The sequence below is a fragment of the Archocentrus centrarchus genome, chromosome 12 (assembly GCF_007364275.1).
Source record: "Archocentrus centrarchus isolate MPI-CPG fArcCen1 chromosome 12, fArcCen1, whole genome shotgun sequence".
Classification (NCBI taxonomy): domain Eukaryota; kingdom Metazoa; phylum Chordata; class Actinopteri; order Cichliformes; family Cichlidae; genus Archocentrus; species Archocentrus centrarchus.
Window position 1 is genome coordinate 17,257,418 of NC_044357.1, and position 126,003 is coordinate 17,383,420.

Sequence of the window (126,003 nt, forward strand, 5' to 3'; positions counted from 1 at the left end):
CGTTTGTAAAGAATTTGAAAATTGTTTTATCCATCCATCCATCCATCCATCCATCCATCCATCTATTGATCCATCCATCCATCCATCCATCCAGACTTGCTAAATTAACTAAACTTCATCTGACTAAAGAAGGATAGAAGATTTAAACAACATAATCCATGCCAGGGTGATTTCACACAGTAACCATGGACCGTTTCACATTAGATCACTTTCTTGCTTTAATTTTTACACAATAGTATGAAAAGTATAGTCAAATGCCCCCCCCCCCCCCCCCCCCCCCCCCACACACACACACACACACACACAACACTTTAGCTATATACCTACACTTTAACTATATACCTAGAAGAGTTATTTACTGATACCACTCCTTTGCTAAGTCATGGGCTGCCCCTACACCTGTGTATATGCATGAATTCCCATTCCTACATTCTCCAGACCTGTGCTTCCCAACCTTTTCATCTGACCTACGTCTAAAATCAGGTGGGCTCAAAAACCTTTTCATCAACACCTGCTTTCATGTTCAAGTATGTTCATTTGAGCCCATTTTTAAAATGGGCTACTTTCAACATTTACTCTTAATGGTTTTCATTTAGCTTGCCATTTAGTGTCACTGAACCTTCTCAGCCATTTATCCTTAACCACTGGCAACCACTTGTCCATTGCTGGCTTACTACAATACTTAACAGCCAACAATTTCAGCTGTTAATCCACAGGATTTGACAGATCTGACAGTTAAACAGATGTTTGTGTGTTAAAATTATGGCATTTTCTCACCAAGAAACACAGGAGGAGCAAAAAGTTCAAAATCCTAAAGTTTTGAGAACATGTCCGTGTGGCTGAGCTCACCTTCAAGCTCATCTCCTCCTGCATCTGGTAGTGGAAATCCAGATATGCCCTCTGCCACCAAAATGAGCTATCTTGCCCACCCAGATGGTGGAAAAAGTAGCAGAGAAAATACAAGTACTATTTCTAAGATCTGACTGGGTGGGCAGCCCACCTCCAAAGTCTTCCACTGCCCACCATCTTGACACGATCAGCGATACGAGCACACAGAAGTTAGAAGAAAGCGAGTGCTCTGTCCCCCTGAGCATACAGATGAGTCAATATATTGTTTATGGAATTTTTTAATTCTCTGACAGCCTAAACGTCTGTGTAACTTCTGTGCAAGTCTGCCTCCCTGTTTGGTTAACATGTTAGTTATACTGCTTTGCCTGTATTAGCTCTGTTGGTTTGTTATTTATAAAATTGTTTTGTATGTTTATGGAATTGCACTGAATGAGCGGCCTGACAAGACATTAATAAGCCCCATATCTAATGAGCATGTTCATTTTTCCTCTGAAGAGCTTTAATTTAGATGTGATCTAGGGGTTCTTCAATAAATGAAATCATTACTCATTACTAGATCTTACTTTTACTGCAGCTGTAGCAACATTAGTTATTGCTGGACAGGTTTTTGTTCAGACATTTTGGCTCTGAGTGTTTTAACTGTGCTACTATTACAGAGAATAAATGTGCAGATTGTTGATTCCTGCATTAACTGCTGATCTTCAGCCTGTAGAAACCATCAAATTAACCGATTATGAACTCTAACTGATCAAAGTTGTAATAGTTTCTTCTGCCAATTTTTGTCATGCACAAAAACACTCATCAATGAAACGCCAGCATCTGCACGCTCAAACCAGTCAGCTGCTCTAACCGCTAGTCTTCATCTCACCCAAGTTGCCCTTTTGTTATTTTTAGCCATTCTAGGTCTGGCTCTGCCGCTGGCACTTGTGCCTCTGCTATGGGCTCAGTTGGAACTCCTCCAGTGTGTCAAAACAGCCATCCTTCAACCTGATTCTCATTTTAGGAAAGCAGACAAAGTTGCAAGGAGCCAGATCTGGTAAGTGGTCTAAGTGGTGAGTTAAAATTGGTTGGTTTGCTTAAAAAAAAAAACAAAAAAACATAATTTTCTCTGAATGTTCACAGCAGGACATTAGAAGCTGATGGTTTCTTTCTTCACAAGCTTGAGGGCTGTGGTGAGACTGCAGAGCATCATTGGTCAGAATTGGGCCGTCCAGTGGGGGCGATCTAAAAATAACCTCAGTGCTGGAAGCTGTCAGGACAGGAAGCAGAAGATGACCTTGAACGTGACATCAGCCGAACCACGTGAGGTTTTTGTTTTTCATGGGCCTGTTCTCAGAAACTTGATCACGCCTCATCGTTTCAGCTAGTTCAAATGTTACTCCACTATGTTTGACTTATGGAAACTACTTCCATTCTACTAGCTGACTACTTTAAACAGACAATACTTTAAACAAATTGGAAACTTTTTTTTTTTTACTCTTCTATCTACTCTTCTTCTTTTCATCATCTATATATTCCTTTTTGGATGCCTGTTTCTGCTGTTTATCCATTATTTTTGAATTTACTTTTAATTTTCCTGCTCAAACCTGTTCCGTTCCACTTCATTTCTAAATTAAATATTAATATCTGCCTTTTATGAATACTTGAGCTAATCTGTCCACATACCCCCTGGAGTGCTAGGACCTTTGGGTGGGAATCAGTGCACTAAAATGCCTTTCTAAGCAAGGTTGTTATAATTAACTAAAACTAGATGTTCAAAAAAAACACAAAAACTTTTTAGTTAACTAAAATAATGGTACAACTAAAGTTTTTTTTGATGGACACGTTTATTGAGACTCTGGATGTCTACAAGACAGTGAGTCAATTTTCTGTGTTTTTTATTGTAGTATATTTACTGATATTCCTAAATCTTGCCTCTGGTATATGCCGTTAATACAATAATATTTAAAAACCTAATGCTGAAACTAGTAAAAACTAAACTAAACCAATCAAATTTCAACTGAAATGAACAAATCTAATCTGGAAACGAACTGAAACTAAATTGAATTTAAAAAATAAATAAAAAGTCAAAATGAAATAAAAATTAAAAAACAAATTACAAAATACAAAACAATAATAACTCTGATGATAAGCTGCTATAAATGGTAAGTGGGAAATGGTAAACTTTAATAGATTACAGACTGTTTTCAAATCCAAAATATTATAGTAATTAAGTCTCATAAATAAAACACAAAACTTTAATTAAGAACATTATTTATTCAACAGTGAAGTTTCAGTAATAAATAAATGCACAGATCATTCATTCCACAATAAAACCAAAGGAAAATTTGTTTTGCTTCTCATATATATATATATATATATATATATATATATATATATATATATATATATATATATATATATATATATATATATATATCAGAGGATTGATATTGCCATTATGAGTGAACAGCACTGACCATAGAGAGACAGTTGAGACATTTAACACAGAGAGGCAGACAGACAGACAGATGTGTATGGATTGAACAGATGTGTACAAAGTATTGCATTTTTCACTGATTGGTTCTCCTCTCTCTCCCCGTCTCTTTTCTCCCTCCTCAAAGTCTAGTCAGTCAAGAATCACCATGATGTGCAAATCAGTCGAACATTACAAATACAGTATTGCATCACTTCAAAGTGCTACAGAGATAGGTGTCGATAATCTTTCAAAACAGACCGAGTTTTGCTTTGTTTCTTTTTTCTTGTGTGTGTGTGTGTGTGTGTGTGTGTGTGTGTGTGTGTGTGTGTGTGTGTGTGTGTGTGTGTGTGTGTGTGTGTGTGTGTCAGGACAGGTTAAAATCATCAGGATCATCAACAGTAACTGTGGTTGGATTTTTTTTTTTTTTTTTTTTTGCCTTTGCATGTCTAGCACAGTGTAGAGCTCAGCCTGGTCAGAAGTATACATAATACAAACATTATTTCAAATTGTGATATTATAAAGATCTAAAATTATGTTGTAGTGTGACATCCAAAAAAGGTCACTACTATAGTTATTCTTGGATGGATTTTAAGTATTGCATTACAGTGATGGTTATGTTGGACCAGCTGTATGTTAAGCACACCTTCTCATTTGTGGATTATGACATCACTGATTGCTTTTGCCTCCATTACTTCATTCTATGTTAATTTAAAAAAAATATATCAAACTGAATCAGTGACTTTGATTCTTTTTTAACCTGGACTCTACTCATGAGGAACTCCGATTGTGAGTTAAAAAGCACCCGTGTTTTAATGTCCTCGCTTTAAAAATTCTCCCATTGTCTAAATGTCCATTCAAGTATTGGCTGTCTGCATGTTTTTGTGGCTTGGGAACTCTAACCAACTCCTTTACTGGAGATCTGCAGATGTAAACCTACTTCTGTATTTTCATGTGTGTGTTTGTTTTGAGTCTGGCAAAGGACGAACAGAGACGGTTTTGCTCTTTCAACGTTGTGGCATAAAAGTGCTGAAATGACAACATTCGGCAATCCATTAACACAAAACAATGCTCCACTGGCAAATCCATGGGATACAAGGCACAAACACCTCAAAGGGCCATTTGGTGCTGATGCACATTTTAGCCCATTGTATATAAACAAATGACAACTTCCCTATTCATTTCAGTGTGCTATAGAAAAATGCTAAGAAGATTTGAAGTCAATGCCTTAAGTATGCTTTGGAAAATTATTAAGAGTAAAAAATTCACAACTAATGATTGGATTAAAAATACAAAACCACCAGCATGGCCCTTTAAGTGGGTGTCTTCCAAAGCCACTGTGCTCTAAAATCTGCCCTCTTAGAGTTGACTCTACGAAATTTGGAAGATGTTGCCACAAAATGTCCCAAAAAAGTGTGTATCTGGGGCCTGTGGAGGGGTTTCCCCAGTCCATTTACATAGGCCCTGACCTTTAATTTATTTGGCATCTTATTATTTTTATTTAGCCTCTCCAGTGTTAAAGGGCAGACAGAAGAGGCAGAGATGAGAGAGCAGAAGGATGGAAGGAGCGGGCAATAAAAAAGGATGAAAAGGAAAGGAGAGGAAGGTGTGTGTGTGTGTGTGGGGGGTGACAGAGAGAGGAAGAGGACGTATGAAAGACAGGAAGCTCCGGTCGGAAGGCCGGCAGAGCACCTGTCACTAAAGAGGCTCCTGCTTTCTATCACCGTCTCCTCCCCTCGGTTTTTTTCATCTATCTCTTTTGTCTGGCAGGAGGAGGGACACCCAAAGTGGGAAAGAGCGAGTGCTTAAAATTCTTCCTTCCTTCCTGTGTCCATCTCCTCTCCTAAAGACCTGTCATCTCCATGGCAACAGACCCTGTCTTCATACTGAGCTTATTCAGTTGGCAGTCATGAATGTGCGTGCGTGTACGTGCGTGTGCGTGTGTGTGTGGGAGAGACAGAGAGAGAGGCAGAAAAAGAGAGAGAAAGACAGTTTTGCTGCTGTTCATGCCTCTCTGTGTCAGGGTTTGTGTGTCATTGTGCCTCTGTCGACGTGATTTTTTTTTTGTTTGTTTGTTTGTTTATTAGTTTTTTCCAAGGAAGAGTTTGTATCTCGAGTAAACATCAGTCCAACACTCCATCTGAACACAAAAACCAGTTCATTTTTGGTCGAGTGGAATAAACGTCGTGTCGAAATGAAAGGAGCGTTGGCTGGTTTTTAAACCGTAAAAACCGTTTTCACTCTCTGAGTTCTGAATCAGGCACCATGACGCTTCTCACCTCCGCGCTCTGAAGCATACTGCAGTGGTCAGTAAGACTGACAGCTCTCTCCATCCAATGGCAGCCCAGTCTGTGCTCACTTCGTATTGAGTGAAGGCTTTAATTGGCTGTCTATCAGCAGCCAGGGGAGGTTGTGATGGGGCTGTGGTGCAGGTAGGCAGGGTTCACAACAGAAACCGGGAAGTTGAAAATGAACGGAGAGGTGGGCGTGACTGCCGTTGAGGCGGCGGTCGTCGTAGTCTTGGGTCCAAGCAGCGGGCTTGCCGTGGCGGCCGCTTCGGCGGCACACGAGGTGGCGAGGAGCTGCGACTCGAACTGCAGGAGTTGGCCCATGAAGCTGAAATTGGGGGAGATGATGCTGCGGCGCCGCCGTACAAACTCGAATGCTTCGTCTAAACGTACCCGCTTCCTCTTCATCAGGTAGGCCAGGCAGATGGTGGCAGAGCGGGAGATTCCTGCTTGACAGTGCACCAGCACTCGCCCGCTTGAGTCCCGTACTGAATCTGAGAAAAGAGAAGAGATGGAGGTCAGCGAGGTCAGTACAAAACAATTCATTTTTAAAGCGAATACATAAAATCCCCAAACTGAAAACACTCAACTACTGTGAAGAGGGATCACCATGGCATCTGTGAAGATATCCGTGGTCTCCATAGAATGAATGCTATCGACTTTGTTCAACAGGTCAAGGTTACTGGTCCAGTTAAATGTCTCCATGAATAAACTGGAAATATCCAGCAAACATTTCTATATTAATTAACCGTTGGCTGGTGGACTTTTGCCAACATCTATTCATTGCTGAAAAATAGTTCCAAATTGAAATTTGAACCGATGCTGCAGATGACACCATGACGAGGTATCTCATGAACATTCCCTGGACATCCTTGGTGCAGTTTCTAGCAAGGTAAAGTCTGTGTTCAAGAACTGTTTTCTGCTATCTCGAGGCTTTGGGGCCCAACTTTGTTTCCAGGTGAGCTAACTGACTTCCCTCTCACGCAGTCGTGTCCCTGGTTTTACGATGTTGACCCTGGAGACAGAGGTGATGTTTGTGGCAGTCTTTAAGTTGACTATGCAACAATTGAGACAGAATTAGATATACATAAATAGGTTATAAAAGGTTATACTACTTTGTGTCGTCTGTAAGACTTAGTTATTGATGTTGCATTTAATTTCTTCATCGCAATAATCTGATCAATACCTCACTTCGCAGGAGAAAGTCTGATTAGACTTCTATTCCGCATGAAAACATCAACATCTGTTCATCTATGGCTCAGTTTTTGCAGTCATACCATTGCTAGTTTTGACCAGGGAGATAACGGCAGAGTTTCATTTTTGCTGGGTAAGTTTATATAGACCTCAATATTTACTAAATATTGTTGAATATTATTTAGCAAGTATTTGAATGCTATGTAGGAATTACCAAGAAATTTGGCAGGGAAATTGTCAGCCCAACCGGTCGCGGCAGATGACTGCCCCTCCCTGAGCCTGGTTCTGCTGGAGGTTTCTTCCTGTTAAAAGGGAGTTTTTCCTTCCCACTGTCGCCAAGTGCTGCTCATAGGGGGTCGTTTTGACTGTTGGGTTTTCTCTGTATTATTGTAGGGTCTTTACCCACAATACAAAGCGCCTTGAGGCGACAGTTTGTTGTGATTTGGCGCTATATAAATAAAATTGAATTGAATTGAATTGAATTGAATCTTTGTAAGCATTAGGTCAAAATTTTGATTTGTAATTCTTACTTATTAATTAATATTGTAATAACAGATTTTGTCTTGTGTTAAATGATGTACTACTAAGAAAACAAGGTAAGGCTATATCCCATCACTGCCTTACAAAACTATCTTGTGAAAAAGCTACATTTACATTCTAAAGATTTTACATTTTTACAACATATTAACATACTAACTATAATGTTACAGCTTAAATGTAACCTTATAGTTACATTGTAACTAATATAATCATGTTTTTTTTTTGTTTTTTTTTACTTTACGGTTTCTAGCTAGCTTAATATTGCTTTTGTTTGGTTGTTGTAATTATATTTAAATTTTAAGTGTTGCTGTAAAAATATTTGGTTTTGAATAAGTCATCAGCAGAAATTATCACACATTTTACTTTTAATAATATTTTATGGGTTTAATTATTATCAATTGATTAGGAAAAATAATTGATCATTTATAATAAAAAAAAATGAAATAACCAGCTGCTGGCAATCACCTGTATGTACACTGTGAATGTTCACAAAGTGTCACCTTGAATGTACATTTTGTTTACAGCCACTAAGTATTTTTAAACACAACAGATGTACAGTGAGGCTTTGCCTCAAACTGTTTTCATTTCCTGTCTTCGACACTTTCACACCTTCCCCTCGCTGCACAGTCAAACCTCAAAGTGAGAAAGTAGAGAATCACATTTAACTGAGACACACAAGTGCAAAATTTGAGTCATCAGCCTACACCCCCCACCCCCATTCTATTTCTGGTTCTGCTTCTTGAAGTATGTTTAGATGCATGCCATTACTTCATTAAGGAGAATAACCAGATTTAGGGAACAGGTTAATCAAAGCATTTACAGTTTCTCCTCTCCCCCTAAAGCCTCAATTAGGGTGATTAGTGGGACAGCATTGCTAATTCCTGTATAATGTGTGTGGCAGCCTCCAGGAAGTCAGTTGCACAGTATGGGAAGATAATATATTGAATTTATTTAATGTTTAATTTTTTTAATGTTTAATTTAATCTCATTTCCTGAGTTCTCACTCCACAACGTCTTCGGCACATGAGCAGAATTATACAACATCGAATGTTTACTGGCACTCCTTTAAATGCACAGATTGCCTCATTGCTAACAACCAGCTCCTAAATGCTCACATGAGATGTCTGTAATTTTTCTCTCTCTCTTGCACACACACACACACACACACACACACACACACACACACACACACACACACACACACACACACACACACACACACACACACACACACACACAGACTTCAGGTAACTCCACCACAGCGTCTGTTCACTCAGTAACACTGCATGAGTCAGACTCGACTCTGGTCCCACAGCAGCTAACTATGACGCATACCAGCAGCACCTACACAAACACACGCTCACAGCAGAGAAATCACACATGCCGTGTCTATGCACAGCATGGATATGCAAAGCAAAAGCGAAGCTCACACTCGCCTGTAATATACACACACGAAAAACAAGACTGTGTCGCAGAGATGTTTACTGATGGTAATATTTCAGCATTCCAAGTAATCTGTCTTATCTTTCAGTGCCTCTGCAGTCTCTGCTGAGATGTATATGATTAACCTGGAAATAACAACCGGTGACAGATTCCAATGAATAAATGTCTGGCTTGTCATCATCATCATCTCTGGAGCTTAAAAGCTTTTCCATGACAGTTCTCTGAAAGAAAAAAAAAACAGCTCCTCTATGGGAAAAATTCTCAAACTCTAGACAAGAAGTGATGTTTCAGATAAACAGGAAAAGAGAACTGCATCAGCACAAGCAGTGGCAAGCCACCATTTTCCAGAAACTCAAAACTAATGAAACCGCAAAGAAAGCAGGAACATCACGGTCCCACCCACACTGCTCCACTGACAGACAAGCCCTAGGAGGACCACGAGTTAAAAATCCCAGCTCCATGACTTACAGTACTTAAAGTAAACATATAATATGTTGACCTGCAACTATTCTGATGATCAATGAATCCTTTCCTACTGCTTTATAGACACATTATTTATCAGGAAAATAATAATCAATCAATAATCTTTAAGGGGAGACCTACATGTATTGTCAAAAAGGTGTCTAACATGTATCAGCAAAAGCTTGTACAACAAAATGTTCCACCAAAATTAATAAAGCAATTTAAAGTATGACACAAAACATACATGGCCTAAAGACAAAACTCTTCTTTCTGCCAAAATGCCACACACAAGCACCCATGCATGCAACACACTTGCACACTGACCTATGAACTCGATAGCCTCCAGGAACCAGGAGCTGATGTCTTCCTTGTGGTTGTCCTCCACAGGGATACATTTGTACTGGTAAGCCCCCTCGAAGTGGTTGGGACAGTCAGCCGACACGTTCAGCAAGGCAGAGATCCCTATGCTGTCCAAAACCTCCTTCTTTGAGGCATGAAGGGCGCTGCCGAGGTAAAGGAAAGGGAGGATCTCAACCGGGCCGCCCTGGAAAAGGGATAATGTGGAATTGATTGTTTATTATTATGTTTTAGTAATCAGCAGTAAAGAGAAAGATTTACTGTTACGAGGCAACTCGCTTCCTGACCCAGGCAGCATGTGGAGCCACACTGGAGAATTGTCCCTATGTAAAAGCCAGTGTGCACAAGACAAAGAATTCATTGTCTCAGTAAGCAGCAGAGGCCAGATACCGGATGACTTCAGTATAAGCATGACCTCGCTTAAATATTTTGTTAATCACATTAGCCATGCTTCTCAGCTTAATATCTGTGTGAATAATGCGAAACTCATTTGATATGGACCATTTAGTTTGTCACTTTCTCTCCTCAGCTGATTTATATTTTCGCATCTGGAGACACAGTTTTACTGCAGGAGCCGAGTGTCTCATCAACTGACTTATAATTATGAACGCAAAACTTGAGTGAATTCATTGTGAATATCCGTACATCTTTATTGTGCCAGCTTATGGAAAGTTGGCATCTTTAATTTCCCCTATTTGCTTTTCACAGCTCTTCTGGGAAAACATGCTCCGTGGTAGCATCTTCTCAGAATGCAACTGTGCTAAGCACAAACACATACAGTAAGTGTGCAAGAGACAATTAAAAACAAAAACCTTTCAAGCAAAAGCAGACGATTTTGCTATGACTGATTCAATTTGTTGAACTGGGTTCAGCTAGTATTAGTGCAAACTATGTCTTGCCTGGCATAGAGAGAAAAAAAATCTTTACTGCACACATATTACACATTTATAACAATATATTGAACACATGTTCCCAGTTTAGAGCCAGATTTTGCCACTTCTTAGCCACATCTCAACAAATATGCTAGAGTAAGAGTCAAAGTGCTGTTTCCCCTTTTACTGGATCTGAAAGGTCAGCTGATCTGCAGTCTATACCGGGGCTTATTGACAAGAGCTCCGTCTGTTTATGTCAGAGCTGCTGACGAACTCGGTAGTGACACAGCGTCAGGAAATGATCAATACTGCTAAGAGGTGTAATGTGAGGAGCGGGGGGGATGGTGGTGTTGGTGAGTAGCCCATTAAATCTATGCTGCTACAGGAAGTGGAAGTATTTCTTGAATTAAAAATGCATCTGATGGTAGAGCAGAGACTATCAGACATTTTTCTTATAAAACACACAGAGGCTGGCTTGTCTGTGCCTCTCCCCTCGTGGGTTCCAGGGGAATTAAAACCCTGACCACATGTGACTGTGAGCATTGCGTAAACTCTGCAGACTCAAACAACAGCTTACTGACCAACAAAACAAGGCCAACCGGGTCACAGGAAGTGCTACAGAGGTGAATCAATGCCCAACTAGGACATCCAGGCCAGCGTATTATTTTATGACAAAAGACTCACTTAAACAATAAGAAGATTTTCAAATTATGTTCTTCTTATTATTTTCGGTTATGATGTTTTCTGACAGGGTGAATGACAGCTGAATTGTCCCTGAGTAAACCAGATAATCACCAGTATTTACCCGTGGGGGCTGTTTGTGTGTGTGTGTGTAAAACTGAAGATAAAAATCAGGATGCTGATGCATAAAAAAAATTAGGATGTTTTCTTTTGCATGCTATTATAAACTGAATGCTTTATGTCTAACATGCGATATACTTTTGTTGGAATTTATTGCATTAAGATACACACTAGTAGCAGCACAGATATGACTCACACCAGTCTGACTCTGGTGGACATTAATCATGTAATTTAAGGCAGGTATGAGTTTAAAGATCGGATGAGGTTAACACTTCTGCTTTGTAGCGTTGCATTTTACCTGGTCGTTGTGCGGCGTTCCACAGGACGAGCAAGCAGAGTCGATGCTCGACTGGCTGGTGAGGGATGGTAAGGATTTGGCCTTTAAACAAAACTCTGGATACTCTGTGAAAAATCTGTCATATCCCCCTATAAAAAAAAAAACCAACAAAATATATAAAGATCACATATGAAATGCTTTGCTGTAGGGAAAGGATAAGTGATCCTATGGTGCAATATAGTGCACATAAAACACATAAAACATGTACCACAGGAAAGGAAGAATATTACTGAAATACAAGTTTTTGTTTTTTTTGTTTGGTTGTTTAATTCATAAAATACACCACAGATGAACACTTGCGGACAAAAAAAAGCCTGCATTCACATTCCAGCACAATCTACACCAGGATTTTCTCATCTGCATTCACTAAGTCTGACGCAAAGTCTATTAAAACGACCCCTGACCGGCTGTCCTGTGTCTACTTGCTGTGGATTTGAAAACAGTTTCATCACCCTTTTGTTTTTGTGATATATCTGCAGGCAAACCACTGCTCTCTGCACCTCAAGGATCAAATCAGATCAACTGCAATATGTGAGACTTATAAGCTACAAGCATACATTTGTGTTCTTCAAGGCATCTGCATCAGGAAGATGCAAAAAAAAAAAAAAAAAGAATGCGCCATAGCTTGCAACAGCCTTGAGATTTTTCAGCAGTCTTTATATATAGGGTGTGTAAATCAAGTGCTGATTTTCTAATTTTGCTGCTTCCCATGGGTAATTTACCCAAAGCGGACTCTGTGTGATACGATTATGTGCGTCCTGTAAGTCCCTCCAGTTTGATGTGGCTTCTACGCATCAGCATTACCTCATTCACTCAGCTCACAGCCATTGGTCTATATGCGAATGTGTGTAGATGTGACTGAGTGAGTGAGAGTGTGTGTTGTTAAAAAAAAAAAAAATAATATATATATATATATATATATATATATATATATAGTGCATATGAAGGGAGCACAGACTGAGCAGGATATTTCTGGTTTATTTACTAACAAATAGCTGCACATATAAAATATATCTTCAAATTTTCAGTTTTTAAGGTTTGGTGAAAGATAAAATGTCCAGTGGCCTACAGAATATGGCAGGATAGTCACTGAAAAAATGACTATTAATTAAAATGTTGTTATTATTATTAATTATTCCAAAGAGAAACATATATTTAAAGTGAGTATACCATTATATTATTTTGATGGTCTTCTTGGACCAATTGTTTTAAAAAAAAAAATTAATATTTATAGCTAAACATAACGCCTATTGCTTATGCATGTAACCGTTACTATAACTATCGGGAGAATCCACATTATTGGCTGATTGCACAATTTATTATCACTTCATAGCTTATTTCTTTGTTCGGGACATTTATCGGTTACATTTACTGCTCTGATTGAATAAATTAATATATACCATTAAATTTCATAATGTAGCTGGTACTACTACGGACGTCTACAACACCATGACGGCTAGGATTAAAGAGTAAATTAAATAATTTACCTTTGAGCAGGTATATGCGCATGCCGGAGGAGTCCCTGCACAGCGCGTGGAGCACCAGCGTTAAGGTGCTGTCCTCCTTCACCGTCTCCGAGTCCGGCGTCCTCTCGTCGTACAGCACTGCGGCGGAGTACATCCCGGAACGAAGACGGACCCTGACCTCTTCATCCCCGGCCAGTATTTGGTCCAGGCTCAGCACGGCTCCCTTTGCTCTGCGGCGGACAATAGTGTTGCAGCGGGCGTTGACGGCGCCCCGTATGTGTCCCGCACTGTAGGCGAGGAATGAGCGACAGTCCAGCAGCAGGCACTTGGCACTGTCGTCCTTCAGGAGCCGCTTCAGCACCGTGCAGTCCATCTCGTATAGCTCCTCCATGGCACGTCGTTTCGGGCTGTAGGCTATGTTTCACTGTCGTTAAATCTCTCTCGCGCTTTCTGAGCGCCCCCACCGGACCCCTCGAAACCTGGAGAAGGCGCACGGATCCTGCGGTGGATTCCCTTTGCGCCTCTCCTCTATCTGCGCATCATCACCATCATTGTAACCGCACTACTTCTTAAGCTCAGTCCGGTCACCTCTGTCTCTTTCTCCTCTCTGCCTCTCCGAGTATTTTCTCTACAGAACTCTTTCTCTTTTTTCCTTTTTTATGAATGGGTGCATCGCGTCACAGCGGAGGTGACGTCAACCACCAGCAGCCTATCACAACGCGTCCAGTTTCCCGTGCCCTTTCCTCCTCTGCCGTTCATTCATAAAAAAAAAAAAAAAAAAAAAAAAAAACATCAATGAAACGAGAGGCGATGGGACTGAAGATTAGGCGCAGGAGAGTTTGCTCTTCACCACACCAGGTCGCTTTTTTGTTAAAAAAAAAAAAAGAGGAATTAAAGATATTTTAAAAAAACACCCCCCCCCCAAAAAAAGACCAAAACAAACAAACCAAAAATCCTGCGTCAAAGTGACTACAGCAGTGGAGCTAAATATAAGTGTAATAGTAATTTCTGCCCATAGATTTGCGAAGAATAGTTGAGCTACATTTTTCCTTACCGTTTTTACAGTTTAAAGTTACAATAGCATATTAAATATTTTTTCATAATAAATACTAACCAAATAAGACTCATAACTTTGGGAAAATATTTGGGATAGCCTCCAGTTCCACCGCGACCCTGAACTGGATACGTGGAAGAAAATGGATGACTGGATGGATCTTGCTGAAATATTTGTTATTACAAACATACAGTAGGCTATTATAGGCTCTATTTTATTTAGTCTAAAAGTTTCTGGTCATAAAATGAATCGAGTCATTTTAGGTTTTAATGTGAGTTTAATATTTTCTCAATATCTATCTGTTTATCTCAAAGTTGAAAAACCTTAGCTCAGTTTCATTTTATTTAGGGTTCAGCGTTAGAGATGCTGCTGGTGGACTGCAGGTGGGTGTGTGCTTACGTATAAGGGTCTGTGTGTACGTGAGCATACGTCTGGGTGTGCATCTGTGTGTGTGGGTGTGTGTAATCCTACAAGCGGATGCAATTTGCATCTTCTATCGCGCAGCCTTGGCGAGCGTGCTCAGGTATTTGCATGTTGATCTCATTTCCATGGTTACGAGAGGAAAGAGAGCAGCACGGCGGTGGATGACAGGAGGAAAATGCAGACACCCTGACACAAACAGGTGGAGAGGAGACAGTTGAAAGAGACAAACAGAATGCAGGGAAAATGTTTAACACTTTTATGAGTGGGTTGGTGTAGGAGAAAATAATGTGTTTGAGTTCCCGTGGATGCATGGATCTGTGTTTTGGAGACTTTCTGTTTAATTCTGATGAATTTTCGAAGATGTAACATGTGCACTATAAGTAAAAATATAATGGCAGTGTTGACACAGCATACGAGAAATCCTTACTGCCTTATTGCGTGGTTAAAAGTGAGGCTGTATCTGTGCAGTACTACAGCAATTTAGTACTGTGGCGACTTCCTTAAGAGACAGAAAGGTTAGCAGTGATGGAGCAAAGGCTGGCTTTTATCCATAAACTGGTTCCTACGTGTCCCACCACGCAGCTCAACAGGACCTTTCTTAAGCACTTTAAACATTTGTGTATTAACATTTATCTCTAAGGCCAGGAAGAAATGGCTCAAGACACTCCAGGTGATTTTCCCTTTTTTCATACAACAGGAAGAATAGTATTGACCAGGACCAGCAAAATTATCTTTCTGTGTAAATTAACTGTCTCCTTGGGTGTTATCAACTAAATGAGGTCGGCCAATCCCAAAATTGTGCAGCTGACAAACAAACATAATTAAATTAGAAGGACTTCAGGCCTCCTCTCAAAATCTCTGGAACTTTATTCAAGGGATGAACATCATTTTCCCAAATGATGTTCGCTCATTATTTTTGTGGTGATAGATGACAGTGGGCACTGCCCACTATGCCCCTTCTCACTCCTGGTAATAAAAATATCTGCATTTGTTGCAGTAGCTCCATAGTGTAGGGGTTTACACATTTGCCTAACAAGTGAAAGATCACTGGTTTGATTCCAGGAGCAGATCCAAATCTCTTTGGGGTTGCATGCCCAAAGCCATCTGATGTAAAATTCTCCTCAATCAAACATGTGGCAACCCCATCTGAATAAAGGAGCAGATGCTGAAAACTGGGGCACCATGAGCTATAGTGTATGTGTACTATGGCCAAATAGTTGATATAAGCACTGCAGGGGGGGAAAAACGAATGAAGGGACTGTAACTGTTAAGGTGACAGATGGTGAGATATAAGCCAAGACAAAGAACAGCAGAGTGGGAAGGAAAACGGAGAAGGTGACGGAGGAGGGGGGAAGGTAGAAGAACAAAAGAAGAGGTGTGCAATTGTGCTGGACTGCAGGCTCTAGTGTCCCATATTAACACAGACACACACGCACAACACCACACATTACTATCAACCCTAAACAATGCCTCCAACAGGCGGGATGGCGCTGCTGCCGTAGCAACAAGGGAGAGGTGTGTGAGGGCGGAGACAGAAGCCAGGGGGGCTGTGAAGGGATTGGCTGGAAAACGGTTCTGCGTTGATGTCATCCCTCCCTCCCTCCCTCCCTTTGCACTCTCATGTCCACCCATTCATCCCCTGACATCACATCCCTCGCTGGCATGCCGTCATCTGTCAATACGGTGGACGAGAAAGAGAGAGATAGAAAGACAAAGAGACGCTTCTGTTTACTCCATTTTCATCTCTCACCTCTGACTCTACCCATTCCACGTTTAATTTTTGCTTTTTCGCAAGAACTCTGCATATCTCAGTAATACAATAAGGCTCTGAATGCAGCAGAGATAGACGAAGGATTATTCTTTATCCTTGTTTTAATTATGCACTAATGAAACAACAATAATGCAGTAATAATAAATGTCAGTCTAAATTCTACGTTCAAAGTGAATGAAAACATACACACACACATACCCAGAAGTATACTATGCATTATATATAAACAAGATATACACAAAAGCACGGATAACCAGATTGATGGCAAGATTACAAAAGCATGGAACAATTTATAGCTTCAGCAGTTACAGAAAAGGTCGGCCCTCACGGGCCCAGCTCCTTATGCATGCGTATCAAAGTGCCCTTGAGCAAAACACTGAACACTCATTCCTGCTATAGTGACAGTTTAGATCCTGGCCATAGGATGGGGGAATTAATTCATGGTCCCTCCTTGTCAATTCTGTCTGCTAGTAAAAAACTGAATTATAATAAAACCTTACATGTAGTGAAATGTAATAACCAGCAAATGAAGAAACACAAAACTAAGCTTATTTAAGAAGCAAATATCTGAGCCTTTCAGGAATAAAAACAAAAACAAAACAAAACAAAAAAAATAAAAACAGAGACTTACAATAAGATGTGTGGCGTTACCAGCAAAAGGAATGGGAAAACTTTGGGATCTAAGACTTAGTATGTCTGCCTATGTGAGCAGCAAGCATTTTATCATTGCTATGTCAAATATCCAAATGTCAAAGGCCACTATATTTCTGTAATATACGCTAAAACATTCGTGTTAGAGTGCAGCTGAGGATAATACATACAACCGTTTTATCTACTGGTGCCCTACATTGTTAAGTTATTAAATAACTCTTTCCTACACTAGAATCACTATGACCATTTTTCTGTGACCTGCTCCATGGGCTGTTTGTCACTGACTTTGCTGCCAAAAGATCATGTGTGGAATATTGTGTGAAGTACTGAGGGATTTAAAAGTGCTGCTATTTTGTGATTTAATTATTTTGTTACATACCTGTGTGCAAGTACATGCAATGAATAGTCAGTCATTAATAAGAGTGTGGTGAACTTTGCTGCCTGGTATTTTACAGTCCCACATGCATAGAATATAAAGTCCAAGAGATGAGGTCATTTAAACACCAATATACCATAAAAAACAAAACAAACAAACACACACACACACACACACACACACACACACACACACACACACACACACACACACACACACACACACACACACACACACACACACACACACACACACACACACACACACTCTCTAAATCCATCCCTCCCTTTAATCCTATAATCCAATGGTTAAGCCTTGACTGAGTGGTGCTACGTTCTCATGAATGAGTTTGTGTTATTTGTCATGTGTGATGGAGGCAGAGAGGTAGAGAGTATGTGTGTTTTTGTGAGTGAATGGGAAATATATATAAATATATATATGAGAGAAAATTAAGTGACAGAGCTCCTGAGGACATGAGGGAGAAAAAAAACCACAAGAAAAAAAAAAGGTACAGAAAGTAAGAGGGTGGGGGAGAGAGGTGGGATGAGTTAAGCAGCGGAAGTGGGCGAGCGATGTGGTGGGGGTTGTTCCTGTTTGTAGCTGATCTATATTTTCTCTCAGAGACATGTTGATGCTCCTACAGTGGAGATATGGCTTTTTATAGCTGTCAAGCAGTTTAACCTTTCCAAAGGGATGCTTAAAAATGATAATTTTTCAATTCAGTAATAAAGTAGTGCTTGCCCAGATAAATGGCAGCAGTTTCAGAGGCCTAAAGAGGTAAATTATTTATCGGAAGAGGAAATGGAAACAGTCTTGCTATGCAGGAGAAATATTTCTCTTTTGTGACTAATGTGAATATGTGACTGGTAGGGATTCTGCTCTGAGGTTGTGACTGTTAATAAGTGACTGACTTTTAGGAAAGGAAAGTGAATAAATATGGTTTATGAGATTTGCAAATGATTGGATTCTGTCTTTATTTACATTTTCCACAGAAACCCAACTTTTTCAGAACTGTGTTTGTACAGAACCAGTAAAAGTTTGGACACACCTTCTAATTCAGTGGTTTTTTATTATTTAAAAATTGTCTGCATTGTAGATTAATACTAAAGTCATCCAAACTATGAAAAAAGTGCATTTTGAATTGACCATCAGTTGTGTTGTGAAGAGGTAGAGTTGGTATACAGTGAACAGCCCTATTTGATTAATGTTCTTATCCATATTATGGCAAGAGCTACTCAACTAAGTAAAGAAAAACAACAGCCCATCATTACTTTAAGAAATGAAAGTCAGTCAATCTCAAAAATTTCAAGAACTTTGAAAGTATCCTCAAGTGCAGTCACAAAGACCATCAAACGTTATGAGGAAACTGACTCTCATCAGGACCGCCCCTGGAAAGGAAGACCAAGGGATACCGCTGTTGCACAGGATAAGTTCATCAGAGTTACCAGCCTCAGAAACCGCAAGTTAACAAGAGGAAGAAAATGTCTTGGGCCAAGGAACACAAGGAATGGACATTAAACCAGTGGACATCTGTCCTTTGGTCTGATGAGTTAAAAGTTTAGATTTTTGGTTCCAAATGCCATGTCTTTGTAAGATGCAGAAAAGGTGAGCAGATGGTCCCTATGTGTGTAGTTCCCACCGTTAAATCTGGTGGAGGAAGTGTGATGGTATGGGGGTGCATTGCTGGTGACAATGTTGGCGATTTATTCTAAATCCAAGGCACACTTAACCAGCCTGACTACCACAGCATTCTGCAGCGACATGCTATCCCATCTGGCTTGCGCTTAGTGGGACCATCATTTGTTTTTCAACAGGACAACGACCCCAAACACACCTCCAGGCTATGTAAGGGCTATTGGACCAAGAAAGAGGGTGATGGAGTGTTGCGTCAGATGACCTGGCTTCCGCAATCACCTGATCTAAATCCACGGGAGATGATTTGGAATGAGTTGGGATGAGTGAAGGCAAAACAGCCAACATGTGCTCAGCACCTTTGGGAACTCCTTCAAGACTGAAAACCATTTCAGGCGATTACCTCATGAAGCTGTTTGAGAGAATGCTGAGTGTGCAAAGCTGTGATCACAGCAAGGGTGCCAACTTTGAAGAATCTAAAATCTAAAACAAATTTTGGTTTGTTTAACACTTTTAGGTTTGTTACATGATTCCTTATGTGTTCCATTATAGTCTGGATGACTTCAGTATTAATTCACAATGTAGTAAAAAAATAAAAACAATGAATGAGAAGCTGTGTCCGAACGTTTGACTGGTACTGTATATTAACGGATATATTTATTTGTACTTGTCAGTGTAATGTTTGTCCAGTGCTGTTTGTGGAGACTGTGTGCGTTAATGAGTAATATATCTAACAGGTCATCAGCTACTTATCCCCATTTCAATGCAACTTACCGGACACACACACACACACACACACATGCACATATACTCCCACCAGTTTCCTTATTTGTTCATTTTCATGCCCACTTCCTCCTTCGCCTTAAGCACAAACAGCCTGATTTCTCCCATGAATGAGTTTCAGTGTGTGGAAACTATATGTGCAATTAAGACTGTTACTTTAAATTAAAGACAACAAAAAAAGGCAACATGATAAACCACACAACCACTGGACAATGGAATATAGGACTGAAAGTGTAGTTTTCAAAGAATTCATATTGACAGTAGCCCTTTGTTTTTTTTTTTTGTTTTTTTTAATGAAATATCTGGACAGAGCCAGGCTTTGTTTACCTGCTGAGCTCACCATCTCCTGTCATAACTTAATATTTATTTACGAGATGAGAAAGTGGTGACAAGCCTCTCATCTCAACTCTTGGCAAGAAAACAACTAAATGTTTTTTTCTTTTCAAGATACTAAATAAATTAACCTTTGTGAGGAACACTTATGAACATGTCCACATTCGCCATGAAAAGAATCCCTAACTCTTGCAAAAAAAGACTAAAGATGACATTACAGCGAGAATCGGCTTGGTTTCCCCTTTGGTCTCCATCTCTTTTTCTCACACACACACACACACACACACACAGAAAACACTCATTCGTCATTCAAATATCACTGCATATTTTGAATAGTCAAAGCAGCACAGGATGAAATGGTGAGATCATATTCAAAGCAATTCACATTGTACTCAAACATCTGTATGACTACAGGGTTCAAACTACATTTTCAAATTACCGCATTAATACAAATATTGTTTCAGTTGATGTGAACAGGATTATGATCATGGCCAGGAGGAAGCGGCTGCTTTTGCAGTACCTTCCAGTCATAAACACTGTCCTGCAGCTTGGGCACAAGTCCAGAATGCTTTTATATTTGGCATTCAGAATAATATCAGCAGGCTGGTGCAGAGGGGTTCACAGACAGCTGGACTGCCAAAGAGAAATGACGATAAGCAGTCATCATGTACTGGAAGATATTAAACAGTGTCTACTGGAGTTTTGCATCACTTACTGTTAATGCCAAAGCATTTCTCTTGAACTGAACACTTATGTTGCTGTGTGTAAATATGCTGTAACCTGACGTAAAAACTGAAGCCTTCCTCAACTTGTTCAGCTACTTCTAACAGCTCTTCGGACTGATTTTTATACGAATGACTTGGGTTAAATGCTCAGCAGGGACATTAGTGAATGGCCCAGTCACACTAGATTAAAAATAGGATGGCAACCTTGTTATGACTATGAAAAGATCTGTGGTTGCCTGTTGATTGCACTGAATTTTTTTTACTGTCAGAGACTGATTCCAAGTAGGTGTGATGACCAACACTTTCGATTGCAAGATGATTGTACAAGTTGCCTGGTGGGAGGCAATGTATTTCCAAACAATTGCAGAAAAGATTGCCAACACATTGCAATCAGTCTGAGTCAGTCTGTGCCACTAAGTACAACTTATGTCTCTCTGTAATAAGGGACCTGACTCAACTGGTAGCCAAATATTCTCTATATATTCATATATAGCAAGGTTGCAGAATGCCTGTATCATTTTATTGTTAAATTGTCCATTACCAGTCCAAATTGCTATCCTGCAGCAACTACATCATATTTGGTGGAGAAATTTCTGTTTCAAATCTATGAGGCTCTGCCCGGACTCTGCATGTAAGCAGTTAATGTTAATTTCTGTATATGCAGACAGCAACAGATTTATCACACGTTCTATTAATTGTCCTATTATCACAAACAGATTGCATGTAATTGCCAACTTGACCCCAACTACCATCTTGATGCACCAAAGTTGAAGATGGCAACTGACTACATGTGGTCGCGGATTGAGACCCTGTCGTCAAACCAACCATTTCCAACCGTGGTCTCAACTGTTGTTTTCCCAGAAGTGACTGTGGCATAATGCTAACTTTAACAAAGACCACTTTCCACTAATGTTAAATGACCAGCTCCTACCACAACACAAATCCAGCACACAGTTCACGAAAAACAAAAACTAACTAATAGCTGTTAGCCAGCTAACTGCTAAGCTAGGTAGCTGGTAATTTACTCCACATGAGCAAGCAAGCTTCCCTCTGCCAAAATTAGCCAGAAGAACCTGAGTTTTATCAAGTGAAGTCATCTCGCTAAATGGGAATGTGACCACCAGTTGGGTAAAATCAGGTTCAGCATCAGCAGGTCATCAAGTTCATAGACGAAGCTTTATTTTGTTTGCAGATCAAAAGAGTTCCCATAATTTTTAGTCAAATAACAGGAGGATAAATAAGCCTTCACTGTCAACATGGCTTGATATTGGTACACTATGTGTGTTTGCAAAGCCAAAGTTCACCAGACTTGACTGACTCAATCTACTGGAATAAACTGCCTTTTACCTACATTTACAACTTGATACAGGCCTATTTAAGACAATAAAATAAAATGCGATAAAATATACAGCACACAACACTTGAATGTGTGCACAAAGTAAACTCTTTACCAACCCTTAATAACCTTTATGTTAATCTTTCCCTTTTTTTTTTTGACTGGTTCAGCCACAGTGTGTTTATGAATGAATGACTGACTGAATGAATGAAGACTGCGAGGAGGATTATCCACAGGTCAAAACCAGGCAGGACCAAAGCGTGACTTGGTGGGCGTGTGTTTGACATGTGGCAGTGTAAGCAGAACACAGACACAGGGATTAAAGACAGGAAACAGCCTGCCGTATAAACCCTTTCCACATCTGCACACAAAAACACATGCGCGCACACACGCGCATGCATGCACGCACACACACACACACACACACACACACACACACACACACACACACACACACACACACACACACACACACACACACACACACACACACACACACTTTACATGCCACTCTCCTGCAGTTTGTTTGTAAACGGTGCAATTAATTTGGAAATCTGTATGCAAAAAAGTAGTCAATTTTCCTGTTGCACCCAGAAAACAAACGCACACACACACACAACCAGGCACCACTCTCTGTGTTATGTGGCAGAGGTGCATCCAACCTGACACAGGTTGACGTCATCAGTCTGTCATATTTTGTTTGAGAGTGTGACAGAGCAAGAAACTGTTGTTACTGAGGCAACAATTTGGGGGGGCACAAATATGACTTGTGATGACAGGTACAGACGCAAAAACACGCATGGACACACACACACACATACTCTCAAAGTGCACATGCATAAAGAAAGGCAAACTATACTGAACTCATATTGACCTGTCTCCTGCTGCGTTCTGTTTTTCTGTTTATTTTCTTAGAAAACAACATGAAGGGCAGCTGGCCATGATAGAGGATATAAGTGGAGGGGGAGAGAAGGATAGGACAGGAGATTAATGGGGGAGGGATGAGAGGAAGTGGAGTGTCCTTGTTAATGTGACACGCTCACATTTAAGTGACTAGATTTCCTCCGTGTGAGTGTGCATGTTTGTGTACAAGTGCAATGAGTCAATTGCCCAATTGCTTGACAGCCAACATGACCAACACACAACTGAAAATTTCCCTCCCCGCCTCCCTTCGATGTCCGCTGGTGGCTCAGAATGAAACTCTGGCTTTGAGGTGTTATCACAATCTGCCGCAGTACATCGCTGAATCATTCTATGTACTGTCTGTGGTGAGAGTTTACAAGCTATCATTTCCTGTCTGTTTTCTACAATACTCGCGTGTCTTCCTCAGCAACGAAAATAAGCAGCAAAGAAATCATGATGAAATGTAAGATTTCAGTTGTTTTCACCCTTTCATTTAAACCCTTCTGACTGAATCATAAAACCACTAACTGTTAAAAACTATTGTCTCCTTTTACCTCTTTTCTTACTGTAGTCTGCAATGTGGGAGGAGGTTTTTTTTTTTCACCTACGCTTCTTCTAAATGAATACAAGACTTGCAGATTTGAAGTTTTGGTTGCCTTGTGAAAAGTTTAGTTTAATTTCAGTTAGTTTCCACTGTGGGTTTGTTTGGAACAACTACTGTATCACATTACAGACACACTTTATATCATGTAGACATTCCAGTCACAAAAAACATATACAACAATGTCTCCTGATACTTGTTGTTTTGAAAGATTTAACCACACTGACAAGGCTAATGCTAATGGCTTTTTCAGTATTTTCTGTATATATATATATATATATATATATATATATATATATATATATATATATATATATATATATATATATATATATATGTGTGAGTACATGTTTTAAGTCTACAATACTGTGCAAAAGTCTGAAGCCACCCCTAATTTCTTCATATTTTGTTTCCAGGATTTCTTGTAAATTTTTAAAGCGGTCTTGAGCAATAATTTTCCAGGCTTTCAGAAGTCCTTTCAAAGTTCTTCTTTGGAGACTGGCTGCTTTTTCACTCATTTTTCAGAGGAACATTTTTTTTGTTGTGAATTATTCAAGCATGAAAAAGGCACTTCACTCAAGGGATAAACCAGTGTTGTGTCTACACACAAGACAAGTTAGCAAAGAACCTATTTTACATTGTATCTTTAGGCACTTTGTTACTAGCAGCCTGTTGCAAAAACACATCATTTGCTCAATGTACAAAAACCTAGTCACCTAAATACACTTTATATTGTAATACCCTACAAAAATAGAAAGAAATCAGATGACCCCCTGTGAGCAAACACTTGGCGACAGTGGGAAGGAAAAACTCTTTTAACAGGAAAAACAAGCAGCCAACACCCACAACTAGTTGGGGATGAGGGGAGAGATACAGGACAAAAGACATGCTGCAGAAGAGAGCCAGAGATTAATAATAACTAATGATTAAAGTGGTGGTGTAGTGGCGTAGAGTGGTGTAGAAACAGAAAGAGTGAAAAGAGGTGAGTGAAGAAGAAACACTCAGTGCATCATGGAAAGCCCCCAGCAGCCTAGGCCTATTGCAGTGTAACTAAGGGAGGATTCAGAGTCACCTGAGTGATCTAACTATAACCTTTATCAAAAAAAGAAAAGTTTAAGCTAATTTTAAAAATAGAGAGGGTGTCTGTCTTCTGAATCCAGATTGGGAGCTGATTCCACAGAAAAGGGGCCTGAAAGGTGAAGGCTCTGCCTTACATTCTACTTTTAAACACCCTAGGAATCACAAGTAAGCCTACAGTCCAGGAGCAAAATGTTTTATTGAGGTAGCATGATACTATGAGGTGGCTTGATTATTCAAGACCTTGTATGTTAGAAGAAGGGTTTTAAATTCGACTCTGGATTTAACAAGTAGCTAATGAAGAGAAGCCATTATGGGAGAAATACACTCTTTCTTTCTAGTCCCTGTCAGTACTTGTAATAAATGCATGAACTAGTATTTCAGCATCACTCTGAGACAGAATGTTTCTAATTTTAGGGATACTGCACAAATACAAGAAAGCAGTCCTACATATTTGTTTAATATGTGCATTGAAGGCTATATCCTGGTAAAAAAAAAAAAAGAAAGAAAATGACTCCAAGATTCCTCACAGTGTTACTGGAGGCCAAGGTAATGCTATCCAGAGTATCTGGTTAGACACCATGTTTCTCAGATTTGTGGGTCAGAGTACAATAACTTCAGAATTCAAAGCAAGAAATTAGAAGTCATCCAGGCCTTTATGTCTTTAAGACATAAGACGGTATGTGTCATCTGGCTTCATGGATAGATAAAGCTGGGTATCATCTGCATAGCAATGAAAATGTATGCTATGGCTTCTAATACTACTGCCTAAGGGAACCCTGCATCTGCATCTGCATCTGACCCTTGAGTTGATCCATCTACTGTTCACTCAATCCTCATCAGAAATGGTCTCAGTGGAAGTGTGGCTGTTTAGAAGCCATTCTTAAAGAAAGGAAACAGGGAGAAAAGGCTGAGGTATGCCAAATTGCAAAAGAGGTGGACTGAAAATCAGCTGCAACAGGTGATGTTGGGGATCTTGTCAAGATTGATGGAATTATAAGCACAGAAAAGCACCGGCAGATTTTGAGCCACCATTCAATACCATGTCTGCATCTGATTTTTCCAGATAATGATTCCAAATGCACTTCCACTGCAGTTAAAGCATACTTGGATAGAAAAACACACAAAGAAACACACATCTTGACAGAATGGAACAAAAGGCAGTCAACATCCAAAGAAGAGCTTTGAATGTGCTTCAAGAAGCCTGGATAACTATTCCTCAAGACTGTTTAAAGAAATGACAAGAAAGCTGCCTATGAGAGTCCAGGCTGTGTTAAAGAATAAAGGTGGTCAGATCAAATATTGACTTACAAGCTCATTAGAACTGTTTTTGGCTTATATACTGTATGTACTGCAGTTATTACTCTTGTCATTTTAAATGTTTGTGCAAGGGACCACAACTACTGTCCTACCAATGAGTCAGTATAAATATTCAACAGCTACATTTATAAAAAATATCCCTAAATGAAATATTATGGCATTTTATGATTGTGGACAAATGCATTAAAGAAAGTATGCCTCTCAACAACTCTGCATTACACTCTCTAAGAAACTTTTAACTGTTACTAACTACTAATATCAACTTTTTCTATTTGAGCTAATTTAGTGAATCATAGGGTATTCTTTTACATCAAAACCTTGCTTTTTATCAACTTAAGATGATAAAAAGCAGTGGAAATTGAACTGGCTGTTAAAGACAACCAATTTAAATCCACAGAATGATAAAAATACTAAGTAGATGGAGGCGAGAGCTGTGCAATCATGACTCTGATGCAGGCGTTTTATTTTTAATTCTATGAGTCAACGTTTCAGCAAATACTGCCCCGGAAAAACCCACAGTAGTGTATATGGCATATTCACCTACACCTTGAATCACCACAGAAAAAAAAAATCCAAACAGAGGTCATTAACAGTAAAACTTTTCAATTCATATTTATGTTTATGTTTGAATAAATGAAAAATATAGAGCATAAAATTTATTCCAATTAGTGAGTAATTTGCCCATAGAGTGCTATATGAATACAGACAATGGACAAAACAACAACCAATGGATGGGGCATTGTTGTCCTGAAAGTGACTAATCACATCAGGATAGAAATGTTTTTCTACAACAATAGAACTTTGTATGGATTCATGTGACAAGTGGGTCTAAATTATGCTACCAAAATGACTCCATAGCACAACAGAGCCACCAGTTCCTTACTGTACGATTCAAGGACACAGATTTTTTTTTTTACCTTGCCCACAATAGGTGGAGGGAGGTTATGCTTTTGGTTCCATTGGTCTGTCTGTCTTTCTCTCTGTTAGCAGGATAACTTGAAAAATTATGAACAGATTTCTATGAAAATTTCTGGAGTTCTTGGGGGTGGTATAAGGAACAATTGTTTAAATTTTGGTGGTGAGCCAGATCATGATCTGGATTCAGGATTTTGTAAGAGGACTCTTTACTATTGTGAGATAGGCACAATATTCACATATTTGCTTAACCTTATGAGGATAAGTCACAATCCTATAAAAAGAATTAGGGTGCAGCATGGCCACAAGTTCTGTCATATAGCAAAGTTTGTTCATGATCCAAGGAGTTTTCTGGATCTAATGATCCAGAATGATGAAAATTATAGGGTCAAAAATAATTCTAATAATTGCAGCATAGTATTGACACATAGAAAATTTGGGGTAGATGGGGTATGCGCTCTACTGAGTGCCCCTCTAGTTTTTTAATTTATCCCCATGATTATCATTTGGTATTTTGCTGCTCACACTCAACAATTTTTTGATCTTAATACCAAACTTTTTCATCCATATTCTGCCACTTATCCAGATCTGGATTACAGGGCAATCAGTCCAAAATATATCCCGAGATCTTCCTTTCCCCAGGAACCATGCTTATGCCAAATTCCGACCCTACCATCTGAATGTTTCCTGTTTTCCTGTTCTTAGCTGACAGGGTGGGACCCGGTGTGGCCCTTTTGCTGCTGCAGTCCATCTGCTTCAAGTTCTGATGTGTTGTGCATTCAGAGATGCTCCTCTGCATACCTTGGTTGTAAAACAGGTGACTATTTTAGTTACCATTACCTTCCTATCGACTGGCCATTCTCCTCTAGCATCAACAAGGCATTTTCACCCAGAAAACTGCTGCTCATTGGATATTTTCTCATTTTTTAGATCATTCTCTGTAAACCCTAGAGATGACTGTGTAGGTAAATCCCAGTAGATCAGTAGCTTCAGACATGCTCAACAACCATGCTACGTTCAAAGTCACTTAAATCACTTCTCTTCCTCATTCTGATGCTCAGTTCGATCTTCAGCTCAGTAATGTTTACATTCCTAAATGCATTGAGTTGCTTTCATGTGATTGGCTGATTAGATGTTTGTGTTAAGGAGCAGTTGAACAAGTATACTTAATAAAACCTGTGAGCAAGTGAGTGTACAGTAAAAGCATGAGAGTAAATAAAGAAGTACTTGATTTGATTAAGTTAAACTCCATTAAGATGTGTCATGTTCATCATCACATGGGAAACTGTTAACACTGTAGAACAATTTTTTGTGTTTTTCTTACCCTAAGAAGTTAAAATGCCTTCTGTCTGATTATGAGCAGGAGCTTAAAACGTGTAGGTTTTAATGGCAAGCTTTTTTTTTTTTAAAGCTTGGATTATTTATTGAACTTTACTTTGCCGCATCCCGAGTCACCTGTAATGCTCAAATTGCTCTCTGCTGTCACAGGTTAGAGCAAGCTCATATGGTCTGCAAATCACATTTTCATTCTGCTTAATCTAATTGGACGCATCCTTTTTTAGGATTAACTTCCAAGCAGGCCACTAAAATAGCATTATATTTCAGAAGTGAGGGTCAAGTCACATTTACTGGACATCTCAGCTGATTTTATTGTGTTGTGGCTGATATGACATGATATTTTGCTCTTTAAAAGCACACTGCATTATCCACTTTGACTTTGCCATGGATACCAGTTGTATGCTTTTGCTGCAAGCCATTCTATCTGTGCCCTTTGCTTTAACACGCTGTCTATAAATACCTACCCCTGGGTAAGGGTAACTTTTGAACAATATTTATGGGAGTGTTTTGCTGAGAGATGCGGGATGTTACATAATTTTGAGACTGGACCAAATTCAGGGAACCAAAGATAGTTAAAGTGATTTTCATTTTTTAAAGATGACAGCATTGCCTGTTTCAGATATGTCCTACTATTCAGCGCTCACTCTCACTACAAGGGAAATTTTCAGTGCTTCCACACTGAAAATGTTTCCCATGAATTATGCCTTGAGCAACGTCACACAAATGCCTCAGGATTGTGTTTTAAAGGAACCAAAACTTGCGGTTGCCAGGAAACACTTGATAATATTTTGGGCCACTTTTCTCATTTGATGTCTCCGTCTGGGAATTCTTCCCATCTACACTGCTCTTGAAATTCACCTTGTTTATCATATTCAGGAAGACACTATTGTGGGTAGTTTACTTAATTACATCTTCAGCTCTTGAAACCACTCAAACCCCAAGAGGGAGATACAATGAAAGTTTGCTGGAAGTCAGTCTAAGTCCTACACCCACACAGAGGCCATCCTTCAGTCTCTAAAAATATATATTTTTGAGCGAGTACTTTCACAGTGTTGAAACTGCTGTTATCTTCTCTAATTTCGCAAAGGCAAACATCTCCTCCTTGGTCCCAATGGGATAAATTTCCAAGGAAAAAAACACAGGATTGGGGACACAGGGATGAGAAAATGAAAATAAGACTAAAGATGTGACTGTGTTTTGGACTTTCCCTGCTATTTTTTCCTGTCCAAATGAGAAAAACTAAAACCATCAAGAGTTTTTTAAGGGGTTTTCAAGCTGTTTTTGATCTTCTGTATTTATCCACTTTGTCGCTTTGGCTTGGTGCTGTTAAATAGTATTTTTATTTGTTTCCTTTTTTTTTTTTAGCTTATCCACTTCATTGAGTAAGTATCTCCACTTTCACGACTCCGGCTATTATTATATTGTATTTATGCACTATAATGGCATATCTCCATGGTACTGCTCATTTACTCCCACTATTCATCTGTTGTGACCTTGCTTTGCTAATGGTGCTTGTGGTCAATGCAGTGCAATTCAATGATTTTACTTAACAGGCCTGATATGCTCATTTACAGTTTTATAAATGTAGTATAACAGTCCGCTTGAACAGATTTACATGCTTCAATGCTTAAAAATACTGTAGACTGTGGCAACAGCTATTTTCACCCTTTTTTGTGAAATATGCTAATCTCTTTAATACATCTCTTCTAAAAAAAAAAAAATGCCTGCTCCCATTGAGCACTACAAGTGCAACTAAACCAGAATTAGACTCCTACAGAAGGCACTGTTCTAGATAATTCACAATGCTTCATTCTATGAATCTGAAATTACTCAAATCATGAACAGTTATTCGTTTGTCCAGGATAGAGCCAAGACGCGAGGGTAAAATGTATATTGCCTTTATTAATAAGTTTCTGACAGTTGCTAATTGCTAAATTGGTGGCTATGTGGTGCTGCAAACCCTCTTTGTAATTTCTTTGATTGCTAGCAGATTGCTGCAGTTGCCTGTTGCATGGAAGATTCTGACTTGCCAACTGCTCACTAATCAGCAGTGAAACAGTGAAAACTGCAACACAAACTGGAAATGGAGACCGTTTCCCATCAAAGTTGTGCCTTGTGAAATCTGTTGTTTGCAGCAGTGAGGCACATCTTTTATTTTCAAGTTGAACAGTCTCCATTTCTGGTTTGCTTTGTACTTTCACTGTTTCACTACTACTTAGTGAGCAGCTGGCGAGTGTTAGCAGACAAGTTGTGTCTTCCATGCAAACAATGGGCAACGCTAGCAACCATCCTGTGACCAAAGCAATGTTTTTGGTTCAGCACAGTCTTTGCATCCAATTTCATCTAATTTCATCCAGCAAGGTCCCACACCCACTAATGAACTGCTTGGGACGTTCTTTAGGGCTGTGTCACCTAGCATCCATCAGGTCACTGGCGAAAAGGTTAACAACAGGATTTGATTAATGTGTAAGACATATTCTTATTTGTTGGTTACAAACTGGGATTAATGTTTCCACAATCTCTGATGTCCTTTAGGATTACATACCTCTGGCACTTCAATCAAAGTTAAAGCTAACACATATTAGCCATATTAGCCATGCATCATGCTAAGGCTAAGGATCTTCACAAATTTCTGTTGGAATATTGCAAAATAATTCCCTGGGTCTTCAGGTCCTTAGATGCCAGGGGTGTTTGAAGATTCTAGTATTTGCTCTTGCAGCCAATGGAAAATTCTTTGCTTTGCTCATTTTAGCAAAAGAGAAGTTGCTCTGGCAACTGAATTTTAAAAAGTCAGACTATAAGGCAGCTGCTCACTCTATTTGTGAGGCAAAACAAAGTAGGCAGAACCTGAATATAGCTAAACCCCAGAAATAAAAGTTGGACTTCAAATTAGGTAGATTTTTGTAACTTTAGAATTTTTTACATGCTCAAACAAACAGATGTGAAAGTTGGACTCTTGGTGTCAGTGTCTTGACCTCTCAATCTGAACTGTGTGAGCATGGCTAAGGCTGTAAAACCAACAGGGCTACTATTGTTGTCTCTGTATTATAGTGTGTTGGCAGGCAACTTTCCTAACAGCTGACACATACTTTCCAGAGGTGTAACTCCAAGAAAACTTCATTGAGGGTAAAAAAAAAAATCAAGTATTTGTGCATGGCATTCTTGTCTGCTCAGCTGCTTGCACAAAGAGGAAAATGGGGCACAATCAATTTTTAAAATATGAATATATGTCAGATTTGAATCCAGAAGGTGCAGGTTAGTGGATATGGATACCTGACTTACTTTTCCTACTGAACATAAACACAGCTCTTTTGCAGGACACACTATACCTTATTCCCATCCCCCACCCCCACCCCCAAAAAAAGTAAGTGGCAACTGAAAAAATATAAAGTGGTATATTTACATTTAGACATGGACATCATTACTCAAACCCCACACTTGGTTTTATATTCTTAGTAGGCTCCCCTACACTCTCTCTGGCACTTATCCCAGAGCCCACCGGTTAATACTGCAGATTTATGTTTTTGTGACTATTTTAAAAGGTGGACTATTATAAACTATTATATAAGTATTTGCAACACCATTATGGAACACTTTGCCCTTTGCAACACTGTATAGCTCCTGGATGTTTTTAACAGCCCTCCTCCTCTTTTTCTCGAGCGGACGTCACCAGAGACATAGCTATTACCCTGGCAGCTAAAAACAGGTCAAGTGTTCCTCCATGATGTTGGCTGCAGTCCCAAAGAGAGGAAAACGCGGTGAGATGGAGGGCAGCGAGACAAGAACTACAAGAGGAGTAAGAGTGGTTGAAAGTGTTTAAAAGACAGAGTGAGTATATGTCACTCAGAGAGAGAGAGGGGGGGCAGTTTGGAGAGGGATGCTTTTATTCAACTGTGCTCCCAGCCACTCATCCAACTCCCCTGTTTCCTCTCTGGCTCTCCCACTCCCACTCTCCCTCTCACATTACAGTTTGAACATCATGGAACAACACTTTGATTTTGAAATTCTAATGACAGTCACAATAGGATAGTGAGTCCTTTAAATAGTACCCATGCACAGTAATCTATGATTTTCAAGTTCAAGATATTGCCTACACAAAGACCAAAAGTAGCCTGGGTAGATTGGTTTAATTAATTTCTGTCCACACATTTTCCATGTTTCTTGCTGCAATGAGACAGTGATCATTTTTGTTGAATTTTAATTAAATACCGTAAGCAAGCCGACAGGAATAATTGAGTGGAGTAACTGCACAATGTACACTTTTTTTTTTAAAGCCTGTCACGGTCCTGGGCTGTTTGCCCAGTGTTTACTTCCCCCTTCCATGAGATTCTGTTTTTGTTGTTGTTTTTATTTCTGCTGTGTTCTTACAGCCCAGAGTCATTTGTATTGAATTCCTGTTTCCCTTCCTTCTTCTTGTCTTCCCCGCACCTTTGCGTTCTAGTGTCTGTTTTGTCCCACTGTTTCATTGTTCCTCGTCTCTTGTGTTCTATGTTTAGTTTTATTCCCAGTGTTGTGTCTTGTCTGTGTTTCTGTTTACCTGTTCTCTCACTTCCTGTTTTATTTTCCTAGTTTCCTGTTCCATGCGCATTATGTTTAGTTTTGCTTCCTGTGTTCTTTTCCCATCATTTTCCACTTGTCCTCATTATCTCTTGTGTACATATTGTTTGCATTTTCCCTTTGTCGCATCATCGTCTATGGCTCCCCGTCCGCTGTGTGTTCCTGTGTTCCAAGTATTCCTTGTTATTTTGCAAGTAATCCCAGAGTTTATGTGGGATTACCTGCCACCCCAGTGAATTTGTAGTATGTGTCCTGAGTTTACCTGCGAAATAAAGCTGTATTTGGAGTTTAGTTCTGTCTCCCATGCCCTAAAATTGGGCCCAACTCAGCCTGCCACATAGCTGTCCCTTGACAAAAATAGTCCTGGTTATGGAAATGCAACTTCGTCCAAAACTTTTTTTTTAACAAATGTCTGCACTCACTAACCACTTTATTTCATTTCAACTGCTTATTAACACAAAAGCACAGGCCACCAGTGGTGGACCTGCTAATTCTGGTATTCTATGGCAAATGCCAATCAGGCTCCACCGTGCAGGCAGTGAGCACAGGTTTTGATTATTTGGTCAGAGACATTCATACCAGTGGTCTGCTGGATTTTTTTGTCCACAAATCCACAATGCTCATCCTGTTCCTCCTTGCACAAAGCAGCAGATACTTCTACACCCCTGTCCAACTCTCCTAGAATAACTGCCTGTCTCCTGGAATCTCTTCCATGGTCTTTGGTCTGTGCTGGAGACACAACAAACCTTCCTGCAATGGCATGTATTGATGTGCCATCCTGGAGGAGTTGGACTACCTGTGCAACCTCTGTAGGGTCTAGTTATCACCTCACGTTATCAGTAGTAATGCTGACCCTAGCTAAATGCAAAACTATGGTAAAACAGAAAAGATGAGGAGGGGAAAAATGTCAGTGACCTCCACCTGTAAAACCATTCCAGTTGTCTCATTGTTGCCCCTCTAATGCACCTGTTGTTCATTTCATTAACATCAAGGGAGCTGAAACAGATTAACAACCCAGTATATTAATGACGTCAATTAGTAAGTGGAACTGTCTATAAGAAAATATATCCTTCACAAGCAAATTAATACTTTTACCTGGGTATTTTAAGTGTATTTGGATGCTAAAATGTTTGTACTATAAAGCTACTTAAGAAGGATTTAAGTATCTAAATATTTGTTTAGAGTTATTCAATATGAAAAAACAAACAAACATAATTTTTCATGTAAAATATATATATTAGGGCATAGTACTACACAATTCTGAATCAACTGAGAGGCTACATCAAGGGCCAGTCTAATATGAACAGACCTGACCTTGGTTTGGGCGTGAATTATTCTCCATTTCATTTCTAAGTATAACATATTAACTTGTCAATATGTAATTTAGAGTCATGAAAAAGTGCGTCAATTCCAAGGAACATGGGTTTTTTGATATATTTGCACATGCAAATACATGATACTATACACTCTTCGACACACTATATGCAGATATAGGCGAGATAGTCAAACCAATGACAAAAAAAGCTTACATTTTCATAAATAAAATAAAACCTCATTTTCCAACAAAGCACGTTTTGTTGGAAAATGGACGAGGATGGACGGGTGAAGAATGGGGTGTTTGGCCACAGTTACAGTAGATGGCTTTTCAGAAGAACCTTCCATCTATGAACTGGTGGGAGCTCAGAGTTCCTTCACTGCCTCAGGCTCTGGGCAGCTTGCAGTTACTGTATTGTGCATCATGTCAAAGAGTACTTGAAGATAAGGTGAGGCCATCTGTCTGAAGGTGAACCTGAATCAGAAGTGGATCTTTTGGCTCAAGATTGCAAATCCAACAAAAATGTCTCCAAAAGAAGCAGAGGGTTATGGTTTGGTCCAGTCAAAGCTGACATCTGAACCCCACTGAAATTTTGTGGAAGGATTTAAAATGGACATAAAAGGCAATAAAACCTTCAAAACATCTTGCAAATGAAGGACTGGTTGAATGTTCCATAAGGTTTTCTAGTGGCCCTACTAACTTTTCCCGCACAGCTCAAATAGAGCTGCATCTGACACGACAGTCTTGTTGTTTTTTTGCACATTTTCAACATAAAAGCTAAATATGAACTCTTTTTTTTAAGAAAAAAAATAATGGAGGCCACAATCAATGCCATAATATATTCTATTTTAAATTCATGAAGCTAAATTCGCTCATGAAGGCTTTCACTCTTTGAGTAACCTGAAACTACCATTTCTCAGCTTCTATCAGACACAGACTAGACTATACTATATGAACAATTTTAAGAAATAAATAATAATATACTCATATCTGCTTCTGGTGCCTCCCTGGTGAATTTGAGCGGCAGTGCACAGTTTAGCAGCAAAGGGAAGATAAATGAGACAATTAAATGGGGCTTGATGGCACCTCGGTGACTAAGGGCTTTCCCTTCCTGCCTGTTTAAGTGCAGACAAACAATAGTAAGCAGGAAAGGAGTGTGTGTCCAACACTCATGAGCACACACTTAAGTGTTTATGCGTGTGAGAGTGTGACTTCTGTGGTTTGTTGTAGGAATTCAGTCAGCAGACAGGCAAAAACTAACAATATTTTGACTACACGTTTTATCAAAAAATAAAATTATTAATTAATACTTTGTTACAATTAATACTTTTTGTTTCCATTGTATTTCTCTTACAGTTGTAAGCAAACTGTGCAGTGTATGTACAATATGAATCCAACGCCTGTTGCTTGTACAAATAACAATATACGGTAACATGTTATTATTTTTTTTTTAATTTGTCCAGAAGTATCATCTGGTTAAAATGGTCACTTTTTGTTTCAGCCTTTTTGGATATTATGCATAAAAAAGCAATAAATTGTACACTGGAAACCTTTTTAGGTTGTTTTCATGCACCTGCCGGTATTATCAAAGTTTGATATGTTTTACTTCATTTCAGTTTTTCTGATTTTCAGTTCAGTTTAGTTTGAGCTAGTTTCCAGTATGCTTGTGTCATTTTATTTTATTTTTGATTGTTTGAAAATGGCTAGTTTTATTTTATTTTATTTGCATTATTACTATTATTATAATGTGGGTCAAGATTTAAGACATTCAGAACAGGATAATTTTTCAGCTGATTTAATATTGTTTCAGTTAGTTTTCATGTTTATTTTTATTCCAACTACACTGTTTTTTTCTCATCTAGTGTTAGTTTTTAGTTTCGTTTTGGTTACTATAGGAACATCCACTAAATTTAATGTTATCAAATCATGTGTGTGGCATTTGCGGAGGTTGGGTGTCCTGTCTTTACTTCCTGTTGTACACCTTATTGCAGGCCAACAGCTCACTGGCAGTGGACAGATGGACAGTGAACAGTGATGTGGTAATTAGCCCTGCACGTTAAAAATGACCTCAGGCTTTGTTGTATCATTTGGATACACTGTCCTACCCCTTAGTAGGCAGCCACATGCTGTATGTCATGTGACTTGCCTGTTCCTCACAATAATGTGTGGAGTTGTTTATTTGTCACTTTCTTGCCCCGCCCCCACAAAAAATAAATAAATAAATAAATAAAATAAAATGGCATGCTGCGTAAACTGTAAATGGCAACATAATGTAATCATTTAAACCTGAAAATAGAAACTGTGTTTATTATTTCACCAGCCATCCTTTTCAAAAAAGTTAGGCCAGGGACACGTTTACTGTCTTGAATCTGTTTTTCTTTGAAAACCCATGTAGTGACCAGAGACCACACAGTCAATGACATTTAATGACTTCAACAGGCAAAGAAAAACAAACAAACAAACAAACAAAAACGCTTCTGATGCGAAGTGAGATAAACTTGCCTCAACTACCTATGACACTGCATGTGACAGGTCAGTAAATACATTAGAAGGTTACCTACGCAGCTGCCACCTAGACTTGTGACTAACCATCAGCTTCAGAGAGATTCAGTCAATGGATCATACATCTAGACTGCACAGAGGGACAGTTTAGCTCCTAGACTCTTTCTTGACAGATCCAGGCTGTTGTTGCAGCATGTAGTTTGGCATTGTCTTGCTGAAATAAGCAAGGCATTACCTGTAAAACACACTGACTTATTCAGCATTACTGGGACCACCACAGATGTTCTTGCTACTCATGTCATATGCACTCAAGAATGTTTCTGGATCGTCTTTATACATGTTTTATCTTTGCACAGTTAAGATTTTACTTTGTGGAGGCAGCAATGAATTGCGTCCACTGACAATGTTTGTTTTCATTCATAATCATTTCATGAGCTCCTGATCTCATGACGTGATTATGAATATATCAATGAACTAAAGATCTGATGATTACGGTCATTCAATACCATATTTAAACGTGATTCAGTTAATGTTATTTTCATCACAGATGATGAAATCTTCAAATTTTTACTTTAAAAGGAATTTTTGCTAATGACATCTGAGAGATTTGGCCTGTCTAAGATGCTTTATCTATAAGCCAATCATGTTACTGGTCTACTCACAGTCTGTTCAAAGGTTTTAAATATCAGGAAATGATTTTAAAAAAAAATCTGGCACTTAGCAGGATCTAACTTATTTTTAAAGTACAACTTCAGATGAACAAAAATACAACATATACTATGCCATTTATTTAACAACAGCTAAATGAAAATGCAAAAGCAGTGTGTGAAAAACTAAGTACACCACATGAGTCAGTGGCTTGTAGAACCAACTTTATCAGCAACAACTTGAAACAATTGCTTTCTCTCTGACTGTCAGTCTCTCAGATCATTAGGAGGAATTTTTCTGAGCATTTCACCCTCTGACCTTGGGGTGAACTTGCTGGGATGTCCACTCCTGGGAAGATTGGCAACTGTGTTGAATGTTTCCCATTTGTGAATAATCTTTCTCACTGTAGCGTGGTGGACTTCAATTTGTATGAAAATGGTCTTCTAACCCTTCCCAGAGTGATAGGCAGCAACAATTGCTTCTCTAACATCATTGCTGATATCTTTCCTCCTCGCTAAGACACACCTGAATGTTCCAGATCTTTCATAGAGGAGCTGATGATCAGTTAATCAAGTGCATTTGATTAGCGGGACTTGGCTGCTATTTACCCTCTTAATTAGCATGGAAGCAGTAAGGGGCTGCTTAGCTTTTAGTTTAGTTTTTGTTAATGAAATAATGACGCAGAGTAATGTGTTGTTATGGTGGTGTCATGTGTTGTTGTTTGTCTGAAGTTTTATTTAAATAATTTTAGAACTTGCTAAGGACCAGATGATTTTTTTTTTATTATGTCCTGCTACATTAAATCTTGGAATTGAATGAGTGAGCATTTTTTTCACATTCTCAGTTGGAAGATGTTTCACCAGACCTTTTTTTAAAAAAAAAAAAAAAAAACATTATGCAGCTTTCGCGACTTTTATTTTCTCTGTCCCAGCTTTAAGTGAAACATTTTTGCAGCACCATATTCAAAATGAGTATATACACTGAAATAGAAAACTCCTCTAACATCTCTTATAGTTTTTGCAACTCAATATTTTATTGAAAAATCAATAAAATATTGAGTTTAAAAAGTTTGCAAATCATCTCATTCTGCTCTTTATATTTCACACATCAGGGTATATCTCATTACAGTATCTGCCCTTTCATAATACATAACATGGCAGAGACAATGGAAACCCTCTGTCTTTGGACAACAATAAGCCCTTAGTTTTAACTATAATCTGTGAATGTGATCTATCTGTTAGGATCTCCTTCACTCCAGTGTGCATGACAAACAGTGTGCATTGTGTTGCAGCAACCTACCTACATGATGAACACTGGAGCTTTCACCTACTTCTGAATGAGCTGCATTTTGCCATTATCTACCACATTCCTGAAATTCATTCAATACTGAATTCACAAAAAACTGTTTAGAAGATCACTGTTTAAACTACGCCTAATTTTTAAATTACGCTTTAAAATATAATCGTGTGGGCCACAATACCAAGACTGGTGTGCAATAAAACTGCAGACCTCTCAGTCATGTGAGCTGAAGGTTGTTAAATCCCTGCAAAAAGGCAATATGTCTGAATGACATTATTTTTCATGCATGCCAGTGCCCTGCTAGTGTTTTAAACTAGAAAAAGAATGAGAACAATTAAATGACAAGAAAAAAACGCTCAAATAAATAAAACAGAGCCATACATCCCTATGCATAAGAGGATACAGTTTAAGTTGCTCTTGCCTGTCATAAATTGTTGTGAGTAGGAGCGTCAGCTAATGGACAAGTGCAGGCAGAAGAGTGAGCCATACCAGTCTGCTCACAAGAACCTCATTTTCTGCCAGATCCTGTGTGATGTATGTCTGCAAGTGTGCGCATTAGAGAGAAACAGTGGAAGAAAAAAACAAAAACACAGAGACAAGCAATGAGCATGGCAGCAGCTTAGCCGAGCGCGTGCGATAGAGAGACGGAGAAATGCAGCAAAGACAACAGTAGGTTTGTTGAGCAGCTCCCACAGGACAAGAACATCTTTCGGAGACGCATGCCTTTAGCTGATTATGCAGACAGAGCAGGTTACATATATACGCGTTATGCACTTTAGGTGTCACTTGAACTATAAATCTTTATTTAAAAAAGACTTAATTAAATACGACATTAATAGCTCTGTAAATGTACATCTGTTGTTAAATTGGGACATTTTAACTGTAACTGTACTGGAACTGTGTTTGTAGCCTTTTTTTTTGCATTTTTTACACTTCAAAATGGTTTTAAGAATAGTGACCTGTAAACAGAGTCCTTTCCCTCCCCATTTTATTGCCTGACGGCCCCTCATAACATCCTGTGGACAATCATTGCACAGTAAAACCTAAAATCTTAACAAACCTACACTGAAAATGAGGTCAGAAAAATAAATTACTAATATTTATATACCACCTGTTTAAATAGATTTTAAAAATTTTACTACAATTAAAGTTTTTTTCTGCTGATAATGTACCATTCAGACATTCAGAACATTACATGAATCCTACATCAAGCCTTATGATACTTGCAAAATGTAATAACAAGGTATCTATGTGATAGAGTACAACGCGAGGCATACGTACTTCAGTTGCACATTAATAAATATGGCATTAAACTGATTCTTACAACTGTAGGAGGCACAGAATAATTTGGATTTATGACTCAAATCATTCATGGTGCTTAAAATTCAGACACGTGCTCTGAATTGCCTGCTGGCGTCATTTACATGGGATTCAGATGGCGTGCCAAGTGAACGCTTTCAAAAATAACCAGGTTAGTGTGTGTATGTGTGCGCGTGCGAGACTTGCATACTAAAAGGAGGCAAGTCTGTATGACGAACTGTTGCTAAGCAGTGGTGGTTGCTAGGTGGCGGTGGCGGGGTGGGGGTGGGGGTACAGGTTTGCAGTCAGTGATGGAATCTGAGGGTTCTCCTCGATTTTCATCCCTGCACGTGTTCCCCATGGATCTAATAGATGGAATATTAATACTGCAGCAAGAGAAAAATGCCACTTCTGCCTGGAGTTCTGGGGCTTTTTCAGGTTTTGTATATAACATATGTATATAGGAATTTAAGCAAGAAGTAGTGTCTGATATATAAGACATGAAAAATCAGGTGGATGTTTTTAAAGTGTTGCAAATTACGCAGTAAAAACAACCGAACATAAATCTCCGTCTAGCAGTGTCAGATTCAAGAACTGAAGAATGACTCATTTATCTTGTCTCCCATTGCAGTCATCAAGGAAAGCTGCAGAATATCTGGCAGAGGAACAGACAGAGTGAAACCAGCACTCTCGTCGGCTTTCCCCGGGATGATTACTGTATTATATGCAGCGGGGGGAAAGCCTCACAGTTTGCTGGCTTCCCTCGGTGTGTGTTGATATTCTCTAGCTTTTTCTACACAGGGAAGTTTGACTAATAAGAAATCTCTTTATTAGTCCCACAATGGGGAAATTCAGCAGTCATAGTTTTTTAGGTGCATCATGGAACATACTGCGCATCCCTAGCTGGTGTCACTTCTGCCAGATATGGTGTGATCCCGCTGGGTGAAGGCAACATTGGGGGTAGGGGGAGTCCAAACATCAGTTATAGCTCTGGCAGCGAAACACAAAAATACTGTTTTCTGGTTGTGTTTGCTCCCTTTACATAAGTGAAACTTATGTAGAGTGAAGAGCTGCAGGGGTGTAAGTGACAATTTTCTATTTTATAGCAGTGCAAAAACAAAATGTTAAAACTGAAGGCACTTGGCAGAGCTAGAGCCTCCACCAACGCTGAATAAGTCTCCAACTTGCAAAGCTACAGCCTCCACATCACTTCACGCCCGTTTTTGTGCGTTCCTTTCCAGGTTTGAAAATAGCAATGCAACAACTTATACCAAGCAAGCTGTAATGGAACATTAGGTCCTTTGGACTTGGAATCAACAATGCTTACATTCAGGCAGATGAAATCTTATATTTAAAAATACATTTACATTTGAGCCACAGAGAAATTTGTATTATTTTAAGGAAATGACGTCTATTTCATTCCATATAATCTCTCTCCATGTCACTCCTTTTTGTTCTCTTCTGTTTTCACTCATTCCATATAATCCTGTTCTGTTCTATTTATCATTATTCTGTTCTCTTCCTCTATTTTATTACATACCAAATAATTCTATTCTGTTCTATTCTATTCCACACCTGCTGCTTTCCATATTGTTCTTCATATTATTCTTTTATATTTAAGGCCATTCTATTTTTATTCTACTCTATTTTAATGTATTTCTTAACTTTCAATTCTATTTAAATTCAACTCTATTTTGTTACTATTCCATATAAAACTTTATCCTATTCGATTTAATTACTTTCAATATAATTCTGTTCTGTAGGTGTGAATGAGAGCATGAATGTGAGTGTGAAAGGTCGTTTGTCCCTCTGTGTTGGCCCTGCAACAGGCTGGCGACCTGTTCAGGGTGTACCCTGCCTCTCGCCCTATGATAGCTGGGATAGGCTCCAGCCCCCCCGCGACCCTTAACAGGATGTGTGGAAGCGAATGGATGGATGGATGGATAATTCTGTTCTATTACTGTTCCATATAATTATATTATAATATTGTTCTATTCTATTCATGTCCATAAAATTCTATTACATTTTATTCTATTTCATTAATTTCCATTCCTATTTTGTTCTTATACATTACTTTAAAATTCTATTCTATTCTATTCTATTCTATTCTATTCTATTCATTGCACTCAGAGCTGGTGATGTCATAGCCAGCACTCCTTATCGGCTTATCCTGAGCCATGGACCTGTCTATCCAACACATATTTCCCTTGTGTCCCTCCACTTTATGAATGAAGATTTTCCTTGTGAGGGGGAGGATGAATGAATGGGGAAGGATCAAGGGAATAAAGTAAAGGAGAGTAGAGGGGAGGGAATGAAGGGGAAATTATGAGAGGGGGTGGGGAGGAAGGAGGACAGGGGGAAGGATGAAGTGAGGCGATGAGTCACATCTCTGACCTAGATCCCTGCAGTCTACTTTTTACTCTGGTCATGCCCTCTTCTGTGTGTGTGTGTGTGTGTGTGTGTGTGTGTGTGTGTGAGTGTGTGTGTGTGTGTGTGTGTGTGTGTGTGTGTGTGTGTGTGTGGTGGCATGTGCAAATGGTCACCCTGCTGAAAGCCAAACAGATGTACTTTAATCTGCCAGTCTGATCTTTTCTGTAATTAAGCACAGTAAGAGATGTAATCAAACACATGCATCATTACAGCAAAGCAGACAGCTGACACTGACAGTTAGAAATTTATCATAATTAACAATCAAAAACAGGATTAACCACTTAAAAACGAGATAAGGAAAGATACTGTTTGAGTAGCAAACAAAGCAGTAAGATTACGTCCTACACCTTGTGTTGTGAAGCAGCATCAAAAGGCACGATGTTTCAGTCCTCTCTAAACTAAGAGGCAATGCTCAACCCATTGCTATCAATTCCAGTCTATCATTTAATTTAAAATCTATCTATCTATCTATCTATCTATCTATCTATCTATCTATCTATCTATCTATCTATCTATCTATCTATCTATCTATCTATCTATCTATCTATCTATCTATCTATCTATCTATCTATCTATCTATCTATCAAATGAATAAATTTTATTAAAACTGGAATACATCAAAATACATTCCATACATTCCATAAAGATGGCGCTGGTGAGGTCAGCAGCCGTCGTACCTGCTCCTACGCTTTGTTTGTTTATATTAGGTTTAGCTCTAATTTTGGACTTTATAATTCCGCCTGCTCTGTGTCATATCACGTATGACAGACAGACTCTTTTTAATATCAGAATACAGCACTCTGGCTGTATTCTGACACCTTTTTCTCCCGACCCGACTTGGCCTCGGGAGATACTGCGTTTCCAGTGGGCCAGCTCAAACAAAGGACGGACCAGGTCACGGACAAGGCCCCGAGGGAAAAGAGCCGGCGTAAGAGAGAGGCTGAGGCGCAGAGCGCACCAAACGCCACTGCCGAGCATCCTGTTGGCTAATGTCCAGTCACTGGATAACAAGCTGGACGAACTCAGGGCCAGGATACAGTTTCAGAGGGACATAAGGGACTGCAACATCATCTGTCTCACGGAGACATGGCTGACTCCCCTCATACCGGACCACGCCGTACAGCCGTCGGAGTTCTTCAGTGTTCATCGCACGGACAGAACGAGTGAGTCTGGAAAATCAAGAGGAGGAGGTGTGTGCCTAATGATTAATAACAACTGGTGTGACAGTAGGAATGTTGTCCTTCTGAAACAATCATGTTCACCTAACCTGGAGCTCCTAACCCTGAAATGCCGTCCCCACTACCTGCCCCGCGTGTTTACTTCGGTCATCTTCAGCGCCGGCTATATTCCACCTCAGGCGGACACAAACACTGCACTATCCGAGCTACATGAGGCGATTTCCACCTATCAGGCTAACCAGCGTGATGCGGCTCTCATCGTAGCCGGGGACTTTAACAGTGCAAACTTGAAAAAGCTGATACCGGAATTGATTCAACACATCGACTGCCCCACCAGAGGAGAGAGGACCCTAGACCACTGCTATTCTCCATTCAAAGATGGCTACAACGCAAAGCCTCTTCCGCCTTTTGGGAAGTCTGACCACACCTCTGTACTTCTCATGCCGAAATACAAACAACGGCTCAGGCAGGAACCCCCTGCTGTGAGAGAAGTGACACGGTGGTCTGATCAAACAGAGGCCGCTCTGCAGGGTGCGTTGGATTCAACCGACTGGGACATGTTTCGCAGCAGCGCGGGCGAAGACATCGAGGAGTTTACGGAAACTGTTGTGGGATTTATTGGGAAAGTTGTTGAAGACACTTCACTTAGGAGGACCATCAGGACTTTTCCCAACCAGAAGCCGTGGGTGGATAAATCTGTCCGCGACGCCCTGAGGTCCCGCACCGTTGCCTACAACTCCGGCCTCGCCTCCGGGAACATGGAGGACTACAAGGTTGCATCATACAACGTCCGCAGAGCGGTGAAAGAGGCTAAACATCGCTACGGCCGCAGACTGGAACAGCAACTACAACAGTCTGACCCCAGGGGACTGTGGCAGGGACTACGCACCATCACGGACTACAAAGCACCACACACACACCCGGTGAGTGCCGACGCTTCTCTGGCTGATGAACTCAACATCTTCTTTGCGCGCTTTGAGTCGGGAAGCCGACAGCCCGCTGCGCTCCCGGCCGGAGGGGCGGAGACACTCACTGTGACGGAGCGCGACGTGAGGAGGGAGTTTAGACGTGTAAACACCAGGAAAGCGGCTGGACCAGACGGTATTAGTGGACGTGTCCTTAAGACCTGCGCTGACCAGCTGGCACCTGTGTTTACGCTGATATTCAACCTCTCACTGAAACTGTGTGTGATTCCCACCTGCTTTAAAAAGTCCATCATAGTCCCTGTCCCAAAGAAACCACACCCCAGCAGCCCCAATGACTTCAGGCCCATAGCACTCACCTCTGTGGTGATGAAGTGTTTTGAGAGACTCATCAAGACATTCATCACCTCCTCACTGCCCACCACCCTCGACCCACTACAGTTTGCATACTGGCCAGACAGATCCACAGATGACGCCATATCCTTCCTCCTCCACAAGACCCTTTCACACATAGACACTGGTAAGGGGAACTATGTGAGAGTGCTGTTTGTAGATTACAGCTCAGCATTCAACACCATAGTTCCCTCCAGGCTGGTCTCTAAGCTGCTGGACCTGGGCCTGGGCCCATCCCTGTGCAGGTGGGTTCACAGCTTCCTGACCAGCAGACCACAGGTGGTACGAGTGGGTCACCTCACCTCATCCTCCCTCACCCTCAACACTGGATCCCCCCAAGGCTGTGTGCTCAGCCCTCTGCTGTACTCACTGTACACCCATGACTGCGTGGCCACGTCAGAGTCCCACGTCATCATCAAGTTTGCTGACGACACTGCTGTTGTGGGACTAATCTCTCACAATGAGGAGACAGCCTACAGGAGAGAGGTCTCCCGCCTGGAGAACTGGTGCCAGGAGAACCACCTCCTGCTCAACGTCAGCAAAACAAAGGAACTGATCGTGGACTTCAGCAGGAAGCAGCAGAGGGACTACCATCCACTTGTCATCAGTGGTGCTGAGGTGGAAAGAGTGGACACCTTCAAATACCTGGGAGTGACCATCTCACAGGACCTGTCCTGGACTCATCACATAAACATCACTGTGAAGAAGGCCAGACAGCGTCTCTACCTCCTCAGGCGACTGAGAGACTTCAAGCTCCCACTCAAGGTGCTCAGGAACTTTTACACCTGCACCATTGAGAGCATCATGCGTGGGAGCATCACCACCTGGATGGGAAACTGCACCAAGCAGGACTTCATAGCCCTAAAAAGGGTGGTTCGTTCAGCTGAACGGACCATCAGAACCACCCTCCCCAACCTGCAGGACATTTACACCAAGCAGTGCAGGCTGAGGGCCATGAAGATCCTAAAACAGCCCAGCCACCCCGGACACTCTCTCTTCTCCCTGCTCCCATCAGGCCGGCGTTACCGCTGCCTGAGGGCTAAGACTGAAAGGTTGAAGAAGAGTTTTTACCCACAAGCCATCCGTCTGCTCAACTCTGAGCCCTAACTGGACCATTATTGCACAGTGTAAATATCATAATTTAAAAAGTGTGTATAGGTATAGTATATAGAGTATAGTGTATAGTGTGAATTACTTTTTTTAAATTTTTATTCTTCTTATTTATATGTGTGTGTATATAAGGTTGCAGGTACAAAATACATTTCACTGTGCATTGTACTGTGTATAACTGTGCATGTGACAAATAAACACTATCTTATCTTATCTTATCTTATCTTATCTTATCTAAGTAAATGTAGAATAATATTTTATGAATATAAATTAAATATACACGTACAGCAAATAACAAAAAAGGAAGAGAACAGCTGTGCAAGCTATTCCAAGATGTACACAATTTCTTACGCTTGTGCATTGAAGAGTTTTTCAGCTCTGTCAGTGTCAGAGAGGTGGTAATTCTACTTTTTGTATTTACTATTGAGGTCAAATATATCAATCTCTCCACAGAGAGAGGAGGCAGAAAATGAGAGAAACCATGACACTTCATAAATAATCCAAAACAAGCAAGTGATTACCTGGAATGACTAATCCAACATCAACTGTCCTGCTGAACAGTGAGAATAGCCGAACGAGGAGCAACATTAAACTGCTCTGAACTACACCTGAGCCCCACTCAATCACACCCAACATTTTCAGTGACTCATAAGTGTGAGTGCAGGGTTGAGTCATCCCTCACTGTTGCATTTTAGATGGCATACATTAACACCCCCATGGATGTTGCTGTATTCGCTCTCAAATAATCCGAGAACAAAAACATATAGATGATATCTTGGTGACTGTCATCTACAACCCGAGGTTTAATAACATACTTAGTGTGTCAGTCATATGACTCAACGGATGTGGACAGCTGAGATAACAATCTCACTGACTGACTAGTGCAATTTGTTTCCTTTTCTCTGCTCTCGTGTGACTATGTTGCCTTCTTCATTAGGAAACAATAAAAATAAGCACTTGACCTTGGAAGACTACTGCCTATTGGCTTAAAATAAAATACAAAGTATAGCCCTTGTATTTTTTTTTTTTTTTTTATTTCACATGTTTGGATAAGTGGAAGAAAATGGATGTTTCTACTTCACATTTCACTGAGGTCTTTCAGGCTTTTTGGTGTTGCAGAGCTGGCCAGTACGTTCACTGTTTTTAAGAATGATGAGATTTTTGATTTGGCCAGTTATAACATAAGCTGCTAACTTTCTGACTAATTAGTTTAATTGCAGGAACCCAACATGCTGCTACCCCCAAGTCTAAGCAACTTCATTAACCAACTACATTTTGTGAGGGTACAGGTAAGGTTAAAATCAACTGCACATATATGCTGTGTATTACCTTTGGAAGATATTCCTGTGTGCTTCTTTGTCACAGTAATACCAGCATCTGAGTATCTCTTTTGTAGATTTGGGGGTGGTTTAAAACAGAACTGAAACACTGTTCTAACACTGCTCTAAGTATCCAAACTGAGTTATTACAGTCATACTAATATAAGACAGAGCAATAAAAGAACAAAATTGCTTCTTTATTTCAAAGTTTTCTACAAAAGCTAGCATTGTTGTCTTGTGAGCAAGGGATTTTTTTTTTTATCCTGGGGCATGCCGCCAGTCTTCTCATCGCCATCTAATCATCTGATTCATCTTTATAAGGCATTTTACAAGATGCTTGTTTCAAAAGGAAACATTGTAATACATAATATTTGTAAAGAACTCATGGTCCTAATGTTACCAAAAGACTGTTGCCATTTCAACCAAATCTTTGGTTTAGAAATGTTGAGAAGCCTGATTTTCTCTACCACCATCTAAAAACAAAGCTGGTCACAGGTAAATCTATAAATGAATGATGACTAAAAAATCCAGTGGGACTTTTAACACCTATGCTCACATTTGTTTACACGCAGGCCTCTTTCTAGAAGGAATGCCCCCACATGGGAAATAAATCTCTTTCCTTCCTGTCGTCATACCTGTAACACACCTGTCCTGTTCTGGTGCCTTCAATAAGCTTTGGCTGCTATGGTGAGTGTACCTTGGGACTGCGAGGTGGTTAAAAAGGGACAGTCAGTGCCCAGATCTCTCCCTCTGGTATATCTAATAAACACACACACAGCCAAGCATTTCATCATTCCCATGAGCAGTGCTCTATTTACTGAATGGTTGGGGGATGGTTTCCTTCTCTGAGTGGTTTTTCCACTCTGTGTGTGTGTGTGTGTGTGTGTGTGTGTGTGTGTGTGTGTGTGTGTGTGTGTGTGTGTGTGTGTGTGCGCGCGCACGTGTGTGCGTGCGCACGTGCGCGCTTGGGGGATTGCACAGAGCTGTGCTGTGTTGTGAACAACCACAATCAGCTGAGCCACAGCTGCCATCCACAGCTGGCTCGCTGTGAGCGTTTTTCCAGTGCACCTCACAGAAAGGTAAAGTAGTTGACCTCTTCTGCTAATGAAGCTCTGCTAACTCTGTGATAAACCATAGACTATAAAAGAAGGATGCAGCCACCGGGTCTAAAAAAATGAAGCCTTTCCAGAAGTATCTTAAACCTGTCTAATGGCCCCCAGTGTGCTCTTGTGCTGCTGTGGCCCATCATCTTCCAGATTAATCATTGTGGTGAGTTCAGAGATACTCTTCTGCATACTTTAGTTGTAACAAGTTTGAGTTACTGTTACCTAATGAAGTGGTCACTGAGTGTAAATATGTGGCAACTGATAAGCTGTAACTGTATGAGTTTTCATTGTCTTCTGTTTCACAGTTAAATCAACCCAGAAAAAAGGAAAAAAAAAGGACTTCAGGCTTCAAAACAGGACTTGCCAAACCAATGGGTCACATCTTTCATATAAAGATTATGCGATAAACACTGACATAGAACAATAAAAGCAGCCTGCCAGATTGCCAGTGTAAAGTTGGAATAACAGGATAGGTACCACAGTGTGAAACTTCAAGATAAAGCGGTTTAGAGCTAAATGCAGAGTGACCCTTATCAGATACTAGTACAGTTTAAATGACAGTGGGGAAAACTGACGGAGGTTTGCCGTCATCAGGCCTCCTACCTGTTGGGGCTCAGAGCTATTAAATTCTACAATTAGCAGGCTCTTTACAAATGAAAAATGTGGCAAGTTCACATTTTCCCCCATTTACAAACACATTTACAAACAGTTACAACTAAAAATGTGCACATATAATAATAATTGCACACTTTAATAATGTGATGGTGTTCACACAGATACAGTAAACAGGCTTCACTCAACAATTTCTGCTTTTAAGAATTGAAGTGAGATGCTCAAGTCAAAGCACATCTCAATGGGGAAAACAATCATGCTGGACATCTATACTGATATGGACTGGGTAATGTATTAGAAACGAAATGATGCCACGTCATTTGATGGATATGAAAATAATCAACCTACAGAGGGCTGAATTCAAAGACACCCCGAAATCAAAGTGAAAAAAATGATGCGGGAGGCTAGTCCATTTTGGCAAAATGTCACTGCAGCAACTCAAAATAGTGCTCAGTAGTTTGTATGGCCTCCACGTGCTTGTAGGCATGCCTGACAACACTGGAGCATGTTCCTAATGAATTGATGGATGGTGTCCTGGGGGATCTCCTCCCAGATCTGGACCAGGGTATCACTGAGCTCCTGGACAGTTTGAGGTGCAACCTGGCAGTGTCGAATGGACTGAAACATGATGTTCCAGAGGTGTTCTATTGGATTTAGGTAAGGCAAGCATGGGAGCCAGTCAATGATATCAATTCCTTCATCCTCCAGGAACTGCCTGCATACTCTCACCAGATGAGGCCGGGTATTGTCGTGGACCAGGAGGAACCCACTGCACCACTGTAGGGTCTAACAATGGCTCCAAGCATTTCATCCTGATACCTAATGGTAGTCAGGGTGTTGTTGCCAAGTCTGTAAATGTCTGTACGTCCCTCCATGGATATGCCTCCCCAGACCATCACTGATTTAAGACCAAAGCAGTCATGCTGAATGATATCACAGATAGCACAACGTTCTCCACGGTTTCTCCAGACCCTTTCATGTCTGTCACATGTGTGAACCTGCTCTCATCTGTGAAAAGCAAAGGGCGCCAGTGGTGGACCTGCCAGTTATAGTACTCTATGCCAGTTCTGCTCACTGATTGGCATTTGCCAATCAAGCTCCGCAGTGTCAGGCAGCGAGCACAGGGCCTACTGGGGGATGTTGGCCCCTCAGGCCACCCTCATGAAGTGTTCCTGATTGTTTGGCCAGAGACATTCACATCAGTGGCCTGCTGGAGGTCATTTTGTAGGGCTCTGACAGTGCCCGGTTTCTCCCTGCAAGGACCATCTATGGCTCTGTCCTAGCCAAATGCAAAACTAGTGAAAAAACAGTCAGAAAAGATGGAGGGAAAATATGTCACTGGGGTCCACCTGTTTTGGTGGTTGTCTCATTGTTGCCCCTCTAGTGCACCTGCTGTCAATTTCATTAATGCCACAGCAGCTGAAACTGATTAGCAACCCCCTCTGCTACTTACTGACCAGATCAATATCCCAGAGGTTTAACTGACTCGATGCTATAATCTATTTAAAAATTGTTCCTTTACATTTCTTTGAGCAATATATTTGAATGCATGGTTCATGGAGATGGCCTTTATATTCCCCCCCAAAACAAAAACCAAACCAAAAACACTGTATTTTTGTTTGATTGCAGGCAAACAGCTATCTTTCTAAGGGTTTCAGAAGTGTATGTGGCAAAATTTCTATTTTTAACTCTTTAAGTAATTTAAAGAAAAAACAGTATTGCTAAATGAAGGACTTCTCATCAGAAGTGAAGTATGCAATTATATTTTTTAAAGATGAGGTATATTAGTCATATTATTGAGGACACTTAAGGACAACCTAACTGGATGCCTCAATCTCATGTTTGTAATATTTCTCTCAATTCAGACCATATTTTACATCAGATCAGCTATATCACCTGCTCTGTCCCTAAAGAGAATGAGTCCATTGCAAGTAAACTTTCCGTCAGTTTTTCAGCAGATTTCTCTCCAAATGTGACCGTGAAGTCCAAAAATATAAAATGCTGAGATGAGGCTCACGAACCACAAATCTCTCGACAAGTCATTAAATGCAAAAGTGGGTCAGAAAGGAAGTAAAAATACAGAACCCACATAAAACCTTTTATGTGCAAGGAGTCCATTTTACAGACTGTTTAAGATACAGTAATAATTAAAGAGTGTGTGTCATATATGTATTTTTTTCATGCTTATGTGTGAAGGTCACATTGAGTAAGACGTTGGTAAGTTTACCTCTGGGGCAGCTCCTGGGCCCGTTGCCAAAAGAACACAGGAAATGCTCATGGCCTGGGTTCCTGCACATGCAAAACACAGAGATACACATAAATTTTGCATGTGGTATACAAATCAGAGAGACACAAATCAATCAATTTTCTGTCTTGTAAGACTTCAATCAAAAGGTATATCTAAAAAAGATTTTTTAAAGTTGTACATATTATGCACACCACATATTCCAAATGGTATTTTAGGTTGTTTTTACAACTAGCGTTTTTAAAGTTGTTTATTATCTTGAAGAAATTCATGGTAAGGCATATGAACATATTTAAATCAGATCTAAACCAACCAGAGAAATATCCTCCAGATTTCTGTCAACAAAAAGTATTTTTGCTGTTAGTGGCTTTAACTAGAACACCAAAACACAATTCTTTAGGTCATTTTTAATTTGGAAAAGTTTCATATTTTTGTGCGTAACCTACTTGAAACTAGTGACAACTAGAAGGGCACTCAGAGAGAGAGCACGTCTTGCACCAAAGCCAACTCTCTATTTCTTACTTTTAAGTGAACTGCAGGTTCTCTGTGGGTTCTTCCTTTGCCCACACTCCACCTCTGCACCAAGTTTTATGAAATTTGGCTTTGTAGTTGTTTGCCTTTCTGACAAACAGACTGACAAATGACCCCGATACCACACCTCCATCTCCGCTCTTGCCTGGGTGAAGGAAAAATGTATACCGAGTGTGATACAAACAATAAAGACACCACTGCTACACAGTGCTGCTCATCATCAAAAAATCAATCATACAAAACACCCAGAATCCTCGATCATTTCAGCTGACCTCTCTCTCTCTCTTTGGCACAAAAAGCAAATAAATTAGTTCTCAAGAGGAAATCACCTTGAGTGTAGATCAGAATAAAGTTGCACAAGACAAAATGAACAAAAATCAGTGACCCAACTTCACTCCATCATGCCTGCTTTTCAATATTGACTAAAAATATACTTTAAAAAAGCTGATTGTTTCCAACCATTACTCAATATCCTTCTGATGCAGGCCAAGTCATGCCTCTAATGGATCCTGTCTTCCTGAAACCTGAGCGCTGATTAACAGCAAACAGGAAGCATTAGTGGTGCATATAGTCTGGATTCACTGTGTCTGATGGTTTGTGCGTGTGAGAAGTGTTATTATTAGTGTTCTCACTAGCATCTGTCTAATGGTTTAATGTACTATTAGGTACATCCTGAAACAGTAAGATGTGCAGCATACGCTGTAGGAAGAGAAAGGAAGTCTTACCAAGTACGCCATTGTAATGCTATATGAAATACATTGAGTGGATAGGAAGTGAATCAGAGAAGCATTATCTGGTGTGAAGTATAATTCATTTTCCCGCAATAAGGTATAATGAAAGCAAAGTGTGAGAGATCGTGACTGAGGCCAAGAGGGCATCATCAGATTAATTATTAGACCAAACAGAGGGAAGAGGAAGAATAAATAGCTGTGAATCACTTAAAAACTCACATAATGTATTTTTGTTTGCATGTTGTTCCATTTAACATTCAAGGGCAAAAAAAAAGTGTCAGAATTACACATTTTCCTTTCATTCCAAATGAACAGAGAAATCAAAGACAAAGAAGTGAAATTACTACATCGAAGTTGTAAACAGCAGAACACAATGCAATGCAGTTACAACCGAAGATGTGACTTGCTACTTTTATTTCCCTGGTAGCCTTCTAAAAGAACAGCTGTGGATGTGTATGTGGATACACTGCATTTGCACTTATTCGTGTCATGGCTGATGCTGGAAGAGATCAGCAGGAGATGCTCCACTTACACACGTTTTTCCGTAAGCAATACACTAACCCCACATTAACAATCAGTAATCCATGCATGCTCCCTTGCTTTTATGGTGAATTCATTTAAATTTACATTCACTTGATTCATTTCACCTTCTCATTAATGCAAATATTTAATCAGTCAACCACATGGCAGCAACTCAGTGCATTTAGACGTGTAGACGTGATCAAGATGACCTGCTGAAGTTCAAAATGAGCATCAGAATGGGGAAAAAATATGATTTAAGTGACTCTGAATGTGGCATGGTTGTTGGTGTCAAAGGGCTGGACTGAGTTTTTCAGGAACGGATGATCTCCTGAGATTTTCTTGCACAACCATCTCTAGGGTTTACAGAGAATGGTCAGGAAAAGAGAAAAATATCCAGTGAGCGGTGGTTCTCTGGGTGAAAACGCCTTGTTGGTGCCAGAGGTCAGAGGAAAACAGCCAGACTGCTAGAAGCTGACAGGAACTCAAATAACCACTCGTTACAGCCAAAGTAGGCAGAAGAGCATCTCTGAACACATTGAACCTTGAAGTAGATGGACCACAGCAGCAGAAGACCACACAGGGTGCCACTCATGTCAGCTAAGAACATTAAACTGGAGCTATAATTCACACAGGCTCACCAAAATTGGACAACAGAAGATTGGAAAACTGTTGCCTGGTTTGATGAATCTCAATTTCTGCTGTGACATTTGAATGGTAGGGTCAGAATTTGGTAAACAACATGAAAGGATAGAGTTAGGGATAGGGATAGGGTTATTCTGTCTTGCATCAACAGCTCAGGCTGATGGTGGTGATCTAAAGGTGTGGGGGATATTTTCTTGGAACATTCTGAGCCCCGTAGTACCAACCGAGAATTGTTTAAGTATTGTTGCTGACCATGTCCATCCTTATAGGTCCACAGTGCCCGCACTACTTCAAACAGGATAATGTACCATGTCACAAAGCTCAAATCATCATAAATTGGTTTCTTGAACATGGACACAATGTGCTCAAACGGCCTCCACAGTTGCCTGAGCTCAGTTCAATAGAGCACCTTCTCCTTTGGGATGTGGTGGAATGGGAGATTCACATCATGGATGTGTTCTTGTTGAATCTATGCCATGAAGAATTGAGGCAACTCTGAAGGCAAAAGAGGGGTTCAACCTGGTACTAGCAAGGTGTGCCTAAGATCAAAATGAGTGTATATCTAATGTATTAAATTTTTTTACTTTAATAGATTTACTTAATAAGTCACTTCTACATTCCAAAAAAAAAAGAAAAAAGAAAACCCACTTGAACAGCTCACATGCCAAACCCAAGGTTTAAAAACAGTAATCCACAAACTAATGGAGATTCTCTTGGAGGTTGTGTGATATTTCTATTCAGTCTGAGTTTAAAACCTGTTATCAAAAGTGTTATACAGAGTTCAATTAGAACATGAGAAACAGACCTGGCATTAGCTTTAGGGACTGGTGAATCTGGGTTGTGTTGTTTCTAAGAATGCATACAGTGGCTGACATTCGCAAACATAGAAATTTCAGAAAATTTCCACTTCAAATTAAAAAAAGAGTCTCTCTCTATTTTTGTAGACAAAAAACTCCCTATTCTCAGATTCATCTGAAACTAGCAACACAACCCACTGCAGTAGCTAAGATTTTTATCTGTGCTCGGTAGCATTTCTGATTCAGTTATCTAGGGCCAGAGTCTGTGTGGGCGTTTAGCTGATAGGATGTTAACTTGCCAGCTCCAATGTTTGCTTCCAACAGGAAAAGCACACATACAAAATATACAACAATATGCACTGGAATATACACAGTAGATAATATACCCACCTATTGCACAAAAACACTTAAATAGATGAAACTGTGGTGATTGTAGGTGGGCTTGTTATTTAACAGGACTGCAGTCATTAAATTAAACAGCCAGGTGGCAAGAAAATGAGCTGAGTAACTATCAAGACAGAGAGGAAACTGGTCACCAGGAAGACTGGCAGATGGAAAAGCAGAGACAGAAACAGTTCAGAGGAAAGGGAAACAAACATGGTGATAAATGCAAGAAAAAAGAAGACAGCAGCAGATGCTTGCACAGCAAAGACGAAAGATATATTAGCTTTAGTCACACAGCCAGCATATCTTTAAGATCATTTCTCAGGCTTGGCCTTCAATAGAATTTAGTAACAGTAAGAAATATCGAGAAGTTAAACAGAATCATGCATAAGCACTCATAAAAGTATACCTACATGCTTTTCATGTGGATGACTCACACCTTTGACCGAGCTATAGTCAAACTTGTAGCGCCCATTTTTATTCAGTTTCTTATTAATTACTTTTCTAGATTTTTTTTTTACATCATAATATCTTCAGGAAAAATCTCCTATGACTCATTTCTTAACCCCATCCCATGCTCACACGCGCACACACAAAGCATGCAAGGAAACCCCCACTGGTAAAAAAAAAAGAAAGAAAAAACACAGGTGTGAGGTGGCCAATTACCATGGCAGCAGATATCCATCTATTCATTCATAGATATCTCTTCTCAGCTGAATGCTCTGGTCACACACTTCAGAGTATTTAAAATGGTGTCCATTTCCAGGCTAAGAGTATCTGCCTCTTAGGCAGGCTGAATAGATATTTTGCTTTTTCTTTAGCTTTAAGTTTCTAGTTGGACCCTGATGACACCTTCGGTAAAAGCCGAAAGTACTTTATTTATTACCTCGCAGGGAAAATGTAATAGTGCCACAGGGTGGTGCAGAGAGCAAGTTAAACCCTATGCTGTAACCTGACGTGCACCTCCCTAGAAATGTAACTACAGCTCACAACTGTGATTGGCAAATTCAGCACTGTCAATTCCTCCTGTGCATTTCCGGCTATTTCTTCTGTCACCATTTGTCAAATCAACTGGAAGAGAATAGATCAACTCACCAACTGTAACATCTGATTGCTTCATTTAGGACTCTTGGTTTGCTGGTTTTATCTTCTTTAAAACAATAATTAACACTCGATTAATTTATTTTGTGTTATTTTTTTTGTAGAGGAAAGAAGGGCTCTACACACACACCTCCAGAAACAACAACTGATCTGACTGGAAAATTCTAACCCTACATCCTTTTGCACTTTTGAGTTCTACTTGCAAATCCACTAAGTCAACCACTGGATTTCTCTGCTCAACAAAAAATCAAATTACAATAAGTAAAGCAAACAAACAGGGTTCAAATGTGGGATTTTCCAAGTAGATGCTCTGTCCCCCCCTGCTGTTCTGCATAGGCCTGAACCCCCTCAGCCATTAACAAGACTGGCTACAGATATTCACTACAGAATGGAACAAATATCAGTCACCTCCTCTACATGGATGACATTAAGCTCTATGCCAGGAGTGAATGAGACATCAATTTACTGATCCACACCATTAGGATCTACAGCAATGACATAATATTAATGTAATTTGGACTGGAGAAGTGTAGTCGGATAGTAACAAAGAGAGGGAAAGTAGTCAGAACTGAGGGGCTATGACAGCTAGGAATCCGACAGGCAAATGGGAACCATGAAACGGCCGCTAGAAAAGCTGCAAGCACCAAGTACTTGCAGAGAGTTATGCAATTCCTGAGGAGTCAGCTGAATAGAAAGATCAAGATCCGACCAGTCAACACCTACACCCTGCTGGTCATCAGGTACCCTGCTGGGATAATAAGTTGGCCAAAGGAGGAGATAGAAGCCACTGACATCAGGACAAGAAAGCTCCTTATCATGAATGGACGGTTTTATTCCAAATCCAGCACCCTGAGAATGTACACTAGGCCCCTGAATGGCTTGTACCACCAGGATATAGAAGAAGTGGCTGATATAGAAAAAAGTCCTACCAATTGCTGGAAAAAGCTGGACTGAATGACAGCACAGAGGCACTAATCATAGCACAGGAGCAAGCTCTAAGCACAAGATCGATAGAGGCTGGGATCTACCACACTAGGCAAGACCCCAGGTGGAGGCTGATGCCCCTGAGGTGGGGCATCTCTGCAATCCAGCCCATGACAGCAGGGTGCAAGATGCTAGCAGGAAAGGCATACATACATACATACATACATACATACATACATACATACATACATACATACATAACTGGCCTAGTATGCAGGATCATCTATGCTGAGTATGGTCTGGAAGTTCCGAGGTCAAAATGGGATATGCCCCCAAGGGTGGTTGAGAATGATCCTATGGGACTTAAAGATACACACAGACAAAATGGTGATGGCTAACCACCCAGACATAGTAGTGGTGGACAAGCAGAGTAAGAAGGCTGTAGTGTCAGATGTTGCAATATCAGGTGATGGTAACATCAGGAAGAAGGAACACAAGCAGCTTGAGAAATACCAAGGGCTGAGAGAAGAGGTGAAGGTAACAGTGGTCCCTGTGGTAATCAGAACACTCGGGACAGTGACCTCCAAACTGGGAGAATGGCTCCAGCAGATTCCGGGAACAACATCCAAGATCTCTGTCGAGAGGAGCGCAGTCCTAGGAGGAAGTACGATACTGCGCAAGACCCCTCAAGCTCATATATACAGAGGCAAACAAGTCATTTCTTGAGCATTAAAAAAATCTTTTCTCACTGATCATCAGTCATTGTTTGAAGCAGCAAAGAAAAAAATATAACTGCCTGCGTAATTACTTAATTTTTCAATTGCCACTTTTGGTTAAATAAATGCAACATTATTACTGTTTTATCACAAAAGGAATAGGAGCTTCTCTGACTCATTTTTTCTGTAACCCATCACACTCCAAAGGGCATCATGGGAGAGAAAAAAGCTTCTCCCACACACACACACACACACACACACACACACACACACACACACACACACACACACACACACACACACACACACACACACACACACACACAGAAATACACACAGGGAATCCCTATTGGTAAAGACACTGACAGGTGACCAGTTTCCATGGCAGCAGCTTCCTTCCTACATACATACATTCATAGATTTTTTTTCTTCCCTCTCTGTCGCATGAGAGAAGGAGCATGAATGACAATAAACAGGTGAATGAAGGGAGTGAATGAACAGATGAATGGCTGACATGATGAATGAGCCAGATCGGGTTTCATTTTACCACAGCAGTTAGCAGACAGAGTCTTTGAGCATCTCTTTTTGCATTCTGAAGGCATTCTTTTCTTTTACTTTCACAGCAAACAGCTAAAGCGAGTACATGTAAAAGGGATGCAGTCACATTTGTGTGCCCAGGCACTGTTATCTATATGCATTTGTTGCTATAGTAGAGATGTAGGCGTATGTATATAAAGCACTAACCAGCATTATTTTCCAGTACACAGTCATAAAGCAAATTCTAGAACAGACTGTTGATTTAATCTCATCATGTGTTCAAGCTATTATCTATTTTTAAGAGTGGCTTTCTAGCCAGTTAAACCCATGCTTACTTTAGTGTGAACACAGCACAGGTGGCCTAGATCATACCAGCTATTCTTAAAGTTATCACTGAATTTGCATAAAATTTGTGTGCATGTACAAGCAGTCAAACAGGTGTACCTAATGAAGTGGCTGGTGAATATGTACACAATCTATAGCTCTGTCTCTGTACTCACATGTACTCATTTATTATATTTTTTTTAAATTAACTGCACTGCCATCATTACGAATGAATTCATCAGACTTTATCCTGCTGTTTCTCTTCGCCTTCACTTAATTTTCTTTCTTTTCAATTTTTATCCAGCACTTCATAAATAACTATATGCACTAATGCACATGGCAGAAAATGCTGTATTTTCTTCTTTTTTCTTTGCTTTTTTTTTTTTTAAACAGCTTTTTTATGACGCATTTCTTCAACCCCTGATGTGTCACCGCACTAAAAGCTTCCTCCCTCTTCCTCCTTCTATTGCTGATTGCGTTTGAGTGTGTAAATGCGGTGTGTGCGCTTGTAAGTATGTAGCACGCGAGTAGTGAGTGTAAACAAAACTGCACATCTGCTTCCTTGTTTGCTCTCAGACCTTTAAGAATAAGCCACTAACGGCGTGGTCATGAAAATGGTGTGAGTTCTGTTTGCAGAGACAGGGAAAAATAAAACCTGCATTATCATTACATAAAAAAAGTCACCTTTTTTCCCCCACTTTCATCCAGAAAGTTCTATCATCTCTTGAGGCTAGTTCGTCAGTGTCGATCACATGTCTTATTTTTTGCACTATTAAAATATTTGTCATATCTATACCTTAAATAGTGTTGCTATTGTTTCCATTGTTCTAATTGCTATTTTTAAAAATGACTATTTTCCCCATGGCACTGAAAATCATATCAACTATCAAATATTTCCCAGGGTATTGATATCCAGGGTGAAATTCTAGTACTGTGACAGCCCTACTTGATAAATACATGTAGGGAAAAAAAAAAAAAAAACTGCAAACAAATCCAGGATCCTCACCTTTCACTCCATCTGCTAGAACACCTCTGGGTCACAGTGGACAGCGTGGCTGATATAAATCACACCGTAATCTTTGGGAACGTGAAACCCCATGAGGGTGGAGTCCTACACAGACACGGGGACACAGAGAAAGCTCATACTATTATATGCCGTGCGAATTACATCACATTCATTTTATCTGTGTGTGGAATAACCTGCATTTTAAATATTGCTTTTCTACCAATTACAGTATATCACTTTATACCGCAAGCAGCAACATATACCTTTTCCGCACCAACCTGCTGCTAAAAAAAAAAAAAAAAAAAAAAAAAAAAACCTGAATGAAAGATAATTACTGTGTTTGCTCTACAATTTTGTTGGGAACGCCCAGTTTTTCACACATTTAGGACTTTCTTAAATATGTTTGCGTGGCTTAGAAGGGTTGATCTGAACAGCAATGTACAAAGCTTGCAAAACAATGAATCTGAAGCTTTCCATTTGTTAAAATTTGCTATAACAAATATCTGCACTGAAAGGTTCATAAATGTTGGAAAGGGGATGTATCCAATTTTCTTGCCCCTGCTAGGATGAACAATGTAATGAGCAACACCAAAAAAATATTAATTGGGAAGTCCAGGGCAGATTTTTAAGAAGTGGTTCTGCACACGACCTGCACTCAAAGAGAAGTGGGACCGCTGAAATAGCGCAACTGTAAGAACAAACTTTTAACTAAAGTGTTAAAATCCCTTTAAACCAAAGTGAATGGGGCACACTTTTAACTCTGAATAAAAACACCAGGGCCCGGTTTTCCATTAAGCTCTGGTGAAAAGAGCCACCTTGGGGCAAAAAGACCAATTGTTGCCCTTTTAATTCACCTTTTTCACTACATCCATTAGTTGCTGCACTAATGGACTGCCAGAGAACATGATCGCTGTTTCTCTTTCCTCTACACACTCATTTTTCTCTCTGCCTCTCTCTGGTGGAGTGGAAAATCTCTTTCATTCTCCCTGTTCTCATTGAGAGATGCCTCAGCACTCGCTGGTGGTTTCCCCTCTCTCTCTCGCTCTCTTTCGCTCTCACACACCAGTTGCAAAAACACTATTGCATATCTTAGTTCCACCTGATGGGAGAATCCACTTTTTTCCACCTGATTGTGAATACTAATGACCGCTCAGTCTCTTACACACTTCCCTGCACACATAAACATCTCATCAGTCCTTTTCAGAGCAGGCACATCACTTGCCTCTTGCTGTTTGGCCAGGGGACTGGCTATGGCACTGGCAATATGTCACTAATTAACAGCTAGCAGTCTTCAAAGAGCTGCTTCTTAAACTTTAGCTGAAGTACCTTAAGTATACAAATATTCTCGTGGTTGCTTGAGTCACTGTAGATAATCTAGTGCCCAGCAAGTGTTGCATATTGCTCGTATGTTTGTGTTTATCTGCTGTATATATCTCTTAATAAACCATCAAGGTGGGAAAGAATGGTGCCCTGGTACATTTCATAGAAGTGACCAGTTCAGTTCACATTACCCTCACTCAAAAGCTCTGACTCCCCCCTCCCCTCGCTTCCTTCCGGGAGGGGGGGGGATCGATCACAGAGAGAGATCAATGTCTCTGATTGGGCTGTTGCATAAGCCTTTTTGATGAGGTCACAGTGATCAAAGTCTGCCGTAGAGGGAAGAGGCGGAAATGCTGTTGCCCCATCCTTAGAGTAAAAGCAGCAAGCCAATCAGGAGACAGTACGTTGAGTAAGCGTGGGCTTTGACTGGCAGACAGATGTCTGAACAGTGTACAGATTACATTTTACTAGACTTTTTTCCAAGTAAACACGCCTGTAAAATATCATTTTATATAATCACATGAAAACAATGTGACCATTCACAACAAAGAGGGGGGAAACAAAGGCACTAATACAATGTAACAACCTTGCACTGAATACTAGTTGAATTCAGCTCATGTTTGGTTTTCAGAAAGTGAATATCTGTGCTTTTTTGTATAAGCGAGGCTCAGGCTGCACTGAAAACACATGTGCTGTTCAAGTGCTTATAATCAAGCCAACTGGTAAACTACACAGTTGGACTAACTTGGATAGCCGATGTTGTAAAAGCCCAAGAAGAAATGTTTTAAGAGGACTTTCACTAATACTGACTGCTACTGTGACAGGACAGAAAAAGTCTCAGAGCGACTATAAAGTTGAATTACTGAATTTGATCGTTTAAAAAGTAAAATTACATTTAAAAAAAATTGTTCCTGTTATTTAATAACTCCTTGCACAATACAGCACAGGCAGAGGACTTTGCAGACTTTCATTTAGTGTCCTCTGTCGCCATCTAGAGGAAGGCAGAGCCACACAAAGCAACTATTACTGGAAGTGAAGCAACTCTGAGCGTAGAAGAGACTGGAACTTTTACCTCGGGATTAAAATTAGACATAAAAGGGCACATTCAGTGACAATACAAACCATAAAATATTTGAAAACATGGGGTTACTATGTTTTCTACAGCAGCCTGTTCGCATGCTGCTAGATTTATTTGCTCCTCATTCAGCAAGTTTTTATTCAATGCTGCATAATCTATTTGATATTACTGTAGGGAAAATGACTTAGTTTTCCTCACTTTATGGGATGAAACTGCATCACAGAATGAGATTGGTAAAGGACCATAATTGCTTGTGTGTCAGACTGTTGGGACAGACACATTCATCACTAATCTCGAGTCCGCCTGAAGTCCGAGTGACCAGTGACGTCTGAGCAGGCTTTGGTTTCATGCAGGTAAAGAGTTCATGTGGAGAGCAAAATTTGCCAAAATGCAATCCACTGACAATGACTACGCTTTTTAAAAATGATCCACAACTACAAACAACAATGACGCTTCTAATGTTAATTGTCTAAGGATTTCTAATTAATTTTACTGGGTGATAAGATCGTTTATATTTCAGAAAACTACATAAGCCTACCTGCTTTTCACTTCAGTTTCTAGGTGTGCTAGAAACAAAATGGAAAACAGATATAGATTCAGCAAAGCATATTATTTTTCTTAGTGACCAGTTCATGCTTGTTCAGATTAGTGGTGCAAAAATCAGACATGTTTGACACAGATGCAAAATTTTAATCTTCATTCCTTCTCACTTTTAAGATGTTTCTCATGTTATAATCGTGTTATTACTTATTACAATTATTACTATTGTTGAACTTAAATTTTAAATGCAGTGGTAACCTACACCATAAACAACGCCATAACCTAGCCTGCACCTCCCTGGAAATGTAACTACACATCACACCAACGCAATCCACAACTATTGTGATTGGCCCGTTCAGCACCATGGATTCCTCCTTCACATTTCTGGCAACTTTTTAATGCGGTTTATGAATCACAACCTCAATACAAGAACTCACAGATGTCACCAAATTCCTGGAATGAATGTGAAGGAATGGAAAAATGGAAAAACTTGAGGAACAAATATGTTTGCCTCCAAAAAAAAAAGAAAAAAAGACCGACTGCAGAACTCAGCCATAAGTATAGTGATGTAACTGACTACTTAAATACAAAGGCTACCATAATTTCTTTTAGGGATTTGTTCTTACAGTAGCTACAAAACTCACGTGAACCCTTGGCAACACCAACATTCACTCTTTGTATTATTTTGTAAACTCTCTTTAATTTGCACACTTTTCCTGCATTTGAATACCTGTTCATTTCCATTGAGTGCCAACGTGAAGGAAGGAGGTGAATAGTGATGATAGAGCTTTGGGGGTGAGCGCTGAGATGAACAACAGGAAGTGCTGGGCTGCAGAACTTGAGTCAGGCAGCAGTAAAGAACCAAGAGAGCCAACAAAACTAAAGAAGGCCAGGGAGACAGAGAAGAAAGAGCAAGGATGATTAACAGAAGGGTCACTTGAAATAAATGCGAGCCTCAATATAGACCAGAAGCCTCCACTGGACTCTGACATGATATAATATAACAACTTCATTGAGAATAGCTCTGCAATGAGGAAATGCCTAAATTATTCAGTGTTGTTATGGTGATGTTAAATTACTAAGCACCATGCACCCACAAACTACCCAACCTGACTTTATGATCTACAGAATGTCCAATCTGACCGAGAAGGCAAAAGATTAGAAATATGTTAAGTATCATTAGGTAAGTTAATTAACACATTTTTAATTTGGGAACAAATGTGTCCCCACTTCTAAAAGAAATGCCCTCCAAGTGTGTCTCTGAATGCAGGACAAAAACGCAAACACAGTTTGTATGAGTTTGTGTTTTGTGCACGCAGCAGAGGAAGATGCACTGAGGTGTGTGCAGTCTCACCCCTGCTTGTCATTCTCCAGTTTATATTTGATGATGTCCATCAGTTTGATCCTGGCGTCCAGGGCAGTGGAGAAACCAAACGACCACGTAGGAACCTTCACATTTACTGCAGCAGAAATCAGGCCTGCAGGGTGAGGGGGAGGAGGACAGAAGGCACAGGACATAAGTCAGAAACACAAAGATGAAAGTTTGGGGTCCTAAAATGAAAGAGGAAGTGGGAGATGTTGCAATACTGTATTGCACAAAACTTTCAGTCGCCAAGACATGAAAAGACAGAGAAATTGCCATGTCTTATCATACCAGAGTTGTTAACATTAACCATTTCTTAGTATCCTATTTAAATAAAAAGAAGTTGCAGAAAGAACATCGAGGTTGAGGGTTAAGAATGAGGGGGGTTTTGTGTGATTTTGTGTGTGTGTACATGGTGTATCTGCATCGCCCTACCATGCCAGTGTCGGGTGCACAGCTGACTGATTTCCTGGAAAAGTTCAAGTTGTTTCTCAACCTGTACATTCAGAAAACGAAATACTACCATGAAACCTAGAATAGATGGAACATACAGCCATTTTTATACACAGTGTGCCATTTTCAAAGGTTTAAAAGTAATTGGATACACTGACAAAGAAGGATTCTTTTTAATACTTGGATGAAAATTGCTAGGCCTTTACTGCAGCCACTTTCATTTGCTGTTTCTTTGTGGGTCTTTCTGTCTTCAAAGCATGCTCTATGAGGTGGAGATCAGGTGAGTGACTTGGTCATTGAAGAATATCCCATTTCTTTGCTTTGAGGAAACTACTTGGTTGCTTTGGCAGAATGCTTTGGGTCATCATCCATTTGCACCTAAGAAGCGCTGTCTGATCAGTTTTGTAGCATTTAGCTGAATCTGAGTTCCTTCTTTTTCATGTTTGTCATGAAGTCAGTTGGATCCTTAAGAAACACACTGGACTTCTCTGAAACAGACAACATGACATAAACGTATACTTTTCACTCGCAGGACACAATCAAACAGGTAATGTCCACATCACAGTTTGATGCTTTCTGCAGGTGTTTGTAAAATAAACATAAAGCAAGCTAGTGGGACATACACGGAGAACCTCTGAGGGAATTTCATTCCTTTTTCCTGCATAACAAAACATCACCATGGAAGCATAAGGATATCTAAACAAGTACAGAGAGGAACAAAGAATTAAATCAGACCAAGAATTCCCTCATAATGAGCTTATAACAAATTTTGATCTGTTTACAATGTATAAACAAAACAAAACAAAACAATCTATTTGGCATTAGTCATTGGATGATTAATCCTTAATGAATGTTTCAGAGAGCAATATTAATTCAATATTAAAACTCAGAACACAACTACATTTAAAAAAAAAAAAACTGCTTAATGCAAACCAGCCTGTGCATTCAACGCAGTGGGAGGAAATGTTGCATGCGTGAAACTTTAACATGTGTCTCCCACACTCACTGAAATCGCAGCTCAGGTGCCCCCATAACCCCTTTTCTGCTGTGGAATACCCAGAGCAAAGCCAGCTGGGATTTTAACCAGGAGCGTTCTTGCTGTGAGGCAACACTCACCACTGCAGCACTATACGCTACTGTATGTGGACCACCGTGCTGGCCTATTACAGATCTTGTCTGTATCAAGGCACCCTCTGCCCTCTGTATGACCTCTGTTCCTTATGTGCATCCAAGATGATCAGTCCTATGCTGTTTTACTATTTCAGCATTTCGACAGTCCAACCATGATCCTTCAGACCAGCAGGTGTCTGTCTCTGCAGGAACCTGGGTTACTGTGGTAACACAGGTCTGTGTGGAACACAGACAGTTTTTGTGAAAGTGTCAAGGTCCCCCTGGAACTCAGTAACCACTGGCCCATAAAAAATACACACAGACACGGCATGCACAGTTTTGCAGTTTCACGATTCCTTGAAACCACCATTTTCCTTTATTTGACCCTCAATGGTGAATCTAAAATGCACCCGAATAGTCAAATTTGACCCAGAACAGTCTCAGTGTACAAAAATTTGTACCACATGTGCAAAAGTATATATGTTATTATTTAGGGTATTTTCACTGCTGTAAAATGTCAGAACAGGTCAGATTTGACCCAAACAGTATGTAGGGGTTAAGAAAGTATATTTTCTACCCCTGACTACCCCTAAACCTTTAATGCCTAGTAACTCATGTAGTAAAAAAAAAAAAAGAAAAAAATCCCAATCAGTAATTAATCCAGTGTGTTGATATTTACAATTTCAACAAATTCTAAAGTGGTTTGTTTGTTTTATTTGTTGACTAAAAATATCCCATCCTCATTTACGGTGTGCAAAAATTTTGAAAAGGTAACAACAACAATGCTTCCATAATAATAATAATAATTCCTCCATTCCTCTCCCCGACACCCATAATCCCATAATCCCGAGGGAATTTCTTTCCATATATTCCTTTGACTTTGGAACCAAAGTCTGACTCATTAGCTGTCTGATGAGAGAAAAAAGTTGGTCCTGTTCAAACACCATACCACACAGCAGCTCTCTCATCCCGTGCACGGTGCAAATAAAGGCTGTCGTCTGTTCATTAGGAGGCACAAAAACACTCTGCCCGCAGAAGCTCAGCGAGAACTCCAGGGAGTCTGAGTGCATGGACGTATGTCTTCTTTTTGCCTTGTAACGTGGACTGTCTGAACACCAGTGACTCTAAACTTTTCTAAAACTGAGTCCAGGTTCCCGGGTAATTCCCTTTCCACATTAGCGACCTGCCGATCAAATTCTGTTTTCTCGGAGGTACCTCAAAGTATCCACCTGCACGGGCGAGTGATGCGTTCAGGTGTTGCCCGTAATTTAGCCCGACAGTGTTTCTGTCATCACTGTTGCAGTATTCCTTCTGCTGAGCACATATCCCAGCACCCAAGTTATTCCTGGCTTTCTCTCATACTTTAAGACCCGTCATTCTCAGAGCAATCAGCAGATTAACCTCAGGTTCAACGAACATCAACATTACCTGGCAACCCAGCACAACCCCACTCAAGGAATGTGTGCACAGATAATGACTGCGCAGGCAGGCAGACCAGATATAGCCCTCAAGTAAAGAGCTGGGCTTTAAAACAAATTAAAATAAATAAATGCGCTTTTAATACAACTTTACAGGATATCTTATAAATTACGAGTTTCTTCCTCTGCCTGTAAAGCCTCAATGTACTGAGCAGCAATTCACAATTTACGACTCTTTCTCACCATTATGTTTCTAAAATATGTTTAACGTGCAAATTAAAATATTGATGGTGTGGGTATTTTCGGTTATATTTATTCTAAAAACAAATTATTTGGGCTATATTGATTGAGGAATAGCAGTGTCGCTCTGATGGTGGGCCATCTGCTTTGCACCAACCTAAAATATCTCAGTATCTCAGCAATGTTCCAATATCATCATAATGTATATGATTCTGAAAAGTGCCCCTCTACCTATGCAGCACCACTTTTCATGTGGTAAATCTATAATGGGACACTACAGGCTGCACATAAGCCTGAAAATACTCCCCAGTGATTTCCACACAATTTTCTACCACTAATTTTGTTTCTGATTAAACATTATAATTTCCTGTAGCCCACCCGCCTTGTTTTTGGCCCCCCTCTTTGCCAACCCATATGAAAAATCCTAGAGCTGCCCCTGCCTGCCTACCCTCCTTCCTTCATATCCACTGAGTAAAAGCAGAATTTAGAAACGTGTATGTCCTACAGTGCAGACTTTGGGCCACTGCAAATGTGGGGCATCGTCTCAATATGTGGGACAGAGGGGCACTCCCACACAAGGGGCCATTTGGTCACCCCAATCACTGTAGCGCAGCTATAGAAACGTGCACCTAGTCGCCATCTTTGCACGATAAGGCCACAAGATGGCAGCATTGATCACTTCTCTCTCTCTCACTCTCTCACTCTCTTTCTCGTAGTGGGACAGGAGGAGGTCAGTCACTCATCTGCAGCCCGTGCAGATCAGACTCGCCGGGCACGCGGCAGCCTTCATACTTTTGTCATCTCAGCAGGAATATAAGGGGAATACACGCGCAGGGGGAATATCTGAATCTAAGGAAAGGAGGCGTGGAGCCCGACACAGGTAGGAGTGTTATATGAAAAAATTTAAAAAGTTTGACAAAGAGAGAGAAGAATAAAGTGTTCTGACTGCAACTTCACAAATCCTACTGTCGAGAGAAAGTGCAAAAATAAAGTGAACAACTCAACGTGAGACTTTTTTCTTATTCTGATGCTTGCGTGGGGGGCTGTGTTTTGTATTTTCTTATCACCGCTGTCACACTGACTGACATATTGCGGGACTATTTGACCAACCAAGTAGTCTAATCCTGCCTCCAGCCTTGAAATGAATTATGATTTGAATATAAGCCTCCCTGTAACTACTTGACTCGTGTCTGACTACCACTGCTTACCATGAATGATCATTTTTACACATTTGTGAACCAAAAAGAATGATGATTGAACAACTTGTACCTTTACAACTGATTTTTTTCATCTGTATTCTTTACCCATACACCTTAAACCGCTATTTTTTTTATTTAACCATTCATACACCCAGAGAAGACACTTGCCTCATCAACTTATATTTTTTTATCCGCATTGTCACGCTGAGTGATTGGCACATTGTGGGAACTATGTGAGTGACAAAGTAGCCAATCCTGTCTCCATCCTTAAAAGAAGATGCATTGATGATTTCAGTGGCCTGTCTGTCACTCCTTGAATCATGCCTGTTCACCATGCAGTGTCATGAATTGTAATTTTTTATGCAGTTTATCACCAGCTTGTGAACCAAAAAAAAAAAAAGATGAGGCAATTGCTGTTTCTTTTTTTTTTTTTTTCACCTTTATTCCTCACCCATACACACTCTAAGAATACATTTGCTTCTTCAACTTGCTACATCAGTTGTGTAATATTTTTGTGCAAAGTTACTAAAATTTGCATGCCATCTTTCTTCATGTTGCTGGAAGTTCTTTAATTGGTGCACATGTGGAGGAACTTGTGTCTTGTAACTTCTTGGTCATCACTGATTGCGTGTTTTATCAAGTAACCGCTATTATTTGAGTTGGAGGTGTGTCAGCCTTAGTGTATGGATGAGTAAACATGCACTCCATGAGTTTAACGAGGGGACATTGAAGTATCAGGTCCTGGTTTTGGACATAAAAATATTAAAGGGAAAAAAACATTTGCTGGCTGTCGGGACAAGTGAAAAGGTCAAATGTTCTTCAGTTAATTAAAATAGTGAGCTGATCACTCACATTTCATCACAGAGGTGCACTACTGTACGTTTTCCTTCTTTGCTGCTATATAACAGAGACACGAATCATGCACACATATAGATTGAGGCTGTAGCCACACACACACACCATCTACTGAATGCACTTCAGCAGGATAAGCAGCAGCTGCAGGCTGCTTTTCATTTGATTAAGCTTTTAATTGACTGTAAACAATGTAATAGCACCATACAGTAAAACGACTGTTCTGATACAATGCACTGGTTACACAAAGTGAGCCTGTGTGCACGTTTGTTAATGAGAGAGAATTAAGGACAAGAATGAAAAAAGACATGGAAGATGCCTTTCTAAAAACCTCCCGTACACTAATTTAAAACAAAAGCAGATGATGTATTATTATGCTTATATTATAATCAACATTCAGCCCAGTATCTACAGAAAGTAGTTCATCTGATATGTGCTGAGGTAGTTGAGGCCTGGTCCAGCTTTCATGAAGACCAGAGCTCACCTCCCATCACGAATCTGTGATCCTTAACTGGTCTACCCTAATTAAACCTGAACCATGCTTTAGTTAAGGTATGTATGACCTTTCCCTAACCCTAAACATAACTTAGTGGCCAGTTCACAGAAAATGTAGAAAGTAAGAATTCTAAAAACGTTGTGATTGAATGTAATCGAATTTCTTGCTTGGCGATAGGGTTGGGGAAGCTGTCTGTACACGATTCTTTTGATCAACTACGTAAAACTAACCAGCTGCTGCTACTACTACTATAAAAGTTTTGTGGGGCAGTTTAATCATGTTTATATGCCTTTTATTGTGGGAAAGTCTTTGTCGATGGAGCATGTTAAGTGCAGTTTAGTAAATCACTTTGTGACATTTTATGAGCGCAGCAGGTTGTTTTTAATGTGACAGGGAAACAGTGGGTTTGTATTTCTTCATAATGTGGGTCATAATGATCCTGAGTATCTATCTTGAGTATTTTTTGATGTAGCACAAAGTCTTGCACACATTAGAGTTAATCTATTATGCTTTATTATATTTCTTCACCTATAAGTAAAAAGTTCAGGCTTCAAATTAGGCATGTCAAATACATCTTCACTGAGACCACACTGGGAAATTACAATCCCATCAGGGGCTAAACATCAGTGGTTTATTGGCATGTTTTTATTTAATGTGAAATGTTTGTTCTATATGTCCTTCATATACAATTTAATCAGCTTAAAGTCCTCAACCAACAATTAACAATTGGTTAACTTTGGTCAACAACGTCCTGTGACAAACCAAGAACACCCCAAGATTCAGCAGCTTCTAGAACTTCTAGAATGGATATGCTGTGCTTGGTTTTCAACCACTTTGGACTCACCTGTCCAAAGCACATTGTTCCAGAAGTCTTGTGGATGCAACTTTGCAAACCTAAGCTGTGCTGCCGTTTTCCTTTTAGAGATAAGAGGCCTTCTCCTGGCAACCCTTCCAAACAAGCCATACTTGCTCATCCATCCATTTTTTCCCCCACTTATCCAATTCAGAGTCGGGTGGGGGCCGGAGCCCATCTCCCCTGTCATGGAGTGAGAGGTAGGGTACACGCCTGACTGGTCACCAATCTGTCGCAGGCATTATTGTTGGGTCTTGTTCTATTTGTACTATCATGAACATTAACATTTAACTAACTGGGGAGAGATGAGATTGGGGTTTTTTGCAGTTTCTTTGAGCATTGGGTGGTCTGACCTTGGGGTAAATTTGCTGGGGCATCCACTCCTCGGAAGACTGCAGGACTGTACTGACACACACCTGAATGTTCCAGACACGCAAACTGCCAAAAATTCAGCTTTTATAGAGGTGTTCACACTTGCTGATGATGATAAAATGCATTTGATTAGCAGCACCTGGCTGCTACTACTTATCTTCTCAATCCCCATGGAGGCAGTAAGGGTATACTTAGTTTTTCACAGGACTTTATGCAGTCCTTTGAAAACTTTAGTTTTTAACATGACTGTATAGTATTTAACCTGTCACAGAGGATGCACCAGCCATTATTTAAGTCCACTGTCTTGTAATCTCCACATGGCTTCTTTTCCAGGAAAACTCATCCAAACTAGGGTAACTGCTGGCATCTTTAGTTATGCTCACATAAACAAAACATTTTAAATGCAATCCACACTAGGTAGTCCTTAAACATACACCATTTATGCAATTCAGCACTGAACCACTAGAGTATCATTATCCTCCTCTGTCTCTTATTTTTAAAAAGACTAGATAGCCCCAATTACATATCCTTTGGCAGCATCGAGTATAGGAACATGAAATACATCGATCCAGTCACAGTGATTTACCATTATTAGATAACATACTGCATCAGAATTATAAATCCAGGTAAAATTTTAATCAGATTTTTATCATCTTACAAAAAAAAAAGCATTCCTAAGCGAGGCACAAATCCAGTGCTGGACAGCAGCCAGCAGACTGACAGTTCTGACCAGATTCCAGGTGTGGGTGTCTTAAGGTGAATCACACAGTGAGTGAACTGGAGTAACCTGCCAGCAGTCAAAACAGCATTTCAACAGTTTAAGGTCCCAGAAATGGTTAATTTCCTGGCTCTACCATCACCTGCTGCACTGTCCTTATTAGCCACTCCCTGCGGACATTTAGGAGAGAGCCACCGCCTTCAAGCTAATTTTAGGCCATCTGTACTAATGCCAGCTCATTAGCCTGATTCCCAGCATGAACCAGGACTCATTTATTATGAGTGTTACCTCACCCGTATCCGTCTTTTGCATCTCAGTTTACTGACAGAGATAGCTTATCATAATATGTGCTGTATTGCAGTCAACACATATACTGTAAACCCTTTGTTTTGGTGTACTGCTAATAAAAACTGTAAATGCATTTACATTTCAGCCAGTAAGTACAAGTCATTTGACTTAGTTGATTGTTGTCTTGGCTGAAAAGAAAAGAGCTTCTTTTGACTGCACTGGAACTAACACCTCAGTGAGTGCAAGCAGTGCTCTGCAGTTTGAACTTCAGTGACTTTTGCAAACCCAATTGTTGTCTTTTGTCAAATATCCAGTGGTTACACAGTTTTACTTAACATGTTATATAGGGTGATAAATCAATAAATAATGGTTAATGCCTGTGAATGGCACTGCTGACAGCCAATGAATGGAGTCCTAAGTGTCAGATATTCTGCAGACTGGCTGAAAGTGAAACTACCCAACAGTCATAAAATCACTGAGCTACAGCCTTGGTCACTGATGTTCAGTTGTCACGCTCCAATGACAACTGAGCAACATTTTAAGCTGACAGTAACAGTTAAATATTATCACAGTAAAATTTTGTGGAAGAAGAACTTCAAATGGACCATCGGATAGGAGTTCAGTTTCAATAAACAGACTTCTGTGGAAAAGAAGGCCATTAAAAGCAAAGTAAAACATTAAATATTTTTGAATTAATGTCATTCAACATGACTACATAGTTCTTGCTTTTGTCACTTAGAAATACAGTTTTTACAGGAAGATTATTTTTTTGTTATATTTTTTCTTTTTATTGCATAGATGCTTCCTTGATTGCCTTGTAAGTGTGAAGTAGTGTTCTAAGAAAACCGTTCACCGCTAACTAAATCCACGGGGAGGACAGGAGTAGATGATGGCACTGGGTTGATGTCTGACTTCCACAGCCTGCCTGCCTTTCCCACACAACAAGCACGCTCAATTACTCGCTCACAACCCATTACCCACATTATACGCTCCATTCTCTTAGACTTGCATCTTGTTCAAGTCATGGATGTCGCACACTAGTGTGTGACTTAGGGGATCCCTGTGAGTACATGGAAATGGCTTCTTTCCATGGGTTTCAAGGGTTTCTTAAACGGGATTGTTATAAAAACTGTGCCAAATTAACTGTCCTGTTGGCACATCACGTGCTACATCTTGAGAGTTTTTGTTGACTGAGAAAGAAGCCAGTAAGTGGAGTATTTGTCTAAATTGCTACCCAACATTAGACCCTAGTTTGAGATATTGATTCTCAGAAGACTAGGTCCAACAAGTCCAGACTGGGCCCATGTTTTTCCTTTTTGACTGATTTTAGATGCTTTAGGTAACTGATATAGCAAGAGAAATTAATCTGTTTGTGTTAAAGTGCATTTCTGTATTTATTTTCTTTAGATTTCTGAAGAACTGGTTATTATCTTAGTGCTGGTGCAGGCATAGAAATTCATCCAATGTGCCTTTGTAGATTCTCAGTCATCCAGGTCATGGTAGTCTCAAGAGCTTTTTTTTTTTCAAGCGCTTGAGAAATTCATCCAACGTCTAACAAAAGAAAAATTGCAATTTTTGATAGTTCCAAACATGCCGATGTTGTGACTCCTTCCTTTTAAACTACAATCTGACAGTTCTGTCTGTTAAGAGCCAGTAGTGTGATCCCTGGAAGTTTGACTTATGGCTACATGTAAGTCAAGGGAAACATTGCATTGATTTTTCTTGCTGTTGGAGACTAATTGCAAGTAGTTGTTGCGACCAACTTTCGATCACAAGGCACTTGCACAGGTCACAAGTGATGTGGGAGGCAAACAACTCAGACTGACTGCAGTCACTCTCAGAGAGCTTTCTGGAAGTTTGGAAAGTAATTGCCATCTAATTTATAAAAGCAGCCGGATAGCCAAAATTTTTCAATATATATGATTCTGCACAGATGAGCCCAACTCATCTGCAACATGTCTCTTTGTAATAGGCGACTTCACTCAACTGTTTGCCAAATGGTTGTATTCTGGTTATATACCTACATAAAACTAAGGTTCCTGAGTGCTTATGTCATTTTGCTGTGACAGTGGAAAATGACTATAATTCAGGTCAAACAGTTCATGCAAAACCTGGGTCTTTTTCTCCCAGACATTATGAAGGGCACTGCAAACTGCTGTCCAACAGCAACTATGTCACTGTTTGTGGAGGAATTTCTAACTTTTTGTTTCATGTAGACTGCAACAGATTTGCAACAGATGGCAACAGATTTGCAATTTCGGATGATTTATCACAGTCACGCTGTTATCACAAATTCCATGTTTTTGCCAATTTGACCCTTTTCAATCATAAGCTGATAGCAGATTGACCCCACCTTATTGTCATGTTCACCATCTTGACACACCAAAGTTGATTTGAAGATGGCAACTGGCTGCAGTGGGTTGCAGTAAGTTTCCATCTTTGAAGCAATCATTTCAAAGGCAATGAGATCGCAAACTCATTGCACACAGTTGCAATAATTTTGGTTGCCCCACAGTCCCCAACCACTGTGACTGTAGCATTAGATGTCGGGACTTGTGGAGATCTGCATGTAGCCACTGAGGCTACCACAATGATTATCAGAAAATGCGTAACCATGTGTCTACATGTGGCAAATACATTTTTTAGGATTTTACATGTGTGCTGTAAATGCATATTTGCCATGATAAGTTTCATGATACATGGTCCTACTGAATAAAACTTAATTGTTTGTGTGCCAGCACATTAAGATAGATTAGTCATAATTTAGCTAAAAAATTTCCAGCTAACCCTAGACCATCCCTCCTGCTCTCTTGTGTGATGATAGCACTGTGCAGAAGTAGTTTTGTTTTGAAAAAGTTTATACTGTAGCTTGCAAAAACAAATGTCCTCAATGCAGTCTGGACAGTGACTCATAACAAAAGAAGTGCAATGAAACAATTGGAAAAACAATCAAGTTGACACCGGAGTTTCTTTATTGGTTCTCATCAGTAAGCGGGCAGCCCTAAACCAACAGTGTGTAGATCTCTCAATGCATTATGTCCTCCCATCAGCCAGTTAGAAGAAGTCTTCAGAGGAAACCTTCAGAAGATGTCCTTACAAAACTGGCAGAAATCGATGCTTTGAAAAGCAAACTAGAGTAAATCTGTGGAGCTTATTTGTTTGGCACTGCTGATTTAGTGCACCCAAATCAGGGTTGCCAGGTCTTGTGCCAGTGAAAACCAGCCCCAAAGCCACCCAACATCCAGAGTAACTGGTTACTGTTAATAAAACACTTTCCTAACTAATCTAGTTCACCAAGGACAGTGACTAATGGTCACAACTGATCACCATATTACTAATTAACCTGAAAAAATGGATTCACCATGGTCCATCCGTCCTTTCCATCCATCCACCCATCCATTTCTGTATCATGTCTGTTTTCCTGACTCTTGAGGGCAGTTGGAAACTTTGTTTTTCTAATAATTATGATGCAAACAATTATTATTGAGAGGGGGGAGCTGGGTGGCAAAGAGCATTGCAGCACATTGTGTGAGTGTGTGTGTGTGGGTGGGTGACATGTTGGCGTTTTGTAAGTGCTGATCTGGAGTTGGTTTGGTTGGATTTGGATACACAAAAATGGCTTAATTTAAAAAAAAAACAGATGAAACAAATTGATCTTTATTTATAGATATTTATGCACTTTTCATGCAAAATAGGCTTAATGAGTAAATCAGTCAGGGTTGATTTATGTAGGACTGACTCAGCCTCTGAATGCCGGATTTGACTGCTTTTTGGTATTTGTTACTACTTCCAAGAACGACTTTACAGGTTCAAGATCCATACTTACTCAAACTTTACTCAAACAATTAAAATTGCAGGATGAAGGACTTAAGATCATAATATGTGTCCTTGGCAATAGCAAGAGAGACTCCTCCTCCACATGCAAACAAACAAATGTGCATATGGGCACACACAAACGATTCAACCAGCTCACAATCAGAGGTGTGAGAATATGTGAGAAGTATTTATGTCCCACCTGGCAAAAAATGAGTGAGCGTTAAGGAGGAATTAATTAGCTGCCTTTACTGCTTTATAAGCAATACAATGGTCACAACACACTGCTGTGTTGTTGAGAAACAATACCCTTATCTCATATCTCTCAGCATAAATTTCTTTACACGTCCTGGAAAATCATCATTTATACAGCATTAGTGAGTGTAGCATGGAGTGTATTAACATAATTCACATGTCACAGAAAGTGAAGTATTGATATAGAAGTAAAACAACTTTATTAAGGTTAGACTTAGTCACAGTTAATTGTACTTTAATGCCTTGATTGTTGTCTAACATCTTAGTGTCTTCCCATTTATTTGGAGTTGGAGGCTGATATATTTATATAAAATACTTAAAAATATTTCCAAAGGTCATGTTTCTTCTCTATTCTGGCATTTGAAAAGGTGTTTTAATGTGTGTATTTGCATTTACACATTTGCAGTCCCACATGTCAGTTTAAACCAAAAATCGCAGGAGAACTGTGTCTTTGACTGGAGCATGAACTGTGTTACAAACAGGTGGATTTTGATCTTCAGATGTTCATTTTTTTTTCACTTTGTGCAGCCCAGCAAATCGGGAAGATATCCAGATAGCAAGTGAGCATTTTCTAATTGCAGCTCAGTTCACATGAGTCAGCCAGTTCTCCCACATCATGTGTCTGCCCGTTTGTTTTTATCACTCAGCCTCTGTCTGCACCTGTCTATCAAGACATGAAGATGTGTTTGTATCAGGATATATGTGTATATGATGAAATCTCTTGATGCAAATTTCATTTAGGGCAGCACGGTGGCATGGTGGTTAGCATTACTGCCTCACAGCTAGAATAACAGCCAGAAGGTCTGAGTTCAATTCCACCTTGGCCTGGGCCTCTCTCTGTGTGGAATTTGCATGTTCTCCCCGTGTCTGTGTGGGTTTCCGCCCACAGTCCAAAGACGACATGCAGTTAGAGGGGTTAGGTTTATTGGTCACTCTAAATTGCCCATAGATGTGAATGGTTGTCTGTCCCTGCCTCTCGCCCTGTGTCAGCTGGGATAGGCTCCAGTCCCCCCTGCAACCCTGAACAGGATAAGCGGAAGAGAATGGATGGCTTTATTGTCATATTATATACCCATGCCATGATGCATTACGTTGCATAGCACCTCCATTTCAAAACCACCTGTAGGTACTGAGATGGTTTTTGAGTTATTTTTCTTAGTCATTCAGGTTTTCTTTTGATACACACCTGGCAGCCCTGGCTATGACTGTTTTCACATGTACTCATTCAGAAACGTTTATTTAGGTTATTTCTTCTTCCATTTTAGCACCATCTATGTGTGTCTCAGTCCTCCACTTTGAACTAACCAACAGCATTTTGTCTGTTTCTATCTACCCATCTATTATAGCACACTATTGTACATAGCAGGCCTGTATTTTGTTTCCACGGGACATAGTTTTGGTATTTTTACACCAGTGTTATTGTCTCCAGGCTCCATCAGTTGTGGTCTTGTCTACCAGTCCCTGGCTCCTCTGATGAACATGTTTAAGATGTATAAGAAGTCTCTGAATTGCTTCTAGCGCATCCATTACTATCACAGTGTAGATAGATAAAACAATTAAAGTACAGGTGGCAGAATAGTTGAATGTGGGTTGTAGTATGAAAGTGCTTTGAGTGCTCATATAAACAGCTCACTTCACTTGAGTCCGAGTGATGCAAATTTTGTCTGGGCTGACATTGTGGGTCCTCCAACTTTTTTGTGACTGTGTGGACTTTTCTGCTTGAGCACTCCACTACAATATAACTCGTCGTACCCACTCAACATGATGCTTGGATTTCCACCACATTTCAGAAGTGGCTTTTCACTCTGCATCCCTTAAAAATAGTGATGGGTCTTTTTCTTTTTTTTTTTAAATAGAAACTACGTCAAGCTGCACAGAGCAGATGGGGATGTCAGGAAGTCGGACACAGGAACATCGCACAGACAGTATAAAAAATGGATGTCACCCATTGGTTTTGGACTCATAAAATACTAGAATTTCACTCACCAAAAATGCAAGCTATAATATTAGTCAGATAATCCATTATAAATGCATCACACACAAGCACTCACACACACACACACACACACACACACACACACACACACACACACACACACACACACACACACACACACACACACACACACACACACACACACACGGTAAAGAGGTCCCATTTAATGACTTTTAAGTAGGGTTTTAACATGAGAGTTGATAGAGACTGACTCCCTGTGGAGCCAGCATCAAGTGGCACCTAGAGGAACAGCAGCTTTTTTTTTTTTTTTTCTTTACCTTGGCTTCATTTTTCAGCTCCAGAGTTTGTCCTTTGGAATCTGGTCAGTTTTCACAATAAAAGATCACATGTAGATCTAAATGCTCTGCATCACGCTCGTAGTGTATTTTAAAGCCATGTGAAGGACAAAAAAACTTGTGTTGAAGATGTGACATTAAAAGACCAGTATATTCCCATGCTATATTCCCTCAGTTTTTCCCATTTTATGGGGAGACTCAGCAGATCCAGCAAACAGTTGGACTTTGCTGCCCAGATATGCTAGCACAAATGCAAATGCTAGTAATGAATGAGAAACGCTTTGTGCACAAGTATCAAATTAATAGATAATCAAAAATTGGAATCCATCCATTCAGTTCAGGTTTACTTATTGGGTACCAAATCCCAATAACAGTGGCCACGAGGTGCTTTATATTGTAAGGTAAAGACCAAACAATAATAGAGAGAAAACCCCAACAATCAGGGCAGTCATCTGCTGCGACCTCTTGGGGTGAAGTTAGCGAGACAGGACAAAAGACATACTGTAGAAGAGAGCCTGAGATCAGTAGTAACTAATAATTAAATGCAGAGTAGTTTAAAAGCACACAGAGTGAAAAGAGATCTGTGAAGAAGAAATGCACAGTGCATCATGGGAAGCCCCCAGCAGCCTAGGCTTATTGCAGTATAACTAAGGGAGGGTTCAGGGTCACCTGATCCAGCCCTAACTGCCAGCTTTATCAAAAAGGAAAGTTTTAAGCCTAATCTTAAACGTAGGGAGGGTGTCTGTATCCCGAAGCCAAACAAGGAGCTGGTTCCAAAGAAGAGGACGCTGAAAGAATAGAAAGGAACCACTTGTAAGCCTGCAGTCCAAGAGTGAAGTGCTCTGTGGGGCTCTTGGGATCCATCCATCCATCCCTTTCCCCAGCCACCTCCTCCATGTCTTTCTGGGGAAACCAAGGTGTTCCCAAGCCAGCGTGTCCTGGGCCTACTTCCTCCTGATGGGACATGCCTGGAACACCTCACTGGTACAGTGCTGTCCCCATAACTGCTGACGCTGCACAACTCCATCAGCAGTTACCGATTCAAGAATTTAACCTTCCAGTGGTCACACAGTACAGTAAACAACAATGACACAGTTACTGTCACAGAAAAAAAAATCCCAAAAGAAAACATGTAGACCATCAATACCAAAAGCAGCACATCTGGAAACAAAACATCGGTCTACTGCGTGCAATAGTATACTGCAGTTACAAAACAGTGCTAGGAATCACTTTCCATCTTGTGCTTCCTGTTTCATTGGCCTCAGATTCTTATCAGCCTCACAGCTAATGCTGTTCCTTTCACTGTTCCTGCATCCATCCTCTGCACACTTCTGTATCTGTCTATGTTCTGGTCTCTTTCTTGTGATTCACCACCTCATTCCTCTTCCTTTTCCACTGATAGGTTGTTGGGGTTGTCAAACCTTGACCTCAGCAGCTCCTTCATGCTTGTAAATTGTAACTCTGTTGTGCCCTGCTCAATGTGAAATGTGCATAAATAACAAGCTCTTTTGAAAAATTTCACATATTGTTTTGACGTTACCTGTTATTAAGCCAAAGCAACTGAGATAAACAGATGTGTTGCACAGTTTACTTGCCTTATTCTTCTCAGAATGATTAGGCTCTGATTAGCTCAGAGCCTAATCAACGCTGATGGCAGTGAGGGTGATAACAGCATTAAATAAATGTTAACAGTATCAACTGCAGGGTATGCAGCAGATAAAGAGGAGACATAAAAGCAACCTGGTGCCTTCCTGCTCTCTGCTTTTCAGAGTTCATCCTGTTCTGTTTGGCTGTCAGTCAGATGTGAAATGGACACGGTGAGCTGTGAAAACACACCCCCCTGGACTCACATCATACAAGAGAATTGCAGTCAGAAATATGGCTCAACTCTTCACTCTCTTTCTTCCCTTTGTAGGAAATTCCAGATTAAGCAAATATTTTTCTCATTTCCGACATGTGAGTAACTAGCAGGGTGGGTTGCGCGTGTTTTGTTTTTGTGTATTGATGGTGTGTGAGTGTGCTTGTGGCTGAAAGAAGAACAATGCTGATTAGTTTGCTCTATGCACAATTTAAGATGCAAACAGTAATCAGTAATTTTTAGCTGACTATTGAACATGGGCTGAATGTAAAGCTGAACACCATCCAATCTGTGCACTATTGTTTGCCTGAATTATTCCTTCAGCAACTTGACATTTGCCTGTATTTTCTGTGTTTGTAATCAGTGTTTTTTGTGTTGTAATTGTTACAGATTATGGAAAATCGGCTTAGCTTGTGCATGCTCAGATGTCTAAAGAGCCAGGGGCCAGTTCAAGGTTTTAGCGTGCTTGTTTGAGCCTGTTAAATTTGGCCAGGTGTGTGAATATTAAAAAGGGAGCAGGTCATAGGTACATTCTCAGTGTACTGATTTTGTGTAATGTCTTCCAAAGCTATTCTTTACAGGGCATGTATGCTTTCCAGCCTGAAATGCCCCTATTTTGGTTTACACTCACTGATGACTTTTTTAGGTATGCCTGTTCAACTACTCATTAACACAGATATCTAATCAGCTAATCCCATGGCAGCAACTCAGTGCATGGTCAGCATGGTCAGGATGGCCTGCTGAAGTTCATACTGACCATCAGAAAGGTCATTTAAGTGACTTTGAATGTGGCATGATTGTTGGTACCAGACAGGCAGGTTTTTAGTAAATTTCAGAAACTGCTGATCTACTGGGATTTTCTAGGGTTTACAGAGAATGGGCTGAAAAAGAAAAAATATCCAGTGAGCTGCCGTTCTCTTTGCACAACACATCAATCGTGAAGCAGACTGGCTACAGCAGCAGAAGACCACACGAGGTGCTGCTCCAGTCGGCTAAGAATAGGAAACTAAAGCTACAGTTCATACATGCTCGCTAAAACTGGACAATAGAAGTTTGAAGAAATGCTGCCTGGTCTGACAAGTCTCGATTTCTGCTGTGACATCCAGATGGTAGGGTCAGCATAAAAGCATGGATCCATCCTGCCTTGTATCAGTGATTCAGGCTGGTGTTAGCGGCGTAATGGTGTGGGGGATTTTTTTGGCACACTTTCAGCCTGCTCGTATTGATTGAGCATCCTTTTAAATGCAACAGCCTACCTGTGTGAAGTTGCTGACCACAGTGTACCATCTTCTCATGGCTGCTTTGAGCAGGATAACGCACATCACAAAGCTCAAATTATCTCAAACTGGTTTCTTGAATATGACCAAATGGCCTCCACTGTCACCAGATCACAGTCCAATAGAGCACCTTTTGGAATGTGGTGGAATGGGAGGTTTGCATCATGGATATGCAGCAGACAAATCTGCAGCAACAGTGTGATGATATCATGTCAATATGGACCAAAATCTCTGAAGAATGTTCCCAGCACCTTGTTGAATCTATGCCACAAAGAATTCAGGCATGTCTGAAGGCAATCCCAGTACTAGCAAGGTGTTGCTAATGAAATGTGCATGTATATTTTTCTAGTAAGACACGGTGATTATGGAATTATCAGTGTTTAGACTTGGTTTATTGTTGCTTAGTGGATTTGGTCAACAAGAATGACAGGATTAACAAAATGCAAAATATGTCTGTGAGTACTTCCCAATATAGTAGTAGAAGTGGAACCCATGCAGGGACTTAATTTTTTTTTTATAATCCATCCTCACAAGTCCTTCATGTGTTAAAAAAACTGACTTCCTGACTCTTGTAAGTATAAATGGTATGTACTGTATGCTCTTAAGCCAAATACAGCGGAGGTGGCGTAATCTACCTGGGTCATGTTATCTCGCTGATCAAGGATGTGGAGCGTTTGATAGAAGACACTGTGAACTTTTCTTGTCACGTCTGTTTTGTTTCAGCTCAATGTTCAGAGCCACTATATTTTTCCATCCTACAGTAGTTAATGTTATACACAAGTCTAAAACATAAGTCTGGGCAGGTCAAATGACTAAGATTAAGACTCACAGAGTCTCGTAGACTCGTACTGTAGCGTTCTACATATCTGCACATGTGTTTATAGTTGTAAAATTATTTCATGCCAGGATTAATCCATTGTGATTGAGATAAAATAAAGTAATAATAATTTTAAAATTTATATGATAGCCTTACTATAGCCAACACAGGAACTGACACTAGTTCAGATTTAGAATAAGGGTGGATAATACACAGATACGCCAAACTATAAACGTTAATCTGTCTGCAGGAAGTAACTACTGTTGACAGGATCACTGGCTTTCACAGTCTGTCAGGTGATGATACTGACCCTCAAGTGCAATAAGCTTAGACAGGGATCATAAAAAGGGAGAAACACACATGCTGTAATAGCTGCTTAAAGCTGATAAGGCATCAGCAACTGTACCAATGAAAGGCTGTTCCTCAGGAACAGATGCTTAATGTAACATGTAAGTGCATGACTCCAGCTATTATTAGATCTTTTTTTTTTATCAATTCCAGTCCCAAGTAGCATGTACTTCTGTCCTGCGTTATTGTAATAAATTTCTAAATCTATTTTTATAATAAATCTATTTTAGCTTTGCTAGCAGCATGGTTCTAAGTATAACAGTGGTTAGCTGATTAGTCTGCCTCTTTGGTTTGGCAGAAAAAAGTATTCTAAGGGAATCTAATATATTTTTGGGCCAGGACCTTTGACCTTGGGATCCTAGCCAGCATATAGTTCATGTTGCAGAAGCATTATGATCATTTTCTAAAACTAACCAAGTTGTTTTGGTCAGTAAAGTTAACGAAGCAGCGACTAAAAACAAAACTAAAAACTAAAGAAAAAAAAGTCTAAAATAGTGGTACCACCCTGGATATGAACCCCAGCTCCTGCAGCATCCCAAAATAGACCTTGATGGTCCTTTTTGGCAAATTACAATTTAAGATCCTTTACTGTGAAACTGGTGCATTTAATATCAGCAGTAACTCAGATTAGGCTGTTGAAGGATTTAACATTTAACCCAAAAGATAAATTGAGCATCCCCAGACTTTTTGCCCACCACCATGAAGTTTACACTTATGGTCCAACATGATCTCATATCATCCATCCATCCATCCATCCATCCAACCATCTTCTGCTTATTCAGTTTAATGTTGTGGTTGGGTTGGAGTCTATTCCACCTGTCATACTCCCTCAACAGTTTGCCGATCCATCGCCAGATGCAACGTCACGATAGATGCAACTGTGGTTACACTGATTATGTCTTAAATTATTCACTCATTCACTCTTTCTTACTTCTTATTTAGGGAGTTCAGTGTGTAGAACCACATGGTGAACTCACTGGTAAAATGAAATAACATTTTTAAGCACTATTTAGTTTGTTTGCTTGTCATCTATGTGTTTTAACTGTAACACAGTTAAAACTTTTCCAGAATTAATACTTTTGGGGCTGTTTATGCACTCATTCCTCTCATCCATCTGTCATTTCTCCCTCAGTGCAAAGTATGATGGAATAATATGCTTGGATATGGATGGCAGGGCCATCATGGTACACTCCAGATTTACTACTTATTTGCACTACTGCTACAGAATTGTGGGATGCATTAAATGTGCTATATAAAGAAAAGGAATTCTAACTATACATAGGAAAAGCATTACAAAATGGCAAACTCGCTATGTAATAGTGATTCATTTTTGTCACAGATGTGCTACAAACATCCAAGGTTCATGGTGGATGACTCTAAACCTTGGTGATTCTTTGACGTTTAAAGTGGTGTCACCAGGATTACTTTATTTATCAGCATAATTAAGAGGGGCGGAAATACAGTAACGAGGAGCGGAACAAGGGTTTCAATCTCTACCAGCTCCAGCAGTCCATCAGTAGCTGGAATCTGACTTTTGATCTTTCTTGACAAGGGAATAAAAAAAGGAGAATTTCCCCTTGTGGTGCTCATTCATGTATGGTATTATTATTTCATTACAAAGATAAACTAACATGCTGATTTAATCTGGCAGTAACAGCTGCTGCCTGCCCGCTGCAGACTGTTTGCCCTATAAATATCACACGTTTTCAAGCTGTGATCTAATTACTTATTTGAGGTACAAGTACCACATTTTTGGCTCCTGAATGGTGCCACATTATAGACAAACAAGAACGAGAAATCCAGTCAGTTTAGATAAACGAAGGCCAACTACTATTTTCAGAAAAATGCAGACTTACTGTAAGAACGAGCAACATTACATCATGGTTTTGTGTGTGTGTGTGTGTGTGTGTGTGTGTGTGTGTGTGTGTGTGTGTGTGTGTGTGTGTGTGTGTGTGTGTGTGTGTGTGTGTGTCTCAACAGGGCCGTAGCATGGGGTGATAAGGACTCTCCTTTGCTATTCTCAATGCAGATGACTAGTGATGGCCACAGCATCACCTCATCAGTAAGTCATAAAAATCATAAGCCAAGTATATTACGTCCCTGCTAACTTTGGCATTACTGCTCGCTGCACATTTCTGTCAAGTCACACCTTGCGACTTATCTTGTGCCTTGTCTCATTTATATCAATGGCTGAATACAAATCCTAAATTACATTTTCCGTCATGCATTCATTAAGAAGACTGTCCTCACCAGAAAAATGGTGGAGTTGGAGTAACGTGTGTCAAAACTATGTTCAGGTAAAAAGATTATGTTAAAGTGCTTTAAAACAAGTGAGCCAAAACTGTTAGATATATTCTGACGTGAAGCACACCTCTGACAATGTGACTGTTAAGCCTAAAGATTAAATCTGAACTAATTATGAACTGAGCCAGTGTTTTCAATTGGGGTCGAGGCTTTGGGAAGCCCTTTACAGAAACTTAATGTTAACCCACTTTATCCATTTCAAAACCAGTTTGGATGTGTGTTTAGGATCATTGTCCTGTTGGAACACCCAACTGTGTGTATAGCTGCTGATTTAAGGTGAAGTTTCACTTCACTTTATTCCATCCACTTTGTGCACTGTACCAGAACCACCAGCAGTAAATCAGCCCCAGAACATGATGCTACCACCTCCATGATTGTCATTTGGTACAGTGTTCTTGGGTCTGAAAGTCTCACCTTTACCTAATATGTTTCTTGTCATTGTGGCCAAATAGCTCAATCTTTGTCTCATCTGACTATAAAACTTTGCTCCAGAAAGCATTTGGCTTGTCCATGTGGAAGGCTGCATATTTCTGGGTCGGCACCCTCTCAGTCCATGGCGATGTAAAACTTCACTGTGGACACTGATGCTGGTGTTCCAGCAGTTTCCAGTTCATGGCAAGCTTGAGCCCTGGTGGTTCCTGGGTTGTTTCTGAACATACTAACCAATTTCCTCTCACCTGAAGGTGACAGTTTGGGTCTTCTTCCAGATCTCGGCAAAGTGGTGACACATCTGAATTCCTTCTCAGATCTTCATTGAGTGTCCTGGACTTTCCCATTGTTCAGAGTATTGGTCAATCCAATGAGTGCTGTCAAACAAATTCTTATCTTTAAAAGTCACTAAATTGTATGTTTATAATTATTCCAACCTGGAAAAAGAACAGTTCAAAGAAATCATTACAAGCCCCAAATTATCATGACAGTCAGGCCCACAATGAGTGTATGTAAACCTCTGACTTCTGACAATTGTATCTTTACAGCTATCAGCCTAACTATAATCACACAGTGCACAAAATGAAAACATACCATACTGATTTGATTGAAGTTTTTTTTTAATTTTCGAAGGACCATGAACAAAAATTTGATCTTGTATGAGAAAAGATGTGTTAATTTATGCTAGTTAATTTTAATTTTCATCTCCATTCCTTAGGCAGCTACAGACAATATCAAATATGCTGTAAAATTCAAGTACATGTTAGAGATACAAGATACAAGTAACGTAATTTAATCAAAAACACATGCAAATCCTCAAAACCCTCCAGCCACTTCCCACCCATGAAACATTGTAAAACCTGTATGCATATCCCATTCAATAACCAGACTCTACCGTCAGTAATTGATCTTATATATTGCATATATGCTTAATTACTGACTCTACCGTCAGTAATTAAGCATATATGCAATATATAAGATCAAGGCTGATAAACTAGTGTTTTGTTGTTGTTTTGATTGATTTGTTGGTTACTTGGTTTATTTTTCTCTTGCAGTTTGTTGGATGACATAATAAACTCTAAAGAACAACAGCAGGACCAACAGGAGGAGCAGGAATTCTTGAGCTCGCTGGAGACTGTTGCTCTCACCATTTTTCTCTCGATCATCATTGTCATGACAGTTTTCGGCAACCTGTTGGTCATGGTGGCGCTCTGCAAGGACAGACACTTACGGTGAGCCCTGCTGACTTATTCAGCAGCTGTGGCTTGTGATTTCTGTGACTTCAGAAGAGATAAAGCCAGAGGATTAAAGCTTCTGTCTCCAGCGATTTGTCGTGAAAACACAAGTGTTCCCTAAAGGCGTTCCGAGAACGTCCAGAAAAGCCACACAAAAAAAATCAAGTAATCTAAAAATAAATACAATAAAGCTGACATAATGGAGCAGATGCAAAGTTCTTTTGGGTGACATAATAACTTCCAGTTGGTTTTAAAATTAAACCAGCATTTGAAGCTCTCTCAAGTGATATCTGTGTTTTCTCATGATATGTGGTACTGATTTTGGAAAGGGTGCATAGAGGAACCCTTGAACAAACAAATGTCAGAGGGCTCAAATTTCAGACAGTCTGACATCACAAACCCTCTCAGGTAGACAGAAAGATTGGGGCATGAGGTACTTTTGACATTTCGTGACTTCCCCAAAAATCACGTTTTTGGAACTGTGCATCAAAATATCTGAAATGTTATTTAAGAAGGAGAAGCCCATGTTTTACTTAATAACACTATTATTAAGTAGTTATTAGTAGTTATTATATCATAAATGTAACATTTTTCATTTCCTACAAGTTAAGCCTTATCAGGCTCTATTTTTTATTTATTTCTAAACACAAAACTTCACCCAAAAACATGCCAGTTACTTCATATTTGCACAGAGTTGAACAGGCTGAACAGCAGCGCCTTTCACGGGAGGAAGTTTAGAGTAAATCACACAGTAAACTGTAAACTTTTCTGGATCTTTTTTCTCTAACTTCTTTCTGGTTGCTTCCTTCTCTCAGAAAGAAAAAGACAAACTACTTCATTGTCTCGCTGGCATTTGCTGACTTGCTGGTTGCTCTGGTTGTGATGCCGTTCGCTGCCATCGAACTGACTACTGGCCAGTGGCGCTATGGAGAGATTTTCTGCCTTGTGCGAACATCTCTGGACGTCCTGTTGACTACAGCATCTATCCTGCACCTCTGCTGCATTGCACTGGATAGGTTTGTGTGTGTGAGAAAGACAAATAGTGTGGGGGGGTTTCTCCACTGGATACAGTGTAAATTATATGGGGTTAAAATTTAATATTGAGGACAGACAGTTACTTAGGTTGGCCACCTAACAAATTCATCCCTCGGTTTTCTAACACTTACCCAGGTCGTAAGGGTTGCAGTCTAAGCAGATAGCCCAGATTTCCCTCGTCTCAGCCAGAGCCTCCCCCTCTTTGGGAAGAAACCAAGGCATTTCCAAACTGGCAGAGACATAATCTCTCCTGTGTGTCCAGGAGTTGAGCAGGTCTGCCCGTGGGTAGTCCTCCCTGTGGGACATGCCCAAAACACCTCAACTAGCAGTCGTAGTCCTAAGTGTCATCAGGAGGCATCCTGGACCACCTCTATTCTCTACGTATCTGCCCACAATTTGTGGCCTCCTGTGTAGTAATGTAGATCGACCAGTAAACTGAAACAAACAGCTTCGCTTTCATCATTTCATCATTTCTCAGATCTCTCCCCACAACAATATGCGCTACATCCCTGCAGTCACTGTGCCAGTCCTTCCTTCAGTCTCCCACTCTAGTCTCCCCCGACTTATGAACAAGATCCCGAGATACCTGAACTCCTCCACTTGGGGCATCAGCTTCTCACCAAACCTAAGAGGGTATTTCACCTTCTTTTAACAGAGAAGTATGACCTCTCATCCTAGTTGCTTTGCACTCAGTTGCAAACCACTCAGCACTCAGAGAAACCAACCGGACCAGATCATCTATAAAAAGCAAAAATTAGATCATGGGACCACTGAACCAAAGACCCTCCACCCCTCAGTTACACCTGAAATGAACTTCATTTGTTATTTTTATGTGCAACATAATGCAACATATAAGTGCAATAAACATTAATAAATAATTATAGGTCATAAATAAATATGGCTCATTTAAAATATAGTTAAAAGGCAGTGTAGAAATGTTATCATTAGCAGTAGAATAAAATCTTTTGGTCGTGGAACAAATGCTATTGTGCCTCCTCCCTGAGCAGAAAAGGCTTTGAGAAGGATGGAAAGTATTGTTTATGATGTTGCGACCTCTGCTAACGCAGCGTTGCTTGTAGATTTCAGACAGAGAATAATCCTTCCTCCTGTTCTTACAATCCTGTTCAGCTTATGTCCATCCTCAAACCTGATGTTTCCAAACCAGGAAATGATGCGTTATGTGATAATGATGTGATTGTCAGTGCTGGAGAGGGGAGGTCTGCTGTCTTCAGTCTGCCCAGGGGGTAGAGATACTGTTGTGCCTTCTTGATGACAGCGGTGGTGTTGTCTCTTGAGGCCAAGCCATCATTCAGATTCACCCCCCAAAACGTGGTGCACTTTACCCTCTCTACAGAGCCACTGATGGTTGGTGGTGGGAGATAACTGGAGGTAGCCCTCCTAAAATTTGTGAGATCTCTGCAGCGGTTTCTAATGTCTGGTTGAGATTCACAACCAAAGATGCACCTTTTTCTGTCAACTCTGATAGGTGAACCAAGCTGTTGCGCTACATTTCCTTCATTGGGTAAGAGGCTACTAATCATTGGTTGTGCCACCATGTTGAACCTATTAATTCTGTCAGTAAACATTATGAACAGAACCACTGATGAAGGGTGGCCCTACTGTTCAACGTCAGACTTGTTGCACAGCAATGCAAACCAATTTAGCACTACTGGGACTGAATTAGCCAGAATAGGGTATGGGTCCAGTACACCATGCTCCCGAAGCACAAAACCCCATAGGAGACTGCAGGGGACCATTTATTTTTCTAATTAAAACTCTATTTTAGTGTAAAGTGTGTGTGTGTGTGCAAGTCTCTGTGTGTTATTCCAGGTATTATGCCATCTGCTGCCAGCCGCTGGTGTACAGACACAAGATGACCCCAGTGAGAGTGGCAGTCATGCTCAGTGGCTGCTGGCTCATCCCCACATTTATCTCCTTTCTACCCATCATGCAAAGCTGGAACGCCATCGGGATCGAGGATATTGTAAGTCCTCGTTAGCTCAGATCAGAAACCATGGAAAGGGCAACAGGGAGCTCGCTAATGAGCTAAAAGCAAGTGGCTGCATAGTTATACTGTTTTTTTTTTTTAAAAAAGAAAAAAGTTATTACAACCCTGCATCAACCCAAACAGGCAGTATGTTTAAACAAAGTATCACAAAGAAAAGTTCATATACTTCTCTCAGTTGCCCAAAGAGAGGTATGTTCTTTCTTTGAGGGCAAAAGCAGCATTAACCTCTCCAGTCTAATATTCTCTGTTTCTAATAACATTTTCAATCCCTCAAACAATGACACAGTAATGCAGTGATCACAAAACAATTCCAGTCCCCGTGGAAGCTTTCTTGCTGCGAGCAACGACAGCACTTCAACAAGCATTTTCTTCTGGTTTAGGTATGTTTTGGCGTGAGGTTGTTTCAGAGCTGCCTTGAAATGAGCAGCAGGACTCCCAGAGGCAGGCAGGGACAGATGCATTTATTCATCCAGACTTAATGAAAAGCTTTTTTCCTCTTATCTTTCTCTCTGGCAGCATTCAAACACCAGTGTTATGTTTTTAATGGATGGCTCCATGGCTAGAAGTCATATGTAGTATACAAAATTGCACAAGATTATTCTATATACTGTCTGTGTACGTGTTTGGATTGTTTGAAACAGAAATTACTTCTCACTAAGCACAAGCTAAACCACACAGTAATTTTCTGTGTGGTTTGAAAGTTTTCAAAAAAAAAAAAAGTCTCCCCTCTTCCGGTGGCATAGTGATCTGAAACTGATCTCTCTCATCTCTCACACAGACAAGTTGGTGTCAGATAGAGGCTGACCTTAGCGATGGGTGATCATCGTGGACTAGGTTGTTTGGCACAAAATGAACATCCTATTATTGCTAGCACTAAATCAACATGGTGTAAGTTACATAGAGCGGGTTGTTGAGTCTTTTTCAAATCTCCTCAAGCACTTCAATGAAATAATAAACAAATCCTGAGCAGAGAAAACCAGTTAACTGGGCTATGTGGCTCAAAACCTGGAATTACTCACGTTTTTCATTTATTTGACATCCCGACTAAAATTTTTAGTCAAATAGCAGATATTTATAAATTGTTATGCAGTCAGTTCTAGAGGTATGTCCAAATGAGAAGCGCTCTGTCTGAATGGCTGGAGGTCTTCTTAACTGCCCCACAGGTAGTCCAATCGAACAGCTTTAAAAATACCATCAGGCAAAGGCATCATTTCCAAAATTTATAATTTATTCCAGGATTAGCTATGTGACCCTTTGCTCAAAGCTAGGAGGCAGTGGATAGAGGACTTTGCTGTGGATATATCTCCTGATGATTGGAAGTCATACATTTATACAACTGAAAATGAAACAGATGGCGACGTTACGAGCAGTTACATCGATGGAATCTGTTTCTCGAGGACTTTTGCTGGCAGTGTGGGGGACAAGGGGCTTGTGTTCTACATGTACTTTGGACTTGTCCCGATCTCAAAGAGGTGGAATAATATTCAAGAGGTTCTTTTTGAAGTCTTAAAGAAAAGATTTTAAATCTCTGCAAAACTGCCTATCTTAGATTCAACAATGGAACTTCAAGACTCTGACTTCTCTTCCTTTGAGAAAAGCTGGATGATTCTGGATCTTACCACGACTAAATGGATATTATTGAGACACTGGAGGAATAAGCACCTACCTCCATATGGAGAATGGATAACAACAGTGGCACAGTTGAGACTGTTACATATAGTTTATTGAATAAGCTTTATGAAAACATGCTTACTTGGGACCCGTTTTACCACGTGACTCTTTGCAGCCTAAAGACCTTTTTGGTTACCTAATAGGTGCAATATAAAGATGAACATGATGTTTAATAATTAGAGGTTATCAGTGTGATGGACTTGTTTCCTTTCTTGATTAATATATAAGTGTTAGGCTTTGATTAAACCTGATTTAATGGCATCATTTGTTATTTTGACAAATAACAAACGATTTTCAATAATTTGTTATTGTAAAAAATGGCACTGGCCTTGTGCAAAAACAAAAAATAAACAAACAAAAACAACTCATGTGATAAAGAAGTGATGTCTCTTTCCAGAAATTGCCATCTAATTACTCAAAAAGTACACAAATCTTTTGCTGTTTAGCTTTTCAAATGCGTTATTTTGGCACTTTAAGTACTACAAGACCATTAAAAGTGTCATTTCGTTCCAATATATTCAAGATGAGGCACACATCTCGATGGATAAATAGCACTACTGGCATCAGGAAAAATAAGTTGTCCACTTAAAATATCTTAGACCTTGAAGAAATATTTGATTTTATTTTTTTTGTTCTGCTTTGATAGTTTGGTTTCATTCTAGTGCCCCGGGGTGCAGCATTACAGTACTTCACCCAACTACTACACAGAGGGATGAGATAAAATTAATCTTTCAGCTCAAGGCAATTCTCCGCCTGCAGATTTTTAATTTACTTTGACCTACGCATGGTTTATACAGAGGACAAAGATATGGGCAAGTGGCCAGACAAAGGATATTCCAAAGTACTTTATTATTACAATATGTAGCATTTACCTCTTTCTTTAGCCTGTCTTAACTAAAAGACAGGAAGCAGGGCGAAACAGCTGGCCTAGGTCTTTCAGTACTTTCAGTTGCTTTTAAAGTTAAACTAAGCTCGTCCCAGGAGTTCCATATTTCACATTTGTTTTTTTGTTTTTGTTTTTTTTTTCTGTCTCCTCTCCTTGCAGATTGAAGAGCGGCGAGCCTTGGTGGGAGGCTCTAACGACACAAGTTGCGTGTTTCTGGTTAACCGACCCTACGCCCTAATCTGCTCTGCGGTGGCCTTCTATGTGCCGCTGGGCCTCATGGTCCTGGCCTACCAGCGTATCTATGTCACCGCCATGACCCACGTGCGGCAGATAGAGACACTTCAGCGTGCCGGCTCTGCTCCCGTCACCGGCACAGTTCCAGTCATTCCTGTGAGGACATCCACTTCCTCAGATCCTCTGGAGCATTATCGCTTTAGGACAGCAACAGGTTCCTCCTCCTCGGAGCAGGTTCCCGTAGGTCATAGCCGCATGCGCATTGAGACCAAGGCCGCAAAGACGCTGGCGGTTATAATGGGTTGTTTCTGCCTGTGCTGGGCTCCATTCTTTATCACCAACATAGTGGACCCTTTCATCCACTACTCAGTACCCTGGCAGCTGTGGACAGCCTGGCTGTGGCTTGGGTACATTAACTCAGGGCTGAACCCTTTCCTGTATGCCTTCCTGAATCGAGCTTTTCGGAGGGCGTTTCTGGTCATTCTCTGCTGCGGGGATGAGCGGTACGCACGGCAGGGAAGCTGCTCCTATGGACCAACCCACAGAGCGTGCTCAGCCGCATCAGTCAATGGGACATCCATGGCACTGAGGTAAACACACAGCTAAGGCATAGTCACATTTGTACCAGTCTGTCTCTTTTTGTTTATAACCAGGTGCTAAAGAGATATTTGACCGTGTAATTAACCTTAAGACCGATGGTGTGAAGGCCAGTAATTTCAGTGAGTAAAGGGGTGTAAATGGTTCTGCGTGAAAGAGTGTGTGTTTTTTAGCTTAAACAGTTGACAATCCAGTGAGCTTATGCTTATGCAAGGTGTTGATTGTCCACAGTTCTCTAGAATCACTGCTTCTCCTAGAGAATTGGTCAGATTTTAGTGAATGATCACCAAATATGACTTCACCCAAACTGTGCTCCAGGTCAAGGTCAAGGTCATATCTGCTTTTTTAAAGCAGTAACCTGTGGATTGTAATGAATCATACGTAGGATGAGCTACTACGTTGCCTTCCGGTTTTTGTCTTCACTGATTCAAAAATAAATCAAGGCCTTGGGCAAGAAACTATTTGTCATTTCCTCCAAAGAGAAGGCAGACCTACCGTACACCTTCACCTTTCTAACTATATCATCTGAGTTCCAGTTGGCTGTTGTTTGTTTTCCATAGTCTGTTTTTGGTGCACTATTTGATATAACACACCAAATATTAAGGCTGTCGGAAATAACTCAAAATGCAGAATTTTTTTTTTCTTTAAATAACACAAAACATCATGATCAAATGACAATATATAGTTGTCACCAGTAGTTAAAAAGGGTGCATTTTTGAAAATGAGCTAAGAAATGTTTTTTTTTTTCTTTTTGTTAACTACCAGCTTATACAAAGAGCACAACCGAAAACTACCACAATAAAAAGATTCATCTCCTTGAAAACTCTTGGAATTGTCCCTGTGTTGTCACAGACATTTTGACCACTTTGAACAATTTCCTCAGTGCCCTTCATGAGGAAATTTATCGCCTAAACCTTTGAGCACCAAGACACATTTGGAGTATTATATCCATGCACCCAGATGAAGGTAATGCATTGGCCTATTATGAGCTGCTGCCGAGCAGTTTAACATTATCATTAAGCAGTCATTTCATGCTGCTACCTTTGCTGCAAAAGGGTACTTGACTATGTTGCATAGTGTGCTGATCTGGCTTTGGGGCTGGGTAAAATATACATATGTGGATAAGGTCTAGTCAACTGTGTGCAAACAGCCTTATTGTACATCTTGATTGTTGTTAAGAGATTTTGTAGGTTTTGTTGCAACACTGGCAAACTTTTAATGCTTTGAATCAACACACTGTTTGGATTCCTCCATCAGCTGACGCAGATATCATCCAAATGACTGTGGCTGTGGTGAATGGCTGAGGACAGTTAATCAATCCTGATCACCCTCTGCACCACTTACTGGATATGTAGCTGAACAATTTCTCTAGCATCTTTTTCAGCTTTACCACAATACTTTGAATCATATTTACATTTTGATTCATTAAGTTTTTTCTATTTTCTCTTTTATTGAATCCCTTCTTTACTGTAATTTTCAACCTTTCAAGCCATTTTGCACTGTGATATCATATTTATTTTATTGAGCCAAGTTGTTTTTCATGTTTTGGCTGCTGTAAAAACAGGAATTTCCCAACTTTATGGATAAATAAAGTATTTATTATCTTATCACATTTTATTTTATGACATACTGTGTGCATTACATAATTACTGCATAGAAACAGGAAAACTTTCCTTGACTCAGATTTATGAAAAAGAATTTGATAGTCACCCATTGTTTGCTGATCATGAGATTTGTCATATGCTTTTATCAGTAAAGTGAAGGGTATTTTTGAAAGAGAACATTCAGACTTTGACCCAGACTTGGCATTTGTGCTTGTGCCGTGTTTTTCTGCATACATAAACATCCTTAACTTTTAATCATGCCATTTAATACAGTACATGCACAATAGCAGCTGGGGAGAATGATGAACAGATAAGCCTGTATGGACAGCAATAACAAAATGTAGCAGCAGCAGCAATATGAAGATCAGGCACTGGGGTTTTTTTCCTTGCTAATCATTGAAATATAATGAACTTTTCAGAAGTTTTAGGCACTAAAAGTTAACGGAGGATGCCTTCTGTTAATGGTTTCTATTTGTCATACAAAGTGTGGTAAACAGAAAAAATCTTATCTGTCTTATTACCATTTTATTGCTGCCTTAACACGCTAAAGTCGCTCTGAGAATGGCAGGTGACTGCCAGGGGTCACAATCTTTGAAGCAACCCTTTCAAAGGCTACATGGCTGCAAGTTCTTTGCATAAGGTAATAATAATTTTGTTCGTGTTGCAATTTTCAACCACTCTTTTCCCTAGTGGGACTGTAGCATTTTGCACTTTGCACAGTTTTTAAGATCCTTGGCAGGCAGGTTTCTTCAAGCACCTTGGAGAATTTCTCTCAGTGTCTTCTTCATATAATCTGAGACTGAGTCAGTGAATAGGGCATCTGTGGGGACCAAACCATCTGTTGCAAGACTCCCTTTTTCTTTCTGTTGCTGGAGATCGCTGTCTGTTACTCTGGCTGTGCTGTATGTATTGGATCATTGTCAAGCTGTAGAATGAATTTAGGACCACGTGGATCACAAGTTATACACAGTACATTTTATATGTTGCAGTGCTTAACATGCAAATCTAGGTGTTTTTAGCTAAACTAGCACCAATCTAACATGGTAACTTGGAAAATATAAACTTGTTAGCATTAATATGCACATTAATATGAAGCACAAAGCAGACTACAGCCTCAAAGAGCTGCTAACATGGCCAAATCTGGCTAAATCTTGGTTCATAGTAGTTAAATAGTGTTGACAGCGGACAGTTAAGGGTAGGTTAAACTTCCAAATTTGTCTTTTTTACAGATTGGATCTTTAATGTAACTATAATATATAATAACACTAAAAATCCAAAAGGCTTTTTTCACACCAGGACATCTGTTGATGTTATGGCGTTGATTTAGTTGATGGCTGTGTTTGTGCTCTCAGCTCCTGCGAGTTTGGGAGAAAGATGGAGGAGGAGACCTGCTTGCGTCTGTTTAACTTTAACACAAGTACTTCACCGCTGCAGAGAAACAGTGTGTGTGAGTGTGCACTCGCACACACAAACACATGCACACGCATGACAAATTAATTCATACAAAATATATGCAAGCACAGGCAGTGAGACCTGGATGCGTCGAAAAACCTTCTGCGTGTGCATCATTCTGCCTTTGAATGGCCAATTAGTTCTGTTATTTTGCTGCGTCCGTGCATCTGTGTGCGTCTAGTTTGTGGAAAAGAAAAATGAAATATGTAAATATGTCAGTTCAAGGCATAGTGGTTTTAGCTGTAATGTGTGTTTTCCATGGATTTTTGCTTGCATTTTTTTCAAGACATTCTGTCTTTGTGTGTAGGAAACAGAAAGGAAAACAGTGTTAACTCCAATCTGATGTCCTCTCTTAAAATCTGTCTCCGACAGAAAACAGACTCAGACAATCAGATTACAGCCGACAGGATACTGGAAGCTGAATTTACTCAAGGAATCCTGTCAAATCCTTTTGTTTTTTTTTGTTTTTTTTCAATGAGCTGAAGGCCTTTAGGGGAACTCTGTTACAAGTGTCCTCTGCCCATTTTTTAATTTCTTTGCCCATGTCTGGTTGCACACTTGGCAAATGCTGGCTGGTCTGTAGGATTTGGATTCAATAAAAAGCAGAAGCAGAGATTCTAACATTGGTCTTACATTGGTGTTTTGTTTTGTTTTTTCAAGTATACAGTATATTATTTTCCTACTTTTCCTACTCACTTTCTTCACTAGTAATCTTTTAAAACATGACCACAGAACACAGATGAACAATTTGTGCCATTTTCAACCAGTATTGTGAAAGAAACTGTTTTTTTTTTTTTAAGATTTTTGGTAATTGTGACTTTGCCTTATCCAGTATTTTCTTCTATCAATAATACTTTAAATACTTTTTTTGAATAAGTCAATACAACAACTGCTTGTATTTGGAAACTTAGGTCATATTAGTCTCTGGAGCTTGAAAAAGGCGACTGGACTTCTTTTTGTTTCTTGAAGACGTTTCACCTCTCATCCGAAAGGCTTCTTCAGTTCTCAACCAAATGGTGGAGAGACCCAGGTATTTAAACCCCTGTGGGCGTAGTCCCATGGAGGTGGTTATGACCCTCTATTGATCATGTGCGTGAACACATGTGCCCAGGTGTGAAGAGGGCGTGGGTCATATTTAGTCAGTGGTTTCAGTTGAAACCAATTTAGGACTCCGCTCCATTGTTTCCTGTGGCCTATTGAGGTCACTGGAACAAAGGTGTGAATGGGGGTTGAGACGTCTGGGAAGGGAGCTCAGGACAGCACTGTAAGCGGGGGAAAGTTGGTGACGTAATCCACCTCCTCTGTTCAATGATGGTTGTTCACAGTGGACATAGATGGCTTCTTTCACTCCTCTTTCAAACCATCTGTTTTCCCTGTCCAAAATGTGAACATTGGCATCCTCAAAAGAGTGCCCTTTTTCCTTCAGATGCAGATGTACTGCTGAATCTTGTCCTGTCGAGGTGGCTCTTCTATGTTGTGCCATTCGTTTGTGAAGAGGCTGTTTGGTTTCACCAATGTAGAGGTCCGAGCACTCTTCACTGCACTGAACAGCATACACTACATCGCTGATCTTGTGTTTGGCGGGTTTGTCCTTGGGATGAACCAGTTTTTGTCTTAGGGTGTGACTTGGTTTGAAGTATACTGGGATGTCATGCTTGGAGAAAATTCTTCTGAGTTTCTCTGACAAGCCTGACACATATGGGATGACAATGTTTTTCTTCTTGTCCTTCCTATTCTCTGTAGTTTGTTTGGCCTTCATTCCTGTGCATCTTAGCTGATTTGATGAAGGCCCAGTCGGGGTAACCGCATGTTTTGAGGGCTTTCTTAATGTGTGTGTGTTCCTTATGCTTCCCTTCTGCCTTAGAGGGAACACTTTCCGCACGGTGTTGTAGGGTCCTGATCACCCCAAGTTTGTGTTCCAGAGGGTGGTGGGAGTCAAAGAGGAGATACTGGTCTGTGTGTGTGGGCTTCCGGTAAACTTCAATGTTGAGGCTTCCATCTTCCTCGATAAGCACTGCACAGTCCAGGAATGGTAACTTGTTATCTCTGGTGTCCTCCCTGGTAAAACGTATGTATTTATCCACTGAGTTAATGTGACGAGTGAAGGCTTCTACTTCTTGGGTTTTGATTTTGACCCAGGTGTCATCTACATATCTGTACCAGTGGCTAGGTGCCATCCCTTTGAAAGAACCAAGAGCTTTACTTTCCACTTCCTCCATGTAAAGGTTGGCTACAATGGGAGACACTGGGGAGCCCATGGCACATCCATGCTTCTGTCTGTAGAATCCATCATTGTATTTAAAATATGTTGTGGTAAGGCAGAGATCTAAAAGTGCACAAATCTGATCTGGGGTGAAGCTGGTTCTGTTCAGTAGGGAATCGTCTTCCTGTAGTCGTCTTCTGACGGTCTCCACTGCCTCAGTTGTGGGTATGCAAGTGAAAAGTGAAACCACATCAAAGGACACCATGGTTTCATCTGGATCCAGTACAAGATTCTGGACCTTGTTAGTAAAATCTGTAGAGTTTTCAATGTGGTGGGGTGTGATGCCAACAAGCGGTGATAAGATGGTGGCGAGGTGTTTGGAAATGTTTCTCCAAGCATGACATCCCAGTATACTTCAAACCAAGTCACACCCTAAGACAAAAACTGGTTCATCCCAAGGACAAACCCGCCAAACACAAGATCAGCGATGTAGTGTATGCTGTTCAGTGCAGTGAAGAGTGCTCGGACCTCTACATTGGTGAAACCAAACAGCCTCTTCACAAACGAATGGCACAACATAGAAGAGCCACCTCGACAGGACAAGATTCAGCAGTACATCTGCATCTGAAGGAAAAAGGGCACTCTTTTGAGGATGCCAATGTTCACATTTTGGACAGGGAAAACAGATGGTTTGAAAGAGGAGTGAAAGAAGCCATCTATGTCCACTGTGAACAACCATCATTGAACAGAGGAGGTGGATTACGTCACCAACTTTCCCCCGCTTACAGTGCTGTCCTGAGCTCCCTTCCCAGACGTCTCAACCCCCATTCACACCTTTGTTCCAGTGACCTCAATAGGCCACAGGAAACAATGGAGCGGAGTCCTAAATTGGTTTCAACTGAAACCACTGACTAAATATGACCCACGCCCTCTTCACACCTGGGCACATGTGTTCACGCACATGATCAATAGAGGGTCATAACCACCTCCATGGGACTACGCCCACAGGGGTTTAAATACCTGGGTCTCTCCACCATTTGGTTGAGAACTGAAGAAGCCTTTCGGATGAGAGGTGAAACGTCTTCAAGAAACAAAAAGAAGTCCAGTCGCCTTTTTCAAGCTCCAGAGACTACTATGACCTGGATGACTGAGAATCTACACAGACTTAGGTCATATTACACTATTCTTGGAGCAGTTTTCCTAACAAACATCCACTGTGGAAACACACAACTCCAACAGTGGACAGTAAACACTTGTTTGTGAGTCATAACAATACTTTTGGTTTCACACACTAGTAGACAAAATAGAGAAAAAAAAAAGATCTAGAAATCTGAAACAGGTTGAAGCTGTTGCGTTGTGCCATGCCTTGTGTCCCTGCTCCAGTGTGGTGCTTATAGTATTTTATACAGTATGTGTTTTTATACATACACAATATGGACAAAAGTATTGGGCCACAGTCCCACTGCCATAGCACCTAGCCATGCAGTCTGCCTTTACAAACATTTGTAAAAGAACGGGTCGTTCTAAAGAGCTCACTGAATCTGAGCCACCAAGCCAACAGCACAAAAACTGTGTGCTGAAAGTTTCATGGCTATAGGTGTAACATTAACATTGCCTGATACTTTTGTCTGTAATTGAAGTGTTTTTCTATATTTGTATTTGCTGCGTAATTATTTGTCCTGCACATCAGTTGTCGCAACCAGGTAACAATTAACTTAAATTGTCAGGTCTCTAAAAACTCAGTCAAGGAAATTATTATTATTATTATTGGTAGTAGTAGTGGTAGTAGTAATAAAATAAACTAATATGTGTATGTGCTAAAAAAAAAAAAAAAAAAGAAACATATTTGATTATTTTGTGAACAAAACCAGTTTATTGTCTGCTAGCTTTAATCTACCAACACGCTGATCCTCATCCTGTCATTAAACTGTTTTCCTACAGCCTAAAAGGGCTGCTGACATGGCTAACTCATTTTTCTTAGTATTTAAAGCTTTATGATAAGCATTTTTTTTTTTTTAGCAAAACCCACACTTTCTTCTTTTTCTTTTGTCTTTAGGGGTCGCCGCAGCGGATCATCTGCCTCCATCTCATTCTGTCCATAGCATCCTCTTGTGTCACACCAACCCTCTGCATATCCTCCATCACTACATCCATGAATCTTCTCTGTTCTTCTTCTCCATATTCAATTCAGTTCAATTTATATAGTGCCAAACCACAGCAGTCATCTCAAGGTGCTTTGAATTGTAAAGTAAAAACACGATAATTACAGAGAACATTCAACAGTCAAAATGATGATATTCAACATCCTTTGTCCAATATGTCCACTAACCCTCATCTGTACATGTCTAAATGAGTTCAAACCTTGCCTCTTCGACTTTCTCACCAAAATGCTCAGCCTGAGTTGTCCCTCTGATCTGCTCATTTCTAATCTCCCAATGAAAATCTTAACATCTTCAACTCTGCCTCCGGTCTTCTTGTCAGTACCAGTGTCTCTGAACCAAACATCATCGCAGGTCTCACTACCATCTTGTAAACTTTTCCTTTCACTCTTGCTACTGTCCTTCTGTCACAAATCACCCCTGACACTTGCCTTCACCCACTCCACCCTGCCCGCACTCTTAACCTTGTTCCAACAACTCTTTCCCATAGCTTCATGGTACAGCTAATCAACTTTTCCCACTCCATAAAACATTATTGAATGTGCCAGGAGATTAACCAAGAATCGTCGGATCTGTAGGCCAACACATTAGCTATTACACCACTAACTCTGTGGAATAGCCTAAATTTTATGTTGATACAACTATTCATTGATAGTCCTATGGGATTACCCATTTTGACATGGTGATCATAAACCTAGTACTGTGGCAATGACCAGATTCCAAAACAGAAACTTTAGTATGAGAAAAAACCTCATGAACACAATGATTTCATTCAACGTTGGGACTGGTAAATCTTCATGTTTGTTGTTGAATAATGATATGTTTTTCAAGTTGGATCTCACCTCTCGCCGATCTTCTGTCATTCGCTCAGCTCTGTCATCTTTACCTCCCTCAGAGCAGCTGTCATCAGTACTTAAAACAGTGTGGGCTGGATGTGTGAGCTTGAGCTTAAAAAATAAAAGCAAGAGAGTTAAACAGGAGTGAAAGGTGCAAGATGATGATGCACACTTTTAATGTGCTCAAGCCACGCTCCAGGCTGCACATTATCTGTAGATATTTTACTGGAAGAGAAGAAGAAGAAGAAGGAAAAAAAAGTGTGCATAATGAAGTACTGTATAGTTTTATATTTTGGGGAAGCCAGATTCTTGTTCCCCTAAGTGTTGAATGTCTGGTGAGAAAAATAACCAACAACACAGAATGTCAAACCATTCCCGTAACAAATAATCAGTTTTAGTGTGATGTAGTGATGATGTACTGTTGAATTCTGTTAATTCCGGTAAGTAGCAGTCAATGTTATCAGCTGTGTGATTGTTGTTGAGTCTAAGCAGGCTGATCTGCTATAGCAAAGCACTTCTGTTTAGCCATTAGAAAACAGCAGAATTTGAAATCTCTCTGGAATGGAATTCATCTGGGAGGAAAGCTAGATCACTCTTTGGGTCAAAGCCACACTAGCATGCTCTATTGATGTATGACTCTCTTATGTTGAGATAAGATGAAACTTTCAGTTCCATACTGGGAAATTAAGTCTATTCCCAAGGATTCAGAAAGAGGACAAATGAGGAATGAATGCAATATGCAATATAGAAATTGTACAATAATGAAACCAGGACCCAATGAAAATAATTGTTGGGGCATAATAGTTTTTTGTTTTTTTTCCCTACACAGGGTATATTTTGCGGTCAAGAGAAGTACCTCTCAGCCTGTCAAAACAGATGTATATCATCACTTGTGGGGCTTGTGTCAAGTCACCCACAGTGAGTATGTCTTAGAGATGTCATCATTACTGGCTCTGGTTGGACTTGAAGGCAGAAAGAAAAATGTAATCAAAAAGAAGCTGTGTTGTAAACTCTCACATGTAGCATTTGGAAGCACTCTCAGGCAGGGAAAGGCTGACACAAGGATGCATTTAAGTCCTGGACACACAGACCAAGAGGCTGATAGGCGGCCACCTGGCAACCACTGGTTGCTAGTGTCGCGAATTGGCTCAAAGTAGGTGACAAGGGAGTCCGCATCACAACATCACAAATGGGTTGATGCAAGGTTGAGTGTAAGAGCAGTTCAACTAGGCCAGCTTTTATTGCCTGGAAGGCTATCAGTAATCGTTAGGGAAGAATGTGTATTCCCAGACTGGTTGGTGAGTGGTTGGAAGAGGTTGCTTTCTGTTGCTAGATGAGACTGGTTGCAGAGAGATATATGGTGAGCAGGATTAAAATATACTGTTTTGTGCTGCTTTGTATTCTTTTATATATGCTGACATTCATCTGTAACTTGTTGCATTCTGCATGGATGTCTGCAACATTCTGCACCCCTTCCTGGCTGAAGAATTTTAAAATATTTTTACTTCTACTTAAAATATTATTACTTTAAATAAAATTATAGCTTTTTTCTGGGTTTAAACATTGCTGGAAATATGTTAAAATATGTTAAATATCTTCCATCTTGTGGGCAATGGATGATTTCATCCTCTAGGGCTGCATGAAATTCAATGTAGTCATGAATAATCTCTTGTCCACTCTCAGATGGTTTGTCCTTCATATCATTAGAAGACCATAGAGCATGGTAAGCATTATCAAAGTCAAAATGTGATCATGAAAGTGAAAAAAATTACTGGTTGTCCCTGTAATCCCTAGCTCTTTGTCCTTAGATATAAAACACTTTCTGTAGGTGCGTAACTGTAAGGATGAGAAGAAGGTCACTGGTGAAAATGAGCATGTTTTGACTAACCACAGACACTTAGTTTAGACAGGCAAGGCAGGAGAGTGTAAATACTCCAGGCTGTGATTTATTATGGGACTTGTATGATTTATTATTGTTTGATTGAAACCTCAGATCCTCCAGCAGCTCCTCTCTGCATCTCACTGGTCGCACTCTCTGTTCCTTACTCAGATTTCTTTCTTTTCTATTGTTCCTTTGCGTCGTTAAACATAATGTGAAATGTTGGACTGTTTTTCTATAATCACCTTTCTTCTATTCTCCAGGCCTAGCCTACTACCTGACATCTTTTTCTATTTTCCTTGACTTCTGTATTTATCTAAAGAAAAAAAAACTCAAATTGAGACTGAAGAAGGAGTAAAAAGTTAAAGAAATTACATGCAGTGCACTACTTTTGCGGTTCATGATAATGTTTTTTGCTAGAAAAGGAAGACAGTGGGGAAGTAAAACAAACTGGCTGTATCAAAAATAATTGACCAGTAACTAATACAGTACCAGTCAAAAGTTTGGACACACTCACCCATATTGTCAAACCTTTGACTGGTACTGTATAAAGAAACTTCATGTTTCACTTTGAGTGAGGTGCGTCAGTCACTGTCAGCTCAGTCTAGACTTTCTGAACTCATCTGTGACTCTTAAAGACACTCATTTAGCCCTTAGACCCACTATCCATCTCTGCCTCTGCTTTTGTGTGCTGTAAGTGTGACAAATTGGACAGTACTATAAAATGGACCCACATAGGCTAATCAGCTCTTTGAAATCTCATTTAAGCAGTCTATTTTCTGAGTGTGACAAAAGGCATGGTTTGCTTTTATTTGCTTCCTTTAAATACAATTTAGGACATTGAAAACCTTTCACTGCCTTCAGCTCCTTGTATTTAGTCAGTCTCCTAAACAAGAGCTGAACAAGTTTTATAGTAGCTCATGTTGCATTATCCTTATGACAGCTATAGTTAGACACTTATCAGTGTTCTGGTAAATATAGAATTAAGAGCTCAGATATTTCAATTTGTAGCTTTTTGTTTAGACAAGTAAAGAATTAGTATTACATTAGTTATGAAGAGTCAGAAAATCAACAGGCAAAAGGATGTGCAAGAATTTCCCATTTGCCCCATGAGCGATCTTTTGTCCTCCAAGCTCGGGTCCTCTACCAGAGGCCTGGGAGCATGATGGTCCTGCGCAGTATCTTAGCTGTTCCTAGGACTGCGCTCATCTGGACAGAGATCTCAGATGTTGTTCCTGGAATCTGCTGGAGCCACTCTCCCAGTTTGGGGGTCACTGCCCCAAGTGTTCTGATTACCACGGGGACCACTGTTACCTCCACCTTCCACATCCTCTCTAGCATTTTGCCATGAGTATTTCTTGATCTTCTTGTGTTCCTTCTTCTTAATGTTACTGTCATTTGGTACCGCTACAACGGCCTGCTTCCTCTGCTTGTCCACCAATACTATGTCTGGTTCATTAGCTATCATCAGTTTGTCCATCTGTATCTGGAAGTCCATTTTGACCTCAAGACTCAGGGTGCTGGATTTGGGGTGAAACCCTCCATGCATGGTAAGGAGCGTTCGTGTCTTGATGTCAGTGGCTTCTATCTCCTCCTTTGGCCAGCTTATTATCCCAGCAGGATATTATCCAGGGTATAACTGATATAAGAAATACTGGTGTCCTGATCCGAAACAGGAAATGCTTGTTCAAGGTTACTCCTGTCAACAGAGCTCCAAGTTCTGGCATCACCAGCATGATGTGTGTTTGCAGTAGTTACACAAAAGATGTGTCATTAGCTTAAACACAAAGTCTATAATTGTAACATTTTATGATAAGAATAATGCAAAAAAAAATAAATTGTAAAATGTTCAGTTGCTTTTTCCTTCCTCTGTCCGTGTTCAGTTTTATATCAGTACATTTGTGTCTCAGTGTTGCTGCCAGAAGTCTCTGGTCAGTCTCTAACTGCTGAGCTTGTTTTCGCTTCAGGTGAATCACATACTTTACATTTCTCAGTCTGCCCAAAAGAGTGAAAAATAATGGACTCGTGTCTGATACAGACAATGGGAAGGCTCAGTTTAAATCTGGCATCAACTCAGGCGGCGAGCGTGTGCTCTGCACAGAGCTGAAATTAAATTTGGAGTTGAGGTTCAGACATTCAAGGATTTTTTTTTTTTTTGCTCATTTCATGTTTCCATTGCTCTGATCATGTGTTTTTACTTTAGACTGTCTGCAGAGCAGTGAAGATGTAATTCAGCTCAGTTAAGTTAAATTGTTTTCTAGGAAACTATTTGTTCTGATGTCAGCTAGGCCTCTCACTACATGTCCAACAATATGACTTTGCTGCCCTTGTTCTAGAAACTAGTCCCCCCCACCCCCTAAGGTTGCTCCCCGGGCACTTTCTAGCTGCCCTCTGCTCCACATGTTTGTGTGTGCTACATACTGCATGTATGATGGTTTAAATGCAGAGACTGAATTTCACTGCATATATATATGAGACAAATAAAGTTCATAGTAGTAGTAGTAGTAGTAGTAAATGAAGCGGGTTTGCAACAAGGGTCAAACTGCTGGTTGTACTCCAGATGAGGAAGGCCAGATTAGACTCTGCCAAAAAACATCTTAAAAACGTTGAAGTGTGCAGCGCTATACTCTGCTCAGATTCAGCCAAATGCTGCAAAACTGATTACACAGAGCTTCAGAGTGCAAATGGATAATGACGCAAAGCAACTCAAGAGTTTCTCAGGGCAAATAAACAAAACAGTCACTTGATCTTAACCCAATAAATCATGCTTCTTAATTACTTAAGACAAACCTGAAAGCAGAAACACCCATAAACAGGCAGGAATTGAAAGTGGCTGCAGTAAAGGTCTGGGAGAGCATCTCAAGGGAGGAAGCAGGATTTGGTGATGTCCATGGGTTCTAGACATTTTTCCTCCAAAAAAACTATCCTTGTATTTAAAATAAAAACAGTCTTTATATTTAAAATCATGCTAGTTTGTCCACTTATTTCTGAGCCTCTAAAATTGGGTGTGTACCTAAGAAGAAGAATACCCGCATAGCTCTCTGCATAGAGATTTTGCGAATGTTGATATGCAGCACACCTGGTTTTCCCTAGCTAGCTGTAAAATGTCTAAAAATCACTGTATACAAATATAACCCATGGGGGAACTTTGATTTTATTTTAGTTAAAGCTTGTTAATGTCTTGAATGTGACCGTCACGTCAGGCTGGCAGTGACCTGAAAATAAGGTGACGCAGTCATGAACTGTAGCAGGATTGCAGCAGAGGCCGAACAAGGTCACTTCACAAATCTGATTAGCATTACAGCATTACTTCCTTCAGTACCTCAGTATCGGCACATGTTTACTGTGTAATTGATCTTCTGTAGTTTTTTTTTTTTTTTGCTTTGTTTATTCAGAGAAGCTTTACTGTGTATTTCTGCAAAAGCCTCCTTCTCACTGAGTCACACATATCCACGCAGCTCGGTTTAGTCTCAGGGCTTTGCTGTTTCCCTGCAAAGCTGCTCCACTCTGTGGCCGTGCTCTTTTCTTCCGCATCTACATTTCTGTGTGTTGGGATGAGCTTTTCAATAAACCACACAAGTTGTTTTAATTTAAAATGAGTTTTGCCCTTTTTTGTTTCCCATTAAATAGCCAGAAGATGAGAAACAGTTCATTTTTACTAACCTGTTAGTCATCAGATTGATTTGACTCCTGATAGATAATCAGATGACAGAATTAAGTCTGACCGCTCCTTGACTTGGAGAAACTTGGACCGATTTAGATCAGTCATCAGAAGTTGGTGGCAGGGCCTTTAAAGAGTCTGATGCGTTAAAGCAAGGCAGCAGCTTCCAAAGCTGCAATCATCCATCAGTGCTGATGTTTTTCTGCTATTGTCGGCCTTTAACTACTACAGACTGTGCCAAAAAATTCTATTTGGGCTCTTTTTCTTGGAAACCACGTCCATCCTTTATATACAGTGTATGATGCACACAGGCAGCTGTAGCTGGGAGCTATCTGCTAGACTTCACCTCGACTAATTCAAGTCACTGAACTGGACCCCTTAATCCCTGTGTGAGCCCAGCTTTTGCCAAAAGAGTCTATCTGTGCAGGCTTGTTTTAACATGCCAGTTACAGTGAACCATCAGCGTGGTTTTGTGGGTTTGATTGGCAGAAACATAGCTGCTCGTTCTTTTGTCTGAGGTGAACAATTTCCTCAGAGCTTCTTCCAACATTTCTGGTGCTGCCAAATAAAACTCTGGGTTCAGTGTAGATCTGTGTAGATCCCCCATTTTATTTTAACCATTTTTTTTTTTTATTAAATAATAACAACTCTGTCTTCTGGCCAGAGACAGATAACTGTATCAACTAGATTTCCAAAATCTCTCAGCTAGAAAAGCTCATTGTAATATTAGGACACAATTGTTGCTCAGACATGCACACACAGTTCAAGTTAGACCTTCAGGAAAGGTAAAGCATTTGTTTATTTTTGGCCTTTAACTACAAATTCTGTTGCAGAGTTTTGCAGTGATTTTCTTTCTTTGATGCTGCTGTGTTCTGTTTGTGTTAATATTGCTTACAAAAAAATTAATATAATAAAAAAATGGAAAATAAATCTGCTATAAAGTCAGTTGGCCACTTGAGTCTCTCTCCAGCAGGTATAAACTTTACTAGGCTGATGTTAAAATGCCCACATCCAGAGAACAATTAAACATTTTTACAGGCTCATAGAAAAAATGTTTTGGCCTCAATGGCCAAAACAATTGCCCCCCCCACCTTCATAACAACTGCATGTGAGTGAAGTCCTGTTGTGAGTACCAGCCATCTTAGCTTTTTGAAACCATAAGTCATGAGAGTGAGGTGGCTTTGACTCAGAATTTGTGGAACTTAACTTGAAACTAGCAATTAAGATCATATACTCTTCAGAAAAGTGTTTACAGAGCTCACGGAGCAAGGGAGCAAAGGGCTACGGTCAATTAGAACGAACGCATGCTTTAAGGCCTCAGTCACACAGCTTAGAGACCAGTAGGTGACCCCCAAATGTGTATTCTCCAACTCACTGGCAAGTGGTTGCAATGCAAACCAGAAAGGTAGAAAGTTCCCCTTAAAAGTAAAATTTGTGCTTTACTGCTGCAACCTGCAAATTTAAAAAGGCACACCTTTTATTTTGAAGGTGAGCCTTCTCCATTTCTGGTTTGCATCACACTCCCCTGTTTCACTACTGCTCAGCGAGTAGTTATCAAATGTTTGTAGACAAATTGGCATCTTCCATGCAAACTATGGGCGACTGAGGCATTCTTCCAGCAACCAAAGCACTCGCCAACACTTGCCAGCCAGTCAGGCTTTTATTTTTTTGTTGCTTTGAAAACTAGAGGAGGGTTTTAAATAAAACTAACATAAAGTGTCTGAAACATATAAAAAATTCACTTTCAAATCTAAAAAAAAAAAAAAACCCAAAGAAAACATGGGTCCCAGAAAACGATGTGAAGCACACTGCAGTATTCATGAGTAATTAGCTCTGAGTCACAAGGTTAAGTTATGTTTGGCAAGACTTCATCCAACTAAAACAAAAAGATAAAATGACTTTAAAAAAATGTAAATGCAACACAAACGTCAAAAATAGGAGCAGCACCTCGTTATCAGGTAGTCCGTCTTGGAGCAGGAAGTGAGTTGATTTAACATCAGTGGGAACTAATCAGGTCCAAAACTGAGTCAGATGAAATCATTTTCATACTTCTCTAACAAAACAAGCTCTGTTTTGGAGAAAGGAGTGGATTTGTCCTTTGTTTTCTTAAAGTCAGGGCTAGGTATATAAAGGGAGCCTGCACACACACACTGGGACAGCACTGAGGCAGATTGATATGGTGAAAATTAATATATGTTCACATAAGAAGAAATTCAAGCACAAGATTAAATATTTAAACTGATTTCATTGCACTGAGTTATGTAACCACATAAATTAAGATTTAACCAGTGGTTCTAAAAATATCCCCATGATAAATTAGGATATCATAGCACAGAGTACTGCACCGGAAAGGGAGCTCATATCTGAGTTTGTAAATTCAAAACTACCGACGTCCAGTTTCATAAAGTCAATAAAAATGACATGTTATGCATTTGTAATCAAGTCCGTGCTCATTATATTTTCTCTTGAGTGATGTCTCAGCTCAGTCTTCAGTCAGAATGGCCTCATATTCATCCATAGCAAACACTCAGAGGATTTTCCGTCCTAGAAAAGCAGCACAGATTGATGCTGCCGTTTGTGGTTTACTGGTTACTATTAAAGTTTGTTTTCAAAGGCACGCTCAGGCTGTTAGTTTAATTTTTATTCTTTTTTTATTGCAATCTGAATGTTTCCACGTTGTGATGAATTTTTATTTCCAGAGAGGCACAGGCTTCAGTTAACTGTGTGAAGTTTTTTTTTTTGTTGTTGTTGTTTGAGAAAATCATTCTGTCAGAGGGCCCTTGTCATTTTTCTCTCTTTAGTGTGACGGTCCACACATTATAACACTGAGCTAATTAGGCATAAATTCTAATCGTATATGTATGTACACTGCCTTTCTAATAGCTGATTCTCATTTGATCTGGCCACTGGAAGAAAAGTGTAGCCTTTCAATTTGGAATTGCTAGTGGCTTTTGTAAAGAAATTCTTAAATCTGGTTGGCCTTGATTTAGCCATAAGATATCTCATGTATTTACTACCAGGGCCCAAACAAATGTAGATCCTAAACTTCATGCATTAAAGGAAAAACAAATCACATCCACTGAGGTACCACTCTTTGCCTATGAAGTTTATTTTGACTGTAACATCAGCCATTGGTTTATGAACGCCTCAGCTTTATGGTTTGATTTTATGAAGCTTTTGCACTTCTGTATTTGCTTCATGGGGTGTATTTAATTTCTCTGATGAAAAATGTTCTTTTTCACATGACTGTATAGCCTATAGCACAGGGTTGTACTTCTGCTTCCAGTTTTAGTGTCTGAGTCTTTGTTTTGTTCAGAGGATCTCGTGTCGGTGCAGTTCAGGTCACGTCGGGTGCTTCTGAATTATAAAAAATCAAATCCAGTCAACCGTAAACAGTCACTGATTGAGGACACCAGCAGCAGAATTTGCATTCACCTTCAGTCATGCTTGGATTTTAGGTCGCTGTATGCTTTGACTCCCAGCTGATCTGTCTGTTGATCTGGAAACACTAAAGCTTTACTGGCCCAGATTCTGGGTAATCAGTTCAAACAGTCAATTAGTTAGTGAATTTTCTGGCGCTTTCTTAGTAGTGCCTTAGCCTGTACTTGTTGTTCTGTCTGTGTGTGTTTATGTTTGAGAATAGATGATGAAATGTGTGTATAAATATAAAAGAGGACAGAGGAATAAATATACTGAATTCTTTATTTGTTTTTTCAAATAAAATCTCTGAGCATTTATCAGTTTGTTGTGACTTTGTTTTCTGGCCTAAACACAGTGAATCTGAATGCTTTGGTTAATGCTAAAAGTTATGTCTGATCTGCCCAACTCATTAACACCTTTAAAAGGGCAACCATCCAGTCAGCCACTCGCTTGTAATGTTGAGACTGATATCCCCACTGCATCGCGCTAACCTGCTCCTCAGCGTTCCTGTGGGAAAACTTGTCTTTTTTCTCCATCGGCACTCTCTCTCTCACACACACAGAGTGAAATTTGATTATTTAATGTCCCCAAAAGATATTAGGACAAAATTAAAGGAACACAAACCTCTCTGTTATCTCGTCTTGATCTCTTTTAAGGTCACGTTACAGATCAGATGATGTTTTCATGCAAGCGACTCTGAGTCTGTTGTACAGGACGCTGATCTTGTCTTGTGGTTCAGAAGGAGATGAGGAATTACTGAAGCTGGAGTGAGAGGAAGTGGAAATATAGTGGAAACATGAGAAGCTACGTGGAGTATGAGTAGTGCGACTTACTGGAACATGCACACACAAAGCACACTGTAGGCGGCTGCTAATTGGATAAAGTTGCTCTCACAATATGTACAGTACATGTGAATCATTTCCTGGCATGAAATTGAACTATAAGTGAACCTGAACTTTTTTTTTTTGTGGCATGTAGTGCCACAAAATGCTCCTCAAACTGCATAGATATGATACTTCCAAAATTTCTCTGTGAAGTCTTCGATGTCACTGCCCCTTAATTGCTTTCAATGATTGACTGTTCTGTGTCCTCTGGCTGTGTCCCAGAATACTTGAAGACAGCCTGTGTGTACAGTCACTCAGAAATCTGGCCTCTATCCATCAGATTAGAGAAAACTGTCTACAACTTCTGGAAGCGTTACACTGGAACATCTTTGAAATGTTTCAGTCAAGCTTCACTCCATAAAGCCCATATTCATAGAGCCATAGCAACAATTATTTACCCTAAAATTTTTTGAAGGACCTAACTCGAGTAGTTTTCTAGGTAACAGCATTTTAAAAGGTAGATATTTTTAAAACAGGTATTTCCAAAACATGGCAACTCACTCTTTGCTTTCAGTGTAAACTGCCCCTTTAAAGATTTAAATACATACTCCTATCTGGAACTGGACAAAAACTATTTTGGGTCTTTAAAGACTCAGAAAGTTTTCATGAAACTGAAAGTAGGTTTTTAAAGTTTTTTTTTTTCAGCATTAGGCACCAGAGTAAATTTACAAAAGAAAAATGGAACAAATGTGTGCAGCACAACAAATGTGTGCAGCACAATAAACTGTTAGCGCCACAGAGAAGTAGAGGAAATCACCATCGCACACAAAAAGCTGCATGAAGAAGAAAATAAAGCAACGCCTCATATGAACTGCCTGCTCACACTTTAAACCTCCTCTTTACCCAAAGAACTGCAGTCCCTTTAAATACTTGTTCAAGGAGACCAAGTTCCCTCCTTTCTTCTTGAGTGATGTTTTGATCTACGGCCTCAATTTGTCAGACTGGATTTGAGCCACAGATCAAACTGACAGATAAAATCAAAGCTGGCGGCATATACATGCCAGATGCAGTTATGAAATGCTCTGCATTTGACTGTTTTCAACCTTCTGACTGAGAGCTGCTACTCTGTAGCTCAGAAATGTTTCCAATGAAATAGATTTTTAATAAAGTTTTTAATAGAATCAAATGCAGTGCAGCTCAAGAATATCATTTTCCATAATTGTTATAGCAAAAAATTTATTAATTTAGAAGTAATTTCTTTTAATTTGAAGAGTTTGCAAAAATGTCAGCAGGTGAACCCTTTCTGACATCTAATTTAAAGCAATGCCATATCTCTTACTTTATTTTAAAGTTATAACCCTAAAGATTTAGTTCCTGGTAGTCACTACGGTACCATCAAATGCAGTTTAGTACTGCAGCACAATTAAGCAAAGTCACAATGTTTGACTAAAGAAGTAAGTCAATAATAATTCCACCGCATGTATGAAACTCTGATACAGCTGCAGGAGAATGAAGAGCGAATGTGAGGCTGTTCTCAGACTGAAAGTATCATTTTTAGTGCATTCCCAGCACACCCACAGCAGACTCTGCCAACTATATACAGTAAAATGCAATCTGCAAATACTGCCAAAAGCAGGGATTCAAGTTGTGAAACTCCTCCAGAGTTTAAAATATCATACATATATCATCCTTGTTCATATTTCCCCTGTTGTTTAGTTAAGCTTCATTAGCTGCTGTCAGAATAGAAATAGAAAGCTTCCCTTGAGACAAATTAGTAAAATTTGACAGGGCATTTCTGTCCAGAAAAATCTTCGGAAAGCCCGGAGAACTATTGCTCAAGACCTTTTTTTTTTTTTAAATAAATAAAATTATTACCTGCCTACAACATGGAAGCACAAAAAAATTAGATGTGGCAATATCAGCCAACAGCCACACCAAAAAGAAGGAGCATGAGAAAATCAAGAAGTACCAGGGGCTGAAGGAACAACTGATGCAGCTGTTCAAGCTAAAGTCCAAAATGGTCTCAGGGGTAACAGGAACTTTAGGAGCTCTGACCCCCAAATTAGAAGAGTGGCTCCAGCAGATCCAGCAGAACCCTCAAACTCCCAGACCTCTGGTAGAAGACCCGAGCTTGAGGAACACATGCAGATACCCCATCTCCCACCGCCACCCCCCAAAGGGGAAGAAGGGGAAATTATTATTCATAGATATGACAGAAAATTAAAGAAAAAAAAAAAAACACAGCATACTAGGTCTGCTTTAATGTAGGAGGGGAGGGATGTTAAAAGGAAGGTTAAAATCTATCTTACTATGACATTTACCGCCAGAGACTTGTTCACGTGACTGCTCAATGTCTATGGACCTTTAATGGGCGGATGACTGTGTGTAGTGAATGTGTTAAAGTGCTACACATCATCTGATACTGTACCGACTGTCAGTATCAGACTGACTGCAGTCAGAAATGTGTAATAACAGATAACGTGTTCATGTTTTGCTCATGAACAATGCCATATATGTAAGTCCAGCAAGCGAGCTTTTCTTTGTAGTGATAAGATGTATAAACAACGTCTTTGCTCTATCAGCAGCGCTTTGGTGAAGCTGTACATGTCAATTCAAATGTGAATCAGTCTTTAGCTACAGAATGAAGCTGAATCCAAAGGAATCGAGGAAAGAGTTTATATACAGTTCCAAACCTAAGCATGGGTTTGTTTATTGTGGCATTAATAGGGTTTTATCTTCATCCCCAATTAGACAGTGCATGAAGTATGTAGTTTTCACATTCAGCTTCAGAGCACTAGGATTAGCAGGTTTTATTTTGACTGGAGGAAGAGCTATCGGGGGGGGGGGGGGGGGGGGGGGGGGGGTTAAGAAAATCCATTAAATTAAAATAAACTTAATAAATATCTAAAATTCCTCAAAGGCAGTAGGGACAGCCATTTGTGCCAGGAACATCTTTTTTGATGTAAAAAAAAAGAAAAAAAATGAAATAATGTTTACAATATTGTCCAGTTTTGTTCATCTCCTGACCTATTTTTACTCATGTCTATTAATGTTCCTTTTAAAGAACCCAGTCAGTAATAAAATAACCCAACTGCAAAAAACCAGGACACTGACATGCAGTCATGTCAATGTGAAGTTTTCCCATTAAAAAAAAAAAAAAAAGTACACCTTTGCTGCCTCCACAGGAATTACGAGGGTAATAGCAGCCAGGAACTGCTAATCAAATACACTAGATTACCAGCATGTGTGAGCACCTCTGTAAAAGCAGAAGTTTGGTCAGTTTGCTGGTCTGGAGAATTCAGGTGTGTGTTAACACAATGCCAAAATCCAGGAGTGGGTGTCCCAGCAAATTCAGCCCAAGGTCAGACTGTGCAGCGCTCAGAGAAAAATCCAAGAGTGACACCTCTACAAGCTATCGAATCATGAATTTTACGTACTTGTTCACAGGACTGCATATATGGGTTTATATACGTTTATGCACTTGTGCTTGACCCTTAAAACAGTGTTTGTGTTATTAGGTTTGTGAAGTATTAGAAAATGTGATGCTTTTATTAATCAAAATGTATTTTTCTCTAATATTTACATGCCTTAGATTTGAAAAAAAAAAATCCTTGCCTTAAAGATCTATCTTTAAGGCACTGTCAGTATTTAAAATTTAAATTATTTTGTTAGACATTAAATAATATAGTTTTATGCTTGATTCAGACCATTCATTACCTCCCTGCATATTCTATTTTCAATATATAAGCAGATGCCAGTTTTCTAGCCTGACGAGAACTGAAAATTTATGTTAATCTGAAAAACTTCACACTCCACATCTTTCCTTTATTTCCCCAACAAGATTGTCTCCTGGCAACTCAGTCCTAACAGACTGTTTCATTTTTATTTGAAAGCAAAAAAGATTTCATTTGAGAAAAATTGGGATCATGATTTTTCCTGTTCTTCTCCAAAGGTTTTTGTATTCTAAATTGTGACTTTACCGCTGCTCCTGATCTTTGGTGTCTTTTTGGCGCTAAACAGTTCCTCCCTTTAAGACTTTTACAAGCAAGATGTTGCTGCAGTAACCTTTCCTCATATACATATTAGCCAGTGTAAATGAGTTGTTTATAAGTGTAATCTTTGGGGACATGGTTAAGTTTGTTTTTTGCCACACACACTGTCAGTCTGTGTTTATTTGCGTGCCCATTTCCCTGAGTCTCATCCTCAGTGTTTGAGCGTGGTTTTGCCAGATACTCCCACTGATCCCTCTGCTGGCTGCTGACTGATAGGCATCTCATCCACAACTGTGTGACAGATGGACAGACGGACAGAGATAGAGCTGTGTTTGAACAGTCAACAAACTTGCTGTACCGAAAACACACCAAAAAAAAGAGGAGCAGAAGCTACAGAACATTTCTGTTTGTCTTTTTCCCATCGCCTCCTCACCCAGGGCATGCCTCCACATGGGACTCTGTATGCTTGTCTGTGTGTGCGGTCATTGTGGCGAATGATCTGATAAGAAGGAACTAATCCTGTTGATCCTCTGTGGTCGGTCACCAGTCTTCACTCAACAGGAAAAATTTGATGTTTTGCAGCTTCAAACGGATGCTTTTGGGTTTGTGACTTGTACTTTGATTGAATAGAAACGTTAATTTACTCTTTAACTTCAAGCAAATGATATATAGATATTTTAGCTCCATGTTTCAGATTTCGCTAGAAATTGGGTTTTTTAAACACAATATTTTAGTCTGTAAAAAACATCACTGTCTCAAAACTCAAGTTCTGTCTGAGAACTGACGATGAACAATTGAGTACAGTGAATTCATTGTCAAATTCAAGAAGATGATATTCAGAGATGATCTGAGCTTTGTGACCGGATGGAAGCAGCCATCAGAAGATGGGTATATTGTGGTCATAAAAGGATAGACATGGCCAGCAACAATACTCAGGTAGGCTGTGGAGTTTAAATGATGCTGAGTTGGTACTGAGGTGGCCCAAAGTGTGCCAAGAAAATGTCCCCCACACCATTAGACCACCAACAGCCTGAACTGCTGATGCAGGGATCCATGCGTTCATGTTATTCATGGCAAATTCTGCCCCCACCATCTGAATGTTGCAGTGGAAACTGAGAGTCGGCAGATTAGAGTTGGTTGTGCAGGAAAATCCCACTAGATCAGCATTTTCTGAAATTATCAGGCCATCTGGCACCAACAATGATTCCACATTTAAGCAACTTAAGTCACCTTCCTTCACCGTTCTGTTGCTCTGGCTGAACTTGAGCAGGTTTTCTTGACCATGTCAACATGCTTAAATCCACTGATATGCTACCATGTGATTGGCTGATTAGATAGTTAGATTAATGAGCTGTGGAAAAAAGTGGCCTGTGTGTCTAAGATGCAGCGCAGCTCAGGTCCACTGCCTGAACTAGAAGCAAAGAAAAAAAAAAAAAAAACCAGTCCAATACGCTCTCTGTTTGGGTATGGAGGTATCTTGTATCAGCACCCTGCTGTTACAGGCTGTCTGCCACAACACCCTTTGATTCATACTGCAGACTCACTATCATGACTTATGTGAAAGGCTTGGATCATCACTGACCTCTGGAAGGACTCAGTTTGCACGTGTCCACAATTAGAAATTTTCTCTCTGAGCTGCAGAGACATTAGTTAATATCATTAGCTGAGTTCAGAGATAAAAACCAGGAAATCAGATCAAATCTAAACTTAGGCAAACTGGTTTCTGATGCTTTAAAAATCCATTTATTTCACTTTGTGTCTTTTTAAAGAAGTTTGACCGTTCCTTTGACTGAATTAATTTAATTTTTATCATTTGCAACGGCCAACGGTTTAAGAGGTCTTGATATCCTCTCCATCTTAAATGGATTTTCTTAAAAAACTGCAACTTTTCATGCAGTCCATTCTGTTTGGTTTAGTGTTTTTCAGTTACTTTAAGAAGCAGGATGAGAATATAATTTCATTTTATTTATGCGTGAACACCCACGCTATATATGCACAATAACCACAGGTTTGCATTTAACACATGGTTGGTTAAAATTGAAACATAAAAATAACCTTAAATTTAGCTGATAAATAAGGACCGGTGTAGATTTGTTAATGAAAAGTAAGTTGAGTTGTTTTAAAGTTGCCGTGTGTGGATTTTTAGTGCTTTTGCATCAACTTTCAGTTAGAAACATTTAGGAAGATGAGAAGTTCAATCATTAAATGCCAAAAAGGACTTGAAGCTGCTCTTTAAGTAGATTTCTTTAGGCTGTAGGGAATATTCACCCTGACAGTGTTGGCTTTGTGATTGATCTGTACAATGTGTTGGTTGATATCTATAGTAAAAAGGCTGGCATATCTATATTTCAGCATTACTTGTAAGCAATAAAAGTGTGCCAGCTGTAAAGCTACCAGAGCTTCCTGATGTACTTGGAAAACAAACATAAATTTTGCTGTTGTTTTCTTCGGCTCGCTTCACTGGGTTGCAGACACAGCAGTGGAGCCATGCAAACACACTAAATCACAAAATATCTTCACTTGTGTTATGTGAAGCATTTTTTTTTTTTTTTAAATTTTGATTTGTAAATAAACGGTCCCTGCAAAAACAAATGTTACAGTTCTCCCTTTTCCATTTTGAAGTATTTTCTCTGTTTGCCCTCTTTTTCCCATCCCCTTTTCTTCCCTCTTTACAGGGAACTTTGTGCCTTGCTTTGACAGCAGTTCCCCTTTTTTCTGATTTCCCATGCCTTCTTCCTCTTCTATTCCCACTCTGCCACAAAAGCTCCTCTCTGGTTGTTTCTGCCGGCAGAGCTTTGATACATTTGTGTTTGTCTTGACCTTAACTTGTCCTCCACATATGAAACTTAAAAATCCCACTTGCTCTTGATTTGACTGGTTAATGCACCCAATTTTTTAAACAGTCTTTTATTGTTTAATATTGTGTTGTTATCTGACATAAGTGGCGTTGCCAGTTAGAAACAGTAGCACATTTACAGTCATGTGAAAAAGAAAATACACCATCTTTCACTTCTAAGGTTTCATGTATCAGGACCTTAAAAACAAAAACATCTTGTCACCGCCAGTTTCTGAAACTATTATAATACAACCTTAGATGCACAACAACATGAAATGTTACATTGTGTCATTATTTATTTAACAAAAACTAAGCCAAAATGGAGAAACAGTGTGAAAAATGAAGTCCACCCCATGATTCAGTAAGTTATAAGCAATAACTTGGAGGAATCATCTTCTGTATGACTCACATTGTGGAGGAATTTTGGCCTGCTCTTCTTTACAGCATTGCTCCAGTTTATTGCAGTTTGTGGACATCTGTTTATGCACAGCTCTTTTAAGGTCCTGCCCCAGCATTTCAGTCTGGACTTTCTGTTGTAGATTTGCTGATGTGCTTGAGATCATTGTTCTGCTGCATGGTTCAACTTAGTTCCCAAGCTTTAGCTGTTAGACAGATGGCCTCCCATTTGGCCCTTGAATACTGTGGTATACAAAGAAGTTTGTGATTGACAAGGTGCCCAGATCCTATGGCACCCCTCCACCACCTTGCTTAGAACTAGTGTAAGATATTTGTGCTGATAAGCTGTGTTTGGCTGATGCGGTTGCGGTTTAGCCAAACATCTCCATTTTGGTTTTGTCTGTCCAAAGGGCATCTGTCGAAAAGTGATTAGATTTTTAAAGCTTCAAAGAAGAAACTTTCTTCTGGCAACCCTTCAAACTATACTCAGTCTTTTTCTGATTGTACTGTCATGAAATTTGACATTTAACGTGCTAACTGAGGCCTGTGGACTCTGAGCTGTAGCTCTCAGGTTGGCTCTTGGGTTTCTTTGAGTGTTGCACGGTCAGACCTTGAGGTGAATTTGCTGGGATGTTCACTCCTGGGAAGATTGGCAGCTGTCTTGAAGGTTTTCCACCTGTGAATAAGGTTTCTCACTGTAGAATGATTGGAAATAGCCTTATAACCCTTCCCAGACTGATGGACACCAATTGCTTCTCATTGATCACTGCTAATGTTGTTCCTCCTTGGCATTGTGTTAATACACACCTGAATTCTCCAAACCAGCAAACTGCTAAAAGTTCTGTTTTTATAGAGGTGGTTACATTCATGATGATTATTCTCTTAATTTCTGTGGAAGCAGTTAGGGTGTAGTTAGTTTTTCACACACTGGTTCTGCATTTTGGCTTAAGTTTTGTTAAATAAACAGTGATACGGTGTAAATGTCATGTGCTGCTGTTGATCTGAGGTTGTATTTTCCTTATCTCCTAATTTCAAAAACTGGTAAGGACGAGATGACTGTATGTACTCCAGGTTTGGGCACTTCCCTTTGTCCTTTGCTGAAGTGAACAAAATCATTAAAAGGAATTCATATTCAATGTTCTTCATGTTAAAAATGAAAAAAAATAGGGCTTTCAAAAGACCTTATTTAATCTGTCAGTTTTCTCTTTCTGCTCATTTCGCTGAAGATATGAAACATACAGATAACTTTGTTACATCACAGCTTAAGCTTGTCTGACTTAAGGCTTAACTAAATTTTACTAAAGATGTCTCTGTCTTCTCCTCTCTGATTCTCAGATTGTCCTTCCTGCCAAACCGGAGCTACAGCGACAACGGACGAACAATTCTGGCCAATGAGCAGGAGTCCCAGGACTCTCTTGGACCTCTATGAGGATGACTATTTCAAAAGCAGAAATGTGACCTTGTTATCTGATGTGAAAGGGGGAAACCTCTGAGGTGGACATCCTGGCCTCTGTGGCAGTGATTCAGTTCAATCCAATTTTATTTATATAAAATCCCAACAAGGGCCAAATCCCAACAAACAGTCGCCTCAAAGCGCTTAGTGATGCTGTCCCATCTGGATATTCAGGCTATGATAATGCATCATCATTGTCTGATTAATCATGCACCTTCTGATGGTACCCAAGGAACTCTAAAGGTGTTCATTAGCCAAGTGCAGAAGATCACATATGACTCATTTTATATGAAAAAAAGAAGCATCAGAACTGACCTGTTGGTTATTGAATAGCTGGATCAATGGACTGTGTAAATGCCGCTGATACATTTCCAGGCATGCATGCTCTTATTCTAAAATCCAAAGAACTAGTCTTACTAGTCCAATGTCTGGCTCACAGGATCAGTGAACTACAAGCCAAACTATGTTAACAGAATGTGAGACTCATTAGTCTAATTTAAAACAAGCTATAACAGAGCTACCTGCCTGCTGGCCATACAAATGTCTGTTCATAGTAGAACACAGTTTCTTATATTGTACTGCATTTCATATTTGTTTCGTTTTGGATTATTTTTTCACCTTTTACTAGCATCAACTGCCATCAACCAAGGTGATACTATGAATCTGCCATACAATGTAAAAAAAAAAGAAAAAAAAAAAAAAGAGTTTTTATTCCTGTTTTTCATTTCTAATCCTGCTTAGAAACAGCTGTGAACAAAAACACCAAAGACTGAAGCTATGGAATTAGAAATTCAGTTGATTCCTTCCAGGACAGGCAGCAGCATCACACCAGCTCTTTTAAAACGATGGTGGAACACCTGCATAATGTTCTCATGGAACATAAAACACTGTTGCACTCATGTCTTCGAGCCAGCGGAGAAGTTCAAGTGCAGTTTTACGTCAATGTGAAAAAAAATATAAATCTGAAATCACCAATTATGGTCTTCATCATCCTCCGAGGAATGACAGCGATGTATGTTGGAAAATATGCTTTACCTTTTGTAAATTTACATGATAAAATTCTGTAAAAAAAAAAAATTCACAGCACTGAACGTTCAGACACACACACACACAGACACGTGTGTCTGAAAAAGTAAAGCTTTCGGGAATGTGAGGGAAAAACTGCTCTGGTGTTGGTGCTTGTAAATGAGCCCGCTTTCCTGCATTTCATCCTGAGGTTTCATGTCATGGATGTGCAGTTCAGAAGTCTGCAGCAACTGTGTGATGCCATCGTGTAAATATGGACCAAAATCTTTGAGGAGATGTTTCCAGAACCTTGTTAAATCTGTCATGAATTAAGGCAGCTCTGAAGGCAAAACGGGGTCCGACCTAGTAGTTGCAAGGTATAACTAATAAAGTGGCCAGTGAGTGTAGGTGGATGAATAAGATGCCTTGAAACAAGAAGTAGTTTTACATATCAAAAAAATAACTACAACAGCAACATATGAGAACATCAAGTCATTTCTAGTAGCCAAAATGCAATAGCTTCAGGTCAGCAGTGTGGGAACTGAAGCAGCTGCACAGGGGGTGTAGCTAAAAATCCCAATGACACAGCTGAGAAAATCATATGTACAGGGATAAATATCTGTGACTTTCTGTTGCATATTCAGTTTATCACAGAGCTTGACCTTAAATCCTAGAAACCTTTCTGAATCCTGTATTTCATTATGTGTGACTTAAGGAAAATAAAAGTTTGTATTAAAAGAAGAAAAAACAACTATTAAAAACTCAGCAGATTTACTTCTTCAGGTCTTCAGTATTCAACCCCCTTAACCAATCATCAAATTTCAAATAATATTTTGCTGTCACATTACATTTACCCATTTCAAACCAGTAAGAAAGCCATAAATTCCAGATTACAATTTAATCATTCCACTTTTGTTCCAAAGATTTCTTTAAAATTACTGAATACTCATGATTTCAGTGGATTTTTTTAATGTTAGCCTCATGATACTGCTGGAAATGGTCAGCATTTTTCTTACTGGTTAAAATCCATATGTTAACAAATACCAACCACAGCAATGTGTCAGTTCATCTCTGATAGTGGGTATAGGTGCGTATAAATCTTTGAGTTGGTTCATAGTTGATGTGCATTTTAAAGGCAAGTTAGGTGACATTTGTCCACTAGAAGGCAGAAGCACTGTAAAACAAACTCACAGAGACAAGCTCTTCAGTGGCATTTGTATCTCCTTGTTAACTACTGGAATGACTGTAATTGGCCCATTCCGACACCATCTAGTGTTTTGGATGTGAATTGCAGAACAATCGCACAGATTCAGTGCAGAAGACTAAATCAGGCTTTAAAGGGAGCTCCAGTAATCACACCGCTTTTACTGATAATTTTGTCTCCATGAACATCTGAAAACAAGACGACATGGTATAATGCATACATTTAAAAACAGATAAAAAGCAGTAGAGTTTTGGCTGCACTAGTGACTCCTTCGCATTTCCCAGAGTCCTTTGATTCCAAGGTAAATTCAACTATGGTCCTGTAACACAGATTTAACTCTCCTTCAGTACTTTATTTCTCAGTTTAGCCCATGTCATCTGCCTATGTTGATCTCTGTCTATCGCAGCACCTTTTTGAGATGGACTTACAAAGGTGTGAAACCAGCTCAGCCGCCTTCTGTGTGTCATCACTAAGATCTGTATTATATTTTCCTTCTGCATTCAGCGTCAGGGCATCAATTCAATTCAATTTTAATTATATAGTGCCAAATCACAACAGTCACCTCAAGGCGCTTTATATTGTAAGGTAGAGACCCTACAATAATTAACTCCTCTTCTTTCCACAGTCTCCATGCCCAATCCCTGTATATCATGCTTATTGAACAAGATAGAAATGACAAAAAATAAAGAAATTTTTTAAACATTTTGGTTTTCAATCTGCAACAAGCTGTGAACAAAAAATAGCAGATTTACCATATAAAATTTGTATGATGCATATATTAACAAACATTGGTTTATTTACACATTAAGCTCCTTTTAGCTCTGCCTGCTTTGCATAGTCCATTCCTGTTCTGTCCAATGAAACACATCACCAGAGCTTCATAAAATGACATTTCTGTGTTTAAGCATTAAATCCAGTTGTTAAGACCCATCTTCTGATTCAACTACCACAAAAAAGTATAAATGAAATACACATATATGGTCCTTATATGACTTTTAAAATGTTTAATTTTAAGCGAATTGGCCTGTTTCCCTGATATTTGGTAGAAGGAAGACTATTTTTAGTGTCTGTGCCTTCTACTGAACATTCACACACAAATTGAGCTCCGTGATGTGCTCCTTTCTTCAGTAAGTCAGCACAAGAAAGCAGCCTCTGTGTGAGGCTGAAGCATTTTTAACAAGCCTTTATTGTTGTTGGAGGTGGTAGGCGGTAATTGCACACAAAGCCCCTCATCAGAATCCTGTTTGGTAACGGCAAACGTGGATATCTCCAATCATTCCCACTGCTGCTGAAAAAAAAAAAAAAAAAAAAATCTTCAAGCCAATTTACTTAGGTTGATTGGCACTGACCCTGAGTCTGCTGGTTGCTAACCAAACGAGGAATTCATTATGTTGTGAGCCTTCTCACAACTCTCTGACTCCAACTCAATCCTTCTGGGATTATATCCTGTCCAAGACCTGGAGATCTCAAGGCACTGGCTCACACAGCACCGCAGTGTCAGAACTGGACCCGGTCTTCTAAAAACATCTTGGCTCTAGAATTAATCTGAAGCTAACGCAGGAACAGAACATTATTTTTAACCTAACGAGATACAGATTCATTCTTCCATCTATGGTCCTGAAGAAACCAGTCACGAAGCCTGCACCAGGAGATGTTTTTGTTTCACTTTATTTCAGTCTGATCTCTTACAGCACATAGGCCGACAGAAAAACAAAACAATTTGCTCGAGGATATAAAATGTAATACCCCTTCATGGGGGGTTTATTGCACTTTCCACATGGAGGTAAGCACCCAAGAGCCACATTTAGGTGTGTCTCCTTCAATGGGAAGCAGTCCCTCCTGGTTCTTAATTGAAAACTCAAAGAAAGTAACTGTAAGCAGCTCATTAAGCTTATTAGACATGCTCTTACTCAACCAACCAGTTAGTTTTAACCCTTTAAGTTTTTTCTTTCACGAAGGCAAAAAGTGTTTGATAATTCCTTCAGTAAAGCACAAATCTTACTTTAAAATGCAGCAGGTTTTCCTCATTGTGTACGCTCAACTGACATCAGAGCGCAAAACACCCCCCACTGGCCACCTGCATCAGCTTTTCTTATAGCACCATCCAGGCCCGTCTCACACCCAAAAAGTGGAAAACAGGGCTGCCGTAAGCCAATTAAAAGATGAGCAGTAGAAGACAAAACTGCTGTGCTGACATACTTGTAGACTTGAAATACAACAGATGAGCCAATACAGGTGAGATTTTTTTTTTTTTTTCCCATCAGTCCTACAGGGGGAAAAAAAAAATCTCTTTAGAGTTTATTTTGAAAGTTTAAAAAGTTACTGGTGTAGTAAAATGGGATGAGATCAAGAAAACAGCATCAGTGGCTCCAATCTCAGCTCTGATAGACTACCTGCTTAAAACCACTAGATGTCGCTGCAACACTACCATCTGCAATGGGCTCTTCTGTTGAAGAGGTTGCGTAGGACTTCATATTGTTGAGAAAAAATTTGCAGCACGGAGTCATTTTTTTCCTCCACATTTTGACAGGAAAGTGCCAGATAGTCATTTAGGGTAAATACAGCAAAACTATTGTTAATATTGTTGGTAACACATGTGCTCTTCCAGCACTGTGATGAGCGGTATATGTTACAACTACTTAAACTAAACCAACACTTGTTTCTTGATTGCTTTTTTTTTTCTCCATTTAAATATGTTTTGTTGCAGAAATGCATTCTGAAAAGACTCGATTAAATGTAGTAACAGCGTATCCTACAGGGATGTAATGCAGATTCAATGAGCTTCAAACCATTTAAATTCTAAATTTAATTCGAAATAGTACAAAAATAACATATCAAATGTTGGAACTGGGGTTGTTTTATTTTTTAAGTCTTTTGGAAAAATAAAAGAAATTAAAATTTTTTTTTGCCACAACTCCTGTTGCTTTGCAGCAGCAAATGAACACTTGTTTTTGTTGATCACCTCAGATCACACTTTTTGGCAATATAGTGTATGTTTATATGCTTATGTGTACCTAAATATCAAGTAGCTATTCCTACTGAGGCCTCTTGGCCAGGTCATGTTTGTAAACGAGAACAAAAAAGGCCTGGTCATTACACTGGAAACAGTTAGTGAAGTTGGCTCCTTCAGCCTGTGTGTTTGCATGCTTTGACTTTGTGATTTTTTGCCTCACCTGTGTGTTCTCCTCTGCACAGGAACCTGGGACTGAATCTGAGAGTGTTACAGAGAGAGAGCATTTCCCCTGTGGAAAGATTATTCAGTGGACCTCTCTGTGTTGGAGCTCTGGACCCACTAACTGAGATTCCTCCTGCTGTCATTCTTGCCTGAAACCTGACCGCAAATAAACGTGTGATCTTTTGTATTCCGAGTCTGCATTATGAGTCCAATCTACACCAGACATTACGAAATCTTCAGCATGGCCTCTAAAATGGAAGTTATGTTAACTAATCTTCCCTGAACATTTACATTCCAGGAAATGGTTAATTCTCAACTTGAGTTAATGTGTATTTGATTGAGCCTTTGGATGAACTCTGCATTGTCTTTTGTGGGATCCATTTAACTCTTGAGAAATGCTGAAGGTGAGAAGGTGAAGTTGTGTCATGTCACAAGGCTGTCAAGATGTAACTTTGGACTAGCAAATTACTGTTTAAGTTTTTCACAGAGCAGTTGAGTTAAGCAGTTAAGTGTAGCTGTGCTCTTTAGCAACTCAAATGCAACACCCACAGCCACAAACACTTGTATTAAAAGCCTTAAAAACATACAAATTATCCTGATTACAGAAATCCCTGTATGTATATCATGTGTACATACATAGATATATATACAGGGATTTCTGTAATGACTATATATATATATCTATGTATGTATACACCATGAATTCTTGTCTCACCAGCTGCTTCTGGATGAAATAAGTATTCCATATGGTCCTGTGAAAGACTAAGTACACATGATTCAGTATCTTGTAGAGCCACCTTTAACACAATAACTTAAAATCACTGTTTTCTGTATGACTTCATCAGTTTTTCACTTTGATGTCGAGGACGTTTAGCCCCCTCTTCTTCACAACATTGCTTCAATTCATTGATATTTGTATTTGTTTGTGCACAGGTCTCTTAAGGTCCCACCACAGCATTTCAATCAGGTTAAAGTCTGGACTTCAACTGGGTTATTGCAACACCTTGACTTTCTTCCTTTTTAAGACATTCTGCTGTAGATTTGCTGCTGTGCTTGGGAACTTTGTCTTGTTACATTACTCATTATTGGCCC

At 39.9% G+C, this 126,003-nt stretch overlaps 2 protein-coding genes and 1 pseudogene across 2 annotated transcripts; 1 reads left to right on the forward strand and 2 right to left on the reverse strand.

The window, feature by feature from the left end:
* Positions 1-3,607: 3,607 nt before the first annotated feature.
* dusp4 (dual specificity phosphatase 4) lies at positions 3,608-13,678 on the reverse strand. The gene is made up of 4 exons (XM_030742517.1): positions 13,086-13,678; positions 11,560-11,687; positions 9,556-9,775; positions 3,608-6,086 (listed from the first exon to the last, which is right to left on the reverse strand). The coding sequence occupies exons 1-4, from the start codon at positions 13,453-13,455 to the stop codon at positions 5,698-5,700; spliced, it is 1,107 nt and encodes a 368-aa protein (XP_030598377.1). The 5' UTR covers positions 13,456-13,678; the 3' UTR covers positions 3,608-5,697.
* On the forward strand, positions 6,028-119,962 carry LOC115789214 (5-hydroxytryptamine receptor 4). The gene is made up of 9 exons (XM_030742518.1): positions 6,028-6,484; positions 6,580-6,619; positions 6,791-6,919; positions 84,394-84,475; positions 86,202-86,378; positions 87,197-87,397; positions 89,247-89,400; positions 92,141-92,805; positions 119,410-119,962. The coding sequence occupies exons 4-9, from the start codon at positions 84,453-84,455 to the stop codon at positions 119,501-119,503; spliced, it is 1,314 nt and encodes a 437-aa protein (XP_030598378.1). The 5' UTR covers positions 6,028-6,484; positions 6,580-6,619; positions 6,791-6,919; positions 84,394-84,452; the 3' UTR covers positions 119,504-119,962.
* Positions 50,153-66,387, reverse strand: LOC115789744 (uncharacterized; annotated as a pseudogene).
* Positions 119,963-126,003: the final 6,041 nt, after the last annotated feature.

What these genes read in the sequence shown, in the direction of transcription:
- LOC115789214 (XM_030742518.1), top strand. Translation starts at nt 84,453, where the DNA reads ATGGCCACAGCATCACCTCATCA. An exon ending in TGCAAGGACAGACACTTACG is followed by an intron (nt 86,379 to 87,196) that starts GTGAGCCCTGCT and finishes TCCTTCTCTCAG; the next exon opens with AAAGAAAAAGACAAACTACT. An exon ending in TGCTGCATTGCACTGGATAG is followed by an intron (nt 87,398 to 89,246) that starts GTTTGTGTGTGT and finishes GTGTTATTCCAG; the next exon opens with GTATTATGCCATCTGCTGCC.
- dusp4 (XM_030742517.1), bottom strand. Translation starts at nt 13,455, where the DNA reads ATGGAGGAGCTATACGAGATGGACTGCACGGTGCTGAAGCGGCTCCTG. An exon ending in GCGCATATACCTGCTCAAAG is followed by an intron (nt 11,688 to 13,085) that starts GTAAATTATTTA and finishes TTTTTTTTATAG; the next exon opens with GGGGATATGACAGATTTTTC. An exon ending in GGAGGCTATCGAGTTCATAG is followed by an intron (nt 6,087 to 9,555) that starts GTCAGTGTGCAA and finishes CTCTTTTCTCAG; the next exon opens with ATTCAGTACGGGACTCAAGC.